This window comes from Culex pipiens, chromosome 3 (genome assembly GCF_016801865.2).
Source record: "Culex pipiens pallens isolate TS chromosome 3, TS_CPP_V2, whole genome shotgun sequence".
NCBI classification, from domain to species: Eukaryota; Metazoa; Arthropoda; class Insecta; order Diptera; family Culicidae; genus Culex; species Culex pipiens.
The window spans coordinates 142915419-143059597 of NC_068939.1; the positions used below are offsets into that span (position 1 = coordinate 142915419).

The 144179-nt window shown below is 37.5% G+C and overlaps 9 protein-coding genes and 1 pseudogene across 14 annotated transcripts; 7 read left to right on the forward strand and 3 right to left on the reverse strand.

Moving 5' to 3' along the window:
* Positions 1–1423: 1423 nt before the first annotated feature.
* Positions 1424–2465, forward strand: LOC120420937 (heme oxygenase 1-like). Its single transcript, XM_039584070.2, has 2 exons — positions 1424–1662; positions 1742–2465. Exons 1-2 carry the CDS (start codon positions 1545–1547, stop codon positions 2356–2358), a joined length of 735 nt encoding a protein of 244 aa, XP_039440004.1. The 5' UTR covers positions 1424–1544; the 3' UTR covers positions 2359–2465.
* A 3398-nt stretch (positions 2466–5863) lies between these two features.
* On the reverse strand, positions 5864–38524 carry LOC120420941 (putative fatty acyl-CoA reductase CG5065). 5 transcript variants are annotated; one of them, XM_052709361.1, is made up of 6 exons: positions 37991–38524; positions 17232–17901; positions 16215–16760; positions 6604–7149; positions 6286–6543; positions 5864–6230 (listed from the first exon to the last, which is right to left on the reverse strand). In XM_052709361.1, exons 2-6 carry the CDS (start codon positions 17843–17845, stop codon positions 6071–6073), a joined length of 2124 nt encoding a protein of 707 aa, XP_052565321.1. In that variant the 5' UTR covers positions 17846–17901; positions 37991–38524; the 3' UTR covers positions 5864–6070. The 5 variants fall into 5 exon arrangements, with proteins under 5 accessions (XP_052565321.1, XP_039440008.1, XP_039440009.1 ...); XM_039584074.2 differs by lacking the exon at positions 16215–16760 and having other exon boundaries at positions 38289–38522; XM_039584075.2 differs by lacking the exon at positions 16215–16760 and having other exon boundaries at positions 37991–38522.
* LOC120420943 (39S ribosomal protein L15, mitochondrial-like) lies at positions 21822–24502 on the forward strand (annotated as a pseudogene).
* A 14307-nt stretch (positions 38525–52831) lies between the features above and the next one.
* LOC120420949 (alpha-tocopherol transfer protein-like) lies at positions 52832–68927 on the forward strand. The gene is made up of 3 exons (XM_039584084.2): positions 52832–53463; positions 60062–60517; positions 68771–68927. The coding sequence occupies exons 1-3, from the start codon at positions 53034–53036 to the stop codon at positions 68815–68817; spliced, it is 933 nt and encodes a 310-aa protein (XP_039440018.1). The 5' UTR covers positions 52832–53033; the 3' UTR covers positions 68818–68927.
* A 2047-nt stretch (positions 68928–70974) lies between these two features.
* On the forward strand, positions 70975–76757 carry LOC120420933 (alpha-tocopherol transfer protein-like). Its single transcript, XM_039584066.2, has 3 exons — positions 70975–71747; positions 75747–76202; positions 76269–76757. Exons 1-3 carry the CDS (start codon positions 71324–71326, stop codon positions 76310–76312), a joined length of 924 nt encoding a protein of 307 aa, XP_039440000.1. The 5' UTR covers positions 70975–71323; the 3' UTR covers positions 76313–76757.
* LOC120420932 (ATP-binding cassette sub-family B member 6) lies at positions 76577–93066 on the reverse strand. 2 transcript variants are annotated; one of them, XM_039584065.2, is made up of 4 exons: positions 92831–93066; positions 87231–88453; positions 86794–87175; positions 76577–77833 (listed from the first exon to the last, which is right to left on the reverse strand). In XM_039584065.2, the coding sequence occupies exons 2-4, from the start codon at positions 88444–88446 to the stop codon at positions 76900–76902; spliced, it is 2532 nt and encodes an 843-aa protein (XP_039439999.1). In that variant the 5' UTR covers positions 88447–88453; positions 92831–93066; the 3' UTR covers positions 76577–76899. The 2 variants fall into 2 exon arrangements, with proteins under 2 accessions (XP_039439999.1, XP_039439998.1); XM_039584064.2 differs by having other exon boundaries at positions 87231–88456.
* A 6254-nt stretch (positions 93067–99320) lies between these two features.
* Positions 99321–100326, forward strand: LOC120420951 (centrosomal protein 43-like). Its single transcript, XM_039584086.2, has 2 exons — positions 99321–99488; positions 99541–100326. Exons 1-2 carry the CDS (start codon positions 99414–99416, stop codon positions 100009–100011), a joined length of 546 nt encoding a protein of 181 aa, XP_039440020.1. The 5' UTR covers positions 99321–99413; the 3' UTR covers positions 100012–100326.
* Positions 100069–107820, reverse strand: LOC120420952 (mitochondrial import inner membrane translocase subunit Tim13). The gene is made up of 3 exons (XM_052709366.1): positions 107570–107820; positions 107433–107501; positions 100069–100332 (listed from the first exon to the last, which is right to left on the reverse strand). The coding sequence occupies exons 1-3, from the start codon at positions 107669–107671 to the stop codon at positions 100234–100236; spliced, it is 270 nt and encodes an 89-aa protein (XP_052565326.1). The 5' UTR covers positions 107672–107820; the 3' UTR covers positions 100069–100233.
* Positions 107821–111379: 3559 nt separating this feature from the next.
* LOC120420946 (selenocysteine insertion sequence-binding protein 2) lies at positions 111380–113229 on the forward strand. Its single transcript, XM_039584082.2, has 2 exons — positions 111380–112371; positions 112432–113229. The coding sequence occupies exons 1-2, from the start codon at positions 111542–111544 to the stop codon at positions 112874–112876; spliced, it is 1275 nt and encodes a 424-aa protein (XP_039440016.1). The 5' UTR covers positions 111380–111541; the 3' UTR covers positions 112877–113229.
* Positions 113230–121738: 8509 nt separating this feature from the next.
* LOC120420953 (gustatory receptor for bitter taste 66a) lies at positions 121739–139357 on the forward strand. Its single transcript, XM_039584088.1, has 3 exons — positions 121739–121970; positions 137978–139101; positions 139178–139357. Exons 1-3 carry the CDS (start codon positions 121739–121741, stop codon positions 139355–139357), a joined length of 1536 nt encoding a protein of 511 aa, XP_039440022.1.
* The last annotated feature ends 4822 nt before the right edge of the window (positions 139358–144179 follow it).

Genomic DNA, 144179 nt, shown 5'->3' on the forward strand with positions numbered 1-144179 from the left:
GCGCTGCTGCCTCTTCCGCGACTCAGGACCAAGTGGACGAGTAGAAATTGTAACTTTCCTCAGAAAGCGTCATTAGGGAAAGGTTGAACGGAAGTACGTAATTTCGTGAGAAATTTCGTAGTTTCGAATAACGAATTTACCCGAACAGATTTTGGCAATATTACTGAAGGCATCTCGTTCCCTCTTACATATTTGTCATCTGGCTTTCCTGTTCTAATTCATTCCAGGCTTTCCGAGAGGGCTTGATCGTGCAAGTTCTCTCGGCAGGTTTAACCCAGCAAGTCTTCCCATACGTGGTGGTGCAAGTTGTGCTTTCTCCAGGACTATTTGGCTTATCGGACGGATTGGCAGGGGTGTGAGGAAGTGAGGTGTAGCACTGTTCTACTAAAGCTTGCCATGTGCTAGCTTCGACACAAACCCTTGATTGAGTTGGACTTGTTTATATTAAATAATTATAGCTAAATGAAAAACAACTAAACGAATAGAGTGACCATGTTACATCGTATTGCATTTTTCACATCCAAATGAAAATGAAAAATCTTTCATATAAAAAAACACATTAAAAATTGAAGAAATGAACATTTTTTGACTCATATTCGATTTGCCAACCATTTCAAGTAATTTTCATACGGCAGCTCCTTATGAACGGATCCACCGTAAAACGATGGAATATAAACTCAGGATTCTCACCCCACGTCCAACCGCAAATTTTAACAGCCAAATTCAAAAAAAAAATCTGCGAGGAGAAACTAAACAACAAGTCATCCACATGCTTGAGCACTGAGTTGAAAAACATCATCAAGAAAATTTGAATTGTCAAGCTATCTGAATCACAGATTGCTTGATATTTGTTTTCGAACACGAATTTTCTTGCAAAAAACAGAAGAAGAATACAAACGTAAACACTCAATAAGAAGACTCTATCCAGCCGTCCCGTCCCAGGTTTAACCTAATGCGGCCAAAAAGGCAACACTGCCCCCAATGACGTTTCTCTTTTCCCACCCCGTAAAAAAAAATCCGACTTTTCGCATAACTAAGTCGGGTCTAGTCGGGTGGTTTCGGCCGATTCGTTGGCTAACGAATCGGCCGACCGGGCAACAGACTTCTGTGTAATCTTTACATAAGCGTCTGGTGGTAAATCGGTTGTCGAAATCGGCCGACGAAGTCGGTTACAAAAACAACCGATTTTTTACCGATTTAGTCTGTGAATAAAATAAAATCTGACTCAACCCAATTTAATCGGTCTATTCGTAGGGCGACTAAAAATCTTACTCCTGACGAATCCCGACTAAATCGGCTAACTGGTTGGTTGTTTTTGATTACCCGATTTCGAAGGGTGTTTCGTTAGGTCGAGAACTGTCAATTTTTTTACGGGGCAGTTCGTTTCATTCGTACTGTTCAATCTTTGTTCGTTTCATTCATACTCCACAGTCAGTGCGAACTTCATTCATTCTCACTCAGCTGATCATTGTTTTGATTTCTGCGTGGCGAGAGTAAACTAACGGGACCGGTTGTACGCTATTGTTTTTGAAGCGTTGCTCACAATGGCCGCCTCTACTACCACCACCGAGAAAACGGTTTCCTTTACAAAGGCGATGCGTGTGGCTACGCGTGAGATTCACAACGTGAGCGATGGCCTGGTGAATGCGAAATTGGCCTTTGGTAAGAAGTGGTACTTTTGAATGAGTAATGATGCGCTTTGTTGAAAGAGCTTAATCTTATTGCGCGTTCTTTGTCTTAGCTTTGTACGATAGCGCGGTTTGGGCGGAAGGACTGCTGGTATTCTACGAAATTTTCAAATTTCTTGAGCAGCATGTGGCACATGACTTCCTGCCGGAAGAGTTCCACCGAACCGAGCAGTTTGAACAGGATCTGGCCTTCTACCTGGGCGCTGATTGGAAGGCCAAATACCAGCCCAGGAAGGAAGTCTGCGATTACCTCAAACATCTGGAACAGATCGAGCGCGAGAACCGAAACCTGCTGGTCGCGTACGTTTACCACCTGTACATGGGCCTGCTCTCCGGAGGACAAATTCTGCAAAAACGACGAAACATTACCCGCAAGTTTAACCCGTTTGCCACAGCCGGGGAGCCGAACCGGGGTGCGGCATTGACGAGCTTTGAGGAGCACAGCATCTTTGAGTTGAAACAAAAGATGCGTTCCAACATTGATAAATTTGGGGAGAGCCTGGACGATGAAACGAGGCAGCAAATGATGGATGAAAGTAGGAGGGTTTTTGAGCTCAACAATGTGATCATTCGGACGGTGCAAGGAGTTAATCGAGCCAACGTCAAGACGCTGATTTACGTCGCGCTGTTGGTGATGATTTATTTTGCTGTGAAATATCTGTTTTTCTGAGAGAAAAATTCTGATTTGAAACTGAATTAGATTGTGTGATGTAGAATAAATTTTGATGAGGATATTTAAAAAGACTGTAATACAACATTTATTTGATATTGAAATTAAATAAAAAAAACGATAAACGAAGAATGTTTGTTTTATTTTTTCAACTTTTATTTTAACTACAGCTAAAATTTATTTCAAGAATCGCGATAGTTTATAACGATTACATCAAACCACTTATAGACTGATACAGAACTCGAGAGAAACGTACAACTCCATATAAAAAATGCCCAAAATTCGGTCAAGAAAAGGGTCACGATTTTTCTTATGCGGTAGGTTTTGTTGTTTGCTCGATATGAAGTGAACCAGAGGGAAAAGCCGGACAGTTATCATTAAATTGCCTGGCAGATACATTTATATTCAAAACCATTTGAAAATTTGAAAGAAAAAATTAAAAACTCGGAAAAAACAAAAAAATAAATACAGCAAACTCAAATTTAAAAATTTTACTATTAAAAAATTTCAAATTAAAATTTTTTTTAACCACCAAACCACAACATTTTTGAAGCAAAATTTACAAGTTCCAATTTCAATATTTCAATAAAAAACGTTACTTAATCCACCTTTAGGTGGTTGGTGCCTTCCTCTCATTTATAGAGTGATTACAATCCCCTAAAGTGTCCACATGGTTTATGGATCTCCCCTAACGTGATCGCAGCACCTAAGAGGTCCTAATAAAAATAAGTGACGAGTAAATAAAAATAGATTTCCCACAGACTTTTTGTTAAGATTATACAGACACCGCCTTTCAGGCAAATGGCATCCCTATAGGGGAAAGTGGGGCAAGTGTAACAAGCTAAGGAAATGCTCGTTATAACCCATCAAAAACGTTAAAAAATCTGTCGGATTTTTCATAATCATCTTATTCCAGGTCTTGACTAAGACTTTGATAGAAAAAGTTTTAAAAAAATCCTGTTTTTTAATGTAAAAAATTGATTTTAAAAATTTTGATTTTCCGTACGTTCTTCTCAACTAGTGGGGCAAGACGAACAACCCGTTGGGGCAAGAGGAACAATTCATGTAACAACATGTCAATTTGCTAACAAGTGAACTGTTATCACTTAGATACATCAGATTAGAATGTATTTGAAACGTTTCTTTCATTTTTAGATTAAATAATAATATTTTACTAAAAAATTGATCGTTTTTACGAAAAAAAATATTACTCAGATGAAAAAAAGGAAATTTTAAAAATATCACTATATTTTGCATGGACATTTTTTTTAACAATTGTTTATCAGTTTTTAAGTATTTTTATGTATTTTTTCCCAATAAAATATGTTGTTGCAGCAATTCGTAATTTTTTCCATACTAAAAATCCATATGGTACACTTGCCCCACCTGAACAAGATTTTTTTAAAACTCTCAACAAAAATAACTAAAAGTTAAATCATACTTTATAAAAGGTGCAAGTCATTGGTAGGGACACTACTGATCTAGGAAAAATAGCATTTTGATAAAATGAGCCTTAAAACGAACCCTAAGCCTTATTTTGTACTTTCCAAATATTATAAGAAAACAAAGGTTTAGAGAAAAACTTAATTAAATCTTACGCCCCGTGGCGTGTACGTCGTTTTGGCGGATATGTGGTAGTAGAATCAGTTAATTGCATTGCTAGCAACAATTCCTCATACTGGAAATAATCAAAATTGTAAAAATTACGGCCTTTCGAGCGATTGTTCCTCTTGCCCCATATGGTCGTCTTGCCCCACCTTCCCCTACAAGGCTTTTTTCGTGGCGATCAGACGGGACCATTTGAGGTTATGTAAATTCAGACCATTTTTTAAACTGCTTGTAATTTTAGATAGGTAAGTCAGATCTTGAAAATCCACAAGAAAGGTCTTATCATATGCTTTCTAAATATATGTAACATGTGAGGGTTTCATGAAAAAAACACCCTTTTTACCATAATTTTAATTTAATATGAAACAGTTTTTTTAACATAACTTTTTAAATACATGATAAAACTGCATGAATTTAAATAGCAACTTAGGGAACGTTAAGACGGATCGATTAAAACCATTCCGGCCAAAATCGGTTGAGCCAGTGACGAGATATTCCAGTGACATTGATTTGGTACACATGTCTACATACAGCCAAACACACAGACATTTGCTCAGCAGGTGATTCTGAGTCGATATGTACAAATGAAGGTAGGTCTAGGAGGTTTAACTAAAAAGTTCGTTTTTCGAGTGATTTTATAGCCTTTCCTCAGTAAAGTGAGGAAGGCAAAAACTATTGGAAATTGTATTACAGTTGATATGCATTATTAGTTTTAAAAATGTAAGATTTGAAGAAAAAAAAAAGATGTTTTTGCGAAACGAAACTTGTTTACGATTGTGTGCATTGAAATTTTACAAAATAACAAAAATATCCCAAACATGCTAACAATGATTCTAAACGCAGCGGAATGCATTTTTAATTGATTTTACTTTTGATTTCGATTGAAAATTTGAACTTTTTTGAAAAAAATATTTCATTGCCTCCTGATTTTACGGCCCAATTTTGAAGGTGGGGGTGTCAAAAAAAAACCTCTGGTGATAAAAGGTATTAATAAAATTTGTACCAGCCTAAAAAAAATATCTAGGAATTTGAATAAAACTTAAAATATGACGAAAAAATGACAAATTTTCGGGCGGTACTTAAGAATTTAACAATATTCTAAATAAGTTAATTTGAAAATAAAATAAAAACATAATACCAAATTGAAGAATTATCAAATTTAATCAAGAATTATAAAAGCTTTCAAGTATTCTAATAATTGCTGTCCTCCTAGCTGTCCTCATTCAGACTGTAGGTCCAATTCGCCCAAGTTAATGGTTCTTAAATTTTTGATTTTTTATTGTTTTATTTATTTTGTATTTTGAATGTTCCAATATATTTTAATCATTTGAATTTAAATGAAAAATACCTATTTTTAATCAAAATTTCTTTGTGGCCAATCAAAGAGCCATTGTACTAAGAAAAACGAAAAAAAATTTATCGTTGTGAACAATAATATCAGCAATCTAAGCTTAATTTTAGGACCCAAATTTTACCATAAATGGTAACAGTCGAGTAACGAAAAATGATCGAGTTTTTAAAACCTTTTTATACATTTTTCGATAAATAATACGTTATTATGGGATTTTAAGAATGCGATAATCGAGAACCTTTGACATCAAATTGCATGATTATCACCATTTCACGATGCACATTTTCAAAAAAAAACTCGTATTTTTCCCATTTTACCGAAAGTTCAAAAATAAGATGGTGCGGACTGCCCCTCCGGAAAAAGATATCGAAAAATGGATCTCGGATTCGTAATTAAGGACTAACATTACCTCATTTGGACAAAATTTCGCTGAAATCGCAGAGGAGTCGGGGTAACTTCTTTCGATTTCTTGTGACCTTTTTATTTAGTAAATAATGGAATTAATGCTACACTAGGAGTTTCTCATTAAATTATAGACAAACATAGTAAAATGCTATTAAAAACGTTGTGATTTTCAGTACATATTTTCAGTGTCTCATAAGTTCTATGCAGCTTGAGTATAAAGTGCGTTATTTGGTGCTTCAAATCGCAAGTATAGAAAAAATATTGATACTAAAACGTGAAGTGTACAAAATAAAACAAAGAGTATCTACTTTTCAATAAATCTACAGCACAAAAAGTCCAGTCAATTCATTAAGCCCGTGTTCCACGAGCAAAGGTTTTCCTAACACCATCGACGCTACTATCGAGCACAAACTGAATCGAACCGATCACAACGTCCCAGTAGGACCAAACCAGCCACAGAATCAACGCGTAGATCGCCGCTTGCACCAATTTGTCCATGATGTACAATCTGAAACGGGAAGGTTGATTAATTTTCCAAATTTTCCCAAAAACCTGCAGCTAACTTTCTGAGCAGCCTCCTGGCCTTGGGCAGCGTCGCCGGTGGTTCCTTCAGGACGTACTGCCGCACACCGAGGATGTAGTCCCGGAAATAGCTGGGCCAATCCAGGGCGCTCATGTCGAAGAAGAACGTCTGCCGGTCCTTCTCGGACAGGCGGCCGTACATGGCGCACATGCGGTCGTTGTTGAACACCCACTGCTTGGTGGTGTAGTACTGGAGCACGTTCAGGCCCTGGGAGATCTTCTTCTGGATTTTGATCATGCTGGAAATGGGGGAGCGGATTGTAGATATAGGGTTGACCGTGGAGTTGTGGTTAACTTACAATGGTTTCCTTCGAAGTATAATCAGCAAGAAATCGATTAGGTACGCCGGCAGATAATGGAACAAGACTACGCAGAGCATGTGGTACAAATAGTTGGACTTGATCGAACCGTCCGGATACCACAGGGAAAAGCAGAGCGGATTGTCGTACAGCTTTTTGCGGCCAGCTTCGAGCGCGTCGCCCCACGTGATCGGATTCACGTTACCCGAGGCGATGTTGCAAAACAGCGTGTTCTGCTGGAACCCGGTGTTGATGCGTTCTGCGCCAAGGATGATCACGCCGTTCATCGTTACGTCCACCGGCATCAGGCCGGAATCGTACTCCGGGTTGCAGTGCATGGTTCGGATGACGCCACGACCACCGCCAATCATAAGTCCGGTAGGGCCGTGGGTTCCCTCGATCCAGCCGGGAATGGGTTCCCTCCAGGCGGCGATGACCACCGTTGGTCGGGCGATCGCGACCGGAAGCCGATCGCGGAACCCGTTGACGAGATCTTCGGTTAAGGCTTTGGTGTAGGCGTACGTGTTGGGTAGATTGTTGAGCAGGCTGGAATTGGTATTTAAATATGTTTATTAGGGTGATCCAAATCCGGCCTTCCTCGGGGCTGCCCCCTGTTATTGAAGATTGGCCCATCACTAGGCTGAAATTCAAATTTGAGCTCATTCTGACCACGGGAACCCCTCTCTATAATCGCCTGAAGTTTGTATGGGATACAATCGTTAAAATCAGGTAGGCCACTAGGGTGACAATAAAAAAAATCGACATCAGAGATACCCTCTGACTCGATTCCTAATGCAAAAATAAGAATCTGTGCCAATTTTGAGCCAAATCGGTTAAGGCTAAGGGGTCGCTTTTCATCGTTGAAGTTTATATGGGGAAAATCACGAAAATGTATGGGGAAAAAACATCGTTTCAGTAATTTTCTGCTAGGTGGCGCAGGTCTCGCCCAAAATTGGCCAAGTGTGAGATTCTTGTAGGAAATTTAATTCCCTACAACTTTGTCGAAAGGTGCAAAACGATCCAAGTTGATCCTGATTTTTGGTGATTTTTCTAGAAAAAAATATTTTCTTATATACTTCGTATATACCCCTTGTATATTTTCAAGTATATAAGCCGATTTCTTTTCATCGCATTGCTAATAACTCATCAGGATCAACTCAGATCGTCTTGCACCCTTCTACAAAGTTGTAGGTAATTAAATTTCCTACAAGAATCTCACACAATTTTGGGCGAGACCTGCACCACCTGCTGCAAAAATCCTGAAGCGGTGATTTTCCCCATACATTTTTGCGATTTTCCCCATATAAACTTCAACGATGAAAAGCGACTCTTAGCCTTAACCGATTTGGCTCAAAATTTGCACAGTTACTTGTTTTTGCCTAAAGAATTGATCCAGGGGGTATCTCTTGCGATTTTCCGAAATTTTAAATTTTTCTTGTCACCCTAGTGGCCACTCAAATTCCATTTTCAAATTCCCGGCTTTTTCCCGACTCTTCTAGAAACTCAAACAATAGGTATTTCCCATCTAAAAAAATATTTCAAACAAAAAACTTGTTATTAAAAAGTCAATATAAACCATCGCCATTGACATTTTTTTTGTAAAAACAGAAACTTCACAACAAATTCCAATATTTTATTGTAAATCAAAGCACGTTGAAAACAAGTTCAGTATCCAATTCCAAAAAATGTGCTGTCGCCGAACCTCCCAGGTTCTGACCAGCGGCTGGTTCAGGAGGTTCAGCAAAATCATCCGTCAGAATCGCAGCAGCAGCACAAAAGCCGCAAAATTGCCAAAAGAATCAGCAACAGATGCAGCACGATCGTGGCAAGGAGAATCGCTCCGGGAAGTATGACGCGTACGCGAATGCGATGAGCCGATTGAAACAGTGAAAAGTACCTTACATTTAAAATAAGTAACTAAAGAAGAATTGAGTGAATTTCGTTTGAGAGTTGTGCAAAATATTACAAAATTATTCACGAGTTGAAAAACAATTTTCAACCAAAAATTACAAATTCCTGACTTTTTCCCGATTTTTGACGGAATCTGGCGAATTCCCGACTTTTTCCCGATTTCCCGACTTGAGTGGCCACCCTGTAAAATATATCGTGCCACCCTGTAAAATATATCGTGCCGTGGATCAAAAATATCGTTATTGATATTGTTATCTACTTTGTTTTCGATTTTCTAATTCTAGATCTAAGATCAACAATTACTTATACTTTAAGCCAACCTTAACTTTAAAACCATAATGAAACTAAATTAAGATTTAAATTTATTCGAAAAAATACACTTAGGTCAGAATTGAGCATAACCTTCTCTGAACACTATTATTTACAAGGGTCCTGATTGCTCAAAATCAACCACTCCATTCGCGAGCACAAATAGCAGGCGACGCGATACTGCCCTGATGAATTCCTACCGTTTGTCACTCTATCACCATTCGCTCCCGAACACTCTCTTTTCTACTCTTCTCTCTCTCTCTGATCGGCTCAGTCTCCGAACGGTTCAGACAGGCCAATCGTCTCCGATCACTCTGAACTGAAAACATTTTTTCTCTGATGCGCTGCGTTATACTCATTGATTTGGGTTGCCTAAAATCAATGTTATCAATTAAATTGTGCATTTATTTTGATTTCATAACATTATAGACACCATTCAAAGAAACTTCCACCAAGAAAAAATCAAATTGATGGCAAACTGAGGGCGTGAAGACAAAAAGACTGCCGCGCTGGCATTTTGTGAGAGTGGCTCTTCGCTGAGCATGGTAGTGTGTGAGTGTCGTCGAGCGACGGAGTAGGCAAATATTTTCACGATGTATTTGTTCGCTGAGTGAACAGTTCGGGCCACTCGCTGGCTGCTTGCGAGACTCATTCGCTCATGAATGCTAGCGGGTTGGAATAGGCGACGAATTGATAGGCGATGAGTGAGTGGTTTCTGTTCATTGAACCGAAAATCAGGACCCTTGATTATTTAAAACACGTAATAATCAAATCTGGAGTTTTTTTTTTTTTTTTTTTTAAAGGTATAATAAACCCAATTTTTCGTTTTTGCTTTTTGGGTGTTATTTAATACACCTGGCTCAATGTGGTTTCAAAAACACTCAAAAAGCAAAAACTGGAAATTTGGTTTATTGGACCATTTAAAAAAAAATCTCCAGAAATATGAGTAGTTCTCATCCAAATCACACGAAATCGGAAAAGTTGCCCCGATTCCGCTTCGATTTGTGTGAAACGATCACGATCCGAGCATTCGAAAAAACGTGTTTTTGAAGCCAAAAAAAAGTGATTTTTAAATTTTGTGTCGAAGGGACAGCAATACTTTGAATTTTTTTGAATCAAGACTAACATTTTAAAAGGGCCGAGCATTCAATATTACGCCCTGTTGAAATGTAAGTCTTGATTCATAAAATATCAAAAAAATATTTTCGAAAAGATCGGAAAATATCACGAATGTTTCATGTTTTAACATTGAAAAAACGGAGCCCTTTATCAAAAAATCATTTTTTTTATAAAATTCATAACTCTACGGCTCATACTTCTCAATGGCTCAAAACTTACGGGTTTTGTCGCCTAAACCATATAATAAAATCTCGAAAATCAAAAAAATACCTATTTTGGGAAATTGAGTTTTTGTTTAAAAAAAAGGTAATAATAAAATTGGATTTTTTTCCGTTTTAATTTTTTTTTTCTTAATAGTCCTTAGCAACGCCTACAACCTTGCCGAACATACCAAATTGATCAAAAAATTCACAGCTGTTTGAATATGTACCTACCAACTTTGTATGGACAGCTGCCAAAATGGAGACATGTATGGGTGAACCAATGACACAAAATAGCTTCTTTGGTCATAGGGAAGGCCCCCACAGAGTGTGAGCCCTACCCTTGTTTGTTTTTTTGCAGATTCGAACATTCGTAAATTGGAGAGTTGTATGAACGAACCAATGATGAAAAATTCCATCTTTGATCATAGGGAAGTCCCTCTATAAGTTTCAACTTATAAAAAAATTATAAAATCAATAAATTCTATTTGCGTCGACAACTACTTTTCAATGAGGAAAAAAGTTTAAAGTTTGAGAATGATTTAGCCTTAGATCAATAATATCGTTGAAGCTATTGTTATTTTCTTTCTTTTCGGTATTCTTAAATATAACACAACTCGACACTTTTAAAGTTAATTTAAGTAAATGCCTCAGTTTCGACAAGTTATGATAGATTTGGGCTCTCTAAACATGCTCCAATTGACAGAACTAAATTTTAGTGGATTTCCTGCCAATAAATAAAATTATAAGCTTAAGCAACCATGCGCACCCACGTATATCTATGGGGGTAGCAAAAATAAGGGGGTGCGCATGGTTGCTTACATGAGGGAACGCATGGTTGTTTAAGGGCTAAGAGAAAGACCGAGCTCCGATTTTTGTCGTTTTGCGCTTACTAGATTTCGCTCTCCCCGTGCGTTGCTTTCTCTCTCTATTCTCTCTCGCCGTGTGCACCGTGCTGCCAGCAAGGCGATAGGCATACTTTTGCGTCGCATGAACGTGATACCAATAATTATGCCGTTGATTCCATATTACTTCTGATGTAAAAATCTTCAATTATTATTTCAAGAACATTGTGAAGATTTTTGTATTCCAGTACTATAAATTATTACAAAAATATGTAAATTCTTCAAAAAATCGTACATTGTTCGAGAACTTGATTTTTATAGCAATGACCCCCGATGTTTTTAGTTGCATAATGTTTCATCAAGCGTTGGAAACATATTTCAAAAGCAATTTGAAGAGTTTTGTATTCAAACACTACAAAATATTACAAAAATTCGTAAAATACAGTAAAATTCAAAAATTGTACATTGTTCGAGAATCTGATTTTTATAGCAATGACCCCAAAGTTTTTGGTTGAACATTGTTTCATCAAGTGTTGGAAACATATGCCAAAAGCAATCTGAAGAGTTTTATATTCAAATACTACAAAATATTACAAAAATACGTAAAATACAGTAAAATTCAAAAATTGTTCAAGAATTCAACTGCTATCGTGACTACCCCCACAATTTCTAGTTGCAAAATGTTTCCTCAAGTGTTAGATACATATTCCTAAAATAATCATAAGAGTGTTGTAATCAAGTACAACAAAATATAACAAAAATACGTAAAAACCAGTTAAACATCAAAAATTTATCTTGAACTCGAATTTTATCGACATGAACCCCACAGTTTTGGGTTGCAAAATGTTTCATCGAGTTTCATATTTCAAAAGCAATTTGAAGCGTTTTGTTTTAAAGTACTAAAAAAATAAAAAGCTCATAATTCCAGAGCCCCCTGGTTATGGACGCAAACTGATTTCAGATCGAATTCAAAATGAAAATAAGGCAAAGTAATACAATAATGAGCTGACTTTACTAGGATGTGCGGTGTGTGCGACATATTTCTAAAATAATCCTAGGATGTGTTTGAAACATATTTCTAAAATAATCTGAAGAGTTTTGTATTCAAGCACCTACTACAAAGTTTTACAAAAATAAATAAATTGTTCGCTCTACAGCAGTGTTTCTCAACCAATGAGGAATTCCCCCCTGGGGGGGAATGAAGGTTCAATAGAAATTCAATGCCTTTATCTGACACATTCTTTGCAACTTTCAGTTTCTTTGATTAGTAATAACAACATTTATTTTTTCTAAAAAGATAATTATTAAAGTTTCAATTTCTGATAATTTTGACATGCTTTGAGATAATTAAATGATTTTTTAAATATTTCTCAGGCATTTTTATTTTAAACTTTGTAAATTTTTTGTAATTTTTTTGTGACTGTTTTTTTGTTGGTTTCTACGAGATTTTTGTACACTTTTTAACAAGAACAATTTTTTGAAAAATTATTGGAAATTGAAAAAAAAATTCAAATATTATTTGAGTTCTTTACTTTTTTAGAGTAATTTGTCTTCTGCCACAGATATTTTTTTTTTTATATTTGTACATATTTTACAATTGAATTTATTTATTGTAATTTAAACGAAAAGCAGAAAAAATGATCAAATAAACAACCAATCAATCAAATTCAAACCTGCGAAACTGTCAAAATGTCAGTAATTTTTTTTTAATAAAAAAAAAGTTTTCAAATCCTACTACAGTTTATTGCATATTTTACAATTTAATTTGTTATGAAAATTGTAATCTATTTGCAAACCTAAAAAAATGTAATTATATTTCTGCATTGATACCAATAACAGTCAAGGGGGTCACTGCTACAGCATTGCCTTGGCGTTCTTGATTGCGAGATTCCTACTCGAAACTAGGTGTCCGAAGGCTTGATTGTTGAGACAATTGCAAACCTCTGTTTACACCTTACCTTCATCCACCCCGGAATTCCAACTGACGACCTTTGGATTGTAAGTCCAACTACCTACCAGCGACTCCACCGAGACAGGACCCAGGGAGACTCCATAGAGTTGGTAGATGTCCTAGCACTTCTCAACAGACCATAGATCTACCCAGTGTAACACACTGAAGCTACCTGAAGATGTTCCAACTTCATAGTCATTGATATAAGCAGCCATTGATCAGGTTGACCTTCATCTGTGAACTCCGTAGAGTTGGTAGATATCCTAGAGCTATTCAACAGACCATAGATCTACCCAGTGTAACTCACTGAAGCTACCTGAAGATGTTCCAACTTCATAGTTATTGAAATAAGCAACTATTGATCAGGTTGACCTTCATCTCTGAACTCCATAGAGTTGGTAGATGTCCTAGCACTTCTCAACAGACCATAGATCTACCCAGTGTAACTCACTGAAGCTACCTGAAGATGTTCCAACTTCATAGTCATTGATATAAGCAGCCATTGATCAGGTTGACCTTCATCTGTGAACTCCATAGAGTTGGTAGATGTCCTAGAACTTCTCAACAGACCATAGATCTACCCACTGTAATTTAATGAAGCTACCTGAAGATTTTTCCAACATCATAGTCATTGATCAAAGTAACTATTGATCAGATTGACCTTCATCTCTGAACTACATAGAGTTGGTAGATGTCCTAGCACTTCTCAACAGACCATAGATCTACCCAGTGTAACTCACTGAAGCTACCTGAAGATGTTCCAACTTCATAGTCATTGATATAAGCAGCCATTGATCAGGTTGACCTTCATCTGTGAACTCTGTAGAGTTGGTAGATATCCTAGAGCTATTCAACAGACCATAGATCTACCCAGTGTAACTCACTGAAGCTACCTGAAGATGTTCCAACTTCATAGTTATTGAAATAAGCAACTATTGATCAGGTTGACCTTCATCTCTGAACTCCATAGAGTTGGTAGATGTCCTAGCACTTCTCAACAGACCATAGATCTACCCAGTGTAACTCACTGAAGCTACCTGAAGATGTTCCAACTTCATAGTCATTGATATAAGCAGCCATTGATCAGGTTGACCTTCATCTGTGAACTCCATAGAGTTGGTAGATGTCCTAGAACTTCTCAACAGACCATAGATCTACCCACTGTAATTTGATCAGGTTGACCTTCAACTCTGAACTCCGTAGAGTTGGTAGATATCCTAGAGCTATTCAACAGACCATAGATCTACCCAGTGTAACTCACTGAAGCTACCTGAAGATGTTCCAACTTCATAGTCATTGATATAAGCAGCCATTGATCAGGTTGACCTTCATCTCTGAACTCCATAGAGTTGGTAGATGTCCTAGAACTTCTCAACAGACCATAGATCTACCCAGTGTAACTCACTGAAGCTACCTGAAGATGTTCCAACTTCATAGTCATTGATATAAGCAGCCATTGATCAGGTTGACCTTCATCTCTGAACTCCGTAGAGTTGGTAGATATCCTAGAGCTATTCAACAGACCATAGATCTACCCAGTGTAACTCACTGAAGCTACCTGAAGATGTTCCAACTTCATAGTTATTGAAATAAGCAACTATTGATCAGGTTGACCTTCATCTCTGAACTCCGTAGAGTTGGTAGATATCCTAGAGCTATTCAACAGACCATAGATCTACCCAGTGTAACTCACTGAAGCTACCTGAAGATGTTCCAACTTCATAGTCATTGATATAAGCAACCATTGATCAGGTTGACCTTCATCTCTGAACTCCATAGAGTTGGTAGATGTCCTAGAACTTCTCAACAGACCGAAGATCAACCACCAACTAACTGTAGCTTCAGAAAAAAACCTACCTGAAATTTCTAAAATCATTAAAAAAATATAATGATTTAAAAAGTCTTTGAAAAATATAAAGAAAATATTCTGGCACCACTGCAAACGAACTGTCAGCACGCGAGCTTGAGACAAAATGAGAGAGTAGAAATCTGCGCGAATTTGTTTATGTTTCAGATATTTTTTGGGAAAAAGATAACCACTCAATTATTTTACAACTAAAGTATGGCTTTATATATATCAAATTGCAGGTAATTGTCTCGACTACAAACTGTCGAGCTTAGATTTTCCATAAAGGCTTTCATTTCTTAAAAAAGTTGGGAGGAAAATAAGGCATTTTTCAACGTGTTTTAGTACCTTTTACTAAAAAGATAACCACTCAGGCTAGACTTAACCAATCAAGCTCATATTTAACCAGTAGGTGCGTAAGAATGTTGGCTACAAAATGTCGGGTCGGTTTGTTGAGAAAATGTATCGTTTTCGAGATATTTCAATTTTACTGAAAAAACTCCCAGCTGGTTCTCTTAGCCCTTAACATGATTCCATAGGTTTTATACACAAATTAACAATTTTATTTATTGCATTGAACAATTTTATTTATTTGCATAAAATTCAATTCTGTTGATTGGAGCGTGTTCAGAGAGTCCAAATCTATCATAACTTGGCGAAACTGAGGCGTTTACTGACATCAACTTCAAAAATGTCGAGTTGTGTAATCATTGACATTTGTGAAAATTTTGTCACAAAATAAAAACAACAATTACTTCAACGAGCCTTTAAAACAAAAATGAAACAACATGCAGATTAAAGTTTATTTTGAAATTAAAATTCAAGCCAGAATTGAGCCTTACTACGGTGAACAACATTATACATAACACGGAATAATCAGATATCAATTTCCAACTAAAACCAATTCTAGTGTCTTCTTTCTCTTGTAATAGAGCTATTAATTGCTTCGATACTAGTGTCGAGCACGAGCTGAATCGGACCGATCACGATTTTCCAGTAGGACCAAATCAACCACAGGATCAACGTGTGGATCGCCGCTTGCACCAGCTTATCCATGATGTACAATCTGGAAGAAAGTTCAGTATAGTGGGAGGTCTCCACAAAGGTTTAAATCTCACTTTCGTAGCAGTCTTTTTGCTTTCGGCATGGTCTCGGGAGGTTCCTTGAGCACGTACTGCCGAATACCGAGCACGTAGTTGAGGAAATACGTTGAATAATCCAAGTGCGCTATATCTAAGAAGAACGTCTCCTGATCTTTTGCCGACAGTTGATTATACATTGCGTACATTTGGTCGTTTTTGAACACCCACTGCTTGGTGGTGTAGTACTGAAGCATGTTCAGGCCCTGGGAGATCTTCTTCTGCGCTTTGATCAAGCTGAAAAGTAGAATTTTTATTAGGGATTACGAATATGAGTTGAGATCGACCTACAATGGTTCTCTCCGGAACACAACAAGCAAAAAGTCTATCAGATAGGCCGGCAAGTAATGGAACAGGATCGCACAGATCATGTGGTGAACGGAGTTGGACTTGATCGAGCCGTCCGGATACCACAAGGAGAAGCAGAGTGGATTCTGAATCACTTTCTCCCAACAAACTTGTACAGATTTTCCCCATGCGATTGGATTCACGTAATCGGAGGAAATGTTACAGAACAGCGCTTTCCCGTCCAAACCCGCGTTGATGCGTTCCGCACCTAGGATTATCACCGCGTTCATCGTTACATCCACCGGCATGACGTGAGTGTCGTAGTCTGGATTGCAGTGCATGGTACGAACGACGCCTCGACCACAACCAATTATCAGCCCGGTCGGGCCGTGGGTTCCCTCGATCCACCCGGGCACAGGTTCCTTCCACGCGGCAGTGACGATCGTAGGCCTTGCGATGGCGATCGGTAATCGATCGCGTAACCCGTTGACCAGATCTTCGGTGAGTGCCTTTGTGTAGGAGTAAGTATCTGGGAAATCGTTGAGCATGCTGGAAAGGTAATGCCGTGGAGCGGTTAACTCACTAAAGAACGTGACACTGGTACGGTTCAAGGACAATACTTTGCAAACACTTACAAGCCACTGAGACCAAAGCATGTGTTCCCGCGTCCAGATTTGCTCCAAATGGTAACAGTTATGAAGCCTTGAGAGTCTGTTTGAAGCAAAAATATGAAAATTTCTGGCCAATGTGTTTTCTTACGCGTCAGATTCACACAAACGCACACAACGCAACACAACTCAGACAAACGTTAAAATGTTACAATAGCTCAACCGAAAACAAACACTTTGACGGCGACATCGCATTTGATATCGACAGCGATGTAGCGTTTTGGCCCACCCTGCGTTTCCATCATTTCCCTTTAATTGCAACACCTTTCAGCGTTACCAAATTAAACGTAATGCCCAAGCAATCGCGAATAGCGTTAAGGATTTCAGCATGCTATAGAAAAATCACTCCTACCTTGGCGTCACCAGATCCAGCACCTTGCTGTCGACCAGGTCGGCCAGCTTGGAGATGCCCAGCGGGCTGTGGGGCGCCGGATACGCCCGTTCCTCCACGACGGCTTCGTTGCACTGGCAGAACGCCGTAGACACGTGCACAAACGCCACCAGCCGCTTCATGCGTTCGGCCAGCCGCAGAACCCGCAGCGTTCCGTTCAGGTTGTAGTTGACGGCCTGTTTCAGCTCCTGGTCGAAGCGCACGTTGGCCGCACAGTGGAACACCACCTCGACGTTCTCCGCCAGCTCGGCCTGATCGCCGTTCGCCATGTCCAGGTCGTCCTCCAGGATGTCCCCACGCACGAGCCGGATCTTGTCCAGCTGGGCCCGGTTCGTCTCGCGGATCCGGTCAAACACCAGGTGCTTCAGGTATTCGTCCTTGCGCTGGGCCGCGTCCACGCCCCGCTTCGTGCGGATCAACAGGTAGATGCACTTGAGCTCCGGGCAGTCCCGCAGCAGCTTCTCCACCAGGACTTTGCCCATGAAACCCGTCGCACCGGTTATGAACAGCGTCCGGCCCGCGTAGGTCTCCGGGATGCTGCGGCGCATGGTTGGCGGAGGCGACGGTTGGTCCATCGTACTGTAGCGCCTCAGGTACGACACGCTCGAATGTGGACCAAGGACAGCGCAGTCTGTTAATCGGGGGGAGAGGAAGAAATGCAAAGATGAAAATAAAACCACAGTAAGGACCCAATTAGTAAGCCGCCTCATTCTTATGGTGTATCTTGAACCGGCTTGTACGACCTTCAAAATTTACGAATTGAACTCTAAAGGCAAAGTTTAACATCATTTGCAAATTCCGGTTTGTCTTAAAGAAAATTGCTCTTTTGGTCAATTAACTTGGTAATCAAATATCAAATGAATTCCCATAACAGATTTAGAGAACTTTTAACTTCCTCTAACCTATTCTTTAATAATTTTTGAAAGAAATCCTTACTAATCCGAAAAAAAACATAAAAAATAAAGCCTTCATAAAATGCAAGAAAATATTTTCATTAACTCATAAAGCGCCACCACTCCTACCAGCTTGGACTTTAGCCTACTGGTTGCATTTCACAATCAATAAATATTTCTTTCAGTTTCTGCACCTTCGAGCAGCGACCGAAGCTAAGACCACGTCAATTTTAAGCCGCAATGAACATTTCTTGAGTTTTTTTTAAATGGTCCAATAAACCAAATTTCCAGTTTTTGCTTTTTGGGTATTTTTTAATACCCCTGACTCAAGACGGTTTCAAAAACACCCAAAAAGCAAAAACTGAAAATTTGATTTGTTGGACCTTTTCAAAGGAAACTCCAGATTTGTCACAATGCTGCTGGCGAGTTGCAAAACAACAAAGTAAAAATCCGACAATCGTTTTATAGTTCGGCGACAACTTACCCCGCCCGTGATATCCTAATAATTCTAAGTTTGAAAATGAGTATTAGGCGCCATACATATTTAGAACCCCAAGGCGGCTAAGTCCTTGTAAATAAAAAGGAGACACCAGTGGCTGGTACCAGCATAAATGGCCGATAGCTGCTATCAAGTCAACTTCGTTTCGATAACTTGGCCAGGCCGAATGGTTACGCTGTCCGCTTAGTTAGTGGAAGATCATGGGATCGATTCCCATCTGCTCCATAATTTAAACCCAAAATATGACCAAAAATCGATTTTTCGACACATTGGATCAATTCTGAGAGCAGATTCAGACTCAGCGGGCAAAATTACATGGAAAACATATATTTGGATAATTTTCGAATTTCTTTAGAGTGGTCCCATATGGTTTTCCCTTGAAAATAAGATTTTTCAAATGAATATATCTCAAGTTTAAAGAAAAACACCCCTGAGACTTTTTCAGCGTTTGTAGTGCTGGATCTCCTCTTTCAAATGCAGCCTAGTGCTTAAAATTTTGCTTACGCCTTTTCGAGATATTTAAGTTTTAAATTTGCATCTTTTTTACCTTAAAATGGCTGTAACGTTTGACCCTTAAGTCCGAATTGACCTGTCAAAAAATAAAATTGTTTGTTTTTTAGAGCTATAAAAGTGCCCCCAACATCACTTTTCTCTTGCCACGTTCAAAAAACTGATTTTTGAAGGTTTGCTCAGATGCTTTCCATAAATTTGGTCGTAGAAGGCGTAGATTACGAGATAAAATTTTGGTGTCTTCGACAAAGTTGCTTGAATTGGCAAGCCCAACAACTTTTTAGAATACAATAAAAATTCCAAAAATATTCCTGAATAGTTAGATTTTCAAAATCATACTTATCGTGAACCACCCTAATTTTCAACCAAACCAAAAGTTGCCCCTTTCTATTTGCAACAACTCTTCTGAAGACACCAAAGCTCCAAAACTTCACAATTTTTCGGAAAATCCATTTTCCACTTAATTTTGCGATCTGAACCTCTGTGCAATGTTCAGTCCCACGAAAAGTTTTTTTTGTGAAAAAAAAATCCGTCAATACCTCGATATTTTCAAAACTAATTATTGGAAAGCAACTGTACGCCTGTAAAATGCATTTTAAAAAACTTTTTTCATCCAAATGTTGAAACCTAGGCTTGTAATTTAAATTTTTATATTTTTTGAAGTTGGCAGTTTCAGAAAACGGGTGCCACGATATCTCAACATTGCTTCGACCAAATCGGCTCAAAATTTTGGCGAAGACTCGTTAAACCGGTCCCGTGTGCATGACGAAGGCAGATTTTCAGAAAGTTTATTTAAAAAAAAAGATAAAAATATTTTTCAGTTTTTCATATAAAAAATCGCCAGTGTTTGATTTTTGAATTTTTTGAAAATTTAAAATTTCAAAATCGGGCTTCGTCATGCACACCGGACATGTCTTGGGAGTCTTCACCCAAAATTTCAGCCAATTTGGTCTATCCCATCTCGAGATATCGTGGCACCCGTAAATCAACTTGGTGTTCAGAGAAAAACGCTCAGAAAGTTAGACAGTTGGCTTTGCGCATGGCAAAATTCTGAGCTTAAATCGTCTCTATCTCAGTTAAATCATGAAACATCTTCATGAAACTTTCAGGAGTGATTGAAAATCATCTTTTAAGTGGATTTAATAAATTTTCTGTAATATGAAATTTTTTGATTTTCTACATGTATGTAACCCCTTAAAAAAAAACAAAATATTGTTTTCGAAAAGATCGGAAAATTTCACGAATGTACATCGAAATTAGAAAATTGTGGGTTGTTTGGGTGAGACTTAGAAAACATCTATTTTCCTGTTTTCAAATCTTTGCATGGCAATATCTCAGCAACTAAGGGTCGTATCAACAAAGTTCAAAAAAGCAAAATATAGAGAATTTTCTCAGCTTTTCAAAAAAATTTTTTTTTCAAATGGCTATTGCTTGAAAACGATGCACATTATCAAAATTTCACTAGAGTACTTTTTGATTGCAAATTTGATTTTACGTCGAAGTAACCAATATTTCGATTTTTTGAAAAAAAGTAGTATTGATTCAAAAATTCATAACTCGGTCAAATATTTTTTGCACATTCTGGAAATTTCTGAAAAGTTGGCATTTGATGTCCCATAAATCATAACAAAATGTGTTTTTTACAAATCAAGTTTTAGTGACAAAAAGTTGAATTTAAAGTCACCAAATTTAATTGACCGTGTATAATTTTTTTCATTGTAGTCCATAAATCCATACCCACAACTTCACCGAAGACACCAAATCGATCAAAAAATTCCTTCAAAAGATACAGATTTTTGAATTTTTATATATTATTTTTATATGGACAGCTGTCAAATTTGTATGGAAAATTATATGGACAAACTAATGATGCAAAATTGCGTATTTGGGCATACCGAAGGCTCCATAAAAGTTTCAGCCAAATTAAAAAATACAAAAAATAATGACTGAAATCGCAGAGAATTGCTCAGATCAAAAAAATCAAACCATCCACATTAACGACCCCCGGGTCTTTTGTGGTCTCTATTGCAAGTTTCTGCTCGAACCTAGGAGTCCGAAGGCTTGAATGGGGAGAGCACCCAAACCTCTTTTTACTCCAAGGAACCTTCCACCCCAGTGTTTGAACTGACGACCTTTGGATAGCGAGTCCAACCGCCGCCAGCGATTCCACCGGAGTAGGCTTGGTTTGGTGTGTTGTTTGTACTTATGGCATGGAGACGACTCCTACACCTGGAATGACTTAACGGCCTAACAACCAAGGCCGGGACCGACATTTTACTTCCTCATCCGATGGAAGGTTGCAGCAGATGGGAATCGAACCCAGAATCATCCGCTTACAAAGCGGACAGCGTAACGATTCGGCCACGCACTGCACTGAATTGCTCAGATGCATAGTACATATCTGGAGTTCGTTGAAAAGGTCCAATAAACCAAATTTCCAGTTTTTGCTTTTTGAGTGTTTTTGAAACCGTCTTGAGTCAGGGGTATTAAAAAAAACCCAAAAAGCAAAAACTGAAAATTTGGTTTTTTGGACCTTTAAAAAAAACTCCAGATATCGTGAAAAATAAAATTATATGACATCGACATCATCTACGACCTTAAAAATCCATTTCAAATCCTGTGCGGTCATTCAAAGTGTCGGTTCTACACAGCAAAAAAGGTAGTAAAATGCCTGCATGTAAAAAGGGGTTGTGTAATTATTTTTGTGTAATATTAAGCAGTTTGCATTGAACCCCTCTGCTCAATTTTCCTAACACCATTTACACCCAAAATGTGTAATATTAAACACATTTCTGTTCAATATTACTTTCCCGTGTTATTTGCAAACCAGCTGTCAAAATGTCAAAACAGTCGAGAGCGCAAAAGATTTTAGTCAAAACATCTAAATGATGCATTAAATTATTTTTTGAAAAACGATCGCTAGGGAGGCCAATATTCAATCTCGGAACGGACCGGAACGGGAATGTTCACCCTGGTGTACAGGTAAGTGTTTTCACTGCTTAAAGGACCTCCGTTGTTTTGAAACTTTCCAGCCATCTCATCAGTGTAAAATGTTTTTTTTCAGTCCTCGGGCGCCTCCTAGAACTATCCTGTCGTCGTCATCTTCGTTGCATTAAATGCCGAAGTCTTTCCGGATGGGTGCCGTGCGGGTGGCATCACAGGTTCCGGCCACAGGTAAGTTGGTTTGTAGCAAGGATTGACATTTTGCAAATGAATTGTTTTTTACTACAGGGTCTTCTGCTGAGTGGCCATTAAGACAGATCGGTGACATTCTGATCGAGAGCATATCACCAATCGAAGCAAACCATTTGGTAGAGCGTGCCGAAAAAAAAGAACAACACGGCGGAGAAATTCACGATTCGGGAAATAAGTTCCGCCCAACGTCAGAACTAAGGCTGGGCTAGCGGAAACACTTCGTTTTACTTGCGATTTTGCTACGAACCGTACTACAAGAGCCACCACCTGAAGCGAAAATATCCACCGATCAGTTGCACCAGCTGCAGAAGCTGATAACCGCAAGCGGGCCGATTGATTGAACCAAGATTTACAACACGGGCCTGTTCCAGATTCGGCCGGACTAGTTGCATCACGGTGTCTAGCTGACGGAAGAGGGAGCAGATAAGTTTCGATCTAAGATCAACATCAAAGTCCAGCACGCGCCGGAACTGGTAATCGCGACAATCGAGCGCAACAGTGGCGTCATCCGGACCGCCTATTACGATTCGCACAGTTTGTTTGCGGTGGTGAATCCCCGCAAGTGGTTCAAAACGAGCGTTCCGATTCCGAGGAGGATGTGCCACCGCAGGTGATCGATCGCGATTACTATACGGACACGAAGAATAGGGGTTATCTTGCGGATCCGGAGTAAATGAGTAAGGACAGGCTGGTGCTGGGGCAAAAGCACGGCCAAGAGCTGGCTAAGATTGATGAAGATCGGGAACGCTTGTTCTGCACCGGGAACCAACGTCTGTTGCCGAGGACATTAACCGGTTCGCAAAAGCCAGCTCGCCGTTCGTGGACAAACACAACTCGACATTCTAAATCCGCACGGGAGGCGGTTCGAACCGGATGTTTGCCGGGGCTGTCGCTTCCATCGATCCCATGATGTCCACGGTGGGACTAGCAATCGCGCTCGTTCGACACACTCTTAGGAAGGTCCATCAGCTGCCAGTGGCGAATGATCCCGCCCCAGATTTGAACCAGTAGGACGACCTGCCGCAACACATCGTGTACACTAGTCCAAAATATATGAAAGTTAACGGTTTCCTGCTGAACACTGCCGGACTGTCTCCGTTGGGACCACATCAGGAAAATCAAACTTCGATCATTTTGAACCAACGCGCACTGGAAACAGAACGCCGGCGTTGTGTGACTTCTAGGAGAATCCCCAGCTTACTATTTCGGTGGTTCCGTTGGGTACAGGTTCTTCAACGACGACAACGCTCCCCCGGTCACGTTTGGTCCAGCGAACCGCTCGCCGCCAGCAAACACAACACATCCTCCAGAAGGCCTGGCAGGCTGGGAACGACGCAAGCGGACGCATCTGCTGCAGCGAACCGACAAACTGCTCCAAGAGCTGCGCAACCTGGACAACCAAAAGTGTCGCGAAATGCACAAAAACCGTAATTTATGTGGCCAATGGGCAAGAAGACAAGAACAGCATCCTGATGAATTCTTGCGGCAGCATCACGTACGAGATGTTTGTATCGCTAGGTTGGGAGGTCGAGCTGATGTCGTACAACGGGCGGTTGTCCGCGGTAGGGTGGTGGCTAAATTGCACCGTACTTACACCACTTCGACAAGCGGATTATAGATCTTTGTTTTACTTTGCAGTTACGTGGAGCACATCTTCGAGGAGTTTACGGCCCGCATTTTCAGACCCACAGCCCTGCCGGATCTACGACCGGAAGTGTCCCGCTGGCGGCCGCACTCATCGATCATCACAGCCGGAAATCCTCTAAGAGTGAGTTTTTTGTGAATTGATATCTCAATCAGCACAAAATATACTTTTAAGCAGTCGAGAAAGAATCCAGTTCCGATAGCAGTAGATAATAACGACCAGCAACCTTGGCTGCAGCTAGTTTTTGATCGCCACCGGAATAGACAAACAAGTGACTTGCAATAAATCAGATTTAAAAAAAAACTTTGTTTATGTTTGGATTGACATTTCTAGCAGAATTACCAATTCGATATCTATCCCTGAGCACAAAATGGGCATTGTGTAATATTACACTATTTTTTGAGTACATTCATAGATGTAATTTTAAGTGATTTTTTTCACAAAGGTGATGTGCATGCTTTTGCATGCGATTTTACCATCGGATTTTTTGCTGTGTATCCCATTCCCCAGAATCCCATTCCCCAGAATTCCATTCCCCAGAAACTCATTCCTCAGAAAAGTTTTTTTCTATTACAAATGAACTTTATTTCAAAAAGTGTGAATTGCTAAGATTTCGCCTTTATTGTGATAACTGCTGACATTCTTTAAAGAAGGGAAAACTCTCTTGACTGTCATTACTGCTGACAAAAGATTAATTTTCCCTTTAAAGTTGAATTTTTCCTTCTTTAATGAAGGGAAAATTCTTTTGACATATGATAACCGCAACATGCCGACATAAGTTGAATTTTTCTTCAGCAGTTATCCCTAGTAAAGAGAGAGAGGAAAAAAACAATTAGTATCAGCAGCAGTCACGACGTCATCTTTAAAGCGATTCTAATATTCAATTAATGTTGAAAATGTAATATCATTATGATTATTGACCATTATGCGCCATTACGTTATGCCAAAAAGCGTTAAGCTAAATGGCATTATGTCAAATGGGAAATATAACATGTTTTCAGGGTCCTAAATATTTCTGGGCCATTCTGGGGAGTGGGATTCTGGGGAGTGGGATTCTGGGGAATGGGATAGAACCTAAAGTGTCATTGTTTGCAGAAAAAATAAACATTATCGTTATGAACGATAATATCACCAATTTAATCTTAATTTTAGGACCGAATTGATTGTAAACTATGTAAAATATATTGAAAAAGGTTTATGTTTATAATTTCAATCAAGTGTATGACTTTTGCTAATTTTAAATTTTGGGACCACAGATCGGAAATACCACAAAACATTAGGAAACTTTTTTTTCGTCAATTCATTGATATTTTGAACATTTACAATAGTAGCATACTTGTAATATTGTATAAAGAATGTTGTTATACTTTTTGCCTTCAAATTTGTTTAAACTAGGTTTGATATCAAAAATTGAGTTTTAAGCTGTGAATTATTAAAAAAAAAAAACAGTGGAACTCGGATTCGGGATCACAAATTTTGGTATCGAACGTTACGGTATGCTGTATCGGTTTTCATAGTATGAGAATTTTTGTTGAAAAAAACTCACTGTTTTACTTAAACAACCATACCATAATAATCTTTCTCAATAAATAAATCAACTGCCGCTGTCTAAAGTTAGCAGTTTAACAGCCAATGCAGTATTTGAACCTATGACCCACGATATAGGTTAGTCGCCTCTAGATTATAGTACAAGCCATTAAACAAAACCAAGAGAAAAGAAGCGACGCGTTCGTGTTTCAGTGCGAGGCTTATTAATCGTCATTCAGCATGCATACTAGTCGATATTATAGAAGATCATCAATTGCAAGCAGGAGAGCGGTTTCTTGTTTTGACTCACATTTTTTTTTTGCGATATTTTTTTTGGGTTAAATTTTTTTCCAACAAACAATTCTGGGGTTTGACCAAAAAATCCGAATTTTTCCAACAAACAATTCGGGTTTAAAAAAAATGTACCAAAAAAGAGACACAAACCCTATACGACACCCACCGGCTCAGCAGTGCAGTGCAGTATTGCCCTCAAGGACCGATTGTCGGCAAAATGGATGGCCCTGTATGTGGGTCACTGGGTCTGACGTCCACTCTATATTGTAACCGAGGCGATTGCCATTGTCAGAATTGTGGGTAGTTATTCTAAAAATTACTTTAAAAAAATGTTATTCGTTTAAGTTTGAGTTAGAGAATCTGAAACTTGATGAAATTTCAGTTATTAAATTTTCAAAATCTGCACAACCACTTTTTTTGCAAATTCCCCATCCCCTTCAATAAAGAATTCATGAGCCGGATCACCCTGACTTGTAAAGCTCACGACGTGGTCGTCGTTGTCTTTCGCTCGTTGCAGTCTTCTGATGCCGCTGCGCCCCCCCTCAACGCGAACCTACAACGGTGCACTCTGCTGTCCAAAGTGCATCACCTTTCTGCGGCCAATTGCAGTTGTATGCTGCCCCTCTTGAGAACTTATTGGGGATGAATAACGACGTGCCGCACAGTACTGACCTTAAAAGTTGGATTTAATTCTTGACTTTTTTTTCTGCACTCTTGAGGCCCTCGAAAAGCACGGATACACAGGACGCAAAAAAAAAGATAATTAGTTGTTGATAAATATATTTAACTACAGTACAGCACACAAAATTTTATTTTTGCAATTCCGTCGTGAAACTACTTACTTTTCCTGTCATTCTTGAACGACGAAACAGCCTACTTTTCTGTACCAAAATAAAAAGAATCGAATAGTAACCCTTTTCAAAATAAATGCTGAAAAGTTCTACTTTTCAGCACTGAAATGGATGCTGAAAAGTTGAACTTTTCAGCACTTGTTAGGAAAAGTTATACTTTTCAACATTTTTTTGATTTGAACTATTCATTGACTCAATGCACGGACATTTGTCCTATAATTCTGTTCAAAGGGTGTTTTTCAGAATTGCAAAAAACGTTGTATGGAACTCGTTGCAAAACTTGATTTTTCATCACTCGTCGTATTTATCTAACTCGGTAAACCTCGTTAGATAAATGTACGACTCGTGCTGAAAAAATCCTCTTTTTGCAACTTGTTGCATAAACTACTATTTTGAAAATTATCATAAATTAAATCGCAGCAGCTTTGAAAAAAAACAATGTTCAAATTACAATTTTTGCTCCGACGATTTTATCGGTGTACCAACAAAAGTCGCGAATCTGTTGTGTGTTAAAAGTGCATCTTGGAATGCAACACCGAGCTCAGCTGATGTAGAAAATCTGCTCACGGTGGAAATGAGTCAAGCTCGACGATAAATGCGGTGCAGCTTCACGGTGGAAATTGTTGCGACAAAGATTCAAAAAAATGCATCTAGGGAAATTCTCACGACTAAGGGCACAGGCTTTGTTTGTCGGGCAGAGTTTTTTTAGTTAAATGTCTGCTTAAAATTTGCAACAATTAATGGTGGTTTGTTGTTTCGAAAATTGCGTTGAAAAATTTTGCGATGAAAATGTATACTTACAAAAAAATATAACATAAATGTATTGAACAAGAGATTGAATCCTTTTTCAACATCTTGTATGAAATAAATATTAAAAACAAGCCTAACCCAACAAACTTCGTCTTGACATTTAGCTTGTTTACTTATTCAGCCTCCTGTGATCAAATTTTGAGTTTACGTAAATTTTCCCATACAATCTTTGGCCGAGTGGCCAAAGTGGCAATTTTTTAGTATACATATAAACCTTCCTTGGGCTTACACGAACCTAACGCATCAAAAAGCGCCTCGATCCGACGTTCGGTGTTCAACTGATTCGCATTCGAACAAAACCATCGAAATGTTTTATATATTAAAAAATAATGAAAGCTACACCCAAACAGTGGTCACATCATTTAGCTGCAAATCTTTATGGAACCAGGGCTGTGGAGTCGGAGTCGGTGTCGGAGCCGGAGTCGGAGTCGTCAAAACTCGAACAGCTGAAGTCGGAGTCGGAGCCGGAGTCGGCTATTTTTTTTAGCTGGGGTCGAAGTCGGAGTCGGAGCCGAAAATTTCTGATAACTTGGAATTGGAGTCAGAGTCGGAGTTATCTTAAATTTAACAAAAATTATGTTTTTTTTCAGTATTTGCTATAAAACAGCTTAATTTACAAAACTGTTTATATTTTTAATTGTTTTTGAAGTTGCATGCGTTGCGTCGCCATTTTTAATTTTTTAAGAGATCTATGATCATCAATTTTTTTTTTTTTTAATTTATATTTATTCAAATTTCTTTTCCATGTACATTCATTCAGTTAAAATATTATTGAGTGTCCAATCACAAACGATGACTTTTCACCTCAATTTTAAATACTAGCAACTTTCATTTATTCATAAAATATTGTAGCTTTCGCTATTCAGTGATTTCAAATGTAGGAGGTCCTACATGTACAAAAGGGAAAAGGGATACCTTAAAACTAACTTATAAACTATATAAAGAGCGGATCAATGCAGCTGAAGACTGCAATGGTTTTTGTCGAAATGCATCAATTATCTTATTGGACATAACATCCAAAGTGTCAACTTCGGCTAATTGATGAAGTTCACTGGTGCTGAACCAGGGAGGAAGTTTCAGAATCATTTTCAGAATTTTGTTCTGAATCCTCTGAAGTTTTTTCTTCCTGTTTAAGCAACAGCTTGTCCAGATCGGCACAGCATAAAGCATGGCAGGTCTGAAAATTTGTTTATAAATTAACAGTTTATTCTTGAGACAAAGTCTAGAATTCCTGTTTATAAGTGGATACAAACATTTAATATATTTGTTACATTTAACCTGGATACTTTCAATGTGATCCTTGTAAGTAAGGTTTTTGTCAAAACCAAGTCCAAGATATTTCACTTGATCCTCCCACTTTAAATTTACCTCATTCATCTTTATAATGTGATGACTTTTTGGTTTAAGAAAATCAGCCCTTGGTTTGTGAGGGAAAATAATAAGTTGAGTTTTTGCAGCATTTGGAGTAATTTTCCATTCTTTCAAATAAGAATTGAAAATATCCAAGCTTTTTTGTAATCTTCTTGTGATGACACGAAGGCTTCTGCCTTTGGCGGAGATGCTTGTGTCATCAGCAAAAAGTGATTTCTGACATCCTGGGGGCAAATCAGGCAAGTCAGAAGTAAAAATATTGTATAAAATTGGACCCAAAATGCTTCCTTGAGGGACGCCAGCACGTACAGGTAGTTGATCAGATTTGCTATTCTGATAACATACCTGCAGAGTACGATCCGTCAAATAATTTTGAATAATTTTCACGATATAAACGGAAAATTAAACCTTTTCAATTTCGCAATCAAACCTCTATGCCAGACACTGTCAAATGCTTTTTGTATGTCTAGAAGAGCAGCGCCAGTAGAATAGCCCTCAGATTTGTTGCTTCGAATTAAATTTGAAACTCTCAACAACTGATGAGTAGTTGAATGCCCAAGGCGAAATCCAAACTGCTCATCAGCGAAAATTGAATTTTCATTAATGTGCGTCATCATTCTATTAAGAATTATTCTTTCGAATAATTTACTAATAGATGAAAGCAAACTAATGGGCCGATAGCTTGAGGCTTCAGCAGGATTTTTATCCGGTTTCAAAATCGGAATTACTTTGGCATTTTTCCAACTACTGGGAAAATATGCCAAATCAAAACATTTGTTGAAAATTTTGACCAAGCAACTTAAAGTTGCTTCTGGTAATTTTTTAATTAAAATGTAAAAAATGCCATCCTCACCAGGGGCTTTCATATTTTTAAATTTTTTGATAATAGATTTAATTTCATTCAGATCCGTATTAAAAACTTCATCTGATGAAAATTCTTGTTCAACAATATTCTGAAATTCTATTGAAATTTGATTTTCAATAGGACTCAAAACATTCAAGTTGAAATTATGAGCACTCTCAAACTGCTGAGCAAGTTTTTGAGCTTTTTCCCCATTAGTTAATAGAATATTATCACCATCTTTTAAAGAAGGGATGGGTTTTTGAGGTTTCTTAAGAACCTTTGAAAGTTTCCAAAAAGGTTTGGAATAAGGTTTAATTTGTTCGACATCTCTTGCGAACTTTTCATTTCGCAGGAGAGTGAATCTGTGGTCAATAACCTTTTGCAAATCTTTTTGAATTCGCTTCAGTGCAGGATCACGAGAACGTTGATACTGTCTTCGGCGAACATTTTTCAGACGAATCAGAAGCTGAAGATCGTCATCAATAATGGGAGAATCAAATTTGACTTGGACTTTAGGAATAGCAATATTCCTAGCATCCAAAATTGCATTAGTTAAAGATTCCAAGGCTGAATCAATATCAGCTTTGGTTTCTAAAACAAAATCATGATTTAAATTATTCTCAATATGATGCTGATACCTGTCCCAATTAGCTTTGTGGTAATTAAACACAGAACTATTGGGTCTGGTAACTGCTTCATGAGAAAGTGAAAAAGTTACTGGAAGGTGATCAGAATCAAAATCAGCATGAGTCACTAAAGGACCACAATACTGACTTTGATTTGCCAAAACCAAATCAATTGTTGATGGATTTCTAACAGAAGAAAAGCAAGTTGGCCCATTCGGGTATAAAACCGAATAAAGACCAGAAGTGCAATCTCTGAACAGAATTTTACCATTGGAATTTACTTTTGAATTATTCCAAGATTGGTGTTTGGCATTAAAATCACCGATGATCAAAAATCGAGATCTATGCCGAGTAAGTTTATTCAAATCCCCTTTGAAATAATTTTTATTTTCCCCAGTGCATTGGAATGGCAAATATGCAGCTGCAATCATAATTTTCCCAAAAGAAGTTTCAAGTTCAATGCCCAAACTTTCAATAACTTTTAACTTAAAGTCACGTAACGTGCTATAAGTCATACTACGGTGGATAACTATTGCAACTCCACCGCCATTTCGATTCATTCGGTTATTAGTTATAACTTTATAATCTGGATCACTTTTCAAATAAGTGCCAGTTTTTAAAAATGTTTCGGTTATAACAGCAACATGCACGTTATGAACTCGTAAAAAGTTGAAAAATTCATTTTCTTTCGCTTTTAAAGAGCGAGCATTAAAATTCATAATATTGATGGAATTACTTAGATCCATGATTAAACTTCAGGGTAAGAACAACATCATTCGCAAATTTTAATCCAATCTGGATTGCTTCCATCATGGATGTAGCATTACTCATTGTTTGAATCAAACCAAACAGTGAGTTTTGCAAAAAAGTCATTTTGTCAAACGTAACATCGCCGAGATCAGAAGATCCCAAAGCGTTGCCAGCAGAAAAAATTTCAAATGAGATTTGAGGTACCTGCCCAATTTCAGAAAGATTGGTAGAGGATTTAAAATTCGTGGATGAACCCGAAACGACGTTAGCATAAGAAATGCCATTGTTGTAACCTAACTTTTCCACGGTAGGGGTATTTCTAGAATTGTTCGAGTGAGACAGCACGAACGTTTGATTTAAAGATGCAGGTACAACCTGACTTTGAGAAAATTTCGGTTTGGATTTCGGCTGATGCTTAGCACGAGAATCCAAAACCTTTTTTCTGATGGGGCAATCCCAAAAATTTGATTTGTGATTTCCACCACAATTTGCACATTTAAATTGGGTGACTTCTTTCACGGGACAATTGTCCTTGTCGTGAGAAGAATCCCCGCAAACCATGCATTTTGGAACCATGGCGCAATGATCAGTACCGTGACCGAATGCCTGGCAACGCCGGCACTGGGTCAGATTCTGGCCATTACCGCCATGTTTCTTAAAATGCTCCCACTTTACCCGTACATGGAACAAAAACTGAACTTTGTCCAAAAGTTTCAAATTGTTGATTTCATTTCTGTTGAAATGAATCAGATAAAATTGTGAAGTCAAACCAAAGCGAGAAATATTCCCGTTTGATTTTTTCTTCATCGGTATTAGGGGAAATATGCCCATTCTAATCACTCTAAGCCGTTCGACCAATTCTCATCACTTTTCCGTTTTCCGCTATTAAATCAACATTTTCAGATGTTTCAACAATGGAGAGTTGCTTGCTCACTTTTATTTGAGCTATTCATTACTTTGGAACAGTCAAAAACACTTTATGAAAGCTGTAATTCATGATCAAAGTGCTGATAAGCCGATAATAGAAATAGGCTGAGAAAGGGTATAGTTCCCCTACTTGGGATGGGGCAAAGCCAAGCAACACCTTAAGTTCGTTTTTGATCTCATCCACCGACAAGTCGTTGGAGAGACCTTTCAAGACCGCCTTGAATGGACGAGCATTCTTGGTCTCATACGTGTAGAAATTGTGTTTGTGGTTTTTCAAATAACCAACAAAAGTTTGGTGATCTTGTAAAGATTCCGTCAACAAGCGACATTCTCCTCTTCGACCAAGCTGGAACGAAACCTTCAAATTGCAAGTTTCCTTGCAATTCTTCAGTTGCGTTCGAAAGCTGGCCAAATCGGAGACGGAAGTCACAACAATTGGCGGAGCCTTTACTCGTTTCTCGGCGGCAGAAGGCTCAGTACGAGGAGAAGGTTCCTTGTCATCAGTTTCGGATAAAACACCGAAACTGTTTGTCAATGGAATTGGAGGATTGACCTCACATTCAGAATCAGAATCAGACCTCAGAAGAGGCTGTTTTCTTTTTCTGTTTCCGTTAGCCGGTTTAGCGTTCAAACGCTTCACCGACGTAACGACCAAATCTTCAGAAGATTTGCGTTTACCTTTGTTTTGACGCATTTTGCAAGCAAAGTTCTCTTAAAAAGATGGCTTCGTTTGTAAAATACAACAAAATTTCAGGCGGAGTTAGTCTTGAAAAGACTGTTTAGAATTTTGGAAAATAACTCAGGTAGTCTTTAAAAAGACTGTGAATTTTGTTTTGAAATAACTCTGAGCTTAGGTAGTAAAAAATACCGCAGCTCTAGTGTCCGTTCACCACGAAGGTTCGCAAGACACTGAATGATCACCAAATGATAACCTGTTTATCCCCTCTTACCCAAGTATGTAGTTTCATCATAACTCAAAAAATTAAAAACAATATTAGTTCTGTAGTCAAAAATATTTATTTGATTCATGACTGCTTCCTTTTGACTGTACCCTTATGTACCCTTTCTAGTCAAATTTGACCAAATTTAGTCCGGTTCTTTCACACACACACAGTCATCTTATACCCCGAATGTCTTGGAGGTTTTAAGTAAATCAATTTTCAGGAAAAAAGTTACGTAGTACATAAAAAGATAAAAAAAATGGAATCGGAAAATGGATGCATGGGCTTTCAGATAACGTCATGATTCGAAATCCGGACACTTAGTACCATATTATTTTTGTTATAGCTGGCGAAAAATCATGTAACTAGTTGGAAATGTAGAAATATCTTCAGGATTTAGTATAAACAGTCAGTTTTAAGAGAATGCTTGCAAAATAAGTCTTTTTTAACGATTTTTCATCAGAATTTGAAAATTAAAATGACTTGTTGTGCTTCGAATTCCGGACACTGTTAAAAGCTGATTCGAAATCCGGACACTTTTGCTTCGAATTCCGGACACTCGATTTTGCTGATGAATCGCACAAATTTGGACTGAAATGTTACTGAATGGCATTCTTTAGGTCTCAAATAAGCTGTTAACATCAAAACAATCGATAGCTTATATAACAATTTGCTAGAATTTAAGGAAATCAAAAACATAAATTTCTGCTTACTTTAAATGATAGTTGATGTTAGAATTCATCAAATAACACAGTTTTGACATTCATAATGCGAACCTATATCAACATAATTGTTAAAACAAGTTGAAGTGTCCGGGTTTCGAAGCGTCCAGGAATTCGAATCATGACGTTATAAGTTTAATTACATTGCTCATAACTGAAAATAGATTATTTTTTACAGTGTGGTAGAAATCTGGATGGTAAATAAGCTAACGTAAATATTAAAACGACTCAAATTGAAAAGCTGTCAAAGGCAAACATGGGAAATTGGACGAGCTTTCCGGGAAAACATTTACGAGACTGAAATATTAAATCTGTCACATAGAAATTGCCAAAAACCAATTTATTCAACATTTTTATTTTTAAAGCCGCTCTATCTTCACAAGGATTGGACATAAGACAATGGTCAATATGGAGATTTATATGTAAAATTGTCTGAAAAATCGATTCACACTTTCGGGTTTTAAAAACTTTGACATTTAGACCACTTTAAAAAAAACTGTTTCAGTAAATGATTTTTGTATTTTTTAGGAGAGACATACCATCCTGCATTTTTCGTGAGTCTTTTTGTAACATTTTTGGCTATTTCCTCAAAAATTTTGAACGTAAAAAAATCGTAACATCACCCTGAAAATTAATGTTTATTCTTAAAAATCAAAAAATCTCATAGAAGTGGCGTGTATTTTTGTTTTAGTGTATTTTTTGTCAGGGCTGCGGAGTCGGGTCATATTTCAAGCGACTCCAACTCCGACTCCGACTCCGACTCCGACTCCGGCTTTCTGAGATTAGCCAACTCCGACTCCGACTCCGGCTCCGGCTTTCAGCTCCATCCGACTCCGACTCCGACTCCAACTCCGGCCTACCAACTCTAGCCGACTCCGACTCCGACTCCAGCATTCAAAAAATGTTTGGCTCCGACTCCACATATTTTTAAATGTTTCAGTTTTGTTTTGTTATTTAATTACTATTTCGAAAACATTGATAAATAGGATTATTTAAAAACTCTCTAAGTGGAAAAACAGAAAAAAGTTTCTAGTTTTACAAGTTTTATACGTTATTGAAACAGAAATCAAAAAATATCTCCAGTTTTGAAGGCTGAACAGTTTGGTAAGTAAATTTGGATTTATTTATTCATCCTCAAATTTTCATTAAATTTATTAAAAGCTTAAATATTTAATTGTACTTTTTGAATGATCACTATCAGAAAGCTGGCCCTAATGATCGATTTAACATATAAATTCAATTTGCTCTCTTTAAGGCTGGCATTTAAAAGGAGCACAGTTCCTATAAAAGTCACCTTGTTTTTTTTTAAAAACAATTTTAAATGAAACTATTTTTTAAAGCTACATTGATTTTTTTAAGACATCACGCCATGGCTGAAGAAGATTATTATTACAAATCAATGTATCTAAAAAATCTTCTTGGTAAGGACGCTTAAGGGGTCCTATTCAAATATCCGTGATCTGGAAAATAATTTACTTAGGAGTTTTAGATTTATTTTAATTTTAAAATTTTCTATATTTTTAAAAGGAGGCACGCGCATATTCAAAGATTATTTCAAAATTTGTTTCCACCTTTTTTGATATTTTTTTCAGTTTAAACAAATTTAAGAGCGACACTTTGATTTTTTTTGTACTTAGTTATAAACAAAATGCGCATGTTGTGTTCGAAGTAATAGATTGCTAAAATCATTGATTATTTGTTGGAAAATTTATACTGGCAGTAACTTTTTTTCAAAAACAGTGATTAGCATTTTTAATCTCTTTATGTATCTCGTATATTTTTCCCTGAAAATTGATTTACTTAAAACCTTAAGACATTTGTTACCGGGGTATAAGATGACTGTGTACGTACTTTTTTCAGATTGAACTGGATTATATTTGGTCAAATTTGAATTGAAAGGGTACATAAATATAGGCAAAAGGATGCAGTCAAGAATCAATCAAATATATTTGACAACAAAACCAATATATTTTTTAATTTTATTGAGTTATGCTGATAATACATACTTGGGTAAGAGGCTATCATTTAGTGATCATAGATCTAAAAAAATGGCAACGCAGCGCATGCGTCTTGAAAAACAATTAAAAATGTAAGATGTTTTGTAAATTAGCAGTTTTATAGCAAATACTGAAAAATAAAAATAAAAATTATTTTTGTAGAATTTAAGATAACTCCGACTCCGACTCCAACTCCGGGTTATCAGAAATGTTCGGCTCCGACTCCGACTCCGACTCCAGCTAATAAAATTTAGCCGACTCCGGCGCCGACTCCGACTCCAGCTGTTCGAGTTTAGACGACTCCGACTCCAACTCCAGGTCCCCAAAAAGTCCCGACTCCACCGACTCCGTCTCCGACTCCGACTCCGACTCCACAGCCCTGATTTTTTTCAGAAAACCCGTTCAATTTCCTACAAGTTTGTCTTTGACCGACGCAGCGGCTTCGAGATACAGTGATTTTTAAATTGCAAAATACAAAAATATTTAAATACCTTATGCCCTTCTCAAATGTTATTTTCGAGTACTATTGGCTCCATCTAAACAAAAATGGTTTATATAGGCCTAGGATTACATGTCTACAAAGTTTCATTGAAATCGGAGAGGGTCAGGTACAAAAGTGCCAGAACAATTCCTGATTTGAGCTGGAATTGCTCGTAAATAAAATGAATGTGATCAGTTAATAATAAAACGAAAAATACAACAAAGATGAAGAGCATTAGGCTATATCACTTAGCATGTAAAAGAAATGTAATTATTATAAGAAAGTTCAATTAAGACAAATTTAATTTCAAAAAATTTTAATTTCGCTCTATTGGAAGATAAATGTGTGTTTTGATAAGCTCTACAATTGTCTAGAAGACATAAACTTGCTACGATAAAGTCTGAGTTGATAAATGCAAAAAACTATTTTTTTTATAAACACCTTAACCTAAATCACAAAAATTGCTATAAAAACTTCCCGTTTAAAGATAAAGCTTTGTGTTCTTTAGAAAAGTCGCTCAGAATGGTGTTCTCTACAACTTTTTTGAAGAAACCAAAGCGATATCTCAACATCAAAATTCTTAACCACCCCAAAATTTGGACTACCCTAATGTCCATCATACCAAAAGATGTTCCTTTTGACCATGATCATTTGTCCGGAAGAATTTTGTCACGTTAGAATTTCGTTTTCGGAACACTGCCATATCAAAAACAAATTCTTCCCATCCTCTCAAAAAAAAATCTCAAGATAACACCCACACTTGATATTTTTCAATTAAATGATTTATCAAACCGAGTGTAAACTAAAAGACTTTTAAACTTTAAATCAAGTTTTAACGTGAAGACTTCCATCATTTTCATGATTTTTCCTTCAAAGATATAAATTTTGGGTCGCTTTCAATATTTTGACAAAATTCCTTCAACAAGTTGTTTAGAATAGTGCCCTACACATGCTGATTCCTTTAGGTAACGATTATCCCATTCCTTGTTAAGTTATGGAAATCGTCATTAATCAATGTTTGCCAACTAGGACGTCAATGACTGTGTCACTAAATTATATAAATTTTGAAGCACAAATGATTTAGATCAAAAATTTCTTCAGTGGCTTCAAGAAGGCAACAACTGGCATATGCTGATTCCTTTTGGTGCTGAAATTCGTTAAATTGAATTGAATACACATTTTTTTACAGTGATGATTAATTTTCTTCGAAAATGATCAACGGCTTCACCTTAATGTCAGAGGACAAAAAAAATATCAAAAAATGCTAATAGCACATTGAAAAAGACGTAACAAAAATCATTGATATTTTGCAACTTTTTACGACAGGAAAACTGTTAAAATGTAGTAAGCATTTTTTGATACTTTTTATTTCATCAATGAACAATATATTTGAGAAGTGATAATAGTTGAGCTTGATATTTAAGAAAAAAAACTATTTAAAAGATTTTCAAATTCATTGTTAGTCCGTTGCTAATATTTTTTGATGTTTATGTTCAAACAGACACAAGTATTTCATAAATGTTATTTTCATCAATTCTAAGTTAAAAAAAAGGAAAACGATAAAAATCTACAAAATTGAAATTCCAAAACTTCTAAGATTGCAGCAGATAATTAATTTTTGAAATCATCATTTGCACTACCATTTTAAAGACCAAACTTGATACAAAACTCAGTATTTTGCTTCAAAACGCACTTTGCAAAAAAAGAAGAGAATTTAACATTTTGTTTACCGATTTGATGTTCTAGAATACACACACAACTTCTTCTTCTCTTTAAGAATTTTCCACCCTGGTTCACGAAAAATCACCTGCGGGAAACTACCCAGAACGGCTCTTACTTGCAATTGATTGTGTCACACTCGTTGATCGATTAACGTTGGGATTGTATAACTTCTAATTCACCGATTATCCGACACAACACTCTTGACAAATCGATTCCAGATTCAATCCGCTCTGCTTGATTTGCGGCACTAGATTGCTGGCTCATCAATATTTTATATTTTTTATATAGAATATTTTCATACGTCTTCCCTGGTTGTACGCAGTCTGCATTCGAAAGTAGTTTTGTTCTACTTGTTTTGAAACCTTCTCAACCACATTCACCTTCCGTTAATTCACACAAACCGAATCACTCACTTCCAAAAAGTTGCTGATTTTTCTTTTTCTCCGAAAATGCATACGCTCGAAACCTGCCAAGGATCACAACCTTTCAGAACAACTATTCCCAAAAATCGAACCGAATCACTCCGCGCAAAAGAATCTCCCGCGTCCGCGTCGTCCAACGGATAAGCACCGACTGAGTACGGCCTCAGTACAACACCCGCATTACTAAGCAGCAGCAAGTAAGCCTCATTGCAAGTCCCCGCACGTTGTCTCCGGCGTCGTCGTCACTCACTCGTACTTAGCTTTTTAAGTAAACGAACAGCTCATTCGTCGGCTGAACGATTCTTGTACGGTGGAGACGCGACATCAACGTGTCCGGTCGTCGTCGGAAGATCATCGACGAAAACGATAATTATAGTGTTCTGGGACGAGCACACAATAAACCAGGTTTCGATCGACACTCCGTGACTTGGATCCGTTTTTCGAAGAATCTTATCTGGCCGGAGGATCCGCTACGGGAGGAACTTGTTAATCTGACAACATACTAATCCGAAACAGCTTAAACCATGCCAAGTTAAAAGTGTCAAACTATCGAGTTTTTAGTGTAGTGGATTAGCGGACCACCAATTAACGACCAGCCTCTGTAGAACAATACGAAGGACGATTACTAAGGAGAAAACACGTTACGGTAGTTTCCCTTCGGATGGGTTCTTCCAACTGCAATTAATTGGACCTTTTATAAATCATCCGTGAAGCTCTAATTAGGGGGCGAGTACTATACGTAAACTAAGTGCAATGATCTCAATTAAATTTTGAGGAGGCATATGAAATTGTTATAGTTAGGTTTCATTTCAAATTTGAGTAAAATCAATTTCTTTGAGATAATTTTAAAATACGAAGTAGAGTTTGAGATATACACAAACGGGTTTGTTGGCTCCGATATTGAATAATACCTTTTCTAATCAAACACCTATCTTCGTCATATGGAGAGTTTGATGCTCGATTAATGCTCCAAAAATACTATTTAGGCTATAAACTTACCAGCAACAGCACCGCCTCGAGTAAGCACGCAAATTTATGCCACTTACTGACCAAAAAGAATAAATTTAATGCACTTTTGATCATAATTTCCTGAGACCATTTTTCATCATTTTGGTGGCACCTCCACATCCACACGCAAAATGAGAGCTTAACTGCTTAACGAAAGTTGCCGTCAATATCTTTTCAATTGCGCTAACATTTTCAAAGCGCTTAAGATATGAAATTGCTTCCAACTTTCGGCAATATGTCACTCACTTAAAAAATAATCCCGAAACATGTTAAAAATAAGCAAACGCCATCAAAAAAACAAACGCGCCAAGTCTTTTGACGTTTGAATGTTGACGACCCATTCCAATCGAAGGCTGAGGAAAACCGAGCGAGAAGCGAAGGCAAATAAAAAACAAAGGGTGGCCACCAACACCACCAGCAGCGCCTGTTGGAGTGAGCCAGCGATGCCAGGATTTTTTTTCTTTAAATGCTACTTTTCGTGAGTGTTCGCTTAAAATTTCATCAATTTTGGCAGCACTAAGCAGACCCAAAAGAGCGATGGAAGAAAAAACAAAATCAAAATCAAATTATTCGCTCTACAGCATTGCTTTGGCGTTCTCGATTGTGAGATTCCTACTCGAAACTAGGGGTTCGAACTGACGACCTTTTGATTGTTAGTCCAACTGCCTACCAGCGACTCCACCGAGACAGGACCCAGGGAGACGACTCTGCACCTGGACTGAGTTAACGACCTAACCTTTTGGTTAGTCCGCGGCCAAGTAAATTTTACTTCCCGTCCGACGGAAGGCGTGATCAGACAAATCTCGTCTCGAAAATTGCCACCGGGACCTTCTGGGATCGAACCCAGGCCGGCTGGATGAGAGGCAACCACGCTTGCCCCTACACCACGGATCCCGCCTTAAAAAAAACTAAGCTGAAAATAGAAAAATGGGCGTGGCCCAGTGCATTCTTGTTTGATCAGAATACATATTGGAAATATTTGTTTTAAATGCTTGTAAAAGGAATAGAATAAATTTTAGTAAAAGTGAAAATAAACAGAAATGTCAACAAAAATTGCTCTACTCGTTGGTGTACTTGGTTTTAGTAAATTTCAAGAACACTCCAGATTATCTAGCATCATTCAAACACGACCCCTGATTAGGCTTAAAATAGGTATATTTCCCCTAGCTCGATTAATGCTCAAAAAGTAAAACCTCAGTACCTCCCGAGCAGACGGAAATAACTTGGGAATAACGTTTTTTGATATTTGAAAATACTAGGCCAATAACATTTTATGTTATTTATAACAATATTTGTTATTCGTCGTTATGATTTTTTTGTTATTGGATTGTTATTGTAATAACAGACTAATAACACTTTTAGTTATTTTTCGAACAAATCTTTGTTTTTAATTTTTTGTTATTTTAACAACTAATCCGATCATCCCAATAACAGTTGGAGGTATTCTTCCATAACAAAAAATGTTATTCTAAAGTTGTTGTGGCTTTCAACCAATATCAGACCAATAACAAATTTGTTATGATAACATAAACTGTTATTAAACCCTTATGTAAAAATGGATTTTTCAAGAAGATTCCATAACACTTTCTGTTATTTTAACAGTATTTGTTATTGAAATGGCATGAATTTTGTTATTACCGTCTGCCCGGGCTCATGTGTAAGGCTCTGGGGGACTTTTACGATTACAATAAATTCAGAACGTTTTGGACAGTCAAACTCAACGCGTCGGCGTAATTAATTTAGAGACATCCTCCCTTCAATCTTGTATCACTTTTTTTTATTCAAAGTTCAAATATATAAAATTAAATAGAAAACATCTCAAGCGCTAGGAATTATGTAGATCTGCTAACTAAAATTTTAACAATTTTCCCTTATAAGCCAAATAAATGCTGATATATTATGAATGAATAATATAAATGCTTTTAAAATCTTATCGATTTCTAAGTATTTAACTGTTTATTTATTTCTACAACCAAATCTAAATTGGGTACTAAAGCCCTATGTCAATTTTTATGTACAACGGTAAAAAACACGATTAAAAACCATTTCTGATCTCTTTTTTTTATTTTAATGCAAAAAAATATTTTGACAAGACAATTTTTTTTCGATGGATCAATTATGGTCCCCTTGGAACGAGTTCCCGGGCAGACGATAATAACAAAATTCATGCCATTTCAATAACAAATACTGTTAAAATAACAAAAAATGTTATGGAATATTCTTGCAAAATCCATTTTTGCATAAGAGCCTAATAACAGTTTATGTTATCATAACCAAATTTGTTATTGGTCTGATATTGGTTGAAAGTCAAAACAACTTGGGAATAACATTTTTTGTTATGGAAGAATAACTCGAACTGTTATTGGGATGATCGGATTAGTTGTTAAAATAACAAAAAAGAATAACAAAGATTTGTTCGAAGAATAACGCAAAATGTTATTAGTCTGTTATTACAATAACAATCCAATAACAAAAAAATCATAACGGCGAATAACAAATCTTGTTATAAATAACATAAAATGTTATTGGCCTAGTATTTTCAAATAACAAAAAATGTTATTCCCACGTTATTTCCGTCTGCTCGGGTTGTCAAGTAGGAGCTTCGAGGTTAATTTTTCAAAATCTATTTTAAACCCTTTGTGGTCGTACAAAGGGTCAATGTACTCAGAAAAATAAGCTTTATCGCTGTAAACAATAATATCAGCAATCTAAGCTTCATTTTAGGACCCAATTTCCAAATTAAAATTGTTTTTTTTTTCAATTTAGGAAATTCCCTGGACAAGATAAAAAATTCCCGGGATTCGGGAAGTTCTGGCTTTGGAAAAATCCCGAGATTCCCGGGCTGGACGTACTAGTGCAAATTTTGAGCCAAATCGGTTAAGGTTTAATGGTTAAGGTTTAAGCGTTAAAGTGTATATGGACAAAATCGACAAAATGTATGGGGAAAACATCGCCTCAGGATTTTTCCAGCAGGTTGTGCATAAACATCAACGATAAATATCGACCCCTAAACCTTAACCGATTTGGCTCAAAATTGGCACTGATACTCATTTTTACCTAAGGAATCGAGTCGATTTATTTTATTGTCACCCTAGTGTACATTAGGGTGACAAGATTTTTTTTAATTTTTTTTGAAAATCTCAAGAAATACCCCTCGCCAATGATACAACGAAATGTCCCCAAATTTGTATAATATCTAGAGTTTTTAAAGGTCTTATAATCTATTGTCTTTCATATGTTATATTACATATTAAAAAAACTCAGATATATATTTTAGTGTCCTGAAAACAGATTGATAAAAAGTTGAGATGTTTGTTTATGTCTGACATTTTTTTCGATTTACATGTATGTAACCCCTTAGACTAATGTTATCATTCCATAGGTCGCCTTCTCTAAGGCGTCGAGATAAGACCCAGCTTGCGATGATACCCTACTTTCACTTTACTAAGCAATCGAATCCAGAAGGGAAACTCTCACCAGTCCAAGATGTTGGTCCAAGCCGGGATTTGAATTCCGAACTACCACTACGAGGCGGAAAATTACCACTAAGCTACCGTTGTTTACATTGTAAGCTGTAAAAAAAATAATTCATCTGAAAAAAGTTTGTGTTCAATTCATAAAAGAGGCAAACAATTTTAGAAAATTTCCACTTCGGTCGAATTAAATTCAATAACTTTATCCATAGTCATGATGTTGTAACTCTGTTCGTTACACAAAATCACATTGTATCGACTTCATTTCACACAAAAACTCATTAGCGAATGTGTCCAGCCAGAACAATCAATACGAAGGCGTTGGCAATTAATATTTATGAAACCAAAGGCCCAATCCGCCCAGTTCTAATGGCATAGATTTCTCTCACTAGCGCGTCGATTTGGAGGTGCAGTTTGTAATTACTGGCAGATTTTTATTGCTCCTGCATGGTGCCGAACACCGTAATTGAAGAAAAAGCTAAACCACCCTTACTCACACGATCGTTAAGCTTTTTAGAAAAGTTTCTTGCATTAAAACAAGTTTGCGGATACATTTGCTGGAGCTTTCGTAAACAAAAGGTAATCAATCACCATGTGTAGCAAATCACGATTTCAATTGTTACGTCTGTTTGTCTGTGAATTTCACCTTACAATTAATTACCCACCTATTTTTTTTAAGCAAACACACAAACAAATTGTTCCTCTTATAGGAATATCATAAACACCCCCGAGGAGGTACTTGTAAAGTGCACACACCCCCTCGAAATCGGAATCCGCCCGGAGGGGCAAGTGCAACCGGTTTTATGCTAAAACGGCCCAGGTGATGCATCGAGCTTTGTGTCTTTTTGTCTAACAGTAATGTGGGCTAAAATGGAAGATTACGTAGTGAACAGTGTGGGGCAAAACTGTTTTGGTTATTCTTGGACTATCCACTTCTTTTATTTTTAGTACTTCCATATGGTCTCATCTTGTTAAGACCGATTCTTAGCTTAACTTTTTTCAATTAAAAAAAAAAGCACAAACTTTGCCCAGCACTGTAGATGATCGCACATCCTGATGATAGCTTACAAGTAGAGGGTCTTTGAAGTGCACCTCATGCTTTCATTATGACACAATCGGCGTCAATCGTCACCGACTGCGGGGACCGGCTCGACTAGAACCAGGTCCATTGCTGCGATTGCATTCGGATTCGAACAATACCGACCAGAAATGCACTCATGCTTAAGCCGGTTTGTCGCCTTGGAGGTGACAGTGAAGTGCAGTCCGGCACGTGGTGATTATGCACAAAAACTTGGGTACTGGCTGGAGATGCCAAGTGACGATTAATAGCTGTGTTGTTTTGGATCTGACGCTCTGGTGCAAAACTTGATTGCTAACGATTTGTTTTGATTTTATGGTTTGTGGTTGCGACTTTTGTGCGATATGAAATTGAGATTTGCGTGGTACAATCGAAAGTTAATTACGAAGGGCTTTATGATTTTATTTATGGTGGTTACTCAGCTGGAACATAATCCTTAAATACATAGATATTTCCCCAGCTCCCTCCAAAATATTTCCAAAAATTTAGCGGAAAATATCTATCGTCTTAAAAATGAAATTTTTGTTGAAAAAACGTTGTAAGCTTTGTAAATTATAAACTGTATAATAAAAATCTAAGAATTCAGAGCATAACGAATATTATTGCATTTTAAAGCCTTATTTTATACATTTTCAGTTTTGGGACCACAGATTAGTATAAAACGTAAATGATAAGAACAAAACATATTTTCATGAACCAAAACCAAAACCAAAACCAAAACCAAAACCAAAATCAAAACCAAAACCAAAACCAAAACCAAAACCAAAACCAAAACCAAAACCAAAACCAAAACCAAAACCAAAACCAAAACCAAAACCAAAACCAAAACCAAAACCAAAACCAAAACCAAAACCAAAACCAAAACCAAAACCAAAACCAAAACCAAAACCAAAACCAAAACCAAAACCAAAACCAAAACCAAAACCAAAACCAAAACCAAAACCAAAACCAAAACCAAAACCAAAACCAAAACCAAAACCAAAACCAAAACCAAAACCAAAACCAAAACCAAAACCAAAACCAAAACCAAAACCAAAACCAAAACCAAAACCAAAACCAAAACCAAAACCAAAACCAAAACCAAAACCAAAACCAAAACCAAAACCAAAACCAAAACCAAAACAAAACCAAAACCAAAACCAAAACCAAAACCAAAACCAAAACCAAAACCAAAACCAAAACCAAAACCAAAACCAAAACCAAAACCAAAACCAAAACCAAAACCAAAACCAAAACCAAAACCAAAACCAAAACCAAAACCACAAAGACAAAACCAAAACCAAAACCAAAACCACAAAGACAAAACCAAAACCACAAAGACAAAGACAAAGACAAAGACAAAGACAAAGACAAAGACAAAGACAAAGACAAAGACAAAGACAAAGACAAAGACAAAGACAAAGACAAAGACAAAGACAAAGACAAAGACAAAGACAAAGACAAAGACAAAGACAAAGACAAAGACAAAGACAAAGACAAAGACAAAGACAAAGACAAAGACAAAGACAAAGACAAAGACAAAGACAAAGACAAAGACAAAGACAAAGACAAAGACAAAGACAAAGACAAAGACAAAGACAAAGACAAAGACAAAGACAAAGACAAAGACAAAAATTAAGTGAATTAACTCAAGTGCAGAAATTGTTTTATTAAATAACCCTTATCCGAGTCCAAACCATCGAACACAAGACCCTGATTCTGGGTTCAGTACCCGAAACCACGCTAATAGTTTCACTTCATCACAGCTCATTGGTTCTTAGGTTGAAAATTGGACGACCACCAACCACCACAAAAGCTCCATTACGACTCACAGATGCAATTTGTACAACTTAGTTTTAATAAATAAATACTTTGCGGTGTACTCATGTGTGTGTATTAGCAAAAATGTTCACATGATCTCCAACAAAAAGTAATTAAAAACTTTTAACTCCACCATTCCATTCCAACTTGGTGCATGGTGCACCAGTCGAAGCTATTACCACCTTTTCGAATTGTTCATAATTGTGAGAAATCTCAAAACGCATTGAAACTCCACGTGCCCCGTGCAGCATACACCAGTAGAAGTAACCTTCCAGAGCGTGTGTCAAGTGGCCAACCGAAAAACAAATTATAATTAGTTCTAAGCATCAAATGTGCATATCTCGCTGTGTACGAAACTAAAGCACCGCCAAACAGTTAATGGTGCGTTGTGCCTCCAATTAGGTGCACATATATGTATGCTGCCGGACAACGTTACGGAACTGACCGGAGGCAACTGCTAAGAACTTGTCGATTTCCAGGCACGTATGTATAAAAGCTTAATCGGAGTTTTACACGGCAACCAGCTGGGAGGGCACGGCCAATGTGTCATAAACGTGGAGGCATACTTTCTTGTGTTGAAGTACAGCAGGGGAAGACATAATTAATATTGGCCTTGACACTTGGCAATATCTGACAGAGGAGGAGAACGCTGTATCTTACCGTACAGCTATGGGGGCTCGTCCATCTCGTACAGTCGCTAGTCATTTGACCTACGCTTAAGCTAAGAACAGGATTGTCCGTTCGACGCAGTGGTGAACGCAGAACGCTGTGCCAGTTCGATTTTTCCATCAGCTGTCAGTCGAGCAATCTGCAGGGGTTGCTTTGTTCAATGGTTGATGACTGGCAGGCGATGATGACAGGCGCAAAATTTTGCGTTTGCGTCAAGGCCTGACGGACAATCTTGTTCTTACCTTTAGTCACTATCAAGGTATGCTCCGTTGATGCTAAACACGATATTTGAAGTTAAATATGGCTATTTATGCCTTTGTTGTGATTCTCACACTTTTTTGTAAATATCCATACAGAAAAAGTTCAAATCTAGTCCAGTCTTGATAATCCTTAAAAACAAAATCTAGTCTTATTTCATGGTTCCCGACATTGAAAAATTCAGCAATAATACTGGAAATTGAAGGAAATTTGATTTGACTTTAGTCAGATAATTCCGTGTGAGGTCAAATCAAATACATTTGATTAATTTTTCTTTTGGTTAGCCTAACAGGATATTGGTATTCTCTCATTATTTATTTATTTTAATTTAAATAATTTAATTTAATAATATGTAATTTAAATTTAATTCCAACCAATTAAGATGAAATTTCCTAGGCAAATCCAGTATAATTTTAAGAAATGAGTGGGTTAAATCTATAAAAGAACTACAGTCGAGACTCTATTATCCGAAGCTTTTAGAAAATACACTGTAAACAATTTTTTCTCTCTCTAATTATTTGGTGCAATCCCAGATTATGTTGTCAAATATAATTCCGCTAGATCAAGTTCATTACCGAAATCTCTTCTGTCATAGTCCCCATTCCAAGGATACAGTAAACACTTATAACTTTGTTCAGTTGGAAGCAAATCGGTGGTGAAAAAACAGACATGAATTAAATAACATTACAAATTCGACGGGGTTCGTTCAATCAGAACCCAGAAATGGAAGAATCTTCGTCAAGGGAGAGAAACGTGAATTTTTATTTGATTAAATTTAAAAATCTTTTTGAAGACATCAGTCAAGCCAAAGCCCAGTCTAACCAAGTTGGCAACTAACAAGAGAGGCTAGATGAAGAGCTCAGACATTAGCCGAAATTGAAAACGCCTAGCATTAGGCAAGGAGTTAGACTTTATATGATTTATTTTTATCTAGGGTGAGCTGGGGTTTCGTGGTGACTGGAATGCCTTTTCGAGTTGAAAAATTAAACGATTTTAATAAAAAAATGAAAATATCTTTAAAGAATTTAAACAATTGAAATAAAATGTATTTTATTGATGATTCAAATCGTCGTTATCGTGCTATCTTGTCGCACGTGCATTTTGGGTCAAATTGAGTTAAGACATCATTTTGTGTATCTTTCATTGCCTCACCTATTGGCCTCCACATATCCCCAAAATTCGATTTCAATTCTGAGATATGCAACAAAAAACGGAAAAACGCGGTGAATTGTTGTCACTCTTCATATGAAAGAAGTTTAGATCGGATTGTGCTATATTTACACACCCTGCAATATGCTGTGCGACAACTGACCAAAAGAATTTCAGGACAGAACGCGTTTGACACGCGTACATGCCCGACGACTGTAAACATTTTTAATAATATCTCGGAATTCCGGCAACCAAATTCAACCAAACTTCAGGACAATGCAAATAATGGTTAGGCAACCAAAACTTGTTTGTTATTGTTTTCATGGTTTTGTTTATTGAAAGTCAAACGTTAAAACGCATTTTTTCGGAACGTCAACAGCGACGTAAGACAAGATAGCACGATAACGTCGAAATTGTCGAAATACGACATTTACAGCACACAGAAAAAAAAATCATGGTAATATTACATCTGGGAAGGGGTACATCTTTTATGTCAGAAAAAAGGTGCAATTTTACCTCTGGAAATGTGTAATTTTACCACTTTTCTGGTGTAATGTCACTTTTTCAGTCTAAATTGAGGTAAAATTACATCATAAAAGAGGTAATATTCAACCTTCCAAAATTAAAGCTTCCAAATTTACATTATTTTTTTCTGTGCAATTATAGCAGCAATCAATAGTTTTTTTCAAATAATACAGCTAAAGAAAATAATGCCGGGAACCGAGGTGTAGGGGTAAGCGTGATTGCCGCTCACCCAATCAGCATGGGTTCGATCCCAGACGACCCCGGTGGCATTTTTCGAGACGATTTGTCTGATTACGCCTTCCGTCGGACGGGAAGTAAATGTTGGCCCCGGTCTAACCTAGAGGGTTAGGTCGACGACGAATAAATTCAATTATTTTGTTAATTCCTGAAATATTTCAGCCAAAGCTTGTTTCTTCTTTTACAACCACTAGATCATTTTGTACATTTTTGGGCCTTTCTAGACAATTGTAGAGCTTGTCAAAATGAACATTTTTATTCTTGAAAAATGAATTTTGGTCAATTCTATCAAAAGTTATGGACAAAAAACGATTAAAACTAGCTCATTTTCAAATTGAGATTAAATAAGTTAAACAAAAAAGACCTCCGAGATATTTTCAGCTAATCCGCAGTAACGTACTCTAAAATGTGTACTTTCAGATGCTTCTAAGAGCGAGGTCAAACTCCACCACCTTTTCGAGTTATTCACATTTCAAAATGGCGTCTTTTTCGTCGTATTTTGGCTATAACTTTCGTTTTAAAGGACCGATTTTTGGTCTCTTGGAAGATAAATGTGTGTTTTGATAAGCTCTACAAATGTCTAGAAGACACCAACTCGCTACGACACAAGCCTGAGTTGATAAATTCAAAAAAACTCATTTTTTCATAAACACTTCAACCTAAATTACAAAAATAGCTCTAGAAACTTTCCGTTTGAAGATACAGCTTTGTGTTATTCAGCAAAGTTGCTCAGAATGGTGTTCTCGACAACTTTTCTGAAGACACCAAAGCGCTATCTCGTCATCCCGCCAAAATAAAAATTCTGAACCACTCTAAAATTTTGACCACCCTAATGTCCACCATACCAAAAAATGCTCCAATTGACCCTGATCATTTGTCCCGAAGACACCAAAGCTCTAAATCTTAACGCGTGGCCGCTATCAATTTTGTCACGCTAGATTTCGGTTTCGGACCACTGGTAGGCTGGTAGGCTGTTGGACTCACAATCCAAAGGTCGTCAGTTCGAATCTCGGGTTGGATGGAAGCTAAGGTGTAAAAAGAGGTTTGCAATTGCCTCAACAATCAAGCCTTCGGACACCTAGTTTCGAGTAGGAATCTCGCAAAAACGAGAACGCCAAGGCAATGGTGTGGATCGAATAATTTGATTTTTTGAAGAAAATAAAACACCTGAAATTTAAAATACAAAAATCCATGTCATGAATTAAAAAAACCATCTCAAAGCCTGCAAAGATATCATTATGTTTTAAAACCAAAACAGCAACAAAACCAGCAAACCATTCATCACTACGCCTTCCCCAAAACCAAGCGATGCTTCCACACAAAAAAAAACTCAAAACAAATCGTTTTCGGCATCACCGTTTCAAAGAGGAACTTAATTAGCCTGTATGGCATGTGTGCGTGAGAACGTGGTAGACACCTAATCCAACAAAGCAAGCTAAAGCGCTGCCTGGTAAGTACTTGCGAGTACAATTTACGACACATCCATACCGCATCATCCACAAAGAGATTGGTGGTGATGAAGAGGCTTTTTTACAGCTGCGAGGTCAAATCAACCGTATCTGTTGCGATTTTTGTTGATGATCAATTCTCTGGAAATACAGCTTCTTTACATTTTATTTTATTTTTCTCAATTTGATAATAATTAAAATTGCAGAAAGCTAAATTTAATTTTTGGAAGATTTAAGATTGATAATATATAAGAAAATATCGTTTTGACTTTTCGCGCCAATGAATATTCTGATGGTTTAAATTGATTTAAATTTATATCCAAATCTAATCTAATCTAATCTAACACAAACGCAGCCAGTCCGATGAAAGCATACTGGAAAGTCTTGTGATTAGATTACGCCCCAAGCACTTTTCTTGTCAATATTAATAATTGAAGTACATCCGGGAACACCCAAAAATGTAATACAAAAATTAAAGCGGCCAGCCCAACTGCGTTGTGTTTACCGCAGAAAGGATTGAATTAAATTTATATCCAAATATTAAGTTCAGGGCGTCCAAATTTTCCGGGTTTGAAATTTGTCAGAAAGGAAGAAAAAAATAAATTCCAAGATCCTGAAATATTTTTGAAAAACTTATTCATTAAAACCATTCTTCAATAGAACTGTTCAGCAATTCACTTCCAAAATCTAAAATGGATTTTATTTATATATTTTTTAATTTATGAGCAATTCTCTACCAAATCGATCTTTTTCTTTTGAATTTTAATTTTTGTATTTCTTAATCCGGCTGAAACTTTTGTGGTACTTTCGTTATGCCCAAAGAAGCCGTGTATCTTTTGAAGGAATTTTTTGATCGATTTGGTGTCATCAGCAAAGTTGTTGGTATGGATAAGGACTACACTGAAAAAAATGATACACGGTAAAAATAATTTGGTAATTTTTTATTCAACTTTTTGTCACTAAAACTTGATTTGCATAAAAACACTTTTTTTATTTTTCGATATGTTTTGGGGGACATCAAATGCCACCTTTTCAGACATTTCTAGGTTGTCCAATTTATGATTTTTTGAATCAATACTGATTTTATAAAAAAAAATCGACATAATGGTCGCAAAAAATTTTCAACTTCATTTTTCGATGTAAAATGAAATTTACAATCAATAAGTACATTAGTGAAATTTTGATAAACTGCAGCATTTTCAAGTTAAAGCCATTTCTAGGTATTTTTTTAAATAGTCGCAGTTTTTATTTTTTTAAATTAGCGCACATTTGAAAAAAAACATTTTTGAAAGGTTGATAAAATTCTCTATATTTTGCTTTTTTGAACTTTATTGATAGGTACCACCCTGTTTTTTTAAACCACCCTTAGTTGCTGAGATATTGCCATGCAAGTGTTTAAAAACAGGACCATTTTCTAATGTCAATATCTCAGCAACTAATGGTCCGATTTTCAATGTTAAAATATGAAATATTCGTTAAATTTTCAGATCCGATTCCGAATTTTCGATAACAATATTTTCAAGATTTTTAAATCAAGACTAACATTTCAAAAGGGCCATAAATTCAATATTTTTCGAAATGTTAGTCTTGGTTTAAAAAAATTAAAAATATTTTTTTCGAAAAGATCGGAAAATGTCACCGAATGTTTCATATTTCAACATTGTAAATCGGACCATTAATTGCTGAGATATCGCGACATTAAAAAATGGTGGGTTGTTTGGGTGAGACTTAGAAAACATCAATTTTCCTGTTTTTATACACTCGCATGGCAATATCTCAGCAACTAAGGGTCGTATCAACAAAGTTTAAAAAACGCAAAATATAGAGAACTTTGTCAGCTTTTCAAAAATATTTTTTTCAAAGGTGCGCAAACATGGGCACCAATTTAAAAAATGAATTCTGCGAAATTTTTTGATATGCTTCGAGAAACAAAACACCGCAACATTCGAGCCATAGAGAAGAATAGACAAAAATGGTTCCGCCGAGCTATGATTTTTGAAAAAAAAATTTTTTGGCAGAAATAACTTGCAATCGAAAAGTATTTTACAGATTTTTTGAAAAAGTGATATAGCCACTAATAGTTTTTTTTTAACTGATAAATTCTCGTTTCTCGATTATTCAAAAATAGTGTACATTGTCTATTTCTAATCTTTATTTCATTTATGGTTCAGAAAATTTTCAAGAGCATTGAAGGTTGGACTTCTGCTTATTAACATACAGGGAATACAAGAAAAAGAAACAATACAATTTTAGTTTTTAAAGTCTCATACAATCATTCCAACATTTCCTAATGCCAATATCGCAGCAAATAATTGTCCAATTTTCAATGTTGAAAAATGAAATATTTGAGATTTTTTTTCGAAGATATTTCGAAAATTTTGTAAACAAAACTATCATACCTAAAGGGGCAAACATTCAATATAAAGGCCCTTACAAAATTAGATCCAAATTACCAAATACAAAAAAGCATTTAATCGGCCGATTTCGTAGAGAATTAGTTGCCAAAATTAGGTATATTGAGTTCCAGAGAAAAAATATCTTGGTAAGTGCGACTTAACCGCGCACACAGATGGACGATCAACAATCGATTAGCGCTTGTCTAACGCTCTCTGTGACGTCACGTCAAGCAGCACTCCCAAACCCGCCATCGATGGACGTGACTGGCATACCGCGCGAGAGGGGAGGTGCCTTCCTTGAATGAAGTCGCGTGCTAATTCGGTTCGATCTTTACCTCTTAGTTCACATACTAATTCGAATTCAATGCAAAATCGCGCTACGACTACGGCTGATCAAAACACGCAAAAGAAGACGACTCCCACCAAAACAGATCGCGGTCAGATCGTCCTATGGTCCCCTATAGTCGCAGTCGCGGTGGCCGCGGTCATGGTCGACCTTCGAAACGAGTTTGAATAAGTGGCGGCAACGGATCTTGCGTACCTACATCCGCGCGCGGCACCAGAATAGCACATTGTTATACCGCGAAACCCGTTGCAGGTCGCAGTTGTTGAGCGCACGTCGCGGACGTTAGAACGAATCCGGCGGTTCAGAGTTGCAGAGTTGTGTTGCAGGGTAGTTCCTTCCAGGTGGCGCCATGGCTTTAAAGTTCAACGAAAAGAACCATCCGTACATCGATCTTGGCGATGGCTATCGGGTGTGCTTCTACGAGGAGCGCTGTCCCCACGGGGAAGAAATGGAGTCCAAGGCGCGCAAAGCGATCAACGAAGGCACGCGCGAAGAGGTCCTGGCCGCCCATGACGAGTTCCGGAAGTTGATCGCGACGGACCAGGCGATGTGTGTTCCGATCAATGATGAGTGGTACCTTAACGTGTTCCTGCGGGCGAGTCGGTTCGATCCGCGGGAGGCCTTCGATCGGCTGCAGTCGACGTCGACGGCCAAGATCAAAAATTGGGAATATTTTGGCCAAATTAACGACATTCGGCACGTGTTCGACGAGGAGCTGGTGTGGGTGCTGCCGGAACGGGATGACGACGGGGCGGTCATTATAGTGGTCGAGTCGGGAAGTAAGTGAATGTTGTGGGTTAGTGACGGTTAATCTTGGAGGAATGTGTGTATGAATGATTCATAAGGAAACCTGTTGCTGAATTTGAAATTATGGGAACGTAGAACGGGAATTTTTCTGCAGAGATATGCTTTGTTCCCGCTGGTTTTCAAGACAATCGTGAGAATTCGAGTCAGAAAACAGTTGACCCTCTGCAGTTCAGCCTGTGTCTAAAGACGAGGAAAAATATAAAATCAACAAAAAATCATGGTATCAAATTGTCTGAGTAATTCTCCGCCAACTCTTCCAGCAGTTGCCCCGATCCTTCTTCAATTTGCGTGAAACTTTGTTCTAAAGGGTAACGAATGTCTCTCATCACGAAGCCGAGGTCCGTTTTTCGATATCTCGTGACGGAGGGGCAGTTTTCATTTTTGAACATGCGAAAAAGAGGTGCAGCCTGAAATGGTGATGAGATAGTAATTCGGTCTCAAAGAGACATTTGAAGAGATTTGATGGTGTACTCGGAATTCCGAAAAAAACGCATTTTTCATTGAAAAAAAAACACTTAAAAAGTTTTAAAAACTCTTCCATTTTCGGTCAGGCCGTTGCAAATATTTTTAAAGTTTATGTCCCTCGATTCTGGTCGGGGTCGAGGAGGTGGGGGTGGGGTGAATAAAAAAATATAAAAAATGAAATAACAAGCCATGGTCTCAACGTTTGAATGAAAAAAGTGCTTTAAAGTGCATATTACACCTGCCTAGTTGTTTTGCAATCATTAGTTTTCAAAATATCCATGTATTGAAGAGATTTTTTTATCGCCAACCGTACATTGAAATTCCACAAAAAATTAAAATATTTTTGATCGATCCCAGACATGCTAAATATGATTTTAAATGCAGGAAAATGCATTTCTAATTGTTTTCAGTTGGTCAGACTTTCCTTTAAAATTTCGTTTTTTTTAATGTTTTTGCCCCCTGATTTTTTGAACCGATTTTTCATGAGGGGGGGGGGGGCAACATAAACTTTGAAAAATATTTGCAGCGGCCTTACTCAACAATAAAAAAATGTGGAACATGAACATGGAAATTTAATATACTTTTCGAATCTACATGAATCCAGAAGGGTCATTTTTTATATTTGAAACAATTTTTTTCATTTTAAAATTTCGTGTTTTTCACTAACTTTTCCAAAAAATTGTACACAGCAAAAAATCCGATGGTAAAATCGCATGCAAAAGCATGCACATTTTTTGCAAACACAAAAAAATAGTTGCAACCGACGAGATTCAAACCCAACACTAACAGTAAGGACTGGCGCCTTAGCCCACTCGGCCATCAGACCAATGTAAAGCTGAATGGATAAACGCATATATGGGCTTGACCTTACGGTCAAGTATGTTTCCCATACTGAAGGGCTACATATTTCAGGGTGTAAAATTACATAAAATTGCATAAAATAATGCAATATTTATTTTACACCTAGGCCTTTTACACGCAGCTGGATTACTACTTTTTTAGCTGTGTAGAACAGAAAATTACACAAATTAAGATATATAAACAGTGTACTTTTGTTTGAATTCAAATATCGCTATCATTGCAGCATTGCGTTTAACACCTCATTTTATAAATAAATATTATTTGGTTTTATCTTTCTACAGCCGGCTGTCTAAGATTAAACCATTTCATTAAAAGTTTAACAACAGTTAAACGGGAAATGTCTCATCCGCAGCAACCGATGGTTTGCCTTGAGAATAAAATATAATACTTTTCAACAAACACTATGATTTTGGGTCGCATCATCATCTTCTATGATGAATCCTGACCAAACACCCTATCCTACTAACCAATTTTCAGGTTCCTGGCGCTTGTGGGGTGTAAGCACAGAGTAAATCAGCTGCCCTAGTAGCAACCTGCGCTAACTAACATTCCCGTCCCTTAAAATCGAGATCTACAAACATACATGGCGGGCGCCATTGGTGGCCAATGACTGTTACCTATTCGCAACTAATTTTGTTCTGGAAATCATGGTGTTTTATCTTTTCAGCGCATTCATACATGCTGTTGATAAGGGAAATACCACTTGATAGTCGAAGCCTATGATCAGTAGTGCTGAAAGGATATTACGGTTCTGTTCAGCAACGGAGAAGGACAACCATGGGTGGTCTCTCATGCTCATGCTCATGCTCATGTGTGCAACAGAAAATTACACAAATTAAGATATATAAACAGTGTACTTTTGTTTGAATTCAAATATTTATTTTTCAATTAGTGATGTAATTCCTTTTCAATTTTTTTTGTTTTAAATGTTTTGAAAATAAAAAAAAAAGATTGTCGAAGAATAATTCTCTATAAAACATGAGCAGATTGAAAAAAAATCAAAAACTTATTTTTCTAAATTAGTTTTTGTATTCTTGAAGACATTATCAGTTCTTTTATAAATAATAATATAACATTTATTAAACTTGAACATACACAATTAGATTTCTTTACCGAATTCAGTAGTTAGAAAATTGGTTAAGTTTAGATCGGTAAAATGAACAAAAAATTACCGATGTTTGGTAGTAAGATGAACAATAATGAACGCTTTTACCGAATTTCGATAATATTTTACCAAATTCGGTAGTTTTCAGTTTACCGAACTGTTCAGAAGTTCAAAAATCGGTAAAATTTACCGAATTCGGCTAAAAAATCTAGGTGTGTAGCTTAGCAAATCCCTTAAAAAAGATGTTTATATTTACAAAAAAAACCTCTTTTTACGCGGTGGCGTTACGCTTTTTGTTTCGTAGATTTCTCTAAAGCCAAACAATAGTTTTGCAAGCTTCAAGAAACGTTTTGTAGATCTGAACAAAACCTACAAATTGCTTTTAAAACATTGTAAAAATGTTGCGTCGTTCCAGAGAAATTAGACAAATTAGAAAAAACGTAACGCATCTCGTAGAAAGGGGTTTTACTGCATTTATTTGAGTGTTGAATTCTATCAAATAAATGCATTGAGCAAAGGTTTTAAATTCGTTATCAATTTTTCATCAGTTTTAGCTGTTGTTTTACCTAAAACAACAATATAGATCATTCCAAGCCAATTTGGTACACTTTTGGACTCGTCCTTCACCGATTTGAACCAAACTTGGACTAATCTATCGATAGTTAACAGAAATGCCATGTTTTGTGCCGATTGAACCATCCCTCTTTCTTTGGCACCGCCCTCTTTTTGACAATTTTCTAGAAAACTTTTTAGTCTTTTACTCGTAACATTACAAAGGTAATTGCCCAAAGAATGCATTAAAAATAAAATATAAACCCTCAAATGCCTTCCAATATTGTTTCTTTGCAGATTATGGTTTATAACGTGATTTTGATGAATTCTCTAATTTATTAGTTTTTTATTCGATCACCATCGTGTTCCCCACACAATTTAACTATTTTTTTTCAATTTTACAATTTGCCGAACTAACAGCCCTCAAAAAATAAAAACTCTAAATCCCCTGTACAAAAATAAGCACGTGACCTATATTTGCGCTCCAGACCTACTTTCAGGAGTTTGCAATTCAATGCACTGGTACATGGCGAGACCAGTTTTGCATTGGAAATACAATGTTTTTTTTTTATTTTTGGATGGCTGTTTTTGGTTTAGGTTTAAAATTGTGTAAGTAAAAAAGTTTTAGGGTTGATATTTTATTTGTAATGAATTCCTTGGACAATTTCCTATAAAATGCAACCAGAAGAAAGTCCAGGCCTCATAAATAAAGACAACACTATTTCAATAAACTTGATAAGCAAAATAAACCCCTTCAGGATGACTTTGAAAGGATTTTCAAATGTTTGCCAAATTTAGAGCCCAACATTTTTGGAAATTTTAAATGAGCATGAGCATGAGCATGAGAGACCACCCATGGTTGTCCTTCTCCGTTGCTGAACAGGACCATAATATCCCATCAGCACAACCGGTCACACGCTTCAACGATCAAATGATGTTTCCCTTATCAACAGCATGCATGAATGCGCTGAAAAGATAAAACATCACGATCATCAAAACTAGAGCCGGTGCGAATAGGAAACAGTCGTTGGCCACCAACGGCGCCCGCCATGTCAGTTTGTAGATCTCGAGGGAATGGGACGGGAATGTTAGTTAGCACAGGCTGCTACCAAGGGTGGGTTCTATACGATATCCACACCCCCGCGTGTGCCGGAAAACTACTTCTACTTGGGATTTTGTTAGTGGGTAAGGGTAATGGCCAGGATTCAACATAGAGGATGATGATGCGACCCAATAATCAATAAATTTTGTTTAATGGTGTGATGTATTATGCATTCTCAAGGCAATCAGTCGGAGTATGCGGGTGAGACTATTCCCGGTTATTTGGTGTTGAGTTTAGCATAAATGATTTAATCTTAGACAGCCGGCTGTGGAAAGATAAAACCAACTAAAATGCGAAAACGCGAAACCGCCCGGATCGAAATACACACACAATCGGGGGGACAACAAAGACGGAAACGGCAACGAAAATCCTGCGTGATGACCGCGACGCACACCGTTCAAATTATTTTTGGAAATTTTAAATGTGTTAAAACAAAATGCCAAAATATCAAAAAAAAAACGAAACTATTGGCACTACGCCCCCCGGGGCATGGCCTTCCTCTAACGTGGGATTTCTGCTCCAGCCAAAATATCAATAATAATTGAATCAAACAAGTCATCGCTAGAATGATACAGTTAAAATAGTGGACATTTTTTTATTGGAATGATTTTCAATATCACCCCAGTTTACGGCACTCAAAAGTTTTCATGAAAATTTTGAATTTATGGAGCAAGGATTGTTTTTTTAAGGCTCTGAGAAAAAAGTGTCAAAGTATCTTAGATATTTTGACTGTTTTGGCTGTTGACAATATTTTGAAAGTTTATGTCCATAAACCATGTCTTGTTATTTTTTTTTCTTCTTTTGCATTGTTTCAAAATGTTGGTGAATTTTGACTTGAAATTTATTTTTAAAAACGTTACTTAATCCACCTTAAGATAAGAGCAGTGCTTCTGGGGACGCGCAGTCCTGTTTTTTCGTGATAATTTTCGTCTCTTTTGTGTCGCTGTTTGTGTGCATGGGGTGATTGGTTAGTATAATTGAATAATGGCATCATAAGTGCAGTGCTTTTGGAATGTACTACGGAAGAGGTTTACATCGCAGTCGGGAGCTGGTTGGATGATCCTGGAACTGAATTTGGTGAGAGCGTTCTAATTTATATCTTATTATATTACTGCATTTTAATGTTCATAATATTTATCAACCAATGCCCACTACTTCATTCGTCGGTGAAGTATCCCATCAAACCCTCTCCCCTTCCAAATCCGGGTATCTTGGAGGTCGTCTAAGTTCTTAGGCATCTCTATAGGGTATCTATAGGGTATCATCAAATCCCTTCCCACTTCCCCCGTTGATCGTGAGGAGTCGACCAAAAGGACAAATGAGTGGTGATGTGTCATTCGGCACATTCCTGACGCATTTATTTTCCTTATCGGCGCCAACCTAGCTATTGCGAGCTTTATGCTCGGTTAGAGTACGGTCAACCAAGCTAAGCTAAGCTAAAAACGTTACTTAATCCACCTTAAGGTGGTTGGTGCCTTCCTCACATTCATGTTGTATTTTAAATTGTATTTACAAATTAATTTAAGAGGCTTTTTTTTATTTATTTTTTTCATTATAATTTTTTTAATGATTGTTTTTACCAGAACAGCAATTTTCAATTCTTTTTTTACCAACTCTCCAAAATAAAGGAGAAAAGGGGGGCTGTAATTGAATTTAAAAGTGCTGATATGATATGCCAACATTAGGTGCACGATGGAATTGCATGCTGTCCCCCTAGTCTTAGTAAACAATGTCTTATGAGTTGTATATTTCAGCAAAAAGTTCGTGTAAATCTTTTTCGAAACAAAATGATGTATTCAGCAACATAATTAATACAGACTTTTTCCAGAAGAGACGCAGACACTGCTTAAGCAATGTGGCAACCGGGCGATACGCATGCTGCGCGACTCTGGCGCGTAAGAAAAAAGACCCGGCCTTTGAGGTTATTCAAACATCACCCTTTTTTATAGCTACAAAAAAACTTTTTCATGGCATAACTTTAAAAGTACTTCACTAAACAGAATAAAATTTAATTACGTCTTAGGGGACCCCAAAAGGAACAGAATAAGGCGGATCCGGCCAAAATCGGTTCAGCCAGTTCTGAGATAATCGTGTGGAAAAAAAATCCCCACAGACATTTGTTCAGAATTTGATTCTGAGTCGATAGGTATACGTGAAGGTATATCTAGGGGGTGTATTTAAGAAGTTCATTTTCAAGTAATTTTATAGCCTTGCCTCAGTGAGGTGAGGAAGGCAAAAACAATGCAAGAAAAATGTGGATAAAGATAAAATCAAAAAAAGTTATTTTTTCAAGAACAAAAGTTGGTCAACACGAAAAAAAACTTAAAAAAATTGAAAAAAAATCGGTGGCTCAATTAGGGAAAATCAAATTATGCAAAGTTTGATTAAAAGTCAGCAAGCCAGCACATAACAAATATTGCAAAATTGTTTACATACAAAGAAAAAGCAGGCAAGTGAATAAAAACTACTCCAATTTCTCCCCCAGAAAAGTGGAACCCGGCGAAGGTGTCGCTGGTGCACCTGAACGCCGCCGTCACGTCCATCATCGGCGTGCTGATGCTGAGCGAGGACGCCCAACTGCACGGCTGCAAGCTGATCTTCGACATGGAGGGCCTCTCGATGACCCAGATCGTCCAGTTTACGCCCAAATCGACCGGCGTGATGCTGCACATGCTGGAAAAGTGCACCACGATTCGGGTTCTCGGCACACACACTGTCAACAACGGCATGATGTACAACATGTTGTTTGCGATCATGAAACCACTGCTGACGAAGGTGATGCGCGAACGGACCCTGATTCATGGCCGCAATTACGGCGACCTGGCCAAGCACATAAGCCCGCGGGTTCTGCCCAAGCGGTACGGCGGAACGTCCAAGGCACCGGCCTACGAGGGACGCCTGCTGGGCGACATGATGGTGCACTACAACGACTGGATGCAAAGTGAGTAGAGGAGAACGACCTTGACCTAGTCTTGAGTCTCGTGGCGTCCGATGAGCTTGTTTTGTTGTTTTGTCTTGTTGGGTCTGTGCTGGGGATGGGTGGTGGTTAGTGAGACAGGAAGTTGGGTTTCGGCGTAGCATGCGAACTTGATTTTGTTTTCAATGTTTAGCAGAACTTGAATAAACATTGTAAAAACATGAACATGATCATGAATTATCTTGCTGAAACTTTCAGAAGTGATTGGAAATCAACCGATTAATCCATTTAAAATAATATTCAACTGCTTGAAAGGGCAATTTGATGACATTCGATTGAAAACTTACTGAGATAGGACAATTGAGCAATACTCTCCATAATCAGCTGATTTCATGAAATTTTAATTTACGTTTGTTTTAACCCGCGAGAAGCCCAGAGCAAAAACGAGATTTTTTACGTTTTTCACCATTACTCGTAACTGGATCGACCAAATTGGATGAAATTTTAATGGTTATAAGCTAACATTCTATATAAACTAACGCAGCTTGAACCAGGTTGAAAAATTGCATGGTTGCAGAGAAATTCAATTTTAAAGACAAAAAAATAGTGGGCGTTAGAGGGTTAATTTGGATTACACTTTGTGGGGTCTTTCTTATGAACTAACAGGACATTTTGCGCCATTGCATTGGTTTGGTGCATCGATGCAAGTTTCCGTTCAAATTTGGCAACTGTCCATAATTTGTTTTGTCGAAAAATCGAAAATCTGCGTCTTGGTAAGGTGTTTTAAGCATTTTTTTGGTTTCTTCAAGACAATTAAGAAAAATAGATATTCTCTAAAAAATATACTTTATTTCTTTTTAAAGGCCTATCTTCAAGAAAAAAAACTATAAATTCATTGATACTAGGTAATTTTTGACAGTAGCATAATTATGATAATGTAAAACTTTGCGATTCTTTTTGCTTTCAAATTTTGAAAAAAATGAATTCAGTTACCAGCCTAACGATTATTTTTATACAGAGAAACCTCTTTTTACGTAGAGGCGTGGCCCTGTTTATTTCGTCAATTTCCCTTTATTAAAAAACATTTTTGCAAGCATCAAAATGTATTTTGTTGCATAATATGTACAATTTGCTTTTCAAAAATTGCAAGAATGTTGCGTTGTTTAAGAGAAACCGACAAATTAACAAAGCGTAACGCCACGCGTAAAAAGAGGTTTTTCTGTACCCAAAATAGTAGTTTATGCAACAAGTTGCAAAAAGAGGATTTTTTCAGCACGAGTCGTACATTTATCCAACGAGGTTCACCGAGTTGGATAAATACGACGAGTGCTGAAAAAATCATGTTTTGCAACGAGTTCCATACAACATTTTTTGCAATTCCAAAAAACACACACTGAGTGAAATTTTATGTCAAATTTTCATGTATTTTGTCAATAAATCGTTTAAATCAAAAAAATGTTGAAAAGTGTTACTTTTCGAAACAAGTGCTGAAAATTTCAACTTTTCAGCACCCATTTGAGTGCTGAAAAGTAGAACTTTTCAGCATTTATTTTGAAAAGTGTTGCTATTCGATTCTGTTATTTTTGGTACAGAAAAGTAGGCTATTTCATCGTTCAATAAATGACAGGAAAAGTAAGTAGTTTCACGACGGAATTGCAAAAATGTATATGGAGCGTTCTTGAATTACGTAACGCATTTAGGGGAGAGGGGGGTATCTTGATCTGTTACGAATTGCTACAAAAAATAGAGGGCGGGAGAACTGCTAAAAATGTATGTTAAGGTAACGCAAAATTTTCATATAAACAGAGTGGGTCATCCGTTACACTTTTTTATGAATGGGGGGGGGGGGGGAGGGAGGTCGAAAATCCCAAATTGTGCGTTAAGTAGACCGTAACGGTACGGTAATTTTATTGAAAAATGTATACTTTTCACAATTTTTCATTTCCTGGACGGAAATGAAAAATTGTGAAAAGTATCAGAGATCTAAAATCGGTTGAAACGCTATGAGCTATGATTTTTTTAACTAACTTAACTTTAATATAGAATTGATGTTTGGTCATACGAGGGTTAATTTCAGGTAAACATAAGTTTTTTTTATTTTCAGTAAAAGTCTATGTTAATTTCTTGAAAAAATAATCAGATAGCTGAGAATCTTTTCTATGACTTTTATTTTTTTAAATAATTAGTTTAAAAGTGTTTTGCACTGCCCCGGTTTTGATTCGTTCAGCTGCCGGGATGATGTCAGCTATCAATTAAACTTACATGAAAATTTTCACAACAATACGTATTTTCCTGTATTTTGAAAATGCAATGTTTCTTGAAAATATACTAAAAATTGTTGTTATTGCAATATGGGTATCAAATGATCGGAATTTTGTAAAAAAAATTCTGAAAATACAAAAAAAAATCACAAAACTACGTATTTTCGATTAAAAAAACTCAAAATTTTAGTTTTTTTACAATAACAATCGGGATTTTTTCATACATTTCGAAAGTTATAACACAATTTTTGAAAATACTCAAAATTTCAACAAAACTTCACTTCGTATTTCCTAAAAAATACTCAAAACTTCAAAGTTTCAAAATTTCTAACATTCGAAATGTTTGAAAAAATCTGAGTTTTTTTTTTTGAAAATACGTAGTTTATGGAGTATTTTCAAAAAATGTTGTTATTACATTCGAAATGTATGAAAAAATCCCAATCATTTGATACCAATATTGCAAAAAACTGAAATTTTGAGTATTTTTTCGAAAATACGTAGTTTTGTGAAAATTTTCAGTATTTTCAAAAATAATGTATGACATTCGAAATGTATGACAAAAACACGATCATTTGATACCCATATTGCAATAACAAATATTTTGAGGTTTTTTAAGAGTAAAAAATTGCATTTTCAAAATACAGGAAAAATACGCATTTTTGTGAAAATTTTCATGTAACTATAATTATAATGGATAGCTGCCATCATCCCGGTTCCAAAACACTAAAATTTGTTGATGTTTGCATGATTTTTCATACGATTATTACCGATGTCTCCCATATAGCCAAAATCCCATAAGCTCTGTGCTTCAATTATGCACGCCTCGGTTTTGCATCCCCCATATGAGCAATTCTCTACCAAAACCGGAAATGGATTTTATTTGTATTTTTTGATTTGGCTCAAACTTTGTGGGGGCCTTCCCTATGACCGAATAAGCTATTTTGCGTCATTGATTCATTCATACAAGTCTCCATACAATTTTGGCTGCTGTCCATACAAAAATGGTATGTAAATATTCAAACAGCTGTAACTTTTGAGTGAATTTTCTGATCAATTTGGTGTCTTGGGCAAAGTTGTAGGTATTGTTGAGGACTTTTGAAAAAAAAAAATAGGTACACGGAAAAAAATGCTTTTTTTCACTAAAACTCAATTTTCCAAAATACGTATTTTTTGATTTTCGAGATTTTTTGATATGTTTTAGAGGACAAAAATCCGCAACTTTTGAGCCATACAGAAACATGGTCAAAAAATCTGCTGCCGAGTTATGAATTTTTGAAAAAAATAGTGATTTTTTGAAAAAAAAAACGAAGTTTCATGCAAAAACAAGTTTGACATTATTTTTTTATGCAAAATTGAATTTGCAATCGAAAAGTACTTTACAGATTTTTTGATAAGGGGCTCCGTTTTCATGATATAGCCACCGAAAGTTTGATTTTAGCGAAATATTTGCAGTTTTTCAATTTTTAAAAATAGTGACCATGAGTGACCGCTTCTGAAAAGTTGAAAAGTTCAGAAAATTTGCTATAAAATTGTCTAAGAGACATTGAAGATTGGACCTCGGGTTGCTGAGATAGAGCCGCTTTAAGAAAAAGAAACACGAAAATTGAAGTTTTCCTAATCTCACCAAAACAACCCACCATTTTCTAATGACCATATCTCAGCAAATAATGGTCCGATTTTCAATGTTAATGCATGAAAAATTCGTGAAATTTTCCGATCATTTCGAAAAAAATATTTTGATTTTTTTTAATCAAGACTAGCATTTTGAATGGGCGTAATATTCAATGTTTGGCCGCAAAATAGCTTATTTGGTCATAGGGAAGGCCCCCACAAAGTTTAAGTCAAATAAAAAAATACAAAAAAAAATGGTCGAAATCGGCCGATTTCGTAGAGAGTTGCTCATATGCGATGCTAAACTTAGGCATGACTGTACCCTAAAAAAAGTGAAATTTTGATAAAGTTCACCGTTTTCAATTTATAACCATTTTTAAGGTAAGTTGTTTGAAATGAGTCGTGTGGTGTTCGTCGGGGGGATCGGTGTGTGACGTCGCGCGCGAAAATCCGCGAGAAAGTGGTGGAAGATTCTGGAATCATTGAAAAGAAGTTCGGGTCAAGGCCTTGGAAGTTGGGCCATTAGTCGTGTGGTGTTCGTCGGGGGGATCGGTGTGTGACGTCGCGCGCGAGAATCCGCGAGAAAGTGGTGGAAGATTCTGGAATCATTGAAAAGAAGTTCGGGTCAAGGCCTTGGAAGTTGGGCGAGAATCCGCGAGAAAGTGGTGGAAGATTCTGGAATCATTGAAAAGAAGTTCGGGTCAAGGCCTTGGAAGTTGGGCCATCAGTCGTGTGGTGTTCGTCGGGGGGATCGGTGTGTGACGTCGCTCGCGAGAATCCGCGAGAAAGTGGTGGAAGATTCTGGAATCATTGAAAAGAAGTTCGCGTCGAGGCCTTGGAAGTTGGGCCATTAGTCGTGTGGTGTTCGTCGGGGGGATCGGTGTGTGACGTCGCGCGCGAGAATCCGCGAGAAAGTGGTGGAAGATTCTGGAATCATTGAAAAGAAGTTCGGGTCAAGGCCTTGGAAGTTGGGCCATCAGTCGTGTGGTGTTCGTCGGGGGGATCGGTGTGTGACGTCGCGCGCGAGAATCCGCGAGAAAGTGGTGGAAGATTCTGGAACCATTGAAAAGAAGTTCGCGTCGAGGCCTTGGAAGTTGGGCCATTAGTCGTGTGGTGTTCGTCGGGGGGATCGGTGTGTGACGTCGCGCGCGAAAATCCGCGAGAAAGTGGTGGAAGATTCTGGAATCATTGAAAAGAAGTTCGGGTCAAGGCCTTGGAAGTTGGGCCATTAGTCGTGTGGTGTTCGTCGGGGGGATCGGTGTGTGACGTCGCGCGCGAGAATCCGCGAGAAAGTGGTGGAAGATTCTGGAATCATTGAAAAGAAGTTCGGGTCAAGGCCTTGGAAGTTGGGCGAGAATCCGCGAGAAAGTGGTGGAAGATTCTGGAATCATTGAAAAGAAGTTCGGGTCAAGGCCTTGGAAGTTGGGCCATCAGTCGTGTGGTGTTCGTCGGGGGGATCGGTGTGTGACGTCGCGCGCGAGAATCCGCGAGAAAGTGGTGGAAGATTCTGGAATCATTGAAAAGAAGTTCGCGTCGAGGCCTTGGAAGTTGGGCCATTAGTCGTGTGGTGTTCGTCGGGGGGATCGGTGTGTGACGTCGCGCGCGAGAATCCGCGAGAAAGTGGTGGAAGATTCTGGAATCATTGAAAAGAAGTTCGGGTCAAGGCCTTGGAAGTTGGGCCATTAGTCGTGTGGTGTTCGTCGGGGGGATCGGTGTGTGACGTCGCGCGCGAGAATCCGCGAGAAAGTGGTGGAAGATTCTGGAACCATTGAAAAGAAGTTCGCGTCGAGGCCTTGGAAGTTGGGCCATTAGTCGTGTGGTGTTCGTCGGGGGGATCGGTGTGTGACGTCGCGCGCGAGAATCCGCGAGAAAGTGGTGGAAGATTCTGGAATCATTGAAAAGAAGTTCGGGTCAAGGCCTTGGAAGTTGGGCCATTAGTCGTGTGGTGTTCGTCGGGGGGATCGGTGTGTGACGTCGCGCGCGAGAATCCGCGAGAAAGTGGTGGAGATTTCTGGATTTCATTGAAAAAGGGATTCACGTCGTCGTGTGTATATTCACTTTCATTTAGTTTTGGAAGCCCTTCCCATAGCATCGTTGCTCGGATGGCACGACGGCGGTAGAAGTGAAAAATCGCGATTGAGGAATTGATAAGTCCTTCTCATAGCGTCGTAGCTCGGAAGGCAACGATTATGTTTCCCTGATCTATTTAAAATTGCACGTCGCCGAATAAATCGATAAATACAATAACATTTAATTTTGAAAGTCCTTCCCATAGCATCGTTGCTCGGATGGCACGCCGGCGGTAGAAGTGAAAAATCGCGATTGAGGAATTGATAAGTCCTTCTCATAGCGTCGTAGCTCGGAAGGCAACGATTATGTTTCCCTGATCTATTTAAAATTGCACGTCGCCGAATAAATCGATAAATACAATAACATTTAATTTTGAAAGTCCTTCCCATAGCATCGTTGCTCGGATGGCACGCCGGCGGTAGAAGTGAAAAATCGCGATTGAGGAATTGATAAGTCCTTCTCATAGCGTCGTAGCTCGGAAGGCAACGATTATGTTTCCCTGATCTATTTAAACTTGCACGTCGCCGAATTAATCGATAAATACAATAACATTTAATTTTGAAAGTCCTTCCCATAGCATCGTTGCTCGGATGGCACGCCGGCGGTAAGATGTGAAAAGTCCTTCTTATAGCGTCGTAGCTCGGAAGGCAACGATTATGTTTCACTTTCTGGTCATATCATCTACCAAGATGAATCCTGACCTTCCCTTTCCTTCCCCTACTAACACAATTCCCCCACTTCCCGTGATGCTTGAAGGAGATGCTGTGGATTCAACGGTCTCATGCGGTGTCAACAGGTATAGAGCGACAAACTCTGTGTCTGATGAGTCTGCAACTTCAACTATCGGACTAACATTCCTACCTTTGTTGAACTGCATCTCCTTGGGGGGGCGCCGGTATTGACTTGAAGCAGAGATCTTCAGGGGTTATACAGTGAGGATGATTAGCTCCCACTAATCATCTGTTGGTTCATTGTGTAACTTCAGCTGATCCGTCAATAACGGAGTAGCAGCTCATTGGCAGTCAACCATGCTCATGCTCATGCTCATGCTTTAAGGTAAGTTGTTTGAAAATAGTCACAGTTATTTATTTAATTAATGCCCATGCCCACTTTTAACAATATTTTTGAGAAAATTCTCTCTATTTTGCATTTTTGAACTTTGTTGATACGATCCTTAGTTGCTGAGATATTGCCATGCAAAGAAAATTGAAGTTTTCTAAGTCTCACCTGAACAACCCACCATTTTCTAATGTGGATATCTCAGCAACTTATGTTCCGATTTTCAATGATAAAATATGAAACATTCGTGAAATTTTCCAATCTTTTCGAAAACAAGATTTTATTTTTTTTAAATCAAGACTTACTTTTTAAAAGGGCGTAATATTAAATTTGAAACAAAATATAGGGATTTTTTTTTCGATTGCCACTTTAATTTTATTTTTGCAAAAAGATTTTTAAATTTATTTGGGGTACGTTTTGGAAAATGATGTGTTTTTTTTTGGATCTCAAAGTTTTTGTGCTCTGGTGCCTACCATGGGAAGGTTAAAATTCTTTTAACGAAAACGTTTTGTGGAAATAATCTTAGATATCTGTTCTAGAAAGTCAAACCCCATCAAACAATCTATTGAAAAGTAGTCTCTGCACAAATGTTTAAGTAATGAACAAAAAAGAATCACAACGAATACTTCCATCTCTAGAAACATCCAACAAACGAATCGCTCAACGCCGATCCCCCAGAACCGATTACCGATTGCCACGTGCAAACGCCGATACACGTTCACCACAGTATTGACATTGGTGTGCGCCACATGAAGTCATGGTAAATAATCTGGCTTCGACGCCGCTGTTTATAACAGCAGCAGCAACAACAACAAAAACTTTATTTTTTTACCACTCTGTTATTGCAATTATTGGTAAGTACCCAGAAGCACGTCATTTACCCGAAGGTTACCCGGCAATAATCGAAGAAGGGGAAGCAGACGTAAACTTACGCAAAAAAAAGACGGTCGGCTTTTTGTGTGCACTTGAACTTTGGCGATTAGAGGGGAACACATTTCGGTAAACTGAAACTCATCCCCAAATGTATTTAACAATAAGGTGATAACGATGAATTTCATTTCCCACGTGGATCCAACTACTCTGAAAATGATGAGTCTAAAAGTTAAGCGATCATTCGATCGACACTAAAAGTTGGTCTCACCTTAGAGATCACGCCTTTGAAGATGTTAATTTTCTTGCCCAATTAGCTCATCGTGAGATGTGTTCAAGACTAACAATGTAATCGATTGATTTTGATTTTTTTAAATATAAAATTTTATCTTTTTTCTCATTTCAGGTAAACACGATCATGGATACAACAGGAAAAATGGTCAAGCCGAGTGATACAATCTTCGAATATGTTTTTATTAATATTTGTTTAGTCTTAATAATGCAATGGGTTACAAAAGTAAGTAGGAAATCGTGCATAATAAAGGTTAAGTTTTGAAAGCCAGGTGGTGCGTGTTTAATTTCCGCAAGGAAGTTCGAAAAGCCACCATTCCATTTTATTCAGCTAATTATAACATTACAAGGGCAGAACCGCCCTTGCCAAAATGGATGAGCAGTTGGATGAAGTTGAAATTGTATTTACTTTGTAGGAAAACAAAGCAAAGAGGGCAACTATCAGCAATGGCATAATAGATTTTTTTTTGTGTTAATTTGTAAGGGCAGTAAAGAAATAAAATATTTTATTCAGTTGAGTCCATGAATATTTCTGGAGTATTTCTTGCCATTTTTTCTTTTGCTTTTTGATTATTTTTGAATACCCTTGACCCAAGGTTAGACATTTAAAAAGATCTGTACTGTATATTTTTATATAAAACAAGCCTTACCCGACAAACTTCGTTCTGCCATTGTTTCGTTTGTTGACGTTTTTTGATTTTTTGCTTATTCCTGTGATCAAAATATGATTTTACGTAACTTTCTCCATACAATATGCCGATGCTCCGGAATCGGTTCCAGAGTGGCCAGCTCCGTATTGAACTGATTCGCGTTCGAACAAAACCGTCGAAATTTTTATATATATATATAGATTATAAATATAATATGAAAAAAATATGAAGCTAGTAATAACATTTGAGAAGGGTATACTGCCCATGTTCGCATAAATGTCCCATATGCAAAAACAGCAAGCTGAGAATACGCATTTGAAGTTTGTCCCATACATAAGCCTACGTGTTAAATTTTCGTGAAAAAACTGGAATTCCTCCTGATTTCTAGAACAAAGCACTGGATATTATAGGCTCTTTTGAAAGAGCACACTATTTTGAACCAAACTGCATCAATAACTCGAAATCGATGAAAATGCATATGGGACATTTATGCGATCAGGGGCAGTATAAGTGCTTTAAATATGTTTGTTTTTCGTAATTGAAAATTGCTGTACTTCGAATCCGTTGCCCCGTATCTAAAAATGGTCAAAGACTTGTTGGACATTTTACGAGCTTTCTGAAGAAATACACTGAAATAAAAATACTCGTCATATCCATGAGATTTTTCGAGTGAAAGGTTTAATAGTGCAATTTAAAGGTGAGCCCTCTATTTTTTCCTTTCAAATATTTTGTGTAAACGCTGCAAAGCCTCACAAAAATGCAGCACACCAAAATCATTCATTAAAACCATAATCTACTCCTATGCAAAATGTGTTTTTTTTTAATAGGGAATGCATGAACAAAGTGAACAAAGACCGAGCCTCGTAGCCTAGTGGTAGCGCTTCCGCCTTGTAAGCGGTAGATCGGGGTTCAAATCCCGGCTCGGACCAACACAACTAGTAAACTTTTCCCTTCTGGATTCGATTGCTTAGTAAAGAGAAGGTAACGTATCATCACAAGCTGGACCTTGTCACGACACTTTAGGGAAGGCGACCTATGGAATGTTAACATTAACCTTAACATGTTAAGAAACAGCCATCGAATCCGCTTTGTAAATGCGGCCCCGATACTCTTCATGGGTCATGGGAAAAATTTACTTATTTACTATGAACAAAGTTTATTCAAATAACAAAAAAAAATAAAATCACAATTCCCTTGATGAAAAGGTCGAGCTAACAGTCACACACACTGAATTGTTCTTCTATTGAAGCAAAGTGCATTGACCTATTGGAGGAAGTCAAAAACAATCTTTCGATTGATACACAGTAAAAAAGTTGAATTTTAGAAGATTAAAAAATGTTTAGGTTGAATTTAATCTCTATTTCGACAGTGATATTACATCAATTTCAGCAGAAAAAGTAAAATTACTCATAAAAGATGTAAATTTACACATATTCAGAAAAACCATTACAATTTTTTTTCTGACACAAAATATGTCAACATTTCCAGTTATAATATTTTAGCATGGTTTTTTTACTGTGTTACAGACCAGCATTATGATCCAAAACACCACACCAAGGTCAGCCAATGGGAATGGTCTCATAAAACCAAAAATGAAAAAAAAATCTTTCTCATGGTTCAACAGCACCACCCTGACCAGTCGTCCGTGGCGTGCGTGACTCTCACTCCGCTCGCTGAGTTCGAAAGCAAAAGTACCCAAAAACCGAACAGCTGAGCTGGCAGTTTGTTCGGACGGTGCCAGGTGGTTACATCGTGGATCACTCCGAGCCTAGGACCCATCATCATCATCACCATCATCTTCAGAAACAAACAAGTGTTTGAAAAATTGCAAGCATAGATTACGTTTTGTTACATCGATCTAATCGCCGCGTTCGCGTTCACAGCTCCGTGACATGGTTGACCTACAATAGAGTGCGTGGTAGCAAGCTGGCTGATCGTTTGACCAGCCTCAGTGTACAGTCTGGTCCCGGGCGCGTCTAACGTGTTTTTCGTTCGGTTTCGCGCGTTGCACCCTCATCATGTCGATCAAGTTCAACGAGCACAATCATCCCACGCTGGAGCTGGACGGAGGCTTCCACGTGTGTCTGCACCGGGCCGTCTACGACGAAGATCTGCAGCTCCGAACCTCCGCCTCCGAGGATTTGTCCGAAGAAACGGCCAAAGCTCTGGCCGACCTGCGCCGCCTCGTGACCGCGACGCCGAACCTCAACTTTCCGCTGGAGCTGTCCACCAACTGGATGGTTCCGGTGTATCTGCGGTGCTGCGAAAACGATGCCAAGCGCGCCTTCGACATCCTGGACTACAGCTACCGGCTGCTGTACCGCGAGAATGAGTTCACAAAGTCGTACGCCCAGATCCGGCACGTGTTCGAGCTGGGGCTGATGCGGTACTTGCCCGAGTGTACCGACGACGGTGCCATCATTGCCGTGATCCAGATGGGACGTAAGTAGCGTCGCCGTGGATGGTGGTCGCGTTTTATTGCGAAGAACCAGTTTGTCGCTTGACGGTGCGTTCAAGTCGCTTGATGCTCTTGAACTGTTTTGAACTGGCGATTGTGTAATCTGTGTGCTGAAAAACGTGTGTCGGTCTGGGTGTCTGTATGTTGCAACATCTGCTCTAGATTTGGTGCCTCTTTACAGTTATTTGATAGACAGTACTGATTGTTAAAAGATAGGTTGTAATTATCTGTTATAAAACAACAATTGAACAGATTAGCAGTACTGGACAAAACATTATGGCATTACCAAAACTGTAGTTTATGCAACAACCCAGTCAACTCGATTCGAAGTCTGAAACGGAATTCGATTCGAATGGTATGCGAATTCAGTTTCAAACCGCACGTACCGGTACGTACACGGAACCGGTTGTCGTTTTTGAGTGCTGAAAAAATCCGAGAACTCCGAAACTTTGTTGTAAATTACGACACGAATGCCACGAATGGTAAATTGTCTTTAATAAAACTAATAATAATAATTTGTTGTAAATTATTTTGTGAACATCGATATCGATAGTTCTTATAGTTTCAATGATACTAAAAAGTAGGTGACAAAGCTTTGGTTGATGTGAACCGTTAAGTAAAAAAACGTGTTTCTGTGCCTATGGGTTCTCTTGCACTAAGCTCGCAGGGATTCCTATTCAGTTCAGTATTGCCCATCCGTATATTATGCAGCTTCCACCAAACCGAAGTGCGCATCTCTTCTGTTGCGCAAAACAATCTGTTGCGCCATACAAAAATGGAGCGGTTTATCATAAGCGTGTACATCAGCCTGTGGCGCAACAGGCTTTGACAGGTTGCGCTCGTGTTTCGATTTTTGTCTGCTTTCACAATAGTTTATTCAACGGCTGTTCCAACCCAGTAGACATTGATTACTGCAATGATGTTTTCCTGTCAAACGTTTTTGAGGCGTCTTTATTTCAGGTCAAAAAAAAGAATGGAAAGTATGTACCTAAGACGTCGTTTTTTACGTTCTTAAAAGTAACTGAATTTTTGACATCTATACTGCCCATGTTCGCATAAATGTCCCATATGCAAAAACAGCAAGCTGAGAAAAACGCATTTGAAGTTTGTCCCACGCGTGTTAAGCTTTCGCGCAAAAAATGGTCCCCGCTCTATACAAAATAAAATAATTTGTATAGAATTTTTCAATGGTGGGGGGGGGGTTGAGATTTCCAAAAAAGTTTCCACGTGGTTTGTGGATGGTTAAAAATCGCATTTCACTCACAGGTGCTCTCAAAAATGTATAAATTTGGTAAGTTTAATATAAACTTTTTGCCTTCCTCACTGAGGTAAGGCTATAATCCTGCTCGAAAAATGAACTTTTGAAAAACAGCTCGTAGACCTATATTCATGTATACCTATTGGCTCAGAACTATGTAAACTATGTCCGGATCCACCATCCGACCCATCGTTGGTTAGGTTATCAAAAAACCTTTCCAACGAGTCCAAAACATTGAAGATCTGGCAACCCTGTCTCGAGATATGGCCACTTAAGTGATATTTATGTACATTTTTATTCCAGATCTAAAAAAATGATGAAATTTGTGTCCAACCCCATCATATCACCCATTGTTGGTAATGAGTGAGGAAGGCTCCAACCACATAGGTGGATTAAGTTAGTTTTTATGATGTAATTTTACCTCAGTTTAGACTGAAAAAGCGACATTACATCAGCAAAGTGGTAATGTAACACATTTTCAGAGGTAAAATTACACAATTTTTTCTTTACCAATATAATTTCCCCCAGGTGTAATATTACCATGATTTGTAGGGTCGAATACATATTTTTAATTTTATAACAATAGTATTTCAGACACTGTGAAACAGTTCTTTTCTGAAATGGTTCTTTGAATCATGCTAAACGTTATTAAAATACTTTTAAAACGGCATTTTAAAAATGTTGAAATAGTAGTTTATGCAACAAGTTGCAAAAAGAGGATTTTTTCAGCACGAGTCGTACATTTATCCAACGAGGTTCACCGAGTTGGATAAATACGAAGAGTGCTGAAAAAATCAAGTTTTGCAACGAGTTCCATACAACATTTTTTGCAATTCCAAAAAACACACACTGAGTGAAATTTTTTGTCAAATTTTCATGTATTTTGTCAATAAATCGTTTAAATCAAAAAAATTTTGAAAAGTGTTACTTTTCGAAACAAGTGCAGAAAAGTTCAACTTTTCAGCACCCATTTGAGTGCTGAAAAGTAGAACTTTTCAGCATTTATTTTGAAAAGTGTTGCTATTCTATTCTGTTATTTTTGGTACAGAAAAGTAGGCTATTTCGTCGTTCATGAATGACAGGAAAAGTAAGTAGTTTCACGACGGAATTGCAAAAAAGGGCATTTCAACACTTTATTTGTGATTCCCGTTTTCATTAACGCTTGTTCACGAATTTGGGAACTTATTTTGCTCCGTGAAGACGGACGATAAAAAATCTTTTCATCTACAATTTTTCATGAATATTTTCATTTTCAATTAACACCGACTACTGAGTTTTTTTTTACAATTCTCATAAAATTGATATCATGGTTTTCTTCGAATTTTGATAAAATTTTCAAAGTTCAACAAACTACAGTCGACTCTCTGGCTGTCGATCTTCTCGATATCAATATTGCTCCATCGATGAATTCTTCAGTCCCTTCAAACTGCATACTTCGATTGGCTTTATTCCTCGATATTTTCTCTTGCTTGAAGGATCTCTTCCCAGGGATCTGACACGCATGCAATTTCCTGAAGTCCCCACCAGATGTGCTGTCAATATTGTTAACGTATGGTTTTTGAAAAGGTCGTATGAAATAAATACATAATTTTTTCTCAAATTATGTTTTTTTAGTTTCTACCTCGGTTTTTACTTTTTTTTTTGCATATATATGCGAGATAGTTACAAGCATTACGTTATTTTTTTACATTTAACATTAATTAGATCAATAAAACAAAGATTTACTTGGCCATTCAAGAAAACAACACAACACACTGAACTGAACTAAAAAATGAAAAGCTTCAGTTTCCTTGAAATAAAATTTGTTTGATTTTTCCTGTCCGTTGTATTAAAATGAATTACGCATTCAGAATACTAGCTAAATTTTTGTCGAAAATGCTTTAAACTTGCCAAAATGCTTTAAAGAAGACCAAAGTGCTGATATGTCAACAGTAGGTTCTCGATGGAATCATATGCTGTTCCCCTAGTTCAAATTTGAAATTAAACATAAATCTTTTTAAAGAAAAAAAACGAAAAAAAGTTTCTATTAAATAGAAAATTTTATGTGATTTATGTCCGATGCACATACGACCTTTTGACTTCACTCGCTAGTAAAGTATCAATATTTAAATCATTTGCAATTTTTAAAGAATAACCCCTGAAATTTAAAGTTTGGTATTATTTTTTTATTAATTCTTTGTTAGAAAAAAGTATCCTCTAACCAGTGTTCCTGTTCACCGCGTTTCAAACTCCTTCTCTGTTTTCTGTACATACTCCTTCAAACACCAGCACCACGTGTGCACACGTACAAACCTAAACTCTGCCGTGTACAGGCTGTACGCGCACACGAACCTCGAGTTTAAAAGCGAACCTTGCACCCCGGATACACGGATAAAAAAGAGTTCCCAAAATCCTGAACAAGCGTTCATGAAAATGGGAACCAGGAACAAAGTGTCTCTTCGCTCGCACTGCGTTGCACTCGAGGTTTGCACCCCGTGTTTTTTACCGCATGTAAACCTTGAGTGCGCCGTTCGGGTAGAACTCAAACATGGTGTGTTCGAGATTCATCTGTACTGACAACTTGTACGGCGTGTAAACGTACCGTGCGTTTCGAGAAGACTGACTCTAACAATAAATGTTCGTTAAAACAAGAATTTTGGGACAACAAAAATCATGAAAGAAGTGATTCGTTTCCTTGTGATTTGTTAATGATTTACGCATATCGTTCCAACTATTGTCTCGCCAGGTGTCTGGGACACGTCCAAGGTGTCCCTGGTCGAGTTCATCGCCGCCATCCGGCTGGCCGGAATCGCCACGATGCTGCACCGGGACGCCCAACAGAACGGCGTGCAGCTGATTCTGGACGTGGACGGGCTCTCGATGGGACAAATCACCAACTTTACACCCCGCTGCTGCAGCTACCTGTTCAGCCTGATGGACTACTGCACGCCGGTCGTGACCAAGGGGCTGCACGTGGTCAACAACGGGATGCTGTTCAACGTGCTGTTTTCCACGCTGAAACCCTTCATGAGCCGGGACCTGCGCTCGAAAACGGTGATGCATGGCAAAAACTGGAACTCGCTGGCGAAGCACATCAAGCCGCGCTTTTTGCCACCCAAGTACGGCGGGAGCTCGTCGGCACCGGACTTTGACGGGGAACTGTTTGCCAAGCTGTTCCAGCACTACGAGGGGTACTTCAACGGTGAGGAGTTGAGCGGGTTTTATGGGTTCGATTAAATGAAATGAGCTTTTTTTATTCTGATTTCAGAGTACGACTCGTACGGGTTCACCGGAAATCCAGATTCAAAGTAAATATTTGGTTAAAAAGGTGTGTAATTCATAAGATTTTAAAATAATACTGTAAACTGCATTAAAAAAAGAGTCTACGTAAGATAATTTACAAAATGGTCAAAAATAAAGATAAAACAACAAATAACCGACTGCACAGCCCTCAAAAAATTCCCCAACAACATTAAAAAAAATAAACTGTGCGTGAAAAACTGTAAGTTACTTTTAATTGTTGATACATATAAAATAAGGCTGTGATACTCACTGTCGCAGTCAAACGCCGACACACTTGTTAACCTCTTCCTAAAATCTATTCTCTATTCACAGTCAAAGTGAAATGATCAAAGTGTAGTGCACAATAATTTAACTAATAGTAAAACTCTCCACAGAAAGATTACGCTTGATTCTCAAATTTTAAATTTTCGTTTGTACAATCACAATTTCCTGCAAGACCACAAATAACTTTTGCCTCGCCACACGCAATTTTCCCCATCAAATAAAAACAATCAGTCGGTGAGTGATTTGAGAATCAATCCAATAAAACATCAGGCTGAGAGTGGTGGTTGGTTATCTTTGGAAAGGTACACACTTCCAAACGTGCACTCACCCCTCTAGTGATGATGATGGTGGGCCGGCTTGGCGTCACTTCCGGTTATCGCGTTTCCATTGGTGATCGCTGGCTGCGCAGGAGCTTCACCGCCTCCCGTTTCCAAGTTCTTGAGCTGTTGGTTCCACATGTCCGCGTACACGCCGTGCCGCTCGAGCAGTGCCTCGTGCCGGCCCCGTTCCACAATCTGCCCATCCTTCAGCACCAGAATCTCGTCCGAGTGGATGATGGTAGACAGTCGGTGGGCGATGATTAGGGTGGTTCGGTTGGCGCAAACCCGACTCAGGGCCGCTTGAATGTTGCGCTCAGTTTGAGTGTCCAACGCACTGGTCGCTTCGTCCAACAGCACGATGAAGGGCGACTTGAGGATTGTACGGGCGATCGCGACGCGTTGCTTTTCACCTCCGCTCAGCCGCAAGCCACGCTCGCCGACCTGCGTTTCGTACTTCTCCGGGAAGGTGAGAATTTTGTCGTGGATGTCGGCCGTCTTGGCCGCCACGATGACGTCCACATCCGGAGCATCCACCCTTCCGTACTGGATGTTGTACTTGATGGTGTTGTTGAACAGAACCGTGTCCTGCGGAACCACCCCGATGGCCTTTCGCAGCGAAGACTGGCGCACGGTTTTGATGTTTTGGCCGTCGATCGAGATGGAACCGCTCTCGACGTCGTAAAAGCGGAACAACAGCCGCATGATCGTACTCTTACCGGCGCCGGAAGGTCCCACCAGGGCCACCGTCTTGCCCGCCGGCACGGAAAAGTTTACATTTCGTAGCACGAACCGTTCCGGAGTGTAGCCAAAGGTCACGTCGGAGAAATCGATCGCGCCTCCGCGAATAACGGCCAGCTCGCCGGCTCCCGGAGCGTCGATCACTTCCTTCTCCTCCTTCATCAGGTCGAACATGTTCTCCATGTCGACAAAGTTCTTCTGGATTGCTCTGTGGAGGAAAAAGAGGTAGACATTAGCATTGTAGAATAAATTCTACTAAAATTTGGTAGCCAGATCCACTGCGTATTAAGTTAACCGCAAAGATGATTCGTCGAAATGGATTGAGTTTGAGAATGATTGTTCAAAGGACAACGCTTAATATTTTGGAAAGGAAGAAACGCTCCCGTTTTATTTCCCATAAAACAGCAGGTTTGCCGTAAAGAAAGGAACAAAGAATGAAAATTACAAGAAGTAGAAAGGAGGAATCCAGTACAGTACTTGTTCGATAACTGGGCTGAGAACGTAGCCCAGTCACCGAATGCTGCTCGCTAACTGGACTGAACGAAAAATAACGAGGGGACCACCGATGCATAATATTTTCCTGATGAAATATAAAAATAAAATATAATCCATCCATTAATCCCTCGGTCATTTCGGTTTGTTTTGGGTTTTTGACGTTTGTCAGCTTTTTAACTGGGCTACGGCCCAGTTATCAAACGCCCAGTTAAAAAGCAGCCCAGTTACCGAACAACTACAGTCATCTCACATATTCGGAACACCCACAAATTCAGAACACTTTTATGATAATTTGTCAATAGCATGCCAAAAGTAGCTTTTCTGTCGACCTTACTATTTTTAGAACCTTCATTTGGACATTATCTTGCTATTTCACTAGTAAAAGTAGTACTTTTTGAACTAAAACTTCATTCCAAGACTATTTTGTCCAGAGCAGCAAAACACTGCCTCCAAATGGCCTGTTTCATAATTGTGGGATGTTATTGTGCCTCCCACAATTGTGGAACACCTGAATTTAACTGACATTTTCACAAAAAAGTTATCAAACCATGTATAAAACATCACTAAGCTTGAGTTTTATTGGTTTCAGTGTGTGAAGTCATTATTTGGTAATAAATATGTACTCCTGGAGAGATCCAAAGTTTGTTTACATTCGTAAGAAAAAAGTGTTCCGAATTTGTGGATTTCAAGGGTCAAAGTAATTCTTCAAAAACTTCATATAAAAGTTAAAATTTGCAGATGTTCGATACAGCATTCAAAAGATCGCAAGAAAAGCTTTCAAATGAAGGTAAAAGCGAATCATTAAGTTCAATTATCGATTTGCTATGATTTTTTGAACATTGGCCGATCTGGAAACCGTTCCGAATATGTGGGATGACTGTACTGTATAGGAAAAATCAGGCAAGGTAGCAAAAAAAGAAGTATAAAAAAGCCGAATAGCACAGGAGTAAGGGAAACTAGGTAAAAGAACTAGAAAAAAAGGTAAAGGAGCAAAGCAGTAGAGGAGTAAAAGAGCAAAAACGAGCTTCGCTAGGAGACGGTGATTTTAGTGGATTACTGACTGGATTTCGTTATGTATTGTGATGATTGTCTAAGCCCAGGTTGCCTAGGCATCGATAATTGGGAATAAACCCAATTCCACCTGAACCTGGGACAAGGTAAAATGTCCAGGTGTCCCCAAGTAGGTTTTGAAGGAGTCTTCTAATCTAAGAATGAAAAGGAATAGAATTAGGCAAAGTACCAAGTTTGAAAGGAGCAAAGGAGTAGTTAGAGAGCAGAAACTAATTTTCTCTTTACTCCTTTGCTCCTTTCAAACTTGGTACTTTGCCTTGTTTTTACTCCTTCTTTGTTCTTTTGCTTTCACATTTTACTGTTTTTCTCTTTTTCTCTTTTTATTGTGAAAGATTGTAAAAAAAAAGATTTAAGGCGTGGAAAGAAATAAAGGAGAAGAGAGGAGTAATCAAGTAAAGGACTAGAAAGAAGTAATCAAGTAAAAGAGTAAAGAGGAATAAAAAGAAGAAAAAAAAGAAGTAGAAAAGTTATCAAGCAATAGATAAAGGTATAAAAAAGAAGTAAAAATTAGTAACTTTTCGTTTCAACTCGTTTGCTTTTTGACACCTTCATTCCTTTCCACTCCTCTTTACTCCTTTTATTTCTTGTAACTCCTGGATACTCCTTTCTCTACCCCTCGTTACTTTTTATTCCTAGAGGTGTTTAAAAGAGTGAAGGTTTAGAAAAGATTTAAGGTGTAGAAAGTAGTAAAAACAGCAAAGGTGTAAAAGGAGTTAAGAAAAAGCGGTTAGTAAAGGAGTAACGAGGATTAGAAAGGAGCAAAACTGAGTAGAAAAATACTTGACTCCTTCATATTCCTCTTTACATCTTTACTTGATTACTCCTTACTACTTCTTTACTTGATTGCTTCTTTCTTCTCCTTTAATACTTTCCCTTCCTTAAATCTTTTTTACTCCCTTAATCTTTTCAACTCCTTTACTTATTTAAAATCATCTAGGAATAAAAAGGAGTAGAAGGAGCAGAGGGGAGTAGAAAGGACTAATAAAGTAAAGGAGTTGAAAGGTGTAATTAAGGAAAGAAGCAAAGAGTAAAAATTTCAAGATTCTTGACTTCAAGTAGAAAAGCGGATAGAAAAACAGACAAAAGAGCAAAAAAGGAATAATGAGCTAACAGAGTAAAACAAAAAAAGGGCATAAAGAATAAAAGAAGCATGAAGAAGCCAAAGAGCGAAGGAGTAAAGAGAAAAGGAGTCAATAAAAAAGTAAAGGAGCAAAGCAGTAGAAGAGTAAAAGAGCAGACACGAGTGAGCAACTCTCAACGAAATCGGCCGATTTCGACCATTTTTTTTTTTTTTTTATTTGGCTCAAACTTTTTGGGGGCCTTCCCTCTGACCAAAAAAGCTATTTTGTGTCATTGGTTCACCCATACAAGTCTCCATACCAATTTGGCTGCTGTCCATACAAAAATGGTATGTAAATATTCAAACAGCTGTAACTTTTGAGTGAATTTTCTGATCAATTTGGTGTCTTCGGCAAAGTTGTAGGTATTTTTGAGGACTATTGAGAAAAAAATATGTACACGGAAAAAATGCAGATTTTTGAAATAAACTTTTTTTTTCACCAAACTTATTTCGCAAAATGTGTATTTTTTGATTATTGAGATTTTTTTATATGTTTTAGGGGACAAAAATCCGCAACTTTTGAGCTATAGAGAAACATGGTCAAAAAATCTGCCGCCGAGTAATATTTTTTTTTTAATTGTGATGTTTGGAAAAAATCGAAATTTTAAACCAAACAATTTTTTATGTAAAGTTGAATTTGTAATCGAAAAGTACTTTACAGATTTTTTGATAAAGGGCTCCGTTTTCAAGATGTAAGGTATGAAATTAAGGTAAATTTTGTACCAAAAATTCATCCATTATCGTAGCCCGCCAATACGCAATTTTGGCAAACTGCAAAAAAACTGTAATGAAAATATCTTCAAAACATTTACTAACACTATGATACATTAAAAAAGTCAGTTTGTTAAATACATTTTATAATGGAACCACTTTTCTGTGAAAAAATGCACATGTCGCATTTTTTATGGGCCATACTGTAAACAAGACTCAATGCTTTGTATAACTAATGACTCCGTGAAAAAAAACTTGGTGGGACAATTATGCGTAGAAGTGACTTGGTGTTGTTTTTTATGAGTTTCCGAACAAAGTACTAGATTTTGTGGGTGTTTCGAAAAGTATATGACGAACTTAACTTAAAAATGTCAAAAGGTCAAAATTGTCAAAAAATGACATGGGACAGTTATGCTTTGAACGGCAGAACAGACCATTAAAAACTAATTTTAAGTAGAACTTTTCATTTACTTTTCATGTAAATTAACAATTCAATTTTCTGCCAGAACTTTAAATTTTATTATTATTATTAGTATTTAATTTTTAAGTTAGAATTCCCGGGGTTTTCACGGATTTCCATTTTTCCCGATTCTAAAACATGAAAAATTTCTGATTTTTTTCCTAGTTCAGATGTTATTTTAAACAACTTTTAAAGTGGTTTTCGGAATGGCAGCGGAAAAACGAAATTAAAACGAATTTAAGTTCGACTACAAAATTTCCGCGTGTTTATTCGAGAACGTTTTACTTGAGAATGATTGTTTGACAGCTACACTCGCGCCGTCAGGTTGGTACCACTTCCGGGGTACAGGGTTGGTTTAGTTGGCAGAGGTTGCCTTCCCAACACCCCTGCTCAACCGCTGCAACGCTCCAGTCCGATAGCGGAACACTGCTTGCGAAAAGCTGCTACAGGTAGCCCCTTCGTCATCATGTCCGCTTGCTGGTTCGCCGACGGTATGAACTCCAGCTTGATCCGCTTCTGCTTGATGAGGTCACGGATGAAGTGAATCTTGACATCAACGTGCTTGAGACGCCCGAAGTCTTTTGCTTCCTCCGCAACCCGGATCGTTGATTGGTTGTCTTCGTGAACTCGGACCGGTTCTTCTGGCTTGAATCCGAGATCTTGCAGGAGACGTCCCAGCCACAACTCGTGACACACCGCTGCACAAAGCGCAGTGAGCTCAGCTTCAGTCGAAGAAAGCGAGACCGTCTGTTGCTTCCGTGTGATCCAGGCCACCGTCGATCCGAACACCTTGAAAATCCCACCGCTTACCGACCTTCTGTCCAGCACGTCGTTCGCCCAGTCTGCATCGGCGAAGACTTCCACGGTTGGCGCTTCCAAGTTCTTCCGGTACACAAGGCCAACGTCGAGAGTTCCTTTGATGTAGCGCAGAATCCGTTTGAGGTGTTTCCAGTGCGCTTCGTTCGGGCAACTCTGATACTGGCTCAAGAAGTTTACCGCTGCTGCCAGATCCGGCCTTGTGGTGAGGCAGGCGTAAGTCAGGCACCCGATGAGCTCTCGGTAGGGCTGACTCGTCCGTTCCTCCTCCGTGCCCTTGTGCAGCTTCAGGCGACTTTCGATGGGAGTGGAAACAGGTTTGCAGTCTTCCATCCCAAATCGCCGCAGCAAACTCTCCATGTACTGCTTCTGGCTGATCCGCATCACGCCTTCCTCCCGGTTCCGTTCGACTTGCATCCCGAGAAAGCACTTTATCTCTCCGACGTCGGTCATGTCGAACTCGTTGAAGAAGCAGCGTTTGATCGTCTCCACAGCCTTCAGCGTCGTGCCGGCAATAACGATGTCATCGACGTAGAGCACGATGATCAAAGTCTGCCGTTCGTCCTTTCGTGTGTAAAGGCACTGATCGTTCAGGCTCCGCTCGAACTTCAAACGATCCACGACGAAGTTGTTGAACCGCTCGTTCCAGGCGCGCGATGCTTGCTTCAGGCCATACAGCGACTTCTTCAGGCGACAAACGAGATCTGTCCCTTCCTCGAAGCCCTCAGGCTGAGTCATGAAGATTTCCTCTTCCAGGGTTCCGTTCAGGAACGCCGTGCGCACGTCCATCTGGTGCACGACGAGCTTCTCACGATTGGCAACGGCAAGAACCGTCCGCAGGGTGTCCAGCTTGGCGACGGGCGAATAGGTTTCCCCGTAATCGAATCCCTTGCGTTGGCTGAAACCTCGTGCCACGAGGCGCGCCTTGTACCGAACTCGATCTCCATCCAATCCGCGCTTGACTGCAAACACCCACTTGCAGCTCACGGGGGCTCGGCCGTCCGGGAGTTTGGCCAGAGTCCACGTTCCGTTCTTCGTAAGCGATTTCATCTCGTCGTCCACCGCCGCCTTCCAGTTCAGCCAGTCACTTCTCTTGCGCGCCTCAGCCAGCGAACTCGGGACATCGTCCACGTAGCTGGTTGCGTTCAGCGCGAAAGCTGCGTACTCGACCTGGTAGTCCTTGTGCCAGTCCGGTGGATTACGCGGACGCTGCGGCCTGCCGCCGCTCGGTCCTGGTTCTGGCGGATTCTCGACGTTCGGCTCTTCCTCGTGTGGTTCACCTTCGGATTCCTCCTGGAAACTTTCGTATTCTTCGTCTGTCTCCACCTGGCTTTCTTCCGGTTCTTGCTCGTCATCGGCCGCAATCGAGTCTTCGTCGACCTCAGGTGACGGCAACAGAGCCACGTCTGCGTCGTTCCACTTCGCCTTGTGTTCGGGCTTCTCCAGTTCCAGGAAGTCCACGTCTCGTGTGTGCACAATGCGCTGCAGTTCTGGGTTGTAGATCCGGTAGCCGCCGCGGGTGTAACCGAGGAAGATCCCCTTCCAAGCTTTGGGATCCAACTTCTTCCGCAACTCCTTCGGCACGTGCGCGTACACGGGACAGCCGAAGGCACGCAACTTGGAGACGTCAGGCTTCTTACCTTCCCACTGCTCGTACGGCGTCACATCCGGAGGAAGCGCACTCGACGGACTGCGGTTCGTCAGATACGCCGCTGTCTGGATCGCTTGACCCCAGAACTTCTTGTCAACACGACTGTCCTCGAGCATGGCTCGAGACTTCTCGACGAGGGTGCGGTTGAACCGCTCGCTTGTGCCGTTCATCTCGGGTGTGTATGGCGCCGTCCATTCCACCTGGATGCCCTTCTCCTGACAGAACTGCTCGAACTCGTTGCTTCTGTACTCCCCGCCGTTGTCGCAGCGGAGCCGACACACTTTCTTCCCGAACTTGGCGGTCGCCATGGCCTCGTACATCTTGAAGTACCGGAAGACCTCGCTCTTCGCCTCCACCAGGTAAACCACGACGAAGTGGCTCCAGTCGTCGATGAAGGTCACGAAGTACTTCGCTCCGTCCAAGCCGTCCGGCGAAATGGGTCCGCACACATCCGAGTGTATCAACTCGAGCACTCGCGACGAACGTTTGCCTTCGCGCACTGCAAACGGCTTCCGGGTTTGTTTGCCGAGCACACAAGCTTCGCACGTAACGAGTTCTTTGCCGTTCTGCCCACCGTTGAGCTTCAAACCCGAGACCATGTCCCGGCGAATCAGCTGGTCGAGCGACTTCGCGTTCAAGTGGCCGAACCGACGGTGCCACAGCTGGACGTTCTTCGGCACGAGTCCGCACGTCAACATCGACTTGTATTCGCCAACGCGCGCGCGCACGAAGTTCAAACGGTACAGCTTCCCGTCTCGTTTTCCACTCGCGACGAGCTCCGACCCACGGTAGATCGCGACTTCACCCTCGGCGTAGGTCACACGCATTCCCGCATCGTCAACACGCATGACCGAGAAGAGATTGCAACGCAATTCGGGCACAAACAGAACGTTTTCAATCGTGCAGAGAATGTCCTTGTCGTTCACTTTGGAGATCACTTTCACCTTGCCAGAATGCTTGGCCACGATACACTCGTCGTTCTTCGCGATTGCAATCTCCACCGGACACTTCAGTGGTTCGAGTTCCACGAACAAGGACTTGTCGTTCGCGAGGTGGTCTGAGCAGCCCGAATCGATGTACCAGGTCACTGGTTGCTCCGGAACACTTTCCCCCCTGCTCAACCCAGCGAAACACACTGCACTTTGTTCTTCCGCCATGTTTGCACTTGCTTTCACTTCCTTCTTCTTCTTCTGCGGGCAGTCGGACATCTTGTGTCCTTCTTCTTTGCAGTTGTAGCACCGCAGCTTCTTCTTCTGCTTCGGCTTCTGCTGCTGCGCCTTCGCCCCGACGAACGCCGTCTCCTCCTTCTTCGGGATCACGATCTGGACGCTCTTCTGCTTCGTCTCCTCGTCAAGTAGTCTGCACTTCACAAACTCGAGCGAGAGCTGCTCTTCCGGTTGCGTCTCCAGACTCGTCACGACGGCAGCGTACTTGGGGCTCGCATTCAGCGTCAGAAGAAGATGGCAGATAGCGTCGAGCTCGTCCATGTCCGCTCCAGTCGCACGGTACTGCCGGACCAGTTTGTCGAAGGTCAGGAAGTGCTGCTGCAGCGACGTGTTCCCCAACGCGAGCGTCAAGATTTCCTTCTTCAGGTACATCCGGCGCGCCAAACTTTTCCGTTGAAAAATGTGCTCCAACGCGTCCCAGATGTCCTTGGGGGTGGTCTTGTCCTGGACATGCTCCAACTGATCGTCGTTAATCCGGGAGATGATCAGATTCTTGCACGAACGATCCCGCTTCGTCCTCCTCTCCCGCAGCCGCGCCTTTTCCAGCTGCTTGGCCGCGTCATCACCTTCCTCGTCCTTCAGCGCCGGAACATCTGCCACGTTCGCCTCGATGCACTCCAGGAACTCGCGTTCCTCCAGGAGGGACAGCATCCGATACCGCCAGGCATTGTAGTTGGTGCCGTCAAAGAACGGAAGGAACAACTTTTCCGACTTGTCCCCGTCCATCGCCGAAAACACTTTGACCGCGATAACCGGTAGATCCGAAACGTTACCCGGGCCCAAAACCTAAAGTGGTTTTCGGAATGGCAGCGGAAAAACGAAATTAAAACGAATTTAAGTTCGACTACAAAATTTCCGCGTGTTTATTCGAGAACGTTTTACTTGAGAATGATGTTTGACAGCTACACTCGCGCCGTCAGGTTGGTACCACTTCCGGGGTACAGGGTTGGTTTAGTTGGCAGAGCTTGCCTTCCTAACAACTTTCATACAAAGATAAAATTACTTCTCTTCAAAAAAAAAAAAAAAAAAAAAAAAAAAAAAAAAAAAAAACTTCAATTCCATTAGCAACAGCCTAACGCTCAATTTTTGAAAGCTGGTTTAATTATTATAGGTTATTTTATGTTATTTTTTCTATCTTCGATTAAATATAAAAATTATTTGTCTATTTCCGAACCCGCAGAACTGCCAAGTTTCTGCAAATTCTGCAGAATTCTGCAGCCAGCAAAAGAAACTTTTCTGCAACTCTTTCATTTGCAGCAATTCTGCAAGAGAGCAAGAAAAGGGAAAGCGATATTCAGATCAGCAGAAGAGAACAGAAACTACCTGCAGAAAAGTACGGGAACGATTTTGCTGCTACTTCTGTTTCGCTCTATGCAAAAGTTTTGCCTGAGAGAAAAGGAACTTTTGGTGCAGAAAGTGCGGAAACGCTTTGCTGCCGATTTTGTGCACAATTGCAGAGTTCTGCGTTACGGGAATAGACCTTATATGTATTTCGATAGCATTTGCATTTTTTTTTTATAAATCATGCCTGTTCTTGAATTTAATTTTCTCGACGACGTGCCACCCGAGCCGCTATCCCATTGAGTGCAGCTTAAAAGCATCTATGGCAAAAACTTACCGGTAGAACGTTCCGAACCAGTTCAGCGGCACGTACAGCTGGATGATGTAGCTCGCAAACAGCACGTAATCGCCCACCGTCAGGCCCTGCTCGTACACAACCAGGTACGCGCACAGCAGCGACCCCGCCAGCAACCCACCGCACACGATCACGTTCTGCATGGTGTTCAGGATGTTGAGCGTGATCGAGGAGCGCCACTCCTCCTCCTGATACTTGAGGATCGCCTCCCGGTAGCAGTCCACCTCGTACTGTTCCGCGCCGTAGTACTTGACCGTCTCGAAGTTGAGCAGCGAGTCGACGGAGCGCGCCTTCTGCGCATTGTCCGCGAGGTTCATGCGGCGCTGGAACTTGGTGCGCCACTCCGTCACCATGATGGTGGCCGCTGGAAAAGGTTTGAGTTACTGGTTTGGCGGTGTGGTTATTGGGGGTGGACTTACCTATGTAGAGTGACATTGTGATGAAGACAATCAGGCCGAACCACCAGTTGAAGGCCATGATGAAGAACACGACGGCGACGAGGATGTCAACGATGGTGGGCGCGATCGAGAAGAGGATGTAGTTGAGAAGATTGTTGATGCTGTCCGTGCCGCGGTCCATCACGCGCAAAACTTCGCCCGTCTTGCGGTTCAGATGCCAGCGCAGCGAGAGGCTGTGCAGGTGGCGGAACAGTTCTACCTCGATCTCGCGCGTCGTGTACTGCTGGATGCGGATCCACAGGAAGCTGCGCAGATTGTTGAGCAGTCCCATCGAGCCGGTGCCGCCACCCTGGAGGAACTTGAAGCCCACGTAGATGAGCACCCAGTCCCAGCGGAAGGCGAGCGGTCGCTCGGACAGACTGTCCACGATCTTCTTGTTGTAGATCGGGACGTACAGGTTGATGACGCGACCGCCGAGCAGCAGCACGAAGCAGAAGATGACGCGGAATTGCAGGACGCAGTCCTTTTTGGGCCACAAGAACGGCATCAGGGTGCGCATCTTGTGCCACGCATTGCGGAAGGTCGATTGATTCTCCGGGTTCGCGAGACTTTCGTACTCTTCCGGCTGGAAGGTGGACGTAATCCCCGGCGCTCTCAACCCAATAACAAAAATGAACAACGTCGCCGTGTATCGCACCACAAACAACCCGAACTCGACCTTGTCCTTGACCGTGCTCAAATGGAACCATGCCTTCTCGTAGTTCAGATTCACAAACACCACGTTCTGGGCGATAAACAGCAAGGTCCAAAACAGCAGCAGCACCAACCCGTGGCCCCTCGTCGGCAGCGACGGCAGCAGATAGTACCGCTCCTTCACCAGCAGCACAATCGAGTACGGATACGCGAACAACGCAACGCACAGCGCCAATATCATAAACCCGTACACCCGCGCACCCTCGAACACGAATCCCTCCAGCACGAACCGCACCACGGCCAGCACAGGCAGCAGCGCCAGCAGAAACACCTGGAAGTTGTACATCCGCGAGCGGCCAATCTGCGCCGGGCTGTTCTCCGTCCCGTACCGCCGGTACATCAACAGCTGGATCGTGCCGAACACCAGCAAAAAGCCGCCGATCACGGCGGCCGAGACCGTGTCCAGAAAGCACTGCGAGATGCCATGGTTCGACCAAACCACGGACATCGACACGTTGGTCGGACAGTACTGCAACGGCTGCATCGTCGTCCTGCTGCAACGGAAAGAAAGGTAAAGACTGAGAGTGTGTTGGCAAAGCTTCACGAGTTACGATGAAGATAAGCGATGAGTTCAACAATGATATGCTCGTGGCGACGGTTAGTGATAGTGCGTTTGCGGCAATACGGCCGGCTTCGGCGGTTCAGAACCGATGGTGCAACAACATCACCATTTCTCAAGAGCCTTGGGTTAAGAGATCAAGTCGTTATCAAGGTGGAATGCACCTGAATGAAAGTGGAGGCAATAAAGGAAGGTATGGTTTTGATTTTGCAATACGTTACTCTGGATTTTATTTGTTTTTTTTTTTGTCTTCTGAAGCAACTCAAGAATTTCAAGAACAAGCCATATGAAGACGTTTCTGATACTGATAAGAATTTTTGGGTTTATGATCCTGCGACACTGTTTTTTTAGATTTAAAAAAAACTTGAATTTAACGAAGGTGTCACCTTAACCCCTTCCCACTTGACCAAATCTGTTGATATTTGAGTTGATATCCTCTCTAGTACTGTGTCCCATTCTAGGGCCGACATATTATCTGCAGCAAATTTCTCACCATCGAACAAAAATTCTAAATAAATATTTTAAAAGGCTGTTGATAATATTAGTAAAAAAAAAACAAAACATGGGATAGATGTCCTTTTTTTGGACACAAGCGGCAGAATTACGGTGATTTCATCAATTTCTGAACTTTTCCTTGTGATCGTTCGCTTGAAGAACATTCTTAGAGCCACTATCAAGATTTCAGCACTCCAGTCTCAACTAAATAGTGACATTTTTCGTGTCACTTTAACTTTTCATAATTGACAGAAGTAACCCAATTTTGCAGACTATGGCAAACAAACAAACATGCTCGCACTTTTTCGCGTTTGACAGTTTGCCAAACTCCCCAGCTTGCTTGCGTGTTCAGGGTTACCAGGTCTGAAGAGTAAAAAATCTGGCAAAAAATCTGGGAAAATCTGGAAAGCCACTTTTCTCAAAGTAATAAGTAATTTTAAGCATAAGCATAAGCATAAGCATAAGCATAAGCATAAGCATAAGCATAGGTGCCCAGTGCCCACCCGCAGTTGCTACTCCGTTATTGACCAGGACCTCCAGAAGTTACATCCACGAGCCGTGGAAGATCAGTGGGAGCTATCTTTCCTCGCTTCGCAACTTCTCAAAGGCTCCTATCATGCTGATCAATACCGGCGCCGGCCACGACCAGTGGTAGGGTCACGGGGAAGTGGATGGGAATGTTAGTCCGATACTTGAGTGATAGAGACCGCCCAATCGACTGCATCTCCGACAAAGTATCTCATGAGTTTTGAGGGGGTTGGTTGATAAGTATGAGGTCAGAATTCACGAGAGGCAGTGATGTGACCATGAACATTTTGTTTATCGGTTGAAATTTTAAATCTTAGGCAGCCGGCTGCGGAAAGATAGATAATTGATTATTTAAAATGTTTTTTTTTATCGAACGCGTGCCAGCCGAGCAGTAGTGCTATGGGCTGGACTTATCAGTATATTTTTAATGTTTTTACAATTTAGATAACGCGAGCAAAATTCAAAGCTAGTGAATAAATGACGCTTTACTCTTCATAAAATCGATAGTTTAATGAGTTTATACTAAAACTGCCAGTTAGAATAAATTTTTACGATCATTTACGACGAAAATTATCACGAAAAAACGGTACTGCGCGTCCACCGAAGCATCAAAGTAATAAGTAATTTTTTGTTCAAAAACTGTGTATTTTAACTTTTTATACATTAAAGCTTCACAAAATAAAAAAAAATACGTTAATAAAACAATGTGAGGAAGAAAAAGAAGAAAAAAATTCTAATTGGCGCGCAAAAAATCTGGCAATGCCAGATTTATCTGGCAACCTGGCACCCCTGTGCGTGTTTGCCACGCAAACAAGACCAAATGTATGCAAGCTGACGTTTCTGCAAACAAATATTGGCGAACAAACACCGCAGACAAACTTGCCGTAATCTAATACCTCCTTTAGTACGCTTTCCCAACATACCTTCCACTAACAATAGTTTCATTGCCTTCCATTGTTGCGATCCAAACAATAAAACTATATCAGTATAAGTCCTACTCAAGGAGGTATTAGACTCAAACTGTTTCGTGTTTGACAGTTTGTCAAACTCGCAAACTTGAAAAGAGAAAAAGCGGCGAATACTTTATGAAAATCATACCTGTAAAAAATTCCCAGTCTCAAGATATTGTCGCGAGTTGATTTTCTCCTTTATAGAAAACAAACTGGCACTTTTTTGAGTTTGACAGATTAACAAAATCTCAAACTTGTTTGCGACAAACTTGCAAACAAAGTGAAATTTATGCAGACTTACTTTTCTGCAAACAAACAAAGCAAGCAAACTGTCAAAAAGTGCGCGTTTGTTTGTTTGTCATTGTTTAATATCTCCTTCAAGCTGCCAATGCTCCACAGACAAGTGGAAATGTCTTGAATCTATTTTGACATTTTGCATCTATTTTCATGTTTCATAAAATAAACAAACTTTGTCCATTCCATTAACCACGAAAAACTTTGGATTTCAATCGATAGTTAAGTTTTTCCTGGTAAACGAAAAACTACCTTTATCCTACTCTCAAAAAAGTCTAATTGGGTTACAACGATACATTTAAAAAATAAGCCTCCTGGCTCTTCTTGACAGAAAAGGTCATAATTGGGTCCTAAAATGAAGTTTAGATTGCTGATATTATTGTTTACAGCGATAAAACTTATTTGTCTAAGTACAATGACCCTTTGTACGACCACAAAGAGTTTAAAATGGATTTTTAAATCAATTTTAAAAAATTAACCTCGCGGTCCTTCTTGACAGAAAAGCTCCTACTTGACAGCTCGTTCCAAGGGGACCCATCGAAAAAATGTTGTCTTGTCAAATTATTTTTGCATTAAAATGAAAAGAAGTGATCAGAAATGGTTTTTAATCGTGTTTTTTACCGTTGTATATAAAAATTGAAATAGGGCTTGAAAGCTTGTTCCAAAAGGACCATAGTTAATTCATCGAAAAAATGTTGTCTTGTTGTTGTCAATAATAGAGTTATCTAAGCCCGAGCTCACGCACACTAGCACCCCATTTGTTTTGCTGGTGGGTTCAAAATTTAACCTCAATCTTTTTCGTGTACGTACACGCAATACATGCGCACGTAGATAACTCTATTATGTTTGCATAAAATGAAAAAAAGTTATCAGAAATCATTCTGGTGAGAGTCAAATGACTATGTGAGTGACTTTACGTTGCGCTCATTTTTGGACCAGCACGAGAAAAGGTCGGATAAGCTTTTTGACAGTTACAGTTTGATAGCAAAATAGTTTAAACTGTCAAAATGTTTATGCACCCTTTTTAAATGTTGCTCCAACTTTGATCGGTTCACACGGAAACAGAATATCAAAATTAGGATGACTTAGAGAAAGCTAATGCTCATAATATCGAATGTTCACAAGCATTGCTCTAGAATGTTGAACTTACATTTTATCCTTGAAAAAAATATGTGTCTATAAAGCACGTGGACATTTTAAAAGAGGGGGAATTTGTACTATTACGATTAGCAGGCGTTTGATCATTTTTATCATTTCGCAACGCTACCAACGTGATAAATTATTCAGCAATTTTTATTCCATGCTTTTGGAAAATTTTGCATACTCAAATCACATTTCTAATTTTACCATATCTTAACGTTTCCATATTTTTAAGGACCCTACAAAAAAGTTTTCTTCTGTCTCAAAGTAAAAGAAATGATTTAAGCAAGTAAAAACACGTTCAAATAACGATTTGTATTTTTTTTATTGGTGTGGAGATAATCTCGAGCTCAACCATTCATGTCTGTGCAACTAACTATGTCCTTCACGCAAAAGCTCTAATCAGAGATAACAATGCCTTGATAGGGCCTGCAAAATGATAATGCAAATATGTGACCACTAAATCGCCCAAGTCAATGTTCACCGCCGAGAGGATGAGTCACTTACTATCTCTGGTTCGCGGAATTACGGTTCCTATTAACTAAACTTTAGTATCAGTTGTTTATGCAAAAGGGTGAAAAAAAAAAACCTTTCTAGAAAAACCCTCTCTCGCCAAAGCCAAAGCAAATCAAGTGCCCAAGAAGTGAAATGTCATGCCGGCGCTTGAAATTAATCGAGGCGTAATTTCCTCAAACCGTGTCGTCATCAAGCGCTTCGGAATCGACCACAAGCCTATTCGAAACGCGCAAAACAACCCCAATCCGGAACGCTCTTACATCACATTGGTCTCCAAGTCCTTCCTCATTTTTCTCTGATTTTCTGCACTTTCGCTTATTCAATTAATAAAGTTACATTTTCCATTAGAGCTAGAATTTCACAACCCAAGAGCAATGTCCACTTACCAGGGGTAAAACACAACTCCTCCTCAAACTTCCGGACACCCACGAAGGGGAAATTTGCAAGTTCTACACGAAGAAAAACAAACCTCCGGAACTCTATTATACGTGAAAGCTTGTCAACGCGACGACGACGATCGAATGCACTTAATCATGCTATTTAGTTGCACTGATTACGCCAACAACTAGCAGCAGAACGTAACTTTACGACATGACCACCGAGACCGCGACACCGACTAAACGGTGGTAACAGTGGAGGCGGTGGAGGAGGAAGGAATTTTCCTTTATTTTTGTTTTGGCTGTCAGGAGGAAAAAAGCTGTCAAAATATGAACCGGTTCGGAAAGAAGGGATTTTTATAATTACACCGCAAAGCGTTACACCGCCAAAGAAGCTTTTATTTGTTATTTGTTTTTATTTTTTTCATCCCTTTTTTACCTTTATCAAAAAAAAAATTCAATTATATTTTTAAAAGAAATGTCCAGTTAGTTTATAACATGTTTACAACAACTTCCCAGTTAACTCAATCGGAATTCTGAAACGGAATTCAATTCGAATCGTTTACGTATCCCGTTTCAAACGCAACAACCGATTCCGTGTACTTCCCGGTTGTTTCGTTTGAAACGGGATACGTAAACGATTCGAATTGAATTCCGTTTCAGAATTCCGATTGAGTTGACTGGGTTGGTTTAACAATGGCGTTTAAGACCTGCATAATGCGGAAGAATTTTTTTTCCCCGATAACCTCGGCATAATATTCTGCCGAACCGAACCATCGTCGGCCGAACCCATAAATTGTTTAGGCTCATTACTGAAAGTATTTAAAGTTTTCAAAATTTCAAATTCAAAAATTTGAAAATGAAAAAAAATATACAAAAAAATCGAATAAAGCTTTATCATTTACAAATTCTTAAAATTCAAAGTTTATAAATTTCAAAACAAACCAAGTGGACACCTTAAGGGGAAGGTGGGAGAGGAGGTGTTCAGCGGATGTCCACGCTCCTCACAAAATATATTTAAAATTCTTAAATTCTTAAATTCTTAAATTCTTAAATTCTTAAATTCTTAAATTCTTAAATTCTTAAATTCTTAAATTCTTAAATTCTTAAATTCTTTCTTAAATTCTTAAATTCTTAAATTCTTAAATTCTTAAATTCTTAAATTCTTAAATTCTTAAATTCTTAAATTCTTAAATTCTTAAATTCTTAAATTCTTAAATTCTTAAATTCTTAAATTCTTAAATTCTTAAATTCTTAAATTCTTAAATTCTTAAATTCTTAAATTCTTAAATTCTTAAATTCTTAAATTCTTAAATTCTTAAATTCTTAAATTCTTAAATTCTTAAATTCTTAAATTCTTAAATTCTTAAATTCTTAAATTCTTAAATTCTTAAATTCTTAAATTCTTAAATTCTTAAATTCTTAAATTCTTAAATTCTTAAATTCTTAAATTCTTAAATTCTTAAATTCTTAAATTCTTAAATTCTTAAATTCTTAAATTCTTAAATTCTTAAATTCTTAAATTCTTAAATTCTTAAATTCTTAAATTCTTAAATTCTTAAATTCTTAAATTCTTAAATTCTTAAATTCTTAAATTCTTAAATTCTTAAATTCTTAAATTCTTAAATTCTTAAATTCTTAAATTCTTAAATTCTTAAATTCTTAAATTCTTAAATTCTTAAATTCTTAAATTCTTAAATTCTTAAATTCTTAAATTCTTAAATTCTTAAATTCTTAAATTCTTAAATTCTTAAATTCTTAAATTCTTAAATTCTTAAATTCTTAAATTCTTAAATTCTTAAATTCTTAAATTCTTAAATTCTTAAATTCTTAAATTCTTAAATTCTTAAATTCTTAAATTCTTAAATTCTTAAATTCTTAAATTCTTAAATTCTTAAATTCTTAAATTCTTAAATTCTTAAATTCTTAAATTCTTAAATTCTTAAATTCTTAAATTCTTAAATTCTTAAATTCTTAAATTCTTAAATTCTTAAATTCTTAAATTCTTAAATTCTTAAATTCTTAAATTCTTAAATTCTTAAATTCTTAAATTCTTAAATTCTTAAATTCTTAAATTCTTAAATTCTTAAATTCTTAAATTCTTAAATTCTTAAATTCTTAAATTCTTAAATTCTTAAATTCTTAAATTCTTAAATTCTTAAATTCTTAAATTCTTAAATTCTTAAATTCTTAAATTCTTAAATTCTTAAATTCTTAAATTCTTAAATTCTTAAATTCTTAAATTCTTAAATTCTTAAATTCTTAAATTCTTAAATTCTTAAATTCTTAAATTCTTAAATTCTTAAATTCTTAAATTCTTAAATTCTTAAATTCTTAAATTCTTAAATTCTTAAATTCTTAAATTCTTAAATTCTTAAATTCTTAAATTCTTAAATTCTTAAATTCTTAAATTCTTAAATTCTTAAATTCTTAAATTCTTAAATTCTTAAATTCTTAAATTCTTAAATTCTTAAATTCTTAAATTCTTAAATTCTTAAATTCTTAAATTCTTAAATTCTTAAATTCTTAAATTCTTAAATTCTTAAATTCTTAAATTCTTAAATTCTTAAATTCTTAAATTCTTAAATTCTTAAATTCTTAAATTCTTAAATTCTTAAATTCTTAAATTCTTAAATTCTTAAATTCTTAAATTCTTAAATTCTTAAATTCTTAAATTCTTAAATTCTTAAATTCTTAAATTCTTAAATTCTTAAATTCTTAAATTCTTAAATTCTTAAATTCTTAAATTCTTAAATTCTTAAATTCTTAAATTCTTAAATCTTAAATTCTTAAATTCTTAAATTCTTAAATTCTTAAATTCTTAAATTCTTAAATTCTTAAATTCTTAAATTCTTAAATTCTTAAATTCTTAAATTCTTAAATTCTTAAATTCTTAAATTCTTAAATTCTTAAATTCTTAAATTCTTAAATTCTTAAATTCTTAAATTCTTAAATTCTTAAATTCTTAAATTCTTAAATTCTTAAATTCTTAAATTCTTAAATTCTTAAATTCTTAAATTCTTAAATTCTTAAATTCTTAAATTCTTAAATTCTTAAATTCTTAAATTCTTAAATTCTTAAATTCTTAAATTCTTAAATTCTTAAATTCTTAAATTCTTAAATTCTTAAATTCTTAAATTCTTAAATTCTTAAATTCTTAAATTCTTAAATTCTTAAATTCTTAAATTCTTAAATTCTTAAATTCTTAAATTCTTAAATTCTTAAATTCTTAAATTCTTAAATTCTTAAATTCTTAAATTCTTAAATTCTTAAATTCTTAAATTCTTAAATTCTTAAATTCTTAAATTCTTAAATTCTTAAATTCTTAAATTCTTAAATTCTTAAATTCTTAAATTCTTAAATTCTTAAATTCTTAAATTCTTAAATTCTTAAATTCTTAAATTCTTAAATTCTTAAATTCTTAAATTCTTAAATTCTTAAATTCTTAAATTCTTAAATTCTTAAATTCTTAAATTCTTAAATTCTTAAATTCTTAAATTCTTAAATTCTTAAATTCTTAAATTCTTAAATTCTTAAATTCTTAAATTCTTAAATTCTTAAATTCTTAAATTCTTAAATTCTTAAATTCTTAAATTCTTAAATTCTTAAATTCTTAAATTCTTAAATTCTTAAATTCTTAAATTCTTAAATTCTTAAATTCTTAAATTCTTAAATTCTTAAATTCTTAAATTCTTAAATTCTTAAATTCTTAAATTCTTAAATTCTTAAATTCTTAAATTCTTAAATTCTTAAATTCTTAAATTCTTAAATTCTTAAATTCTTAAATTCTTAAATTCTTAAATTCTTAAATTCTTAAATTCTTAAATTCTTAAATTCTTAAATTCTTAAATTCTTAAATTCTTAAATTCTTAAATTCTTAAATTCTTAAATTCTTAAATTCTTAAATTCTTAAATTCTTAAATTCTTAAATTCTTAAATTCTTAAATTCTTAAATTCTTAAATTCTTAAATTCTTAAATTCTTAAATTCTTAAATTCTTAAATTCTTAAATTCTTAAATTCTTAAATTCTTAAATTCTTAAATTCTTAAATTCTTAAATTCTTAAATTCTTAAATTCTTAAATTCTTAAATTCTTAAATTCTTAAATTCTTAAATTCTTAAATTCTTAAATTCTTAAATTCTTAAATTCTTAAATTCTTAAATTCTTAAATTCTTAAATTCTTAAATTCTTAAATTCTTAAATTCTTAAATTCTTAAATTCTTAAATTCTTAAATTCTTAAATTCTTAAATTCTTAAATTCTTAAATTCTTAAATTCTTAAATTCTTAAATTCTTAAATTCTTAAATTCTTAAATTCTTAAATTCTTAAATTCTTAAATTCTTAAATTCTTAAATTCTTAAATTCTTAAATTCTTAAATTCTTAAATTCTTAAATTCTTAAATTCTTAAATTCTTAAATTCTTAAATTCTTAAATTCTTAAATTCTTAAATTCTTAAATTCTTAAATTCTTAAATTCTTAAATTCTTAAATTCTTAAATTCTTAAATTCTTAAATTCTTAAATTCTTAAATTCTTAAATTCTTAAATTCTTAAATTCTTAAATTCTTAAATTCTTAAATTCTTAAATTCTTAAATTCTTAAATTCTTAAATTCTTAAATTCTTAAATTCTTAAATTCTTAAATTCTTAAATTCTTAAATTCTTAAATTCTTAAATTCTTAAATTCTTAAATTCTTAAATTCTTAAATTCTTAAATTCTTAAATTCTTAAATTCTTAAATTCTTAAATTCTTAAATTCTTAAATTCTTAAATTCTTAAATTCTTAAATTCTTAAATTCTTAAATTCTTAAATTCTTAAATTCTTAAATTCTTAAATTCTTAAATTCTTAAATTCTTAAATTCTTAAATTCTTAAATTCTTAAATTCTTAAATTCTTAAATTCTTAAATTCTTAAATTCTTAAATTCTTAAATTCTTAAATTCTTAAATTCTTAAATTCTTAAATTCTTAAATTCTTAAATTCTTAAATTCTTAAATTCTTAAATTCTTAAATTCTTAAATTCTTAAATTCTTAAATTCTTAAATTCTTAAATTCTTAAATTCTTAAATTCTTAAATTCTTAAATTCTTAAATTCTTAAATTCTTAAATTCTTAAATTCTTAAATTCTTAAATTCTTAAATTCTTAAATTCTTAAATTCTTAAATTCTTAAATTCTTAAATTCTTGAATTCTTAAATTCTTAAATTCTTAAATTCTTAAATTCTTAAATTCTTAAATTCTTAAATTCTTAAATTCTTAAATTCTTAAATTCTTAAATTCTTAAATTCTTAAATTCTTAAATTCTTGAATTCTTGAATTCTTAGCTTGAATATTAGCCCGGGTAAAAAAATAAAGTTGCTCAAATCAAAAATTATATGAGATTGCCCGAAAGAGTACTCATAATGGAGGCTCAGGCCAAAGTTTCAGCCCATTTGGTTGAAAACTGGCTTGCCTTGAGCAGGAACAAGTTTAAATGGGAATTAACCCGTAAAACTGGAGCATTTAGGTAAATTGCTCTGTACAAGACAGCCGTTAACAAATGACGACTTTTGCATACCATGGGGTCCTAGGGAATGATCTGGGGAACAATTCCTCCGGAGGGTGCAAGACGATCCGAGGCCCCTGGACTTGCCTTGAACCGGATTCATTCCGCCGTCGCAGAAATTCTCATGGTCCCAGCTAGATGTATAGGGAAAATCAAAGCACACTAAGAAGGCTGCCTCGATCAGAGGACGCCACATGGCAATCAGTCACCACGTGGCAAGAGGGTATCATCAATTTTTGCTTTTAAAGTGGTTTTGTTATTTCTAGGACACTTTATTCAACCAGACATTTGATCAAAAACACTTTAACAACGCTAAATGTAATTTTGAAGTCGATTTTGGAGTTATTTTCCTGCCACGTGGTGACTGATTGGCGTCCTCTGATCGAGGCAGCCTTCTTAGTGTGCTTTGATTTTTCCCTATACATCTAGCTGGGACCATGAGAATTTCTGCGACGCCGGAATGAATCCGGTTCAAGGCAAGTCCAGGGGCCTCGGATCGTCTTGCACCCTCCGGAGGAATTGTTCCCCAGATCATTCCCTAGGACCCCATGGTATGCAAAAGTCGTCATTTGTTAACGGCTGTCTTGTACAGAGCAATTTACCTAAATGCTCCAGTTTTACGGGTTAATTCCCATTTAAACTTGTTCCTGCTCAAGGCAAGCCAGTTTTCAACCAAATGGGCTGAAACTTTGGCCTGAGCCTCCATTTTGAGTACTCTTTCGGGCAATCTCATATAATTTTTGATTTGAGCAACTTTAATTTTTTTGACACGGGCTATTGAATATATTCATAATCTATAATCTGGGGTTTATTGAAGTTTCAATGAGCATTTTCCTTTAACCTTGTTTTGCAAGTCTGTTTATCTATGATATTGATTGTCACCAAAAAGCGGTGTAATGTCAACGTAAAAGTTTCAATTCAGAACCGATTCAAATTTTAAACCGGTTTAATTTTAAAACGTCAAACGTAATGTTTACAAACCTGGCCAAGCTGTTTATCCGTTTTTGCCGGTAGTTTCCTTTGTCCTTGTAAATCTTTCTTCGCCGCGACATGGACGAGGACGTGGAATTCCGTGACATGGTTCTGAAAAAGTTGGAGGAAAACGGTTCCCTACTGGAAATTAAGGTACGTCTTTTTTCTGAAATTATGTTACGAGAACTCAGTGATTTTCTCCCAGGCCAAACTTCGCGCTCACCTGTACGACGTATTCGAGAACGACGGCCGACAGAACCAGCACCAGGAGGTGGTCAACGACAGCGACCTCACTTACAGCGGGGACAGAACGGACCTGGACGACGGAAACGGTGACTCCGAGGAAGAGCTGGACGATCGAACCGTGGCCTTAAGTTTGGTGCACGACCTGCTGGACAGTTTGAAGCTGCCCTTTGCGAAGCGTGTTCTGCTGGCGGAAAGTGGCCTCCGCAAGCCCTGTTCCAGGGCGCGACTGCTGCGGGAGCTGGGCGGTTTCGGCGAGGAACCAAAAGAGGCAGTGCCTGCTCTTTTGCTGCAGTTGATAGAACGCCACCGGAAAACGACGTCCCCGGCCGGCACCGGCAGTGACATATCACAGGTAAGCAGGGACCAGTCGGAAACGACGACGACCGCGATGACGCCGACGGCCAGCGAGGAAAGTCCGGCGCCGGTTTGATGGTTCTTGCGAGGGACTTCCCGGATATTTTAACGTTTAAAAAACATTCCCGCGGAATTTGTCTGCACATTCTAATTGTATTTTATGATGCCCACTCTTTTTACACGACTACTGAATGTAAGATTAGCTCTTTAGGTTTATTGGCTTTTTAACAGTTTTAGATTAAATGTTTTATTTTCTAATGCACAAATGCTTCCGCTGCTGGCTTTCGCGTGAGCCGTTTTACCCCTTGTATTGCTCCTTTTGGATGCGCATCGTGTACGTCCGGGACACCAGGTTCCACGAGTCCATGTACCGGTCCATGCACATGGCGATGCATTTCTGGAAAGTAATTAAGAGAGAGAAAGAAGTATAGTTTATTTAGTATTATGTTTTACACAACATCAATTTTGTATGCATTTTGGTAGTATTTTTTTATGTCTGACACAATATAGGAAAATTCTGGAATAAATATTTTTGTTAATGCATGTTTCTAGTTAAATAGAAATATCACAAAATTATGACATTTCCGAGAAAAAAAAACACAATAGATTTTAAACTAACGATCTATGAGAAATTATAATTTAAGATTGGTTACAAGGCAAGATGGAAACAAAACAAAACCAAGGTTTGCGACGTAATCAAGGTTGTAAAAATATCAAACTTTCAGTTCTCATCTCCCGTCTTTCCCTGCCCTTTTTTCCATCGCGAGATTCTCAGCAAAACTCTTGTGTTTGCACAATCCCGTATGACTTTAGGTCTATTCCCGTACTGCAGAATTCTGCAATTCTGCACAAAAACGGCAGCAGAGCGTTCCCGTCATTTTCTGCAACAAAAGTTACTTTTCTCTCAGGCAGAACTTCTGCAGTGAGAGAGGTAGAAGTGTTGCAGCAAAACCGTTCCCGTACTTTTCTGCAAGCTCTCTCTTCTCTTTCTTGTTGAAAAGTTACTGCAATTTGGTGTGATGGATGTTGAGTACACGCTTACATATATTTGCAAGTTGGGTGAAATCGAGCATTTTGTTATTAGTTGTAATAATAATCATGAAAATTGACATTTCGACAGTAGTGGCAACAACCTGTACTGGCTGGTGCCCTCGAAGCAGGTTCCCCCGGGGCCCGGGGGACATTTACAGAACCAAACGAGTTGTGGCAATATGGGTATCAAAATTCATGGTTTTTGATACTGAACATGAAAATTGACATTTCGACAGTAGTGGCCACAACCTGGAGTTGCCGGTGCCCTCATGGAAAGTTCACCTTGGGGGAACATTTATGACAATTTTGCCGACAAATCTATGAAACAAAATACAATAATCTTATCCCAGATTTCACTAGCAATCCAAAAACTCATTCAAAATGTTTGGTCCTGTGTCTTTCGGTTATGTCTCTGACATACCATCTTGAACTTTTTGGCAATATGAGTAATAAATCGCTGGGGGTAATAAATCGATTATTGCGAAATTATTGAAATTGAGAATAACTCTTTCGTAATCAGCTATTCGTAGACTGTCGAGAGTGATTTGAGTACGCAAATGAAATAGATTTTCGTTTTGGGATTTCGTGGAACGAAGAAATCTAGGTGACGAATGCCGTAGGAAGGCAGAGAGAACGCCGTAGAAACGTCAAAACGAGAAAAAAATCTTGTAATGTGTGGGAATAAATCGTTTAGTGTGATTCAAATTTGTTGTGACGCAAAGAAAATCTTTAACACATGGTTCAGACTGGCTCTTTGTAAATGAATTGGCTTTTTATTATTTCAAAATATTTTTAAAACGTTGTTCAATGCCAAAATTTTAAAAGAGAATTGATGAAATGATTTCAAATCAACTGGCACGAAAATCTTGACATTACGATTAGCTGTGAAGCGTTTCAAAACTTTAGACGTTATCCAACGTCAAAATACCATAAGATCTTAGAGCAGAAATAAATAGATCTTAAGAAATAACCGTTTCGTGATGGATTTTGTGGCCAAGAAAAGCAAATAATAAAACAATAAAAAAATTCATTTACTTTTGTGTCCGAAGTTCTTCGTCATGATGGTTATGCCTGTAGCATTACCACTGCACCTTCTTCATAATAACGGTCTGTGGGGGGACCGGTGAATAAATGATTTTAGGGTTGTTTTTTATGTCTGGTTTTATTGGGAACGTTTTTTTTTCTATGTTAACGATTTCAGGCTTAGTTCATTCATGTAAATGATAAAGCGATTTTTTTAGTGTTAATATTTTTACCAGAATTTGATTCTAAGTCGATATGTATACGTGAAGGGTGGGTCTACGAGGTCTACGAGGACAATTTACGAAGTTCATTTTTCGAGTCATTTTATAGCCTTTCCTCATTGAGGTGAGGAAGGGAAAACAGCTAGATTAATAAAAATAAGATGAAATTATTGAAAATTAGTTTTTTGGTAAAAACGAGATAAAATTAATCAAATGAAGTTCGTAAAAATATCACAAGTTAAACTTTGTTAAAGTTCGTGCATCTCCAGCGCTGAATGCAAACATCGCAGCAAAGCAAATTTGCACCCGACGTCAAACCCATCGCGGTACCTGTCGCGGTAGCAAATTTGCTCCCAGTTCTTCGGGATTTCACTTTGCTAGCCGGTATTCAGCCTGTTTGCTACCGCATCAAATGGAATTATGCACGGAAAAATCGAATCAAGCACGGAAAAAATTAAAAAAATGCAAAATATATTTTTTTTATTTAAAAATTTGTAAAATAAAAAAAAATTGCTAAATTTAAAATTTGCAAAATTTACAAAATTTACAAAATTTAAAAAAAATAAAAAATAAAAAAAATAAAATAAGGCTAGTAAAAATTCTATTTAAAGTGTGTGTGCACCCCCCCCCTTCAAAGTTGCCCCAAAAAATCAGGGGGCAAAAAAAATATTTCAAAATTTTAATGGAAATAGAACTGAAATGAGCTGAATTTTAAAATCAATTTAAAATACATTCCCCTGCCTTTAGAATCATTTTCATGTTTGGGTTGATTTAAAAATCTTTTGAATATTCGAAAATGTTCGATGTTTACTGTCGCTAAATGTTTTTTTTTTCGCTAAAAGTTTTGTTTTCGTCAAATCTCACATTTTTGAAAACTTATGATTGCAAAACAACTGAACTAGTGTAAAATGTATTTTAAAACACGTTTTTCGTGCAAATGTTGAAATCATGGCCTCGACCCCGAATTTTAGAATTTTAGAATTTTAGAATTTGAGAATTTTAGACTTTGATAATTTTAGAATTTTAGAATTTAACAATTTAATCTAATCTAATCTAATCTAACACAAACGCAGCCAGTCCGATGAAAGCATGCTGGAAAGTCTTGTGATTAGATTACGCCCCAAGCACTTTTCTTGTCATTATTAATAATTGCAGTACATCCGAGAACACCCGAAAATGTATTGCAAAAATTAAAGCGGCCAGCCCTACTACGTTGTGTTTACCGCAGAGAGGATTCTGAGAACGGATCACATTTCACAGAATCTACAGGGGAGGAAGGATGCGTGGACATACCGTACCAAACGCTCCTGTTTACAGTTTCATATGTGTTTTGTATGATGTGTTAAGTGTAAAATATAGTGTGGTTATATAATCAAATAAATATAATAATGCAATATAATGATCATTTAATAAAATCCCTTCACCTATATATAATAACCAAGCACCCAAGCATACAAACAGCGGCACAAAAGAAATGAAAATGAGCATGCAAAAACAAGACAACGCGTCCCCGTGGTCAGCGCACTAATGATGCGATTATTTAATTATAATAACCACTCACCCAAGCACACAAACAGCGACACAAAAGAAATGAAAATGAGCATGCAAAAACAAGACAACGCGTCCCCGTGGTCAGCGCACTAATGATGCCATTATTTAATTATAACAACCACGCACCCAAGCACACAAACAGCGACACAAAAGAAATGAAAATGAGCATGCAAAAACAAGACAACGCGTCCCCGTGGTCAGCGCACTAATGATCTAATTGTAACAACCACTCACCCAAGCACACAAACAGCGACATAAAAGAAATGAAAATAAGCATGCAAAAACAAGACAGCGCGTCCGCGTGGTCAGCGCACTAATGATGCCATTATTTAATTGTAACAACCACTCACCCAAGCACACAAACAGCGACATAAAAGAAATGAAAATGAGCATGCAAAAACGAGACAGCGCGTCCGCGTGGTCAGCGCACTAATGATGCCATTATTTAATTATAACAACCACGCACCCAAGCACACAAAAAGCGACACAAAAGAAATGAAAATGAGCATGCAAAAACAAGACAACGCGTCCCCGTGGTCAGCGCACTAATCGAATTTTAGAATTTAACAATTTAAGAATTAAAGAATTTAGGATTTTAGAATTTAAGAATTTTAGAATCTATAAGCTTAAGGATACTAAAATCATTTTAGATTTGCGAAAAATTTTTCCATATTGTTTTGTATTTCATATTTTTTAGTTTTTAAAATTTTTTTTTTTTAAATTGCAGGCCAAGTGCGAATGATGCTGATAATACCTCTTCAGTTGACGCTCAGGCAAGGAACATCCTGGAAGGAGCGTCACTGACTACGTCCGTAGTCCTGTTAGATCTTTCTTGATCAAGACAGTATAGCTCTGGTTCCTTGCAAGTGTCCTATTTTCTTACCTCCACGTTGGCTTGGTTTTCATGATGACCTAGCTGGTGGCCTGTGGAAACGGATCGTAAACCTTTGACCACCGCGGGTCAAAGTCGAGACGGCTAAAAGAAAGGGGCGCGACAATGTGGGAAAGGGAAGTAATTTGTGATTGTAGACGGTATTGTTTTGATTCGCAGTATGTTGAGTCAACTGCTGTGGATGTACCTGAAACATCACACAACGGGGTTTCTCTTCTTTCCGTTTTTATCTATCATCTATATTCTGTTAATTTTGTTTAACTGATTCTCTAACGCAGCTTCTGTTTACTATCCTCCATTTGATTTCGATTTTACTTATTTGATTCTCTTATTTCTCAACACTTTTCCACTCTATTTTACCAATTGATGCTGCTGTAACAAACTGTCTGCTTTCCCTTAATTTGGCAGCGATGTCAATTTTGTTTATCATGTGCCTTTTCTTTATTTATCTATTTCAATAATTTCTCATCTTCCCTGTAAATTGCCCATCATAACAATAATCTAAGCTTGTTTGTTATCTCTTTTCATTAACTATTGTTAATTTCTTTATCTTCTTCATAAATTACTATCTTTCTTTTACTATTGATTCTTTACATAGTATGTTTCCTTCACTGTCCATTGTTTTGAAACTTCACCTTTTTCTTAAGCAAGTGAGGTTCGAGCCCTTGCTCAATTTATGGAATGATTAAAGGATTAACACAAATATTACTATTGTACTTTTGAAAAACTTTTCTAAGATGCTTAGGACCAAAATATTGTAACAAAACACCGCGACAAAAGAAAAAGCAACAGATAAACAGACTCAACAATAGGGAAGATTTCAGGAGAAAACAATACACAGTAAATAACAATAAGTTTTTGAATTGAAACTCAAAATAAAACAGTTTTTGCTTTAATGAAAGTTGATAGGCACACTATAAATGGTTAGGCGCTTATACTTACATCAAACCCTACTTAATGTACCACCCCCGGCCGAGTTAAAATGCGTAACCGGAAAAGAAGGTGTGCATGCCTGGCACGAACACTCAAAGCGTGTTCTAGCGTGCTGCTCGTACTGACTCAGAGCAAGGGTGAGATGTAGGTGTAAGGGCAGTGCGTGTTCGTCGGGAACCTGGTGCATAAGATCGGTCAAGGCCCGTTCTTACACTGAAAATTGCGAATTGCGAATTGCGAATATTTTTTAGTTTTTAAAATTTTGACTTTTTAATTTTGATTTGTTTTTAAATCTTCAAATTTTTGATTACCCAATTTTTTTGTATTTTGAATTTCAGATTGCTAAAATTTTGAATTTTGAAATTTCAGATTTTTTAAATTACGATTTTAGAAATATCGAAAAAAAATTAATATGTATTTTGATTTTTTTTTTGTTTTTATAAAAAGTATTGAAACATTTTTTTTCGAATTTTTGAATTTCTGAAGATTTGAATTTGGAATGTTCTAATCTGTTTATTTTCGCCAAGCCGTCCGTAACAATCCTGAATATTATAACTTTTGAATTTTTAATTTTTTTTAATTTTTTGAATTTTTGAAATTTTTGGAAGTGTTGAATTTTTGATTTTTTAAATTTTGAAGTATTTGAATTTTGAAATTTTTGAATTTTTAAATTTTTAAATATTTGAATTTTTAAATTTTTGAAATTTTAAATTTTAGAATTTTTAAATTTTTGAATTTTTGAATTTTTGAATTTTTGAATTTTAGAATTTTAGAATTTTGAAAATTTTTTGAATTAAAATTAAATTTTCGAATTTTTAAATTTTTGATTTTTTTTAATTTTTTTGAATTTTTGGAATTTTCGAAATTTTCGAAATTTTCGGAATTTTTAGAATTTTAAGAATCTTTGAATCATTGAATGAGGATTAAAAAAAACATTGATATTGGATTTTTAGCATCGAGGCTTCGGCAATCGGCAAGTTTGTCTAAGCAATTGATAAGTTCTGCTGGCCTATTATGGCCTGATGGATACAAACTGCTCAATTAACTAAAATACGTCTGGAAAGTTGGTAGCCGGTTGAGCAATCAAATCGTTGCTCATCAGAGCCGGTTTTACGTACCACTTGATTCATGCTTCAACCATGAAATGTAAAACAAGTACAAAACTTCTTTCGCTCCTTCTTCTAACGGTGTCGGCGAGTGCAATCTCCAAACCCACCTGCAACCGTGTCCCGTTTGACGAATTTTTTGAACCGTTCACGCAACACCAAGTATATTTATTGCAAAACCGTCACGATTTCTCCGAGACGAATCAAGCTTTTTACTTCAACGTTAGCTTCGTCATCATAAGATCGGACAACAACGGCTATTTGATTTTAAAATCCTTTGAAGAATTGGCTTTCTGCGAAATATTTACGGTTTGGAAGGACATCGCGGGACTTTTGCTCACGCATCACGGTTTGATCAAAAGTGTGCAAGACTTCAATGAAAATTGCGTGCTTGGTTTCAACGTAGGGCGAAGCAATTCCGCTCGAAAATCGTACTACGTTTGCACTCCAAACGGTGAAGCGCAAGATTTTGAGTTGGAGAACGTAGGAGCGATGGAAAAGTTGGATGTTTTCATGAGCAACCGCCCTGAACCGTGCAACATCACGATGCTTGAGCAAAAGTTGCAGGAATTGCAGCATTTACATAATTTGGTTTTTGAAAAGAAATATCGTTCCTTCATATTTTTTGGTGCATGTTGTGGAATTTTGTTGATTTTTATAGCGTTTCAACAGATTATTGCTTACAAAATCGACTAAACATAATTGTTATAAAGTTAATAAATAAAACATGGCAAATTACCTGCTCCGAACTGTCCAACTCGGTGCCCGGCTTGGAGATGCACTTCTTGAAGCATTTTTCGGTCATTTTCTGGAACGAATCGAACCACAATTTTAATAAAACATCAAATCAAACCGCCCCCTGACTCCGAAACCTACGGTCAGCAGTTCCTGTGCGTTGGCCAGCGCGATCTGCTGCTTGACCTGGCTCATGAGCTCGTCCTTCTGGGCCGAGGAAAGATTATCGAGTGCCATTTCCATGTTTGTACGGGTTTCGCGATGAACACAGTTGCCTGGGGTTTGGTCACTTGGCGTTAGAAATCCGCGGTATTTTCCGTAGGACGGGGACCTTAGTAAATACACCCGATAGATTGTGTAATAATCCGGAGAACGACAGAACCATGCATGCGACAATGCGGCAAACTTTAATCAGACGAACTGTCAAAACATGGATTTGCGTCAAATGACAGCGCGGTTCCCTGTTGTAAAATGATTCTGCTTTGGCCGGCTCGGTCAGCGCGGTGTGTTGAATACTTGATAAGATTTTTTTTATCAATATTTTTGGACTTAAGCTAAGAGCACGATTGTCCGTTCGACGCAGTGGTGAACGCAGAACGCTGTGCCAGTTCGATTTTTCCATCAGCTGTCAGTCGAACAATCTGCAGGAGTTGCTTTGTTCAATGGTCGATGACTGGCAGGCTATGATGACAGGCGCAAAATTTTGCGTTTGCGTTCAGTCCTGACGGACAATCTTGTTCTTACCTTTATTCTCAGTGTTTAAATTTGAAAAAATTTTTGCTTTAAAATAATGAACATCAATTTTTGGGCGCACAAAAATTTGTGAACTTTTTCTTCAAAAAACATGTTTCAGAACACGAAAAAATGAGTTTCCCCGTATATATCAATGAAATAAACAGTGATATAGTTGATAACAGATGTGTTAACGTATATTTAACAATTTTTATTGATTTTTGACAGACTTTGTTGCCAAATAGTTCAAATTTCTATCTTTTACAAAATTTACAATTTTCTCATAGAAAAATCAAACAAGTATTGGAAAGTTATACACCAAATTGTTGGATATAATTTTTCTCATCCGAATCCGGCATAAGTTTAATAAAAATATTGATTTTGAAGGTAAAAACACATTTTTTTGAAAAATCATAAGTTTACGCTATTTGTTCATAGGTGGCGATATGTGTCTTTTAGCTTTGCTGCAAGTTCTCTATTAAAACAACTAATTTTGCAAAACTTTTGATAAAAACTTGCTTGCTCACTTCTTATTGAGCTTTTTATCACTCGATTTCAGTTGAAAACTCTTTTAGTTAGCTTTAATTGAATGTCAAAGTTCTGACCTGCCAACATTAGAGGCACGCTGGAATTAGATGCTGTTCCCCTACATTGAAACATTTTGAGGGTTTTGTTCGAGCCCAAGAACAAGGACAACAACAAAAAATCGTAATTAAACTTCGGATAGGTATTGACCGTTTTGTCCAAAACGACAAGCGGCAAACCAGCCTCGAACGGCGCGCAGCACTTTCGGCAAATACGCGCTGTCAAATTTGCGAGTTTTGTTTTTGTTGTTCTTCTTCTTGAAATCGTTCGGCATTGTTGCCAGGTACATTTTCTATTGCACTAAAAGTGCAGAAAATTGCTGGCAACCTAGCTGGCAACAATGTCTACTGCACATTCTGAAATGACGTGCGGCGTTTACCTCTTGGTTTACCTTCGAGAGAAACAGACAATACTCAAATGTGGACTGTTTTTGAAAAAAAGTTTTAGGCTCTAAAAGGCATCATTATATTCCCGATGGTCCATTTGACGGCCATGGTTGTTTTAGAAAAACATTCAAATCTTGATTCAGAATTGATTCAGAATGTTTGTTAAATGTTAAATTTACTATGAGGGTCCAATTCAGAACCATCATTGACAGTCATTGCCCCAAAAGTGAAAGACATCATCTAATGGTACGTTCGTTTGAGGGCTAGTTCCAAACTGAGTTTTGCCATGTGTACTAGACTGTAACAAAATTGACTTTTTGGCGGGCATCTAGGGGTTTGTTCTGGTGGGCATACTGAGCCCAAATCCCAAATATTAGCTTGATTGGACGTAACAGGAGCTGGCGCTCCGCCCTTCAATTTTAAATGGGATTTTGCCGGTGACGATTTTTCGAAAAAATGCCAAACTTTGAAGGTCTGTACCGAGCTCCAGGGTGCTCCAAACTTCAATGTTATATATTCCAAAAGATGCGCAAGGATGCGCAGTGATGTTTTTGATAAACGCATTGGTGGCCAAAGTGCCTCAAAAATAGACATTTTTGAAAAAAAGTATTTTTACGGGTTCAATCTCATTTAAAATTGAAGGGCGGAGCGCCAGCTCCTGTTACGTCCAATCAAGCTCATATCGTCGCCATCGTGCTAACTTGTCGTACGTGCATTTTGGGCCAAATTGAGTTAAGAACGCCATTTTGTACAGCTTACAATGCCTCACCTTTTGACCTTCACAGATCCCCAAAATTCGATTTCAATCCTGAGATATTCAACAAAAACCGAAAAAACTCCGTGCATTTTTGTCACTTTACATATGAAAGTAGTTTCAATCTTGTCGTGCTATCTTGTCACTCCGTGAAAATTGATGTAAGTGCGACAAAAGGCCAAAGGGATTTCAGGCCAGGAAAGTCAGGATGCGTTTGTCGCACGTACAAGCTAGACTACCGTAAACATTTGTAATTATAACTCAGGACTCCAGCAACCAACTTCAACCAAACTTTGGTACAATGCACATAATGATCAGCCAAACAAAACGTGTTTGTTATTGTTTACATTGCATGCCCTCGTTTTTGAATATTCAAGGTCAAACATTAAAACGCGTTTTTCTCGGAACGTCAAAATGGCGGGTGCGACAAGATAGCACGACGACGTCGATATTTGGGATTTGGGCTCAGTATGCCCACCAGAACAAATGCCCGCCAAAAAGTCAATTTTGTTACATCCTAGTGTGTATACACCAAATTTTTTTACTGAAATTCAGTAAAGTTTTACTGAATTTTCATCTACTGAAATTTTAGTAAACGATTCAGTAATTTAGATTTTACTGAATTCTCGGTTAACTGATATTTGTCAAATTTGACAGATGATTTACTGAAATTTCAGTAAAATGGTTGTCAAAACAACTGAAATTTCAGCAAAAGAAATGTCAAATTATTTTGCTGAAAATTCAGTAATTTTCTTGAGGCAGTTTGACAGATCATTTGCTGAAGATTCAGCAATCGTTGCTGGTATTTCAGTTATCAAAATTTGATTTTGCTTGTCATTGAAAATGTTTCCAGTACTGTTATTAATACATTTATTTCATCATTCTGCCAAACCTAAAAAACAGGTGGATAGCATCGAGGCATTTGTTATTAACATTTTTCTTACCTTGGTTTCTAAAGATCAAAATACAAAATTTAAAAAAAAAAACACAACATGTTTGAAAGAGGATTTTCTCTCGGCAGCATCCAAACAATAAGTCAGAAGTGACATTTCGATGACAGTTCTGATTTTTCAGCAATGTTTTTGTTCATTAAAGAATTTCAGCAAAAGTGATTATTACTGAATCGCATTCAGGAGATTATTTTACTGAAATGGCAATCCAAAATTTGCTGTGTAAAGTGGTACACAACTTTTTGAAGTTTTAAATTGTTTTAGATTTTTACAAGAGTGGAGTTTTTTTGAAAAGGTCCTATAAACCTAATTTTAAATTTTTGCTTTTTGGGTGTTTTTAGAACCACCTTGAGTCAGGGGTAATCAAAAACACCCAAAAAGCAAAAAAATAAAATTTGGTTTATAGAACCTTTTCAAAAAAAACTTAGTATTTTTATCCGAATTTTTATACGAATATTTTACTCAGTGTAGGTTTTGAAACAAAAAAAAATCCGAACTTTTACTTTTGAATTTCTCTGTCATTTGACGGTCCCCCAAAAATCGATTTGTTTACAATCGTGTGTGAGGGCCAGCCAGGAGTGGATGAAAATTTTCAAGTGTATTTTTGCTCGCGAAAGTTGGACCGAAAAGTGACTCGAATCGCGCCGGAAAGCTAGCTCCCGAAGATGAACTGAGTGCCAAGTGGACGCTGCAAGTGGCCGAAAGTATGAATCAGCCGCAGTACTCGTCGGAAGCCGGTGGTGGCCTGGCTGCGTTGGGCGGAGTGGGTGGCAATGGCCCACCCCAGCTGCCATTGTCTGATCTGGAAAAGTCCTCCGCCCGGAAGGTGCGCAAGGAGGCGGAGAAGCAGCGCAAGCAGGCCAAAAAGTACGAGGAACAGCTGAAGAAGATCCGCGGTCCGAAAAGCCAGAAGATCCAGATCATCGACGAGAGCTTCCTGGAGAAGTACAACCATGCCCAGACGCTGCCGCCGGGGCCGAGCCTCAAAACGAAGAAGAGGTCGAAGAAGACGCCCAGCGAAATGGTTCAGCTCAATCTGTCCGACTGCCTGCGGGACCGGCTGAGCTTGGCGGAGAAGGGCGAGCTGGGGCCGGGTGGCGAGCTGAAGACGGTCCTGAAACCGGTCGTCCCGATTGCCATCACCCAGCCGATCGTCTTCCACAAGGGCAAGCAGCGCGAGGTCCCCAAGGAGAAGCGACTTACGAAGCTCAAAAAGGACATCCTGAACAATCGGAAGGCCAAACAGGACGAGGGCGCGGCACCGGTTGCTGCTGAGGTTGCCGGAACCGAATCGTCCTCGCCGCAATCGGTTGCGGAAGAAGTGGCACAACCGTCACAGTTCACGAATGGACCAAAGCTAGGCGAGTCGCCGTTTTTGAAGGCGATCGAACGGTGTTGCTCCACCGACGGCGGAGATGTTGTGCCGCCCAGCGTCGGCTCGGAGGAGTACCAGAACGGATTTCCGGCGCTTAACGATACGGTAGCGAAGGTGCCGGATAAGGAGAAGGGCGTGCAACATTCCAGGGCGTTTCGGGCGTGAGTATTGGAGATTGATGCTAGTCGAAAAAAAAATTTTCAACGGTCTTCCCCTTTCAGGTATTGCGACCACCTAATCACGGACGAGCTGCGTAGCCACGCCGAGACGCTGGTCACGAAGCTGTTCCAGTTCCAGACGAACGCGTACGGTAAGAATCCGATCAAGGCGGTCAGCAACAAGCGCTACTGCGTCGGCTTCAACGAGATCCTCAAGTATCTGGAGACGCGCAAGCTGAAGCTGGTGCTGATCGCGCCCGATCTGGAACCGAACGACAGCATCGATCAGCTGGTCGAGCGCGTCAAAACCATCTGCCGGCAGACGCGCGTTCCGATCGTGTTCGGGGTGAAGCGCAGAAAGCTGGGCTTCCACCTGCTGAAGAAGGTCCCGGTTAGTTGCGTGGGCGTGCTCAGCTATAGCGGCGCGGACGATACGGTTAAGCGTTTGCTTGAGCTCGCCGAGCAGGAACGCGTGAACCTCAGGGCGCAGCTGGCCGGCGGACACTAAAACCAGGACGCAAGCGCTTCTGTTTTACTCGATGCCAAAGGTATGATATTATTCTAGTCAAAAGCAGCAACATGCCATTCCAGCATAATACTAAACATGATGCTCCCAGAAAATCTTCCCCCAATCACAAACAAAAAAAACAATCCACTAAACTTTAATAATTAACACAAAAAATAAAGTCAACTATGTAAGTGTGCAATGTGTGAAATTCCCCGAATTTAACGAATCTCACTTCGGTTGCAAATGCCCAAATGATTTCCGGTGGAAAGTGGTATAAATGTTTCAATGTTGTATCGCCGGGCTGGAGAGAGGGTTTAAACGTTAAAATGAAATGGTATAATAAATTACGTGGCAAAAAAAAAACATGACAACCCAACAGTAATTTCGATGACAGTCCTTGTTGAGCAGCTGTTTTGTGGGATTTTAAAATAATTTTTATATGCCAAATATTGTTTGGGGGTTCCAAACTTTTGATGCGAAATGCACAATCCAATAACGTCACTGCGGCGAAAAAAAGAAAAAGAAATTCTTGCATTTATTATTATCAGCGCTTGTTGATAGGGTTCTGTCCATCTTCTATCCATCCGCATTCAGTATTTCTTGTTCCAGATTTTCGTTTTGCCTTCCTCACCTTATTGAGGAAAGGCTATAAAATCACTTGAAAAATGAACTTCTCAATTAGACCTCCTAGACCCACCTTCATGTATACCTATCGACTCAGAATCAAATTCTGAGCAAATGTCTGTGTGTGTGGTGGGATGTTGATCAAAAAATTGTCACTCGATTATCTCAAGGCTGGCTAAACCGATTTTGTCCGTTTTGGCCTCATGCGATCCGTCCTGGGGTCCCATAAGTCGCTTTTAAAAATTATGGAGTTTAGTTAAGTACTTCAAAAGTTATGGCAGGCCAAGGATTGATACCTAAGAGCAATGCAATGGCACTGACCTTGTTGTGTGCTCTTCGGTTGACGTCCTCATAAGGAACATCCTGGAAGGAGCGTAACTAACTACATCCGTAGTTCTGTTAGATCATCCGAATTATCTTGATCAGAACAGTATAGCTCTGGTTCCTTGCGAGTGTCCTATTTTCTTACCTCCACGTTGGCTTGGTTTTCATGACCTAGCTGGTGGCCTGTGGAAACAACTCGTAAACCTTAGACCACCGCGGGTCAGAGTCGAGACGGCTAAAAGAAAGGGGCGCGACAATGTGGGAAAGAGAAGTAATTTGTGATTGTAGACGGTATTGTTTTGATTCGCAGTATGTTGAGTCAACTGCTGTGGATGTACCTGAAACATCGCACAACGGGGTTTCCCTTCTCTTCATTCTCAGCTACCACCTATCTCCTATTTTTATTTTGCTCTTCTGATTCCCAATTCTTCACTGATTCTTCTATTTAATATCCAACAATTGATTTTAATTTTACTAACTTTTGATTCTCTTATCTCTCAAAGCTTTTCCACTCTTTTCTATCAATTGATACTGCTGTAACAAACTTTGTTTTGTTTTTTTTTCCTTAAAAATATACTTTTCCTTAATGTACTAGTAATATCAAGTCTATTTATCATTCGCCTAATCTTTTTTGATTTTATTGCGAATTTATTTATTTGAATAATTCTTTATCTGTCCTATAAATTATCATTACTATAATCTATGCTTGTTTTGTATCTCTATTTATTAACTATTGTCTACATCTAGCATCTCATTTTTATTCTTCAAAATACGCTCATCATTCTCTTACTATTGATACTTGATTTTTATAAAATAAATTCTCTTTTACTGTCTATTATTTTCAATCTTCACCCTTTTTTCAAACAAGTGAGTTTTGAGCCCTTACTCAATTTATGGAATGGTTAAAGGATTAACACAAATATTACTATTGTACTTTTGGTAAACTTTTGAATAACATGCTTAGGTCCAAAACATTGTAACAAAACACCGCGACAGAAGAAATAGCAACAGATTAACACGATTCAACATTAGGGAAGATTTCAGGAGAAAACAGTACACAGTAGAATAACAACTAGTTTTTGAATTCAAACTAAAAATAAAACAGTACTTGTTTTAATGAAAATTGATAGGCACACTATAAATGGTTAGGCGCTTATACTTACATCAAACCCTAATTAATGTACCACCCCCGGCCGAGTTAAAATGCGTAACCGGAAAAGAAGGTGTGCATGCCTGGCACGAACACTCAAAGCGTGTTCTAGCGTGCTGGTCGTACTGACTCAGAGCAAGGGTGAGATGTAGGTGTAAAGGCAGTGCGTGTTCGTCGGGAACCTGGTGCATAAGATCGGTCAAGGCCCGTTCTTACACTGAAAATTGCGAATTGCGAATTGCGAAACTCAAATAAGAATAAAAATAATTTAATAATTGTTCAATTACTAATTAGTAATTTTAATATAGGGTTAGTGAATTTTGATGATGAATTTTGATGCGGACGGTGTAAAATTCTTGAATTTATAATGTTTTTCTCCAAATATCATCAATATTTTAACCATAAAGACTATTTAAGTAAATTTTATAAATTTTCAATAGAAAAGCTTGATATGAACCATTTGATAAATTGTTTGGATTTTTCTATTTTTTTTTAGAAACTGACAAAATTTAGTAATATTTTTTTGCTTTGGTAAAATTTTACTACTATTTTATTTGAAATGTTAAATTTAAAAAGAAATTCAAAGAAATAAGCATTGTTTTAACTAAAATTAAATGATGAGTATTTTTTAGCTTTGAAATCACCTTTTAAAAGAGTAGTGCGGTGCCTGTGTGGACGCGCAGTCCTGTTTTTTCGTGTTATTTTCCGTCTCTTTTGTGTCGCTGTTCGAGTGCATGGGGTGATTGGCTATTATAATTAAATAATGGCATCAGTAGTGTGGTGCTTTTCGGGACGCGCAGTTCTGTTTTTTTACCTTCTTTTTTTTCATTGTTTTTTTTCCACTCGCGTTCGTTGGCCGATGAGTTTTTTTGTGTTGTTCTCTATTTATAGTTTTCTATAAAAAAGTACCTATTTTTTGAGACTAGCAAGTCGTATTGCTGGATTAAGCCCTTTCAATAATCATTTCAATAAATGAAGCCCTTCCTACATCACCGTTGATCGGAAGGCACGCCGACGGAGAATTTCTGGAGAATCGCGGTCGAATTAATACTATATTTAAATCCCTAGATAGGTATCTTTCCGCAGCCGGCTGCCTTAGATTTTTAAAATTTCAACCCATAAACAAATTGCTCATGGTCGCATCACCTACCACAGTGAATCCTGACCTCATACCCATCTTACTAACCCCTCAAAACTCATGTGATACTTTGTCGGAGACGCAGTCGATTTGGCGGTCCCATCACTCAAGTATCGGACTAACATTCCCATCCACTTCCCCGTGTCTTACCTCTGGTCGTGGCCGGCGTCGGTATTGATCAGCATGATAGGGACCTTTGAAAATTGCGAAGGGGTGATGATTGGTTCCTACTTTTCATCTGTGGTCCACGGAGCAATGTTTGGGGGTCCTGGTCAATAACGAAGTAGCAGCTACGGGTAGACACCAATGCTATGCTTTGAAATCACCTTTTAAAAACATTTAAGATTTTTTCTAAATCCTGTTCAATTTTAACGATATTTGATTATATGGGTGGATGATTCCCGTGAAAGATAAAAAATGACACCTTTTTTTTGTTTTCCGTTCTCATTTTGAATAAAAATTTCGATTTCGTTTCAAATTATATTATTTTTGCCTATTGATTTTAAATTTAGTTTTTGAAAATAAAAATGAAATCCTTAAAAATATTTGTTAAGGCTGTGGGCTAAATGTTGCAGAAAATTCAAATTATTTTACTTATTTTGGCTGGACAAGATTGATGTTAAAACAGAAGCAAATCAGCAAGAACGTTTTTGCTATATTAGTCGAATATTAAAAAGTAGTTCAATAAATGGTAATACGCATGCCCTACATTTTGTTTTAAAATATAAATAGAGCTCATCCATAAAACAGGTGGAGCCTTTTTTGAAATTTATGAGATTTTTTTGTGTCACGTTGAAATTTAGTGAAGATTTTTTTAGTCTTTTTATATAATGAAGCATAAAAAGTAGTTTCTATGATTTAAAGAAAAGATTTTCAGAGTCATTTTAACATTTTCCACGTTCCGCGAAATTTGCGTGAAATTTGGTGTTTTGAAATTGAGGTCCCGTGAAATTTGCTATTTTCGAGCGTGAAAAATCACTAAGCCTAGTCATAGGAAAGGCCCCCACAAAGCTTGATCCAAATAAAAAAAAATACAAAAAAATACAAATGGTCGACATCGGCTTATTTCCTAGAGAATTGCTCAATAGTTTTGGCCAAAAACGAGATTTACAACAATCACAAGCATTGTAGAACTATTTTTTATATCTAGTAGTTTTTGTTCAAAGGAGATGAGCGAGATTGAGGGGAAACCTCATTTATAGGGCGTCCAATTTTCCCGGGTTTTGAATTTCCTGGGAAACGGGAAAAATATTTTTCGAAATCCCGGGAATTCCCGGGATCCCGGGAAATTTTTAAAACAGTATTAAAATCTGGGTAATTCTCTACCAACTCACACGAAATCGGGAAAAGTTGCCCCGACCCCTCTTCGATTTGCGTGAAACTTTGTCCTAAGGGGTAACTTTTGTCCCTGATCACGAATCCGAGGTCCGTTTTTTGATATCTCGTGACGGAGGGGCGGTACGACCCCTTCCATTTTTGAACATGCGAAAAAAGAGGTGTTTTTAAATAATTTGCAGCCTGAAACGGTGATGAGATAGAAATTTGGTGTCAAAGGGACTTTTATGTAAAATTAGACGCCCGATTTGATGGCGTACTCAGAATTCCGAAAAAACGTATTTTTCATCGAAAAAAACACTAAAAAAGTTTTAAAAATTCTCCCATTTTCCGTTACTCGACTGTAAAAAATTTTGGAACATGTCATTTTATGGGAAATTTAATGTACTTTTCGAATCTACATTGTCCCAGAAGGGTCATTTTTTCATTTAGAACAAAATTTTTCATTTTAAAATTTCGTGTTTTTTCTAACTTTGCAGGGTTATTTTTTAGAGTGTATTAATGTTCTACAAAGTTGTAGAGCAGACAATTACAAAAATGTTGATATATAGACATAAGGGGTTTTTTTATAAACATCACAAGTTATCGCGATTTTACGAAAAAAAGTTTTGAAAAAGTTACTTTTTGCGTTTCTCTTTGTTTCGTCGTCCGTGTCTGTCGCGGGTGACCATGAACGGCCATGATCGATGACGACCAACTTTTTCAAAACTTTTTTTCGTAAAATCGCGATAACTCGTGATGTTTATAAGAAAACCCCTTATGTCTATATATCAATTTTTTTGTAATTGTCTGCTCTACAACTTTGTGGAACATTGTTACACTATAAAAAATAACCCTGCAAAGTTAGAAAAAACACGAAATTTTAAAATGAAAAATTTTGTTCTAAATGAAAAAATGACCCTTCTGGGACAATGTAGATTCGAAAAGTACATTAAATTTCCCATAAAATGACATGTTCCAAAATTTTTTACAGTCGAGTAACGGAAAATGGGAGAATTTTTAAAACTTTTTCAGTGTTTTTTTCGATGAAAAATACGTTTTTTCGGAATTCTGAGTACGCCATCTAATCGGGCGTCTAATTTTACATAAAAGTCCCTTTGACACCAAATTTCTATCTCATCACCGTTTCAGGCTGCAAATTATTGAAAAACACCTCTTTTTTCGCATGTTCAAAAATGGAAGGGGTCGTACCGCCCCTCCGTCACGAGATATCAAAAAACGGACCTCGGATTCGTGATCAGGGACAAAAGTTACCCCTTAGGACAAAGTTTCACGCAAATCGAAGAGGGGTCGGGGCAACTGCTGTGTGAGTTGGCGGAGAATTACCCATCTATGTTTTCATTATATATGCATGTTTTTCAAGCTTAAATTCATAGAATTAGCTCAATACTATTCATTGGTGGTAATCTACACTTCAACCTAAAAAAGGATAGCAGTTTTTAGATAACTTGAAAGATTATTTTTGTTCTTTGTTGAGCTTTGGTTTGTTATTTTGTATCTTATCCAATCTGATTCAAATTTAATAAGTCTCTTATAAATACATTTTTTTACTTGTCATGACAAGTAAAGCCTCTTTTTAAATGTCTAAAATAACAAATAAAAAGACAACAAATAAAATTATAACAGTTAAATTTTGAATAAGTTTAGACATGCATGTTGTATATAAAAACTATTAATCAAGTTGTCTTAAAGTCATTACCGCCAACTAGGGGAAAATCGGGACTACAGTCTAATTAGGTACAGGAGATTTTAGAGCAGTTCATTTGGAGGTCGGTGTACTAATTGTTTTGCTCTGTTCCTGTTTTAACCGAAATCAATCAAAATATTTGAAACATTATGCAAAAACAATGACTAAAACAGCTGTCTTAATTCGATACATTTGTCTTGAGTTGCCAAAAATGTTTCATGAAAAATAATTTAAAATGATATTATTTATTAAATTTAAAATCATAATTATAACTAGTCTTTCCAAAAATATATAAAATTTGATAAAAAATATTTAGATCGCTAGGCAATTTACGGATCGGTATTTTGTTTTACAAGTTTGCTTCATAAGTCAAATTAATGCTGATACCTTGTTTGGATAGGTCCTATAAACATATGAAAACGTAAAAGCTTGTAGGACCTTTAAAAAAACCCTGGATATATGCTTAATATATATTTTTTTATCGTTGTTCATCTATTTCAACAACAAAACCTAAATTTCCAGAGAATTTTTTTATATTTTTCCCAATTTCGGGAATTCCCGGGACAAAATACAAAAAATCCCGGGATTCGGGAATTCCCGGTTTTGGAAAAATCCCGCGATGAATTCCCGGGATGGACGCACTACTCATTTATTTTTGACCCATCTAGAGATCGCTACCGATTTTACCGAGTCGAAAGTAGCATTTGAAGCTCTTCTCTGTGTACTGCTACAGAGTTCTTCAACGCTTAGACTCAGTCGCCAACAGATCGTCCGAGAGATTGGATGAGATGGGTTTTGGGGAGGTTCGGGACTTGACAAACTCAATCCCCGCAGCAGCCGAAATCCCCTCTCGACCGCCAACCTACCCCTTTTGCCTCGCCAGATGGGTTTCAAGCAGGGGGTAGCGAAGAAGCCGCCATCTTGGAAGTTCAGAAAACAAACACTCAGAATCAGTATTATTCATATTATTTTGGTACCACGAAGTGTGTTATCCTGGTTAAACTCAAAAGTCCCATGCAAATGTGTAAAACCAAACCGAAAAATGTGTAATGCCGATTCACAGTGTACGGGCGCACTGTTGGTGGGTCTCGTGGCGCAGGGGTAGCGGCTTCGGCTGCCGATCCCAATGATGCTATGAGACGCGGGTTCGATTCCCGCCTTATCCACTGAGCTTCTATCGGATGGTGAAGTAAAACGTCGGTCCCGGTTTCTCCTGTCTCGTCAGAGGCGCTGGAGCAGAAATCCCACGTTAGAGGAAGGCCATGCCCCGGGGGGCGTAGTGCCAATAGTTTCGTTTCGTTTTTCGGGCGCACTGTTTGATCGACCAAAAGAAAAAAAAGCAAAAAAAGGTAAACAGAAAAATCACTTTTTTCGATATGAATTTTCAGCCAATATTGGGATGGAATCTCCAAGGATATGATAGAATTTGCCATCAGCAACACAAGTCACGTGTTTTTTTCAGGTATTTATCGCTTGAATTGCGGGAAAATTGAAAATCAAAAACCCAAACAATGGTTTGTTATGGGCTACCATTTGACAGCTAGTGCTTTTGTTGTGGGCTCTCATTTGACAACCGTGCTAATGTCGACTGTTGTCAGTTTGCTTTGGTCGGAATAGGGTTGCCATCCCCCCGGTTTCAAGCCATCGACCTTCCGCTTACAAGGCCATTTCACGATTTCCGTGAAATCGTTAAAACTCTTTTTTATTTGTTGAACAGTTTTTTGATAGCGTCGTAGGTGAATTTGAACGATTTCACGGAAATCGTGAAGTTGAATTTTCTTAAATTAATGCCGTGAAATATATACAAGACATATTTCATTCACAAAACCATTTTACCGTAAAAACATGCCGATAAATCACTCCCATACACGGAGAAAAAAGAGTTCCCAAAATCGTGAACAAGCGTTCATGAAAATGAGAACCTCGAACAAAGTGTCTTTGTTCGACTTTGAAAAACGTACCATGAAATTTGAACACTTTGTTCGTGGTTCCCATTTTCATGAACGCTTGTTCACGATTTTGGGAACCCTTTTTTCTCCGTGTAGTGCTCCTGTTCGGATGGCACGCATTCGATTAAAAAAAATTAACATTGTATCTCACAGCAGTCGGCTGCCTAAGATTTTAAAAATTGATTTGATTGATCAGCATGATAAGGACCTTAGTGAGTTGCGAAGTTGTGATGATTGGTTCCTCCATCATCCATCAAATTTTGGAGGTCCTGGTCAATAACGGATCTGAACTTATCTGAAAAAAGAATGCCAACACTCTTTCGAAATTTTGATGCATTCGAGTAACTGGGAATGATTCACATTTCGTTAAATAATTTGGAAAATTAATTCCAACTCGCTCAAGTCAAAACTCGCGACTCAACTGCTGCAAACATTAATTACTCTAATTTACGGAAAATTCATGCACCCACCTGCACTAACCGCCAATTGAATGTGAAGAAGTTCATTCCACTAATGGGTTCCACAATTAGGCCTACATAATTGATTAGAACGCCTGTCATCTGTGCAGAGGTGTCAAGTCTATTACCAAAGTTCGCCCCCTTAATTAACACCGGGATCGTACAGAACTAAATTGACCCTTGAGCCACGCGGAACCATGGTCAGCAACGCGCGCCGGCCCGTCAGTCTTGTCGACTCGTTGAAAGTTCTGTTCTACGCGTCGTCCTTGCTCGGGCTGGTTCCGTACTCGCTGCGGGAGTTCTTTGCCAGGCACGCGCTCCGGATTTCCATCGTCGGAAATGTGTGGGTGGTGTTCAACATGGTAGGCTACTCGGCCATGTACCATCTGGCGACGGACGACTACATCGGCGTTGGCGGGGGAGAACAAGGTAAATGCCGAAGAAGTGGCTACTTTTTAATTGTGATTTTGTGGATTTGATACACAGTAAAAAAAACATGGTAATATTACATCTAAGAAGGGGTACAATTTTTATGTCAGTAAAAATGTGTAATTTTACTATGGAAATGTTTACTGTGTACAAGTTTTGGGTTGTTTGGGTGAGGTTTAGAAAACATTTTAAACACTTGCATGGCAATATCTCAGCAACTAAGGGTCTTATCAACAAAGTTGAAAACAAAATATAGAGAAATTTCTAAGCTTTTCAAAAATATTTTAATGTGCACTAATTTAAAATAATGAAAAACTGCGACTGTTTTCAAAAAAGTTACTTAAAAATGGCTTTAACTTGAAAACGGTGCACTTTATCAAAATTTCATTAAAGTACTTTTTGATTGCAAATTTGATTTTACATCGAAAAATGAAGTTGAAACCGATATTTTGATTTTTTGAAAAAATCAGTATTGATAAATAAATTCAGAACACGGTCAAAGATTTTTTGCATAACCTGGAAATTTCTGAAAAGTTGGCATTTTATGTAATCTAAAACATATCAAAAAATAAAATTTGTGTTTTTTTGCAAATTAAGTTTTAGTGACAAAAAGTTCAATAAAAAATCACCAAAATGTTTTTACCATGTATCACTTTTTATCAGTGTGGTCCATATCCATATCTACAACTTTGCCGAAGATACCAAATCGATCAAAAAATTCCTTCAAAAGATACAGATTTTTGAATTTTCATGTATCGTTTTTGTATGGACAGCTGCCAAATTTGTATGGAAAATTATTTGGACAAATTAATGATGCAAAAAGCTTCTTTGGGCATACCCAGGGTGGCCACTCAAGTCGAGAAATCGGGAAAGTCGGGAATTCGCCAAAATCCGCAAAAAATTGGGAAAAAGTCGGGAATTTGTGATTTTTTGTCAAAAAACCGGGAAAAGTCGGGAATTCTGAGCATACTTGTTTGAAAATTATTTTTTAACTTTTGAAAAAATTTCAAATTGTCACTCATTTCTGCTCTAGTAACTTTCTTTAAATTTAAGGTTCTTTTGACTATTTCAATATATTTGAGTATGGAAAAGCTGTTTAAGACGTTCAAAATCTTAATGAATATTGGGGTCTTTGACACAGATTTTCAAAATATTTTTCTATGAATCAAATGATCGCTATTATTGTTTGTTCATTAAACAAGAGGTAAAGTTAATGATAAACTAATATAAAAATAAAGCCTAATAGATTCTATTTAATTTTGTCACATAAATTGAATATTTGAAAACAGATTCCAAATTGAATGTGGCAATGGTTTTTTTGTAAATATTATTGATTGTTTAACTAAATTCATTAAGTAATTTCAAATATGTTTTTTCCAAATGTTGCCCTTGAACTTTTTTTTGTGAGTATGGGTATATTACCTACCATAGATAAAGCTTGATTTTCAGTTTTCGGAAAACTTAATTATCGCATAAAATCCAAAATTGAAAAAATTACGTTTTTAAAACATAAAGAAAATTTTGAAATTGCAAAAAAAATCAAGAAATTTTGAGTTATTGAAAAATTGTTTAAAAAAAATAGTCTTATCAAAAATTTTGCTTAAAAAAAGTGGGAAAACATACAATCATATCAAACTGAATTTTCATTGAAAAAAGAAACAGTTAACACTAGATAAATTAGCATTGATTAGAAAATTCAATATCAAAAATTACAAAATTAAAAAGGGAACTTGGCAAAAACATTTTTTTATGAATTCCTTGACATTTTTTTAAATCCTTTGAATGAATAATAACAGCAATTATGTTAGAATCATTCTTTGAATTGAGTTGACGGCTAGGGTGCGTTTTCCGAAACACGAATTAACACCAGGTTGTTCTGGGTGTAGATATTTATTTCCTGCGAAAACATTGTTTTTTAGAGAATGCTACACAGAAATTCGTTCAGGGGGACTTACGTTTAGTGTTCTTCTAGACCTTGTGTAGATTCTAATCAACCGATAACTACGTTCAGGTAGTCAGACTGTAATTCAATTATGTTTAAGTTAGATTTAAGTTACAATTCATTTTAACTAAACGCAAACTTACTGCAGTGTTATTTCTAACACTCGTTACTAATCTAGCCAACCAACGTTCCAGCTGCAATTGAGGTTAGGTTTAGATTATGTTTTAGGATAGGACGTCGCATCGGCACGGAAGCAACACTTGGCACAAATTAGATCAGGCTTATTAATAAATTTCCTACCTCACAAATTCGAGAATTTCACAACTATCCAAAATGCTTTAATTTATTATTAACTACACTCGTCTTCTGCGTGACTCGTCGCTTTCGGGGATATTCGAGTTTTGACAGCAGCTTCTGAAGACTGCTTGGACATCGGTGTAGAACCAGGGGTGTGTTTGATGGGCTTGAGCTAGGTAGATGCGCATTTGGCTAAGGGCGCCTACAGTGCATACATGATTTTTAGGGCGCTGACAGTCACTAACTGATTTGCGGGGCGCTTATAGTGAAAACGAATTTTTAAACATTAAAACAAAACAAAATCTTTAGGTACCTACACTGAAACAAGGTTCTTAATCATTAAACAAAGTGTGGATTTGTGTAGCTGAAATTTTATTATGATTTTCATGCTAAGTTTCGTTACTTATAACCCAGACGTTGGAACGATTATAAAGTTAATTCATTTTACAATATTAAATATTATAAAATTTGAACTTTAACTTTGAAATGAAAGGTAAAAAAAAATCTTTTTTCTATTATTTCTTTTTTTTATTATTTTTTTTTATACAAGATGCTTTAATCCGATTTTAAAAATTCGCTTACGTTTCGCGGATAACGCAATACACACTTTGTCGCCGTAGTTCTAACTTTTCGTACGTGCATTTTGGGTCAAATTGAGTTAAGAATGCCATTTTGTGCAACTCACAATGCCTCACCTTTTAGTGTCTTGCGAACCTTCGTGGTGAACGGACACTAGAGCTGCGGTATTTTTTACTACCTAAGCTCAGAGTTATTTCAAAACAAAATTCACAGTCTTTTTAAAGACTACCTGAGTTATTTTCCCAAATTCTAAACAGTCTTTTCAAGACTAACCCCACCTGAAATTTTGTTGTATTTTACAAACGAAGCCATCTTTTTAAGAGAACTTTGCTTGCAAAATGCGTCAAAACAAAGGTAAATGCAAATCTTCTGAAGATTTGGTCGTTACGTCGGTGAAGCGTTTGAACGCTAAACCGGCTAACGGAAACAGAAAAAGAAAACAGCCTCTTCTGAGGTCTGATTCTGATTCTGAATGTGAGGTCAATCCTCCAATTCCATTGACAAACAGTTTCGGTGTTTTATCCGAAACTGATGACAAGGAACCTTCTCCTCGTACTGAGCCTTCTGCCGTCGAGAAACGAGTAAAGGCTCCGCCAATTGTAGTGACTTCCGTCTCCGATTTGGCCAGCTTTCGAACGCAACTGAAGAATTGCAAGGAAACTTGCAATTTGAAAGTTTCGTTCCAGCTTGGTCGAAGAGGAGAATGTCGCTTGTTGACGGAATCTTTACAAGATCACCAAACTTTTGTTGGTTATTTGAAAAATCACAAACACAATTTCTACACGTATGAGACCAAGAATGCTCGTCCATTCAAGGCGGTCTTGAAAGGTCTCTCCAACGACTTGTCGGTGGATGAGATCAAAAACGAACTTAAGGTGTTGCTTGGCTTTGCCCCATCCCAAGTAATACCAATGAAGAAAAAATCAAACGGGAATATTTCTCGCTTTGGTTTGACTTCACAATTTTATCTGATTCATTTCAACAGAAATGAAATCAACAATTTGAAACTTTTGGACAAAGTTCAGTTTTTGTTCCATGTACGGGTAAAGTGGGAGCATTTTAAGAAACATGGCGGTAATGGCCAGAATCTGACCCAGTGCCGGCGTTGCCAGGCATTCGGTCACGGTACTGATCATTGCGCCATGGTTCCAAAATGCATGGTTTGCGGGGATTCTTCTCACGACAAGGACAATTGTCCCGTGAAAGAAGTCACCCAATTTAAATGTGCAAATTGTGGTGGAAATCACAAATCAAATTTTTGGGATTGCCCCATCAGAAAAAAGGTTTTGGATTCTCGTGCTAAGCATCAGCCGAAATCCAAACCGAAATTTTCTCAAAGTCAGGTTGTACCTGCATCTTTAAATCAAACGTTCGTGCTGTCTCACTCGAACAATTCTAGAAATACCCCTACCGTGGAAAAGTTAGGTAACAACAATGGCATTTCTTATGCTAACGTCGTTTCGGGTTCATCCACGAATTTTAAATCCTCTACCAATCTTTCTGAAATTGGGCAGGTACCTCAAATCTCATTTGAAAATTTTTCTGCTGGCAACGCTTTGGGATCTTCTGATCTCGGCGATGTTACGTTTGAAAAAATGACTTTTTTGCAAAACTCACTGTTTGGTTTGATTCAAACAATGAGTAATGCTACATCCATGATGGAAGCAATCCAGATTGGATTAAAATTTGCGAATGATGTTGTTCTTACCCTGAAGTTTAATCATGGATCTAAGTAATTCCATCAATATTATGAATTTTAATGCTCGCTCTTTAAAAGCGAAAGAAAATGAATTTTTCAACTTTTTACGAGTTCATAACGTGCATGTTGCTGTTATAACCGAAACATTTTTAAAAACTGGCACTTATTTGAAAAGTGATCCAGATTATAAAGTTATAACTAATAACCGAATGAATCGAAATGGCGGTGGAGTTGCAATAGTTATCCACCGTAGTATGACTTATAGCACGTTACGTGACTTTAAGTTAAAAGTTATTGAAAGTTTGGGCATTGAACTTGAAACTTCTTTTGGGAAAATTATGATTGCAGCTGCATATTTGCCATTCCAATGCACTGGGGAAAATAAAAATTATTTCAAAGGGGATTTGAATAAACTTACTCGGCATAGATCTCGATTTTTGATCATCGGTGATTTTAATGCCAAACACCAATCTTGGAATAATTCAAAAGTAAATTCCAATGGTAAAATTCTGTTCAGAGATTGCACTTCTGGTCTTTATTCGGTTTTATACCCGAATGGGCCAACTTGCTTTTCTTCTGTTAGAAATCCATCAACAATTGATTTGGTTTTGACAAATCAAAGTCAGTATTGTTGTCCTTTAGTGACTCATGCTGATTTTGATTCTGATCACCTCCCAGTAACTTTTTCACTTTCTCATGAAGCAGTTACCAGACCCAATAGTTCTGTGTTTAATTACCACAAAGCTAATTGGGACAGGTATCAGCATCATATTGAGAATAATTTAAATCATGATTTTGTTTTAGAAACCAAAGCTGATATTGATTCAGCCTTGGAATCTTTAACTAATGCAATTTTGGATGCTAGGAATATTGCTATTCCTAAAGTCCAAGTCAAATTTGATTCTCCCATTATTGATGACGATCTTCAGCTTCTGATTCGTCTGAAAAATGTTCGCCGAAGACAGTATCAACGTTCTCGTGATCCTGCACTGAAGCGAATTCAAAAAGATTTGCAAAAGGTTATTGACCACAGATTCACTCTCCTGCGAAATGAAAAGTTCGCAAGAGATGTCGAACAAATTAAACCTTATTCCAAACCTTTTTGGAAACTTTCAAAGGTTCTTAAGAAACCTCAAAAACCCATCCCTTCTTTAAAAGATGGTGATAATATTCTATTAACTAATGGGGAAAAAGCTCAAAAACTTGCTCAGCAGTTTGAGAGTGCTCATAATTTCAACTTGAATGTTTTGAGTCCTATTGAAAATCAAATTTCAATAGAATTTCAGAATATTGTTCAACAAGAATTTACATCAGATGAGGTTTTTAATACGGATCTGAATGAAATAAAATCTATTATCAAAAAATTTAAAAATATGAAAGCCCCTGGTGAGGATGGCATTTTTTACATTTTAATTAAAAAATTACCAGAAGTAACTTTAAGTTGCTTGGTCAAAATTTTCAACAAATGTTTTGATTTGGCATATTTTCCCAGTAGTTGGAAAAATGCCAAAGTAATTCCGATTTTGAAACCGGATAAAAATCCTGCTGAAGCCTCAAGCTATCGGCCCATTAGTTTGCTTTCATCTATTAGTAAATTATTCGAAAGAATAATTCTTAATAGAATGATGACGCACATTAATGAAAATTCAATTTTCGCTGATGAGCAGTTTGGATTTCGCCTTGGGCATTCAACTACTCATCAGTTGTTGAGAGTTTCAAATTTAATTCGAAGCAACAAATCTGAGGGCTATTCTACTGGCGCTGCTCTTCTAGACATAGAAAAAGCATTCGACAGTGTTTGGCATAAAGGATTGATTGCGAAATTGAAAAGGTTTAATTTTCCGATTTATATCGTGAAAATTATTCAAAATTATTTGACGGATCGTACTCTGCAGGTATGTTATCAGAATAGCAAATCTGATCAACTACCTGTACGTGCTGGCGTCCCTCAAGGAAGCATTTTGGGTCCAATTTTATACAATATTTTTACTTCTGACTTGCCTGATTTGCCCCCAGGATGTCAGAAATCACTTTTTGCTGATGACACAAGCATCTCCGCCAAAGGCAGAAGCCTTCGTGTCATCACAAGAAGATTACAAAAAAGCTTGGATATTTTCAATTCTTATTTGAAAGAATGGAAAATTACTCCAAATGCTGCAAAAACTCAACTTATTATTTTCCCTCACAAACCAAGGGCTGATTTTCTTAAACCAAAAAGTCATCACATTATAAAGATGAATGAGGTAAATTTAAAGTGGGAGGATCAAGTGAAATATCTTGGACTTGGTTTTGACAAAAACCTTACTTACAAGGATCACATTGAAAGTATCCAGGTTAAATGTAACAAATATATTAAATGTTTGTATCCACTTATAAACAGGAATTCTAGACTTTGTCTCAAGAATAAACTGTTAATTTATAAACAAATTTTCAGACCTGCCATGCTTTATGCTGTGCCGATCTGGACAAGCTGTTGCTTAACCAGGAAGAAAAAACTTCAGAGGATTCAGAACAAAATTCTGAAAATGATTCTGAAACTTCCTCCCTGGTTCAGCACCAGTGAACTTCATCAATTAGCCGAAGTTGACACTTTGGATGTTATGTCCAATAAGATAATTGATGCATTTCGACAAAAATCATTGCAGTCTTCAGCTGCATTGATCCGCTCTTTATATAGTTTATAAGTTAGTTTTAAGGTATCCCTTTTCCCTTTTGTACATGTAGGACCTCCTACATTTGAAATCACTGAATAGCGAAAGCTACAATATTTCATGAATAAATGAAAGTTGCTAGTATTCAAAATTGAGGTGAAAAGTCATCGTTTGTGATTGGACACTCAATAATATTTTAACTGAATGAATGTACATGGAAAAGAAATTTGAATAAATATAAAAAAAAAAAAAAAAATGCCTCACCTTTTGACCTTGACAGATCCCCAAAATTCGATTTCAATCCTGAGATATTCAACGAAATCCGAAAAAACTCCGTGCATTTTTGTCACTTTACATATGAAAGTAATTTCAATCTTGTCGTGCTATCATGTCATTCCCTGAAAATTGATGTAAGTGCGACCACTGGCCGAAGGGATTTCAGGTCAGATCGCGTTTGAAGCACGTACAAGTTAGACTATTGTATTCATTTGTAATTATAACTCGGGACTTCACTTCAACCAAACTTCGGGACAATGCACATATTGGTCAGCCAAACAAAACATAATCGTTATTATTTACATTGCGTGCTTTCGTGCTGCCTGAAATTTTTAGGGGTTGTTTATACATATAAAACTTGAATCTGGCCAAAATATGAACACGGGAAAGTGGCAAATCGGGAAGTGGGAAATCGGGACACATTTTTGGCATTTTAGTGAAAAAAATAATACCCACCCAACCGGCGGTCGCATGATTTTGATGCATGGCAGCATGAAAGTATATCAGAATCTGCATGAAAACTGTCCTCATGCATTTTTTGCGATATAGGGGTATGACATTTTTGCCCGTTACCTACAATTATCGACATTACCGACGGCAGATTGATTGTATTGCAGAAAAAAAAACCTTAACAGAACGAGGATTGAACCATCAACTTCTAGGTTGCTGATCCGACACGCTACCACCGCGCCATGGACGCTTGATGAATGGTGAGGGACAGAGCGCGAACATAATGTTCTCTCTAGATTGTTGCTCGGGGACGCGCCAGCATTCTATGTGTTGGTGAGAACTGCAGATCGCTGACGTGTTTACGCGCGGGCAAAAATGATCTATGGGCTTGCTGCAAAAAATGTAATAAAATATAACATTTTCTGCAGCAAATTCACTGTTGCAGATTTTGAGATATATTTTTCGTTTGGGTGCATGTTCAAACTCAATCTGGATTCGACCTGGAGCTTGTAGGGGGCATCTGGGACTACCATCTGAGGCTGATAACGCTTTGGGTAAGGCAGTTTAACATATAAAATAGACATTTTTTCTATTAGTGAATTTTGTGGTTGCAAATTTTTGCACAATAAAACAAAATTATCCATATCGTGAAAATGTGAAATATGTATATAAAAACAACTGGGATTGTTGTCAAAAATTGTAAAAAAAAAATAGTAATACCAATGTACAGCACCGCAAAAACTTTGTTTTTGCAAAAAAAAAAATCGTCAATACTTAGGAATATTGGAAACTAATGATTGCAAAACAACTGGGCATGTGTAAAATGCATTTTTAAACATTTTGTTCATTCAAATGTTGAAACCATGGTCGTAAATTCAATGTTTACGGGGTGACTTTGATAGTTTTGAGTTTTTTTTCCGCAAAATGAAAAGTACAAATTCAATACATACTGATCGTGGTAAAATGAACTTTTCATAAAATTTCAAAAAAAATAATAAGTTGGTTAACTATAATTAGGAAAATGTTGATGAATATCATTATTTTCATCTTCTTAAAGTGTCATGAATTTCTCAATGAACATGATTTTGAGTCGGAAAACGGAATGCACTTAGGATTCTTTGGACAATTTCCCACTAGGAGAAGTTTAAAATAAGTTTGTAAATAATCAATATAATGTGTTTAAAATAATTTTTAAAAAATCTTAAAAATTATATGCATTTTCATTTGAACAAATTCCATATAAAATGTGAAAACTTTTCATTCGTGCTTTGAATTCAGTTTAAAATTTAATATAAATCTCTAATTTTATAATCAAAATTCGGATTTTTTACATTTTAACCTATAATTTATATATATTTCGTAAACAATAAAACATAATATGTAAACTAAGTAACTAAATATAAACACTGTTTTTTTTTTCATAAAAACTATATCAGCAACCTTAGTGCTGCACAGTAAAAAATTTCTGTGTAAAATCGCATGCAAAAGCATGCACATCACCTTTGTGAGCAAAAGCATGTAATATTGTATGAGAAAACGTGTACACAAAAAGCATGTACAAAAGAAAAATAAATAAATTTTGCACACCCCAAAAATAACATCAATCTGGTGAGAGTCATATCCAGATTACAAAGTCCGCGCCCCAACCATCTCGGCTATCTCGCCGCTATTAATTTAACTTGATCAACACCGATGTAGCTGTACGTTCCCCATACATCGTATACAGTTAATTCAGTATACGACGTATGGGGAACCTACTGGTACATCGGCGTTAAACACAACATTTACAAGACGACGAGATAGCCGAAACGGTTGGGGCGCGGACTTTGTAATCTGGATATGACTCTCACCAGATTAATGTTATTTTTGTGGTGTGCAAAATTTATTTATTTTTCTTTTGTACATGCTTTTTGTGTACACGTTTTCTCATACAATATTACATGCTTTTGCTCACAAAGGTGATGTGCATGCTTTTGCATGCGATTTTACCATTGGATTTTTTGCTGTGTGGTACATTTGACGTAAAAGTAATATTAGAATGTAATAAATCTGATTTTAACAAGAAAAACTGTTACTATCAACAACACCCCGAAGATCAAACTAAGAATCTTGCACGTAATCATTTTTTTTAAACACTGTTGAATAAACTTTTTTTCAAAAAAAGTACATGAACTTTGTGTGGCTTATCCAAGTACATATTTTTAAAATAATAAAAAAAACCTTACCAGTTGAAAAATACTCTTAAAATAAATCCTATCAGTGTCATCCCGGTTAACGGTATGTGTTTATTTCAAAAGAACATAATAGGCAATCAAACGTCAAAATTACCCCCCACTAGAGGGCGCTCAATCTTGGGGTGATGTTTTCATTATAACCTACAGCGAGTAAATTGATTTGAAATTTGAAATTGTTTTATTTCATCATAAAATCGACATTAATAGCAAATTATACCATTTTCAGGTAAGAAATAAATAGCTTAATTGATATAAACGAAAATATTTTTGTGATGGCCGATTTAACCGGTTCATTATCTGATTCAAAATAAGGGAATATTTTAATCAACCAAAACCTAACTAATCAATTGAGAATGTAGATTATTCAAGTGGACAAATATTTTTTAAAGTCACTTCTACCATAAAAGCAAAGATCTGCTTGAAAAATGATAATTGGATTGATTTTCAAAATTAGCAATCTAACCTCATTCTCGCGTTTTCAATCCGGATCTCAGAATTTTCAATGAAAAAGGCAACTTGGCAAAAAAATCAAAAGGTCAGTCGATAAAACTTTTTATTTCTTACCTCCTGTTAACTTTATTTTATTCCAAAAGATCAATTTTCTTTTAAAAAACCTTAAAATAGTTTTCACTCCCCTTTGCACTTATCGCGCAAAAACGTAAACGTAACCTTGCACCAAAGTTCTCCTACTCGAATGTAAGTGGCGAATAGAGTTTTTAGCTTTGGTTTTGGAGGCCTATAAAATAAATTTTATGGAAAAAAGACTTTCCCACTTTAATTCCAGCCAGCAGTAAAATCAGATCTGGCCCACAAGGCCTAAAAGTGGGCAACTCTGTTCTAGTCTTAAACGTAACCTCCAAGCATTTCTTAATGAACATGAACAAACAAATCTTAAACTAAAAATCATTATTAAAATCTTCCTCTAAAAAAGTACACTTAATGATACTAAATACAGAAGTAATTTTACAAAGCTTTGGGGTAAATGTTCCGAAAAACTCTACCCGTCAAAAATCATCATCTTTTGGAGAATAAAACCAGAGTGGCAGCCTACACAAGTCATCTGTTAGAAGCATGTTAACACAGCGATGCATAAGGTTTGCATGCACTGTGGAGCCGTTGCTGCGAAGCGGGTGTTCAAGAATGCTACACCATTAAAAACTGTTAGCACAGTGCGAAACGGCTAGCACGTATTTAATATTTAAAATCAAATATTATTCTCATAAAAATTGAAGCTTGTGCAAAATATAGCACATCGTATAACGCAAATGAATAATGAATAAGGATTTGCGCATAGCCAAACAAAACAAAAATAAAATCAATACGCTTGTGCTTTTAAAATGTGCTCATTTTTTTTTAGTTGGAAAGATCCTTAATACACCTAAGGGGAAGGCCCTCTCCTTTATTTCATAAAATTATTTTTATTAGGTTCTTTTGGGTCCTGTGACCTGATTATGACCGAGGCGGCTTAAGTAGTAACATTTTGCTTAAAGCTAAGAGTAATTACAGAGGATCTTGTGTGTAAATGTTAGTGGGATGGGAGCCGATTACCCGCGAAGGCCCACTCTTTCAATCTGTCCATTTTGGTAAGCGAGTCTGCCTCTCTCGCATCTTGGGGCTACACAAAGTTGCGTGCGCACAACAATCGATAATGAAATGGAATCGACGTAACACTATAGAAAGTGGCCCTCTTGACACTTGTGGTCCCGTCAACGAATCCACAGGTATCTTTCTTTTTGCGGCAAGACTCCGCCTCCCGAGTCTCCTAAGTGTGAAGTGTGAACCTATATTTATAATAAGAATTGTTTACGTCCGCCTCGGATAACCGATAAAAACATATGCATCGCAAGAAAAACAAAATGATTTTGCAATACAGCAAACATTGAACTATCGCGCAGCGATCGCGCATCGACTTAGCGACTTTGCGACTAACTGCGACAGCACTTCACTAGGACACTGAAATGTTCGGTTGACTTTCCAGAAAAAGTGCAAATGACTTGAAAAAAACTAAAGGGCGCTTCAAAATTGAGCCAATAAATTGGTGAAACTTGGTGAAAGCCCTATTTTGGTCAAAAATATTGTTTAACTTGAATATTTTTCCATATAAAAATAAATAAATTAGAGCAAACAGCTAAGTAGATGTCATCTACTCAAATCTACCCATAAGCACACCCCTGTTCATTTTTTTTCAGCCATAAGGGCGCCTCCAGTCAAATTTTCATATTGAGAATTTTTATACATTTTTTTAAGTCGTAGGGGCGCCTCCAGTCAAATTTTTATATTGAGAATTTTTATACATTTTTTTAAGTCGTAGGGGCGCCTCCAGTCAAATTTTCATATTGAGAATTTTAATACATTTTTTTAAGTCGTAGGGGCGCCTCCAGTCAAATTTTCATATTGAGAATTTTAATACATTTTTTTAAGTCGTAGGGGCGCCTCCAGTCAAATTTTCATATTGAGAATTTTAATACATTTTTTTAAGTCGTAGGGGCGCCTCCAGTCAAATTTTTATACATTTTTTAAGTCGTAGGGGCGCCTCCAGTCTAATTTTCATATTGAGAATTTTAATACATTTTTTTAAGTCGTAGGGGCGCCTCCAGTCAAATTTTCATATTGAGAATTTTAATACATTTTTTTAAGTCGTAGGGGCGCCTCCAGTCAAATTTTCATATTGAGAATTTTAATACATTTTTTTAAGTCGTAGGGGCGCCTCCAGTCAAATTTTTATACATTTTTTAAGTCGTAGGGGCGCCTCCAGTCTAATTTTCATATTGAGAATTTTAATACATTTTTTTAAGTCGTAGGGGCGCCTCCAGTCAAATTTTCATATTGAGAATTTTAATACATTTTTTTAAGTCGTAGGGGCGCCTCCAGTCAAATTTTCATATTGAGAATTTTAATACATTTTTTAAAGTCGTAGGGGCGCCTCCAGTCAAATTTTCATATTGAGAATTTTAATACATTTTTTTAAGTCGTAGGGGCGCCTCCAGTCAAATTTTCATATTGAGAATTTTAATACATTTTTTTAAGTCGTAGGGGCGCCTCCAGTCAAATTTTTATATTGAGAATTTTAATACATTTTTTCAAGTCGTAGGGGCGCCTCTAGTCAAATTTAAAAAAAAAAAATCGCTCCTCGACTTGGCGACTTTGCGACTAACTGCGACAGCACTTCACTAGGACACTGAAATGTTCGGTTGACTTTCCAGAAAAAGTGCAAATGACTTGAAAAAAACTAAAGGGCGCTTCAAAATTGAGCCAATAAATTGGTGAAACTTGGTGAAAGCCCTATTTTGGTCAAAAATATTGTTTAACTTGAATATTTTTCGATATAAAAATAAATAAATTAGAGCAAACAGCTAAGTAGATGTCATCTACTCAAATCTACCCATAAGCACACCCCTGTGTAGAACCCGACCTGCTGTGGGGGGGGGGGGGGGGTTCGATGTCAACATGACAAAAAGGGTTTGCAAAAATACCGTGACATGTCGGACGGTAGGAGCGCGGTCGTAATCGACGTGACAAAAATGATGATGAAGTTTTAAAAAAAATAGGATCGAGATTTTATGTTCAGTTATCTTTAACTTTTTGTCATTTCCAGTTGAAACGAAGTATCAAAAAGTTAAAAAAAAAACTAAAAAAAAAAAACTATACGTTTGCCAATTTAAAAAATTACATGGAAGTTTTAAGTATTGTTGAACTTTCGATTATTTTTTCAAAGACTAATTGTTTATGTTTCTACTCTGAATCATAATAATGAAATTCAATTTTTGAAGTTTTTTTTATTTGTTGTTTAATTTCTGTAATTACAAAAAATGCCTATATTTGGGTTTAAATTCATTGAGAATTTTTTTTCGGTTATATTGACTTTTTTATAGAAAGTTTTTTGTTTGAAATCATTCTTTAGATAACAAATGCCTATTATTTGAGCATTCTGGAAAAGTCTGGAAAAAAGTCGGGAATTTGTAAATGGAATTTGAGTGGTCACCCTGGGCATACCGAAGGCACCAAAAAAGTTTCATTCGGATTAAAAAAATACAAAAATTTAAATTCCAAAACAAAGACCGATTTCGTAGAGAATTGCTCTTTTATATATAGGTGAAAACAGTATTAAAAACCATTTCTGATCACATTTTTTCATTTATATGCCAAAAAATGACAAGACAACATTTTTTTCGATGGATCAACTATGCTGCCCCTGATCGCATAAATGTCCCATATGCATTTTCATCGATTTCAAGTTATTGATGCAGTTTGGTTCAAAATTGTGTGCTCTTTCGAAAGAGCCTATAACATCCAGTACTTTGTTCTAGAAATCAGGAGGAAATCCAGTTTTTTCGCGAAAACTTAACACGTAGCCTTTTGTATGGGACAAACTTCAAATGCGTTTTTCTCAGCTTGCTGTTTTTGCATATGGGACATTTATGCGAACATGGGCAGTATGGTCCCTTTAGAACGAGCTGTCAAGAAGGGCCACGAAGTTATTGCGCGTATCTGAAAAATATACGCGGCAAACCAGCCTCGAAACGACGCGCCGCACTTTCGGCAAATGCGCGAAACGGACAATATGTTTGCTGTAAATAAAGCTTTATTGTCGTGAACAACAAATCGCAAATGTAAGCTTAATTTTAGGATCCAATTCCTCGAAAAGCACTCAAATGTTTGAAAATCTCTACATCAAACATGTCAATACGATTCTCTCGAACATGAAACACTCTTGGATGACTTCTGGAGCAACATTTGAAAAGGGCGCATTTTGGCAGCTAGAACTATTTTGCAAATTCTGAGACAACATGTTACTATTTAACAAAACCCGCAGCGTTAGAAGGTAGCTGGGAAGGCCTATTGTTTAACAAATCGAATTTTGTGAAAAAGTTACCTGTTGGCTCGGAATTTCCAAAATAGTTCCAGCTGTCAAAATGCATATCCGACCTTTTCTCGTGTTGCTCCAGACTTGTTTTTACCATATCTCTGTATTTGAGCATCATTTAAGTTTCATTTGACCCAATGTTACTCCCTCTAAAGGGTAAGATTTGATCAATTTTCAAACCATATTTTAAGAAAATGTTAGTAAACTATCTAGGAACAATTTAACATTAAAAAAATTTCGATGTTATTTAAATTGTTTTTGTTATTAAGAAATTACGAAATGTGTATCGTTTTTTGACCCATAGTAACCCCCACTGATGGTGCATAATTATTCACACAGGGCTTCAGGACCCTAATAAATCATTTTCCATCAGTTGGGCCAGCGTAAAATTTATTAAAGTTCAATTTTTTTTTTTGCTCTCTCCCTTCCACCTTGACTGGAGCTAAGGACCAAAATTTTAAAATATAATTTGTACTAGCGATAAACGTCAGTAAACCATAAGGGGAAAATGTATAAAATTTTCTCAGCTTAACAATAACTTAAAAACAGTGCTCCCATATAAAACAAATTTAAACATAATTTTTGGTTTCAAATTTCATTTCAGATATAAAACTTTATTGTGTGCCATTGCACTTGAATGCATTAAAAAATCACAGACGTTAAAGTGGCCAGGCCTACTGCGTAAAGTTTACAGCCGAGATGATTCGTTGAAGTGGGTTGAGTTGAGCACGGAGTGTTCATACAACACAAATCATAATCTACAGGGGGAAACGTGGGGAAACACCCCACACATACGCTCCGAGTTTTTGTTTTAGGCAATTATTCGATGGGAGCACTCCGGGACTCTTTGGGGTGGGACTGGACACAATTTTACAATTTTCAGATCTTGAAGGGAATGTCTCAATTGTCAAACAGATCTTAAGATATGTAGTTGGAGCAAGGATAGAGACTTGTGCTCTAGTTATGTTTGAACACTCGAAAACTCAATTGCATAATTTTCTCTTGCTTTCCCTAGGATCCCTCACCAGCGCCATCGGCATCTTCATCATCTACATGGAACCGCTGATGATGTGCATCGATCTGCTCGCGGCAATCATCAACCAAAAGCTGCTGATCGAGTGCATGGAACGACTCGAGAAGGTCGACGCTAAGCTGGCCAACGAGAACATCACCGTCAACAACGCGCGCATCCAGCGCTACATCGTCGTCATTCTGGTGCTGGTGCTGGTGTTCGAGTCCGTGCTGACCACGTACAACTTTGTCAAGTTTGCCGAGGCGTACACGCTGTGGTCGCTGATCTGGTTCATCACCGCATTTCCCACGGGGATCAATTCGGTCAGTCGGCTTTGGTTTGTGGTGCTGGTGCTGGCGGTTCGGCACCGGTTTCAAGCCATGAACAGCCACATGGACGAGCTGGCGGGAATGCTCGAGGAGCACAACGAGCGCTGGGAGGACGAGCTGGAGATTGAGAAGCACGAGATTCCGATGAACTACTTGGAAAAGGAGATTTTTACGATTCGTAGTCACCGCAGGGGGGTTGTGCATGGGATGGTGCCGGTGAAGAAATTTTCCAGTTCTACCAAAGTGATCGATGTGAAACCGTTTGAGAAGAAAATTTCGGAAGAGAAAGCGATCGCGCAGAAGCGGTCGATGTTTGAGTTTTTGTCGTTCGATAAGTACATGAAGGTGGATGAAAAGCTGGACAAGAAGATGATTTTGGTGTGTCGAACGCACGATGAGTTGTGCGAAATCGGAAAGTCCATCAACTCAATGTTTAGCTTTCAAATGCTGGTTTCGATGGCGCACGGCTTTATGGCGATTACGGCGCAGTTCTACTTTCTCTACTGTGCCCTCTCCCACCAGAGCGTTCCGGTTTTGTTCCGATCGGCCCAGGTGCCGCAAATCTCCGTCATGTTGATCTTCTACGTGGCCGTCAAGTGCGTCATCTGCATCTACGTGTGTTGGAAGACCAAAACCGAATCCCAGCGGACTGGCGTCTTTATGCACCATCTGGCGAACATCGTCGACGAGACGCACTTTTACCAGATCGTCAACCATCTCTCGCTGAAGCTGCTGAACCATCAGCTTAACTTTAGCGCCTGCGGATTCTTCGACCTGGACATGACCACGCTGTATGCGGTAAGATCCGAACGAAAATCCCAACAAATCTCACAAGACCTTAAACCTTTCATTTCTATCCCATTCTTCCCACCAGATTACCGGTGCCATCACCAGCTACCTGATCATTCTGATTCAGTTCAATCTGGCTGCGATCCAGAAGGTGACCAACTCGACGACCACCGCAAATGAAACGCTGACTACGGTGGCGCCGCTGCTCAATCAGACCACCACTGCGGTGAGCACCGCGTTGAGCACCTACGTGGCGAATCCTTAAAATTCAGAAGGAAACTGGCAAAAACCAGCAAAATGTTTGTGTTTGACGTGTGATTGCACAAAAAGTGTGCCATTTTGGTGTTGAAATGCTTATGAAATATACATGTTCACGAGTGAAAGGAAGTGAAGTCATTTGTGAGAAAGTCCCCACTGAAAAAATAGGTTAAAACTAAGTGTGAAAGTGCAAAGGAATTTGGTGTTCAATGTGTTCGGAATACAATCGGAAAAGAAAACGACCCAAGGTTCCTGCTGGACCTGAGCTGGATACTGAGCGGTGGTGTAACTGGTAAGTGAATCTTCATTTTAATTATTTTTATAGTTTAAATTTCCCATATAAAGGCAAAGATGTTATGCCGTGAAATAAACATTTAAGGAACTTGCTAGTTCACATTTACTTTAGGGAAGTCCTTTTACAGTGGCCAATTTTATGCTTTCTAGGTACTTGAAGTTCACGTCGGTGTTTGGAAGCGCGCATTTTGATTGAATTTTTACGACAAATTCAGCATTTTTTTACATTACTACAAGAAGCCTTTCATACAACTTACAGTCTGATCAACACGATGACAATTTAAATTTTAAAATTAGATTGACTATTTGTTCGATATTTTACAAAATCATCTTTTTCAAATTTGTTGATCATGTTTTGGACTGTCAACAAAAACTGTAAAAAAAATCAATTTGTATCATAAAACCTATTTTTTAAAATTAATTTTTACTTTTTGTTTTATGATTTTGGAAATTACGACTTTCATATCAATTATAATATTTTGAGATCTGGCTGAACATTTTTTTAAGGGTGTTGAGTAAATATCGCAAAAGCTTCACTTTTTAACCTTGAAAATTTTATCGCAATGGTTTCCATCGGTTGAAAATTTAAGGTCAATTGGGTAGAATTTAGAATTAAGAAACCCCCCCCCCCTCCCGCCCTTGTCACACTTTGTCACGCCTGCGACCCCTTCCCCCCCCCCCCCCTAGAGCGTGACGTACTTTATGGATGACGCCTAAGGTAGCATCAACAATATAAACCAAACAAATTGTAGAGAATCTTCTCAGCTTTTGAATACACAATGACTATGATGAACATCATTTGGAAAAAAGAGCTTTTGAGGAGTTAAGAAAATTTCACACAAGTTTCACTTTTAACATTGAAAATCTGATCATTGGTTTCCAAGATATCATCGCTGGATTAAGGTCAATTGGGTAGAAATTAGAAAATTAAATTTTTGATAATTTTCAATCCTGGAAGTCCATATCTCATCAACCTAGGGTCGAATTAACTATGTCCAAATACCCAAATTTTAGAGAATTTCTCAGCTTTTCGAACATTAGACAAGTTGCTGAGATATTGCCATGCAAAGGTTTGAAAACAGGAAAATTGATGTTTTCTAAGTCTCACCCAACTAATCCACCATTTTCTAATGTCGATATCTCAGCAAACAGTGGTCCGATTTTCAATGTTAAAATATGAAACATTCGTCAAATTTACCGATCTAACTAAGAGTCGTATCAATATAGTTCGAAAAAGAAAAATGTAGAGAATTTTCTCAGCAATTCAAAAATATTTTTTTTACGAGTGGACAAATATGGGCACTAATTTATAGAAAGGAATAACTGCGACTATTTTCAAGAAAAAGTTACCTACAAATGGCTCTAATTTGAAAACGGTGCACTTTATCAAAATTTCACTTAAGTACTGTTTGATTGCAAATTCGATTTTGCATCGAAAAATGAAGTTGAAAAATTTTTGCGACCAATATTTCGATGTATTGAAAAAATCAGTATTGATTTAAAAAATCATTACTTGGTAAAAGATTTTTTGCCCGTTCTGGAAATTTCGGAAGAGCTTGCATTTGATGTCCCCTAAAACATATAAAAATATAAAAATTGTGTTTTTTACAAATCAAGTTTTAGTAACAAAAAGGGAAAAAAACATCACCAAAAAAAATTTACCTTGTATCATTTTTTTTCAGAGTACCGTAAACTGGGGTCAATCGGGACACATGGGGCGAATTGGGACAGCAGTTTTAACCATGTTGGAGCACAATATTTAGATTTTTCTGGTTGGTTTTGGATAGAACAGACTCAGACCAACAAAATGTGTACATCCATTTCCAAATTTAAAAGCTCTATGTGCTCTAAAAACGGCTGTCCCTATTCAGACTGTAGTCCCGATTCGCCCCAGATTACCCAAGTAGCACACTTTATTCGCCAAGAGATTTCTGAACTGCTTGTTGAACTCGTTTACTATGTTTTTCCAACGTCCCTGAGGACTCTTGAACGCTGGAAAAAGCGCACGTTTTTCAGTTGTTGAACATCTCTCATCCGTCAGAAATGTGCGTGGTTTAAGTTAGTTTTGCAAATGCAAATCATCCTTGCATAGAGAACGTTTGTTAAACATCTCATAAGAACTCTTGTCTATAAGGTTCTGAATTGGGTTAGGTGAACGTTGTTAGAACCGTTTAACAACATCCTGCCTTTAAGATTCAGAAGTGAGTTAGGAAAACGTTTTGAGAACCGTCCAAGAACATATCGTGGCAGACAAGAAATTTAAAAAGGCTTTTCATAATATACGTCCCAAGTATTCACTTTAAATATATTTTCTTTATTTTAAACTTTATTTGTGAGTAATGTCAATTTACGATACTTTAACTACTAGTAGTGGTGGACAAAACCGCTCATTTCTGTGACCCGCTCATTTTCGTTCGCTCATTTCAATGAGCGGCTCTTTTGAACGGCTCATCCGCTCATTTCGCTCAAAGTCAGAAAATAGACTGGAATGAACTGAAACATGTGCTCAAGATATTTAGATTTTTTTTTCAAACGACCAATGGAGTGTCCATGAGTGTCACACTTCGTTTGATTTTTGTTGATTGATGTGTGTGTGTGTGTGGTCCAATCCAATACCCGCTAACCGGTAGCGAAATTATGGGAAAGTATAATTTGTATCAGACTGTGTACATGCCGAATGCTGATACAGCTTATCCCAGTCCCGGGTATTAGGTGGTGGTAGCCCTCGCGCTGCTTCCAACGACCCATTTCAGAATGACAGAGCTCCTTGCGGTCCAATTCCGAGGTCGCTGCGTATGATTTTTGTTGATTGATAATTCAAAAATATATGTTTTCATCGCACTTATTCTGAACAGATTGGAGATCGTCCATAAAACATAGAAAACCGTCGATTTGCTTTATCCTTTTTTGGAAAGCATTTCAAATATAAACGTTTTATATGAAAAAAAGAAAAACATTGATCTCTGAAATCCACAAATATCGAAAACTTTTTTCATAGAGAGGTAAACAAACTTGAGTTTTTTTTCAGAAGTGAATATTTTCAACCAAATTATTGCTTTCAATTGTAAAAAGTAAAAAGTAATGAAAAGTTAGCTGAGTTATCATTTTGATGTGAAACAAAAGATTTAATTTGGTGCTCATTAACATGCATATTTGAGGTAGCGTTTTGCTGCACTTAATAAATTAGTCTTGAAATGCAGTTTTTGTTAAATAAGAACAACTTTTATTCATGACAGCAAATTAATGATCAAAACAAGCGTCAAAAAAGAAGATCTGAAAAAATGCCATAATAAATCTATTAGGTTTTACGCCGACTCGGTTTTGAGGTTAGAAATTTGACAGCTTGGCTGCACTGTTTACAATTTTTTGCACGTGTGTCTCAGTAAAAATGTGTGTGCGTGTGCACTCGTGACGTCACGCTGTAAAACCTAATTGAACAATTACCACAAAAAAGTACCAAGTTTGTGTGATGTGCTGTGGTAAATTACATTTACAAATCATAAACGGTCCAATACATGGATTAAAACCGCAAACTAGCATACAAACTATGTTCGAATGCGTGTAACAACTTCATGTATACATAACATTTGAGAAATGTATCGATATTTTCATAATGAGATCATGCAACATCGGGCGACAGTCAGCTGATTCAAAATCACAGGCGCTCCGACACGGGCTAGCAACAAGCATAAAGTGCGCCAAAATGTTGGAATATGAGGCGACCGGTGAGAACCTAGTTTCCCCTCTTTTCTCCACAGCACCGTCACCACTAGCGCGTGGAAGAACGAACCGAACGAGAGCGAATGAGCGAGAGCGAAATACGACGTCGAAGACGGCGCGAGCGACGCTTATCAAGCGCTCCGTTCGTTCTTTCCGTTCATTCGCTCTCGCTCATTCGCTCTCGTTCGGTTCGTTCTTCGACTCGCTCTTTGATTTGACGGTTCTTTGAAAAGAACCGGTTCACAAAATGAACCGCCGCTCATTTTTCCTGAGCGGTCGCTCATTCGTTCTTTAGCTTGAGCCGGTTCATAAGAACGGTTCGCTCAAAAAAGCCCATCTCTAACTACTAGTAATTGTGATTTATCAGTTTTGACAGCGATAGGATGAATAATAAAAATATCAACAAAAAAAATCATTCAATTTCATTATTATGCTTCTGGAGATATTTTTTTTCATTTTTTTAGTATCCTCACGGCAAGTATCGAACCCTCGATCACTCCAAATGTCAAGTCCGGGCGCGCGTCTGCATCTTTTCTTTTTCTTTTTGGATGAGCAGGCCTAAACGTCAATTAGAAGTCTGCGGTCATCTAGCTTTTACCAAGTTCACTAACAGTTTGCTAAAACTTCCCTTGAACATAAGCTGTTTCTATTTTTAGAACTCTCTGTGCTTGTTTCATCAACATGTTCTTTCTCGGTTTTTAAAACACGAAGGCAAACTACACATAAACAACTTGTTTACGAGAAATCCCAGCCGAAGTCAAAGGTCAAATCTACTATGTTATCATGTTTAGCAAACTGAAATGAAACATCATGTC

Bases quoted from the DNA above. Each gene is read 5' to 3' on its own strand.
- LOC120420932 (XM_039584065.2), bottom strand. From the start codon at position 88,446: ATGCAGCCGTTGCAGTACTGTCCGACCAACGTGTCGATGTCCGTGGTT. The intron at 87,176-87,230 runs GTAAGTCCACCC...AACCTTTTCCAG, and splicing joins CACAATGTCACTCTACATAG to CGGCCACCATCATGGTGACG. The intron at 77,834-86,793 runs GTAAGTTTTTGC...TTTCCTCCACAG, and splicing joins TGGTTCGGAACGTTCTACCG to AGCAATCCAGAAGAACTTTG.
- LOC120420953 (XM_039584088.1), top strand. From the start codon at position 121,739: ATGGTCAGCAACGCGCGCCGGCCCGTCAGTCTTGTCGACTCGTTGAAA. The intron at 121,971-137,977 runs GTAAATGCCGAA...TGCTTTCCCTAG, and splicing joins CGTTGGCGGGGGAGAACAAG to GATCCCTCACCAGCGCCATC. The intron at 139,102-139,177 runs GTAAGATCCGAA...TCTTCCCACCAG, and splicing joins ACATGACCACGCTGTATGCG to ATTACCGGTGCCATCACCAG.
- LOC120420951 (XM_039584086.2), top strand. From the start codon at position 99,414: ATGGACGAGGACGTGGAATTCCGTGACATGGTTCTGAAAAAGTTGGAG. The intron at 99,489-99,540 runs GTACGTCTTTTT...ATTTTCTCCCAG, and splicing joins GTTCCCTACTGGAAATTAAG to GCCAAACTTCGCGCTCACCT.
- LOC120420946 (XM_039584082.2), top strand. From the start codon at position 111,542: ATGAATCAGCCGCAGTACTCGTCGGAAGCCGGTGGTGGCCTGGCTGCG. The intron at 112,372-112,431 runs GTGAGTATTGGA...TTCCCCTTTCAG, and splicing joins CATTCCAGGGCGTTTCGGGC to GTATTGCGACCACCTAATCA.
- LOC120420952 (XM_052709366.1), bottom strand. From the start codon at position 107,671: ATGGAAATGGCACTCGATAATCTTTCCTCGGCCCAGAAGGACGAGCTC. The intron at 107,502-107,569 runs GTAGGTTTCGGA...GATTCGTTCCAG, and splicing joins ACGCACAGGAACTGCTGACC to AAAATGACCGAAAAATGCTT. The intron at 100,333-107,432 runs GTAATTTGCCAT...ATTACTTTCCAG, and splicing joins AGTTGGACAGTTCGGAGCAG to AAATGCATCGCCATGTGCAT.
- LOC120420941 (XM_052709361.1), bottom strand. From the start codon at position 17,845: ATGGACCAACCGTCGCCTCCGCCAACCATGCGCCGCAGCATCCCGGAG. The intron at 6,544-6,603 runs GTAAGTTAACCA...CCCCATTTCCAG, and splicing joins ATACTTCGAAGGAAACCATT to CATGATCAAAATCCAGAAGA. The intron at 6,231-6,285 runs GTTAGCTGCAGG...TTCCCGTTTCAG, and splicing joins GCCAGGAGGCTGCTCAGAAA to ATTGTACATCATGGACAAAT.
- LOC120420937 (XM_039584070.2), top strand. From the start codon at position 1,545: ATGGCCGCCTCTACTACCACCACCGAGAAAACGGTTTCCTTTACAAAG. The intron at 1,663-1,741 runs GTAAGAAGTGGT...TCTTTGTCTTAG, and splicing joins GAATGCGAAATTGGCCTTTG to CTTTGTACGATAGCGCGGTT.
- LOC120420933 (XM_039584066.2), top strand. From the start codon at position 71,324: ATGTCGATCAAGTTCAACGAGCACAATCATCCCACGCTGGAGCTGGAC. The intron at 71,748-75,746 runs GTAAGTAGCGTC...TTGTCTCGCCAG, and splicing joins TGCCGTGATCCAGATGGGAC to GTGTCTGGGACACGTCCAAG. The intron at 76,203-76,268 runs GTGAGGAGTTGA...TTCTGATTTCAG, and splicing joins CTACGAGGGGTACTTCAACG to AGTACGACTCGTACGGGTTC.
- LOC120420949 (XM_039584084.2), top strand. From the start codon at position 53,034: ATGGCTTTAAAGTTCAACGAAAAGAACCATCCGTACATCGATCTTGGC. The intron at 53,464-60,061 runs GTAAGTGAATGT...TTTCTCCCCCAG, and splicing joins TATAGTGGTCGAGTCGGGAA to AAAAGTGGAACCCGGCGAAG. The intron at 60,518-68,770 runs GTGAGTAGAGGA...TTCTCATTTCAG, and splicing joins CTACAACGACTGGATGCAAA to GTAAACACGATCATGGATAC.